The 121,238-nt window shown below is 43.4% G+C and overlaps 1 protein-coding gene across 1 annotated transcript; it reads right to left on the minus strand.

Moving 5' to 3' along the window:
- Positions 1-12,999: 12,999 nt before the first annotated feature.
- LOC115459181 (propionyl-CoA carboxylase alpha chain, mitochondrial-like) lies at positions 13,000-96,384 on the minus strand (the record flags this gene model as incomplete). Its single annotated transcript, XM_030189043.1, has 4 exons — positions 96,286-96,384; positions 84,296-84,371; positions 40,209-40,319; positions 13,000-13,102 (listed from the first exon to the last, which is right to left on the minus strand). Coding segments are annotated over exons 1-4 (389 nt in total), but the record flags the coding sequence as incomplete, so codon positions are not given.
- Between the last annotated feature and the right edge of the window lie 24,854 nt (positions 96,385-121,238).

A 121,238-nucleotide genomic window follows, 5' to 3' on the forward strand; every position in this document is an offset into this window, starting at 1 on the left:
ACTCAAACGTGTGAAACAATTCTTCCCGAGGGAAATATTCGCAACCTGATACAATCAATGGTGCTAAGCCATGCAGACTATTGTAATGGAATTTACGCGGGATGCAAAGAACTAATCTTAAGGAAACTTTAGACCGCTCAAAACAAGGCAGCAAGACTCATCTTCGGAAAAAAGCGATTTGAAAGCGCAAACGTCTCTGCGAAAAACTACACTGGCTCCCAATCAAAGAACGCATTGCCTTCAAATTTTGCATGATGGTTCACAAAATTATCTATGGAGAAGCCCCGAGTTACATGACAGACCTGATCGACATACCAACTAGAAACACATCCGGATCAACACGAACGTATCTAAACCTGCACTACCCAAGCTGCAAAGGACTAAAATACAAATCAACTTACGCATCCAGTTTTTCCTACATCAGCACACAACTGTGGAACATGCTACCAAAAGCCTTGAAAACCACGTACAATCACCTACACCAGGAAAAACTAAAAACTCACCTGTTTAATAAGGCTTACCCTCCCAACTCAACATAAATGCCTGAACTCCACAACACTACAGCCTGTAATGGTCATCAAATTTTCTCTTCCGTTCTTGTTTTCCTTTAAGTGGTCCTACCACATGAACCTTATCCTACCACAACATAACCTTGTACTTGTATTTGTTTACTCCGGAGTCTACAAACACCTCTCTGGCACCATGTAAGCCACATTGAGCCTGCAAATAGGTGGGAAAATGTGGGGTACAAATGTAACAAATAAATTAAGATTTTTAACAAGCAATTAATGATGCTATTTGGATTTAATTAAAATTTACACATGTAAATCTTATGCACAGGTCCAAAAAAGAGGCCACAGCCATGGGCAGATCAGGGGCATTCTTGTAATTTATACACGCATTATAGAAAAAAAGGGATCCGCGCCTAATTTAGGCACAGGGATTTATACCAAGGTTATGTTGGTGTAAATGGTCATGCCTCAATGTAGTCATGGCTCCCAGCAGTAAGCGCTATTCTATAAAAGGTGCCTAAGCAAGCACCATTTATAGAATAGCACTTAGTGCTATTTTTAATCAGTGCCAATTTTTTAGGTGTCATTTATAGAATTCAGTTCTATATGCATTAATTTAAATACCAACGTGATAATTTCTCGCAAACACGTGTACTGTGAGTCTTATTATGTGATGGTCCTCAATAATCTACTGAACATTTAGGGCCCTGTTTACTAAGCAGCATTACAGGCGCGTTAACATTTTTAATGCACATTAACCATATACGGCGCTATAATATCCCTAAAGGGCCTACATGGTTAGCGTGTGCGCTAAGTGTACGCAAAAATCACTAACGCACCTTAGTAAATAGGGCCCTTAGTATGAGAAGGTATCACATTGGGATACAATTTTCTTTATGATTATTTTCTCCGCTATGAAGAATTTCTTGGACATTAAATTAAGAATTATATCTTAACAGTAAATGCCAGCATTTTAATTTATCCCTGTGCTACCACCACTGAATTCTGGACTGGCTCTCTTAACTTTGTAAAACACAGAGATTATGACGGTTTCTATTTGTTTAGGGACTCGTTGAAATATGCAGATTGACCAGGGACCCCTAAGTTTGCACACAAAATTGTATATACACAGAAACACACCCAGATATATTTAATTTCTTATAATGGTAGATTTTATACTTAAATCAGTTTAAGAAAAATATTTAGTTTTTTCAAAGCACATAACTATTTTGCAAAGGAATGTCTATTCTTCTGTATAGGATGAGTATCAAGCACAAGGGACATGGAGTTCAACAGTTTTTTTTTCCAAGCCATATAAATGATAGAAAAGTAAACTCCATGCAGAAATTAGGAAAATGCAACTGACAGCCAAAACAAGCAATGCATAGGAAGTGCTGAAGGCAATTGGATCTAAAAGTATAAACATTACATTAGTGGACCCAAGAGACAGCATGATGTAGCCACACCTGGAGAATAAATCTCCTACTCCCTCCCAAGTTAATAATGCAAACAAGATTGAAGCCAAAGCACTAAGTTCAAACTGTACAGCATCAGCTTTGGTCTCACAGGATCAGCTACATCAAAGAGGCATAAAATAGCTGGATTTATTTAACCCAAATTATCTTTCCACAGAAAACAAGATCATGGCATGTCAAGAAGAATTCAGGACTTTACCGTATACTTTAAAATTTATTCAACAGCTGTGGGAGGCACTAGCATTACAATGAATTGGTCATACTGAATAAATAAGGAAAGTTTTATGTGAGAAATGGTAATGCACAACCGTTAAACCAATCAACAAATTTTGTTCCAAAATATTTCAGGCTTTTCAAATTACTTCCTATATGAACATTATGGGTGTGGAACCAGAAAATTTTTGTTTTGAGTCCTTTCCTGTGTCGTTTCCAGGAAAGTTTGTTTTGGGTTTTTTTTTTGCTTATGTCATTTTGGAACAATGTTCAGAGTGCACTTTCTTTTGGAGGTGTGTGCACTCTTTCCCGATAACACGTGCTTGCCAGATGGTTCTCATATGTGCACACCTATCAGGAAAAAGTGTGTACTCTTTGTGAATAGTAAACACACTTTCTAAAGAGCAAGTGCTCGTTTGAGTACAGGTTCTTCCAGAAAGGTGAACAGTATTGATATTTTGTTGTTTTTTTCCCTGTTCATTTTCATTTGCCAACAATATAAAACAAAATAGGAAATAATGACAATACTTCCTATGTTGTTTAAAACGATTGCACATCCCTAGTTAATGTGTGTTATTATCTAGGTATCATAGTTAAATATTCTCATATCAGTTTGAAAATTCCTTGCCAAAATAATATACTAAAATTTAGAAAAGGTTTGATTATGTAGATGCTTCACATATTTTAAGAAACCCCTCAAAAATGTTTTTGTGCACAACCTGGAGGTAGAAGCAAGCAACATACTACAAGAACTTTCTGCTGCATGACAGTACATACAGAAAAACATATCCAATTCAGTAGTCCCAAAAAGTTCAGAAGTACACCAACAACCAACGTAAGACTTGATCTCAAGACAAAGGTGCAGTTCTCTTCTGGCTAATTGCAACCATACTGTGCCCAGTAACAGTTGCTGAGCCTGGACAATGAAATGCAGGCAACACACCATGACCCAATGGCAGCACATGTAGAGCTGAATGTCAGCACTGATTTCAGATAGGCACCATCTTTTCTAAATGATTGGGGGTGCTAAACGTATCACTGGATACAATGAAGTAAGCTTGAGTTACCACAATATATCTTGTTTATCTGTGCAACTTGTATAATAGAACAAACCAATCCCTTAAAATCAATTTTACATTTGAATAACTGACCTTAGTTATCCATCTATGTAAATCCTCAAAATTCAAATGGTTCAGGCTCTAACCAAAATCCTCCAACAGCAGGGTAAAACAAAACTTTGAACCACAACATTTCACTCTTCTTACAATTAAGTTTAAGCTTATGTTTACACTAGTAAAAAAGGCCCGTTTCTGACACAAATGAAACGGGTGCTAGCAAGGTTTTCCTCGGAGTGTGTATGCTTGAGAGAGTGTGTGTGAGAGTGACTGGTGAGAGAGAGAGAGTGAATCTGAGAGTGTGTGTGTGTGACAGAGAGAGTGAGACTGGGTGTGAGTGTGTCTGTGAGAGAGAGTGTGTGCCTGAGGCCCCTCCCTCCCACCTAGTTCCAGTGTCCCCCCTTCCTCCGTGTTCCAGGGTCTTCGTCCCCCCCTCCCTCCCTCCTCCGAGTTCCAGGGTCGTCCCCCGGTTTTTTTTTTTTTTTTAGTTTTAGTACAAGTGGTGCATTTCCCCTTCCCTCTCGTCCCCTCCTCCAAGTTCCAGACCCCTCTCCCTCCCTCCTTCTGAGTTCCAAACCCCCCTCCCTCCCAGTTCCAGACCCCCGTCCCCCCATTCCAGACCCCCATCCCTCCCTCCGAATTCCAGACCCCTCCCTCCCCCCTTCGAATTCCAGACCCCGCCTCCGAGTTCCAGACACCACCTCCCTGCCACCTCCCTCCGATTTGCAGACCCCCTCCCTCTCACCAAGTTCCAGACCCCACCTCCCTGCCCCCCTCCCTCTGATTTGCAGAGCCCCCCTCAGAGTTCCTGACCCTGGACTCCCTGCCGCAACCCTCTCGAGCCCCACTTCCCGCCGCCAACCCTTCACTAAATCCATGCTGGCTTTGTCTCATTAATCCATGCTTTTGAATATGCTCTGTAATTTTGTTCTTTATAATAGTCTCTACCATTTTGCCCGGCACCGATGTCAGGCTCACCGGTCTATAATTTCCCGGATCTCCTCTGGAACCTTTTTAAAAAATCAGCATTACATTGGCCACCCTCCAATCATCCGGTACCATGTTCAATTTTAAAGATAAATTACATATTACTAACAATAGTTCCGCCAGTTCATTTTTCAATTCTATCAGTATTCTGGGATGGATATTATCCGGTCCAGAAGATTTGCTACTCTTCAATTTGTCAAATTGCCGCATTACATCCTCCAGGTTTACAGAGATTTCATTCAGTTTTTCCAACTCATTAGCTTAGAATTCCATTTCTAGCACCAGTATCTCTCCTAATTCTTCCTCAGTGAAGACCGAAGCAAAGAATTCATTTAATCTTTCTGCTACGGCTTTGTCTTCCCTGATCGCCCCTTTTACCCCTTGGTCATCTAGCGATCCAACTGAATCTTTTGCCGGCTTCCTGCTTTTAATATACCTAAAAAAAAAAAAATTTACTACGTGTTTTTGCCTCCAATGCAATCTTTTTTTTCAAAGTCCCTCTTTGCCTTCCTTATCAGCACATTGCATTGACTTGACATTGCTTATTCTGTTTCTTATAATTTTCAGTTGGTTCCTTCTTCCATTTTCTGAAGGATTTTCTTTTACCTCTAATAGCTTTCTTCATCTCACTTTTTAACCATGCCAGCTGTTGTTTGGTCTTCCTTCTTCCTTTTTAACACACGGAATATATTTGGCCTGGGCTCCCTGGATGGTTTTGAACAGCATCCATGCCTGATGCAAATTTTTGACCCTCGCAGCCACTCCTTTAAGTTTTTTTTTCACGGTTCTTCTCATTTTATTTAAGTCTCCTTTTTGAACGACAAAACTAACATATTGGATTTCCTGCATATACTTACTCCAAAGCTAATATCAAATCTGATCATATTATGATCACTGTTATCAAGTAGCCCAAGCACCATTACCTCCTGCACCAGTTCATGCACTCCACTAAGGACTAGATTTAGAATTTTTTCTCCTGCTCCATAAAGCAGTCCTGATTTTGTCAAGGTATTTAACCTCTCTAGCATGCTCTGATATTACATTTACCCAGTCAATATCAGGGTAATTGAAATCACCCATTATTATCGTGTTGCCCAGTTTGTTTGCGTCCCTAATTTCCTTTAACATTTCTACATCTGTCTGTTCATCCTGGCCAGGCGGATGGTAGTACACTCCTATCATTATCCCTTTCCCCTTTACACATGGAATTTCAATCCATAGGATTCCAAGATGCGTTTTGTTTTCTGCAGAATTTTAAGTCTATTTGATTCAAGGCCCTCCTTAACATACAGTGTTACCCCTCCTTCAATTTGATCCACCCTATCACTACGATATAATTTGTACCCCGGTATGATAGTGTCCCACTGGTTATCCTCCTTCCACCAGGTCTCAGAGATGCCTATTATATCTAATTTTTCATTTAGTGCAATATTCTAACTCTCCCATCTTACTTCTTAGGCTCCTGGCATTTGCATATAGACATTTCAAACTATGTTTGTTGTTCCTATTTACATCATCATGCTCAGTATTTGACAGTATTAATTTGCAATCTTTTGTCTGATTTTTATTTTGATTTAAGTACACCTGGTCTAGTACGATCTCTTTTGCAAGCTCACTATCGGGATACCCTATCTTCCCTGTTTTGGTGATATCTTTCAAAGAAACCTTATCCTGAACCATGCGCTTTTGAAAGACAGAGCAGCTTTTAAACTAGAAACTGGGGGAAGGCTGACAGTCTACTTTTTAAATGCCGATGCCAGCAGCCTGGTCCCACCCTGGTTAAGGTGGAGCCAATCCTTTTGGAATAGGCTCCCCCTTCCCAAGAATTTTGCCCAGTTCCTAACAAATCTAAAACCCTCCTTGCACCATCGTCTCATCCATGCATTGAGAGACTCCGGAGCTCTGCCTGTCTTTGGGTCCTGTGCGTGGAATGGGTAACACTACCCTAGAGGTTCTGGATTTGAGCTTTCTACCTAAGAGCCTAAATCTGGCTTCCAGAACCTCTCTCCCACATTTTTCTATATCATTGGTACCCACATGTACCAAGACAGCTGGCTCCTCCCCAGCACTATCTAAAATCCTATCTAGGTGATGCCTGAGGTCCGCCAGCTCTGCACCAGGCAGGCAAGTCGTCAGGCGATCCTCACGTCCACCAGCCACCCAGCTTTCTATATGCCTAATAATCGAATCACCAACAACAACAGCTGTCCTAACCCTTCCTCCTGGGAAGCACTTTGAGACATATCCTCGGTGCAAGAGGATAATACATCCCCTGGCAGGTCCTGGCTACAGGAGTACTTCCTACTTCACCAGGGTGATGCTCTCCTTCTAGGAGACCACCCTCCTCCAAGGTAGCATAGGGGCTACCAGACTAGAGGTGGGACTTCTCTACAACATCCCTGTAGGTCTTCTCTATGTACCTCTCTGTCTCCCTCAGCTCCACCAAGTCTGCTACTCTAGCCTCAAGAGAACGGACCCTCTGAGAGCTAGGAGCTCTTTGCATCAGGCACACACGTGGAGGAGTGGCCTAGTGGTTAGGGTGGTGGACCTTGGTCCTGGGGAACTGAGTTCGATTCCCACTTCAGGCACAGGCAGCTCCTTGTGACTCTGGACAAGTCACTTAACCCTCCATTGCCCCATGTAAGCCGCATTGAGCCTGCCATGAGTGGGAAAGTGCGGGGTACAAATGTAACAAAAATAAAATCACCATTCTTTTCATTTTCCATTATTTTATTAGTACACACATCTCAAGCTGATTCGTTTTCTTTATTCTTTGTTTTTTTTTTATACATTTTTTAATTTTTTTACTTTTTGTTTTTATATTTATTTTAATATATTTTTAAATTATTTTTTCCAATTATTTGCTATTGTTTATCATTATTTCTTTATACTTTTTTTTTACATACTTTTCCATTAGTATATTTATTACCTTTTCTTATTATTTACTTTTATTGTTTTGTTTTATTTTCTTCTATTCTTTATTTTTTTATTTCCTTATTTTTTATATATATTTTTTCATTATCTATTTACTTTCTTTATGTCATTCCTTATATTTTTCATTTTATTGTTTACACATGTATACATGTATACTTGTGTGTGTACATGTATGTACGATTTCGTACCCCTTTTGAGCACCCTTTTTTTAGTTTTCAACCCCTCCTTTTTAGTTTTCCATTTTACTTTTTCATAATTTGCACTTTTCATCTGTATTCACATACACATATCCTTTGCCTAGCAGCTGCTTTTTGCGGTGATGTTTATCAAGCATTAATAACATTTAATGCATGGTTTGATAGTATTTCTACATCCCTACTATGTTCCAGTGGGAAAAGATTTTGAAATTTCATCGCTCCTTTTGGATCGATGGCACCTTGCGTATGAGTGGCTCGACATAAAGGTTTATTAATATAATTATCCATTTTGGTCTAAACGTACATATTGGCATTCTTGATAGACTTTCATCCTTAATGTGTCACTTTACGTCTGCTTTGACATTTTAACATATGGGCATTCACGTCTACAATTGAAGCCACGTTGAATCTTTGTTTATGAATATTCATGAGACGTCATGAATATGTATGATGTCATTATACTCTATTTTTCAATTTACTTTTTTTTTATCTGAGCGCTTTGTAAATATAAGTTTATGTTACGTTTCTAGCTCCCTTTCTTTTGGAAAGTTTCACAATACACGTATAAAGAAATATTTTTAAAAAGTTTTTTCGCACACATGAATAGCAGTGTTGATCGGGTTTTTGGTGCGCTTAAGGGCATTTAAGTAACAGACGCGCTGTGTGCAACTTCTTGATATGTCTCAGACTGCATCTCTTGCTCACGGAAGTTTTTATCTCGATAGTGGTGAGTGTATCTGTGTTTTTATGGTATTCAAATGTTGTTGTACGCTGTTATATTTGACTTTACACCTTCTGCTGTTTCAAAATAGAACTTTACATTGTTTAGCATTGGCGCAGCCATTAACAGCTTCCTACCTTTTTTCCTACAGCACTACTATACCTCTTCTTGCTCAGTTTCCTCCAATGATATTTGAATCCAATGTTCACAGTTTGTCGGGTTAGTAATACATGCTCATATTGTGTGGTTCCCATAGAGATACATAGAGAGATATATACATATATATATTTTTTTCAGTCCATTTTTGTTACCCAGGTGGTTTTTCTGCATTGGACCTTCACCTAGTCCTGTCCTTTGTTGTAACGATTTTCCTTTCTTCAGAGGACTGTGGTCCCACCGTACCATATACTGCTTGATATGATTTAGTTGGAACTCAAGATCAAACATCATAAGGTCAGTGAGACACTGTCTGTACTATCATCTACTTTTCTAATCTCTTAAGCCATACATTTTGTCGTAAATATTTCAACACCTTTAAATCTCAAACACATTTTGATTTGTATAACCATAAACTTTTTTGATATACATATTGTACAGTACATGATTGAACTCCTTACTAGTCTAAATATTATATGTTTTTATACATTCATATTCTTGTTTACATTTTTATTTGCATAACATTAAGTCTAAATGTTGTGCCATTAGGCTGGAATCGCATAGTTTATATTCAATAGTTTATACTTGCATTCATTCTTATTTCCATATCAATGTATGCATAAGTATTTTCCTGTTGGTTTTACAGTATTTATATAGCTACCCTGCTTTATTCATATTTATCATTATTTTTATTATTTCTATATATAATTTTTTCGATTCTCCATTATCTGTGAATACTTTGTAAATTGATTTGCTTGTTCTTTATTGTTCTTGTTGTTTCATCACTACGTGCATTTTTTATCCTGTTCTTGTTTACTTTTATATTTGATTTTGTAGACTCCTGAAGAAGGCGCTTTGGCGCTAAAACACGGTTGTGTTGAGTCGAGTCCTTGTTGTTGATGTTACCAATAAACTTCTTTTAATTAAACGTCTTTCTCTCTGGTTGGAAACAGCCTACCTTCCCCACTCCTTCTCTACCTTGTCACCTCTCTTTACATCTTTAGCCATTTTTTCTTCCCCTCGCGCTTTCACTAGCTGTATTCCTCTCTTCGCTTCTTTGAGTTTAATCAGATAATCTTTTCTGTGATCCTCTCGTTGTGTTCTTTTATATTTCTAGAACAAAGCCTCTTTTGCTCTTATTTTTCAGCTACTTGTTTGGAGAACCATATAGGCTTCCTGCTTCTGTTGTTTTTGTTTACTTTCCTCATAAAAAGATCAGTCACCATATTTAGAGCAGCCTTTAGCTTGGACCACTATTTTTCCACATCTTCTGTGCCTTCCCATGCCAACAGTTCCTTCTTCAGGTATTTCCCCATTTTATCAAAATCAGTACGTCTGAAATCCAGTACTTTGAGTTTTGTGTGTCCGCACTCCGCCTTCACTCTTATTTCAAACCATACGGTGTGATGATCACTATTACATAGGTGGACACCCACCCGGATACTGGAAACATTACCCCCATTTGTGAGCACTAGATCCAGCATCGACCCTTCCCTCATGGGTTCCGTCACCATTTGTCTGAGCAAGGCACTTTGACAGGCATCCACAATCTCCCTACTTCTTTCCGAATCCACTGACTGGCCCGTTCCAATCCAGGTCAGACAAATTGAAATCTCCCAACAGTAGCACTTCCCCTTTACTAACAATCTTTTGAATATCTTCTATCAGACCCTTGTAACTTCTCCATTTGCGCAGGAGGTCTGTAGATAACCCCCGTGTGGATACAGGTTTCTTCTCTTTCCAGGACGATCCATAAAGCTTCTTCCTCTCTCCAGGTTCCCCGCATTTCAGCTGCTCTGATATAGTCTCTCACATACAGAGCCACTCCTCCACCTCTTCGACCCTCTTTATCCTTCCTAAAAAGATTATAGCCCGGTACGGTCACATCCCATTTCCATTAAACCATGTTTGTCTACGTGTTCTGTAATTGTATCCTTTATAATAGTTCCACTATTTTGCCTGGCACCGACGTCAGGCTTACCATTCTAAATTTCCCGGATCACCCCTAGAACCCTTTTTAAAAATCAGTGTCACATTAGCCATCCTCCAATTTTTAGATACTATGGCCAATTTTAACGACAGGTTGCATATTACCAACAGCAGATCAGCAATTTCATGCTTGAGTTCTTTGAGTACCCTTGGATGTATGCCATCCGGTCCAGGTGATTTACTACTTTTTAATTTGTCAATTTGGCTCAGTACATCTTCCAGGTTCACCGATTTCTTTCAGTTCCTCAACATCACCACCCTTGAAAACTATTTCCGGTACATGAAGTTCTCTTACATCTTCTTCCGTAAAGGCCGAAGCAAAGAATTCATTCAGTTTCTCCGCTATGGCCTTGTTCCCTGAGCACTCCTTTTGCTCCTTCATGATCTAACGGTCCCACAGATTCCCTCACGGGCTTTCTGCTTCTGATCTACCTGAAAAAGTTGTTACTGTGAGTTTTAGCCTCTACAGCAAGTTTTCTTCATATTCTCTTTTAGCCTTCTTTAATAATGCTTTGCATCTGACTTGCCAGTGCTTATGTTGCTTCTTATTTTCTTCATTTGGGTCCTTTTTCTATTCTTTGAAGGACAATTTGGCTGTAAAGGCCTCTTTTACATCACCTTTTAACCATGCTGGCTGATGTTTTCTCTTCTTTCCACCTTTGCAAATATGTGGAATGCATCTGGACTGGGCTTCCAAGATGGTATTTTTGAATAATGTCCATGCCTGTTTTAGTGTCCTAATCTTTGCAGCTGACCCTTTTAGTTCCTTTTTAACCATTTTCTTCATTTTGTTATAGTCGCCCTTTCGAAAATTAAATGTAGCTACAGTAGATTTCTTTTGCTGGATCATCCCAGATAGTAGCTCAAACTTGATCATGTTATGACCAAGAGGACAGCAGCAAACACCGCTAATTTAAAGGATTCCTTGCCAACGGTAACACCCCGTACATCAGGACTAGAGTGGATATCATGGATAAGAGGGTCTAAAGTCAGGAGAAAGAAGTGGTGACAAGGAATACTCCTGCCTGGTCCCATGACTGATCAAAAATTAACGGATACTAAACTATTGACTGCAACACGTGCTCGAGGTAAGTAGTACAAAGCCTTAACCACAGATATAAACCTCCCAGTAAAGCCATATTTATCCATGGCAGCAAATAAAAAATCCCAGTGAACCCATTCAAAGGCCTTCTCCAAGTCGAAGCTAAGTAAAGAAGGCAACTCCCATTTATTTACAAGTTCCAAAGAAGCCAAGATTTGTCTGAGGTTTTTGGCCACAGAATCCTGTACAAAGCCCACCTGGAGATATATGATGGAAGGTAGCACTTGACCCTGTCGGTTAGCCAGTATCTTTGCGAAAAATTTCACCTCATGGTTTAAGAGGGAGATCAGACAATGCGACTCAGGAAGAATAGGGTCTCAACCAGGTTTGGTCAAGCCAATAACTTGTGCTAAATTCAAAGTGTCAGGTAATTTTTCGTCATCCACCCACGCTTTGAAAATCTTTGTCAAAGGTAGTACAATGGCCTCTCCCAGTAGCTTGTAAAACTTGGCACAAAAACCAATAGACCGCAGCACCTTACCCAACTGGCTTCACCCAATGAACTTCATTACAATAGACAGGCATGTTCAAGAAATCTCTATCCAAATGCGAGAGCTGGGGAAACAGAGCTCACTGGTAAGCCATCAGCCCCAGGCAAGGCATATAGAGTTTGATAAAAAGTTTTTAAAATATTACAAATGGCGCTATCCGTATGAAATAGCCTTCCTGAGGAATCTTTAAAGGATGTGATGGTCTTGGGGCCTTGCTTAATCGCTATCATTCTGGCCAACGGTGTGCAAACATACTTATGCAGCCTCAGCTGCACTCCCCCCATCAAACTGTTTTGCAAGTAGATATGACAAGTCAAAATGTTAAGTTATGATTGCATTCTTATCCATTAAACTTAGTCCTGCCTCAAGTCTCAGCAGCAATGACCTAATTAGCTTCTCAAACTTTGCCTGTAGCATCTTAACTACCACTTGGTTTAATTCTGCAATCTCACACACTGTGAGGGATGAGGCAGCTGAGGTGGATACCACCCATCTTATCTACTTTTGTTTTGTCTTATCTTTCTCAGTTGTCTTATAAGCTATACTGTTAGCATTTTAGCCATATAATCTGTCCATAGTCTCCTGTTGAGCCCTTCTAGCATTGGTAGACAGACTTGTGTCAATGGGGTTGAGGAATAGCCCTCACAGCAACAGAAGCACATGTCCACCCTTGTTCACCATATCACGTGCCTCCCTAAATACAGTTTTAAAGTGCACATGAAAAATTTTTCCTGAGTTGCACACCAAAAACATGCTTTAGTAAACATTCCAAAAAGATTTCAACAGGCATATGGGAACATAGCGATAGTCAACCTGCAGGTGAAAATTAAAACAGTATTGCTTTGACACAATGCCCTGGTTTGCATTACTCATTTTTTTGTAAACGCTTACTTTCCTGCATTATTTTTAAGGCATGCAGCCTTTGATGTACCTTTAAATCCATTTGTGCAAGACAAAAAAGTAGCAGATCAAAGAGATGGACTATGAATTAGAACTCATTTGATTAAAACAGAATTAATTTCTTTTATATGGATGTGTAATTTCGGAACTATTTGGAGATATGTCATGATGACGGTATTAAGCACAGATTTATTACAAATTATATACCTTTGATTTCCTAGAAATCGTTGTGATCTTAGCTGTACAGCCACATGCAGAGATGCTGCTGTGGCTAGTAGTTCTCTTTTCTCTGGATCTGTCAAGGTGTGCCCTAGGTGAAAGAAAGGAAAACACATGTGATATAAAACCGATGATGAGCTTTGTGCTTGTTCAATTATTTTCTGTCATACACACATTATCTGAAAAGGAGAAGTAGCAAATAAATGAATAGACTTATACATAAGCGAACACAAACTCAGACTTTTGTCCTTTGCATGGCAGTTTGCTTCTGCTCCTGCTCCTTTGGGCTTCCAGGCACTGTAAGCCTTTATTTGCAACTATCTGATTTTCTCCCTAATTTTATTATTCCCTTTCCAAGTCTATTCAGCTATTATAGTGATAGTCCTGGACCACGGAGTCAAATAAAATGGCTTCTTAATTTTGTCTAATTCTATTCTGATATACAACTATACTCTGTCAGCTTCTCTTGATAACCTAGATTCTATTAAGCCATATTCCTTATAATAAGGGTTATGGACATAGGAAATAATTAAGATAGCAAGTCATTTGCCTTCCATGTGTCTTGGCACGTAGGGAATGAGCATAACGCATGTGAGCTAAATAAAATGGTATACCTAGGATAAAATGAAATGGAAAATGACCAGCTAGGAAACAATCAAAATCTGTTTAAGGAGTTAGGCAAAACTATTGCCTCTAACACGGTAGTAAAGAGACTGTCCCAACGAAACTTTAATTTATGGCTGAAAATCTGGTACAGTCAAGGTGGTTTTGAGCAGATTATTAATGGAGAAAATATCTGGGAAGATGGTGAGTGGAGTGGAATGGGTAGATGTGAAGCGTCTGTTTATGCTTTCCAAAAATACTAGGACTAGGGGGCATGCGATGAAGCTACAAAGTAGTACATTTAAAACGAATCGGAGAAAAGTTTTCTTCACTCAACGTGTAATTAAACTCTGGAATTCATTGCCGGAGAATGTGGTAAAGGCGGTTAGCTTAGCAGAGTTTAAAAAGGTTCCTAAAAGAAAAGTCCATAGACCATTATTAAATTGGACTTGGGGAATCTACTATTTTTGGGATAAGCAGTATAAAATGTTTAGTAATTTTCTAGGATCTTGCGAGGTACTTGTGACCTGAATTGGCCACTGTTGGAAACAGGATGCTGGGCTTGATAGACCTTTGGCCTGTCCCAGTATGGCAATACTTTTGTACTTATGTAAAGGTCTTTAAACATTGGATGAGTTATGTCACGTCTGTGGCCGTGACCACCCTCATACTTACCCTGTTTCTGGGAGTCAGTGGCTGTGCTGGCTTCTGTTTGTCTCTGTGTCTGTCTCTGTCTTAGTTTCTCTCTGGCTCTGTGTGCTGATTGCCTTACTGGACCTCACCTGTGTGGGCTATGCCTCTTCCAAGATGGCTGCCGCCTTCTCTATGCCAGTATCCAAGATGGCTCCTGCTTGTCCTTCCTGTAGGCTCACTTCCTATGTGTGTCAAGCCTCTCTTTGGGGTCAGTGTACTTCCTGCTTCTGTCCTACTGCTGGTGACTCATCAGTGAGAGCCTTCATAAGGAAGTGCTGGGCTTGCAGTCAGTGCCTTTGCATGAAGTATGATCTTAGGCCAGGTCAGGCTAGTAAGTGTCTGCTGCACTACTGCTTAGCCTCTCTCTGGGTTCCAGCCCAGCTTCTTTCTGTGTCTGTGTCTGTGGCTTACTCTGTGTTTGGGGTGCAGCCTCTGTTCCTGGCTTACTCTGTGTTTGGGGTGAAGCCTCTGTTCCTGGCTTACTCTGTGTTTGGGGTGTTGCCTCTGTTCCTGGCTTACTCTGTGTTTGGGGTGTTGCCTCTGTCCCTGGCTTACTCTGTGTTTGGGGGTGAAGCCTCTGTCCGTGTTTGTTCTCTGTTTGCTCTGCTGCCGGCCTAAGACCCTTGGCCTGTTCTTCCTGGTTTACTCTGTTCGCTCTGTTGCCTATCTTGAACCCTGCTTGTATATCCTGAGTGTATATCCTGAATCCTGCCTTGCCTAGTCTGTGTGCTTACCCTACTTGTATTTCCTGTGTGTATATCCTGAATCCTGTCTGTCTAGCTAGTGTTTATTGCCAGGGCGTGGTCCCTGTTTCCTGCTGCTTCCTAGCTAGTGGGTTTACCCGCTGGGTATTCCCTGATCCCCAGTCTGCCTTGCTGGCATGTTGCCCTAGTCTTCGCTCCTGCTAGCCTTCGTATGTCTTGTCTCCTTGGTCTGCCTTCTGGTTCTTGCTAGTGGCGGTGCAGCAGCTCCTTGTCTGAGTTTAGTTCCTAGTCTAGTCTCCCTCGTGTTTCCTAGACCCGGGGTGGGTCCTCTGGTTCTCCAGTTCCGGCCCTGTCCTACAAGTCCTGCCAGTCACCTGCACGCTAGAGCTCAACTCTAGCGGAACGGTGGCCAAGCGCAGGTGAAGCGGACCCTGTCCTGCCGGTTCCAGTTGCCTACTTCCGATCCCGAGTTCCAGCCCTGTTCTTCCATATGTCCGGTTCCAAGATGGTCTTGCCTGCCTCTGCCGCTCCTCGGCAGGGGCCCAAGGGCTCACGATTCCCAGTGCGGCCCGAGGACCTGACAGCATACCAAGGGCCTCGAGAACGCGACAGTTATATCCATTCAAGAAGGGTACAATGGTCCTTACTCATCACTCAAGGACCTGCTTAGACCAGTATTCATTATTTGCTACATAAGTTCAAGTTCCGAGCATGGTAAATTAAAAATTCTTAAAGTCAATTAAAAATCCACTCAAACCACCCAATTGCCAACCAACACGCCTGCTCATAACCCCCCCCCCCCCCCCCCACACACACACAGGACACTAAACCTTCATTAACCAATCACCTCAAAATACCCCTATAAATGCTTGCCCTCCCCCCACCTAAAAAGGCAAGCTTTTAGTCTCTCCTGAAAATTCAATTTGTTCCCAGTCTCAAACCATTGAAACCAAATAGCCAAAAGCAAATTGATGAGTTCACCGGTCTGAATCAAATGCCACCTACAAAAGATCCTGTTAAGATGACCAGAGAACTCTAAACACAAGATATGCAATCAACAGATCGCTTGTCTGGACGCCTCTCAGTGCAAAAATATATGGACTAAATAATGAATTTAAACTGTACCACAATAAGTGCTGATAAATCAATGCACAACATTGAACAGGGGAATCACATAAGCAGGACTGTTTCTTCCCCAAAATCAATTTAGCTGCTGTGTTCCGACCTGCAACCAAGGAGTACATTCTCCCATAAGGAAAAACATCTGATGTAAAACCAAGGTAAAACCATAAAAGGCACAAAAGTCCAAAATACAGATAACCTAGAAAGAAACAGAAAAGTAAGAGACACATAGCCACTAAAGTTGCCAATGTAAAAATAAGAGGAGAACAAAGAGGCAGGTGGAGCATTCTCCTAGTCTGTGAATGCATAATGGAGGCAACTCTATAATAGGGCACCAAAATGTAGGCACCAAATTTCTGTGGGCTGTGAGCTGATTCTATAAGAACACTTACACATTAAGCAAGCTTACAAAATACCAATATAGAATAAGGGGAGAGAGAATGACGAAGGTGGCGGTACGCTAATTTGGAACTCCATATATGCTCAGCATTTTTTGTTCTCTGCTTGGTTCCTCTGTTGGTTATGCCTCATACTAAGCATACAGGGGGCTCTGAAAGCCCTTTCCATGCTGGCCTGAAACTCTTCTCCAGTCCAAAAAATGCCTGAGGACCCCAGGACTTACTGAGAGAGAAGGGCCCTGCTAAGTGTTTTGGAAAGGGAGCATCCTATTCTTAGTGCAAGATGTTTCTCTGTCCTCTCCAGTATCTAAGAATATTCATCCTGCTGCCTGTAAAAAAACATTACAGGTGAGTAACTTTGCTTTCTCTGAGGACAAACAAGACAAGACAATAATGGTCTTATTGTTGCAAGAAATAACACCCTAATCTTCAAGTTACTATTCAGAATGGCACCCGAATATACGCTTAACATGACTGAACTATCCTCAAGAAATGCCAGCCCAAAAAACAGAAACCACCTCCTCCTACATCTACCCAACTGCAAAAACACCATCTACAAAACTATTTACACAGTAGGATTTAGCTGCCTGGGTTCCAAATGGTGGAACTTGATACCAAAAACCCGTAAGAAGCATCACAAATATCCTCTAATTCAGAAAAGAAATGAAACCTACCTCTTCAAAAATTCTACAGCTAATCACAAAGATATTGTCACCTTCCTTTTAAATCTACCTCTTCAACAACTATATGAATAAATATCACCAAAACTCTACAACTGAACACAAAGCTACCACTTCGAATCTATCTCTTCAAAACCACACAAACTACAGATGCCCTCTCCACATTGCACAACACTATTGTAACTCCACCAAAATGTAAATTGTAAGCCACTGTGAACCAAAGCTTGTTTTTGGATACCACTGGGATACAAATGGACCCTAAAGAGTCATTCCAGCCTGAGCACATATAAAGGAAATGCAATCTGCTTCAAGGTATATACTCGGTTGGTGCTGGGGTTAGTGAATTGCTTGATCTCGAGAGCGTGATCACATACACTGCACTCCCACAACAAGTGTGGCTGGAAAAAGTAACTATAGTGTTGCCAGATGTAACTTCAGGTAGGCATGAGGGCACAAGAATCTCTTCAGATTCTTTCTCGGGAGTATGCCACCACTAGACGTTTATCCCTGAAACATTCGTGTCCTTCCAGAATATGTCAATTTCTTCTGGTTGAATTTTGTATCTGTCCAACCAGATGGGAGAACTTCAATGTACACACTATGTCTGGTGTAGGTCTCTTCGGTTTGATGGTTAGTAAGTGATCTCTGTCCGCAAAGGCAGCCCTTGCATATCCAGCTGTAATATGTTTTCGTAGGACAACCTCTATTCCTAAACTATGTGCCAATATGAATTTTATCCCAGACAATTGCAACAATTAAGAACACCAGCTGCGGAAGACTACAAGAATCAAAAAAGTATGTTTGTTGATGGTATCCCCCATCCTGCTGGGGTCAAAAGAAACAAAAATCTAGGTGGACCTTCTGTGGGCTTTAGTCTGCGCCAGATAAAAGACCAATGGTCTCTTGCAGTCCAAAGTGTGTAGCATGGCCTTTAAGAGGGTAGAGGAGTTGATGCTCTTGGTGGGCAATTTGGAGGGAGAGTTCCAAACTGCAAACTATAACCTATTAGGACTATTTTCAGAACCTACCGACCTGAAGTTATAAAGGGCCACCTTGCATGGAAACTTTCAGCCCCTCTCCTACTGGACGGATATATGGGTCAATTATGGAAATGATGCTATGCTCTCTTGGAGCAAGTCAAATGTTCATCTCTGGTTTTGACTGGGGAGCTGAGACTTCAGGGACCACTGCTGTTGTGGGAAAGAGCAAGGTCCCTGAGGTGTCTAACTCTGGAAAGAGCTCACCGGGCTCTGGGAAAGCCAGTTGGTAACCAGCCCAGGGACATAGTTGTGCGTTTTGCGCAGTTTGCAGACACAGAGCGCGATAGGTCTCCTCCCTGAAGTTTAATGAGGCTAAGGTAACTTCTTCAAGATCTGTCTCCATTTACACTGGCTCAGCAAAGAATGATGTGACCGGTTCTGGATGTCTTAAGCAAGGAGAAAATTATGTATAGATAGTCTTTTCTGTTTGCCCTATCTTTCACCATTCAAGGGAAAACATTCAGACCCCGTCATTTAGAAGAGGCCTGGAGGATTCTGTTAGACACTGGTGTTCTGAGTTCGCCGCTGCCTAAGACGTGGCAGTCTCGGGCATCAAGGCAAAGTTCCAGCAATGGCAGCGGGTCTCTCCAATGAACAAAAAAAAAGTCATTAACCTGTGGACTCTGGGACTTATTGAATAATTTCAGAGCTATAATGGTTATCTAAAGCGAGATTTTACTTCTCCCCCCCCCCCCACACTTTTTTTCTCTTCTCCCTTCTCCTTTCCTTTCTCTCCCCCCCTTTTTTTTCTCTCTCTCTCTTTCTCTCTTCTCTTAAGAATGGATACATTTGAGAGGTCGTGGCTGTGCTCATTGGGGAAGGAGGTGGGGTGTGAAGGGGGGTGGTTCTGGGTTGGCGGGTTTCGAGTCTGGGTAATTTAATTTTTGATTTCCCATTCAGGGACTTTGTGATGTTGTTGGTGGTTGGGGTGGATTGGGGGTTGGGTGGGTTCAGAGAAGGGGGAGAAGGTCTGTATTTGGGGTTAGGGGGGGGGGCTATGGCTGGTAGAAGTAGGAGGTTGGGGTACGGAGGGGGATTGGGGTTTCTGGAAGCAGGATCTGTTTATTGCAATACTTTTCCATGTTCAAATGCCTGGTTGCTTATTAAGGGTTAGTTCTTTGCTTCCACAATGTTCGCTAAGCTAAAGGTTTTTACTTATAACGTCAAGGGATTGAACTCTCCTCAGAAATGCCAGAGGCTGTTTAAAGAACTGCTGCATTGCAATCCCCAGATGGTATTCTTACAGGAGACCCACCTTAAGAGAGAACATGAGCATTTTTGGCTCATCCTAAATATCCTCATGTGTACTGTGCCTCTGCAGGCGATGGATCTAAGAAAAGAGGTGTCACAATTTTGCTGCACTCCTCTCTTCAGGTACAAGTGGAGCAAATAACAAGAGTGGGTGGTAGAGTTCTATTTCTTAATATGCAAATTGATAGCAGGAAAGTAACTTGCTTGCTACATCCCAAAGCTCGGGATTACACTTTTTATTCACAATCTCATGAATCTTATTCTCGGATTGATTATATATTGGTTGACACCCGCTTGGCGGAGGGGGGTCTTGACTCTGGAATAGGTTCCATTATGGTCTCACATCATGCTCTTGTATAGGTAACTTTCTCTTCCTTTTATGATGAAGATAAAAAAGGAGAGGGACCCTCAACAACAATTGCTACAGGACAGTAAGATTGTGGACGGCTACCGCACCGTTGTGCGGAATTATGTGAAGGATAATATGCACTCGGTTTCTTTTTTGGGGGTTGTGTGGGATGCGTTGAAGGCAGTTACTAATGGTTATTTTCTCCGGAAAGCTAGTTACAATGCGCGTGTTCGGAGAGCTGAGGTGACTAAGTGCTTGGATCGGATTCAGAGCCTGGAGAAGCAGCATAAATCTACTGGATCCGCTGCTGTGCTTAGGGAGCTGCAGGCCACGTGATTGCGTCTGGATGGTATTTATTCGGATCAGCTACAATCTACTTCACATCGTGCCGACCAGAATTTTTATGATCATAGTATAAACCGGGCTGCCAGTTGGTGCACAGGTTTGTGACAACATAAGTACTAAGTATGCCATACTGGGAAAGACCAAAGTTCCATGAAGCCCAGCATCCTGTTTCCAACAATGGCCAATCCAGGTCACAAATACCTGGCATAATCCCAAAAACATACAAAACATTCTATACTGCTTATCGCAGAAATAGTGGATTTTCCCAAAGTCCATTTAATAATAGTCTATGGACTTTTTCTTTAGGAAGCCGTCCAAACCTTTTTAAAACTCCGCTAAGCTAACCGCCTTTACCACATTCTCTGGCAACGAAATCCAGAGTTTTTTTTTAAATTTTTTATTTATAACCATTTACATTTTTACAAGCGATAAAACAACTTGCTGGAAATATAGAAAGTAATATGTAGGAATTTTCAGTCAGGTAATTCTATTCTCTTCCTTAGTCCACTAAATAGGGAGAGTGAAACAAGATAAGGAATCGATTAAACAGTAAACAGAAGAAAAACCCCGTGGTATTAACCTGATTATCCCCAGATATTACTCGTCTAATTCATTATTCCACATTGATCATCTGGTTGGCTTCTTCAAGGCCAATACGGTGTGTAGTCAAATCATTTCATTGAAAAACATACACTTTTGCCCATTTTCCCAAAATACAATTGTGAACAAAAGTTTCAGCATCCCTGGTCATAATGAATCTCTAAGCGAATAGAATCCATAACAACCTGTACATGGTAAAAATTAAACATCAAAACTTTATGTTTCTTAATGCAAAATTTCTATTTTGTTTTTCTCATTTTAACAAATTGGAAATAAAAACATCAAATATGAAATGTGGAAAGATATCCTGAAAACCCCAATTGGCTGGAAAACCTTTGCCTAAACCTTCTAAACGATTTGTGACTGTTCTGTTTACTTTTAAAACCACAGGTTCCTCTAAGCAGTTCTCTAAGCAATAGGAAACAAAGCTAGTTTATCCTTACAAAGCCGAGAAAGGTTATTATTGAATATTATTGAAAATCTGTGCATGCAAGGAGAATAAAGATTTATAAGCTGGAAAGATTCTGCAAGAAAAAGTGGGGATGAGCAAGAAAAATCCACAATTTCGGGAATAACATGTATAGAATGTTTGTGCGTTTGGGAAGCTTGCCAGGTGCCCTTGACCTGGATTGGCCGCTGTCGAGGACAGGATACTGGGCTCGATGGGCCTTTGGTCTTTTCCCAGTATGGCATTACTTATGTACAAAGACCCTTAGCTTTCTATACCTTAATTATAAAGAAGGGAATAACCTGCAGAAGACAAGTGGTGTTGATGCCCCTGTACAAGTCATTGGTGAGGCCCCACTTGGAGTACTGTGTTCAGTTTGGAGGTCATAACTTGCTAAGGATGTAAAAAGATACAGCAGTTCAGAGAAGAGCAGCAAAAATGGTATTGTGTTTACATCAGAAGATGTATGAGGAGAGACTTGATGACCTGAACATGTATACCCTGGAGGAAAGGAGAGATAGGGGTGATATGAAACAGACTTTCAATATTTGACATATTTACAAACAAACCTTTTTCAGAGACGGAAAGGTGGTCGAACTAGAGGATATAAATTGAGGCTGTAGGGGGTCAAACTCAGAAATAATGTCAGGAAATGCTTTTTCACAGAAAGGGTGGTAGATACCTGGAATGCCCTCCTGCGAGAAGTGGTGGTGATGAAAATGGTAACGGAATTCAAAAATGAGTGTTTAGAAGGAATGGATCCAAAGAAGCTTAGCAGTGATTAGATGGCAACACCAGTAATTGGGAAGCAAAGCAGTGATGGGCAGACTTCTACAGTCTGTGCCCTTATTGTGCTGGACACATTTGGATGTGCTGGAGTGGGGCTGGTCATAGTTCTTTGAACCTTTTCTAATACAGGTATATTTTTTTAAGCTATGGCAATCAGAACTGCGCATAATACTCAAGGTGAGATCGCATTATGGAGCAATACAGAGGTATTAATATTCTATGTCTTATTTTGTATACCTTTCCTAATAATCGCTAGCATTCTGTTTGTTTTTCTGGTCACTGCAGCATACAGTGCAGATTTCAACGTATTGTCCAAGATGACACCTAGATCTTTTTCTTGGGTGGTGATTCCTAAATTGGAACCCAGCATCAAGTAACTATGATTTGGATTACTATAATTTGGATTATTTTTCCCAATAGGATCACTTTGAACTTGTCCACTTTAAATTTCATCTGTCATCTAGATGCCCAGTCTTCCAATTTCCTTAAGTCTTACTGCAATTTTTCATAGTCCACATGCATTTTAACAACTTTGAATAATTTTATGACCTCTGAAAATTTTAACCACCTCACTTATTCACTGTTTTCACACTGTTATAGTATGGAAGGTCTGCTACAGACTGAGTGATCTTTTTGTACAATTTTGTATTACTTCATAATGTGCCACATAGTTGGCACTGGAGGAAAATTGTGTTCCTGTTATTGAGGTGACATCAAAATGAAAATATCCATTTAAAGTTGCATATTCAAAAGTACGATGTTTTTACATGGTCATTCTTGGTGGGGGTGGGCAAGCCATTATTATTGCTTCTGTAATCAAATTCGTGGGAGGAAGTTCAAGAGAGCCTGAGCCCCGATTGCTTTACATACCTAGTAATGTCTCTGCCCACTACTCATAGGGGCAAGGGACTAAAGGTAATGCGTGGCAAATTTGATCACCCTTAGAAGTGTTCCACTCTAGGAAGCTGTTGTGTATAGGTGCCTGAGAGTTAAATATGATCACATTTTCTCTATCAGATGGCACACAAAATTCCTGCATTTTAGTAAAAGGGCTCCTTGGTGATGATACTTTATCATTGTAAGGATGATATTTTGAAAATTTAAATGAACTTATGGTGAGAAAAAGGCCTCTGCTGCTTTTTTCTTCTATATTTTGCAGAAAATGCAAAAAATGCCTTAAGTTAAATTTCTGAAAAATGTTTATTTAAAAAAAAAACACTGTTTTTGAACACTTCTGAAAAGGATTTTTTTCCCCACTGACCAATAATTTGGGATTTACCTCAAGTTTTAAGTTTACAACCATTGGTAGTGGCTGCTGCAAACAAGATTACTACTACTACTACTTAACATTTCTAAAGCGCTACTAGGGTTATGCAGCGCTGTACAGTTTAACAAAGAAGGACAGTCCCTGCTCAAAGGAGCTTAAATCTAATGGATTGTGATAATAGGTGTTTCTGAAAAAGAAGAGTTCATTAAAAAAGGAGGAAAACTGGTAGGAAATAAAATATTGTACTTCAAAAGAGAGAAACATGGAAAAGACACAAAAAGTAAAACCATGAAAAAAAGTTGCTGCAGTGAAAAGATAATGAGTCTTACTTTTTTATATGATGTGCTGAGGTAACATGATTTTAAGAAATTGAACAGATGCAGAAGCAACTCCAGGCTGTGACCCCCGAAAACACTGCAAAACAGCATGCACTAAATATAGTGGAAGCAAAATGGAAGAATGGGGACCATTTCAGTTTAGTTCTATTTCTGTCATAGGTAGATTGAATCACTTATATCAACAAAGTAGAAGCAAGCAGATGGAGGGCAAGATGGTCACAGAGCTGACACAGCCAGTTTTCACACTGCAGGATGTGGCATTGAATGAACTTGCAAAAAACCTTTTGGCAGTCAGAGGATAAACTAACAAAACTAGTGTGTGCAATTGATAAAATAAAAGAGGGCCTGAGAGGACAAGCTCACCAGATTCAACAGGCAGAAAACTGCATTTCTCAGCAGGAGAACCAGGGGGGAAGGAACAGACAGATGAAAAAGAAGTGAAGGTCCAAAACAAAACACTGTTAGGGTGCATAGAGGACTAGGAAATTCGATGGAGCAATTAACAAAAAACAATCAAAGAGCAGGAGCTCCAGAAGATTAAAGAAAAATGGCTACTGCGGCAGAAGCAGAAGTTGCCAGTGAAGGGGGGGGGGGGGGTGGAATATGGAAAAATTAGGTTCTTACCATGATAATTTTCTTTCCTTTAGTCATAGCACATGAAGCCATTACGTATGGGTTATGTCCATCAACCAGCAGGGGAGATAGAGAGCACTCAAACTCTCTCAGTGCCGTCTTGGCCAGCCAGCTCCACTGCCTCTTCAGTATTTGAAGCTTCCAAAGCAGTATGGCAAACCGCAATGGGAATCACAAGAGCTTTCCTCACAGCGAACGATGGCCCATCACAAGGGCATGAACTCATAAAGGAGGGAATGCACATCCTCCTGGAGGGAATAAACTCATCCTCCTTATTGTAAAAGTGGAGGGGAACACACGCACCTCCTGGAGGGAATCACACATCCTCCCAACACACTGGAGGGAATGAACTCATCCTCCTATTTATAGCACTGGAGGGGAACACACGCGCCTCCTGGAGGGAATCAACACATCCTCCAAAAAACATACTGGAGGGAATGAACTCATCCTCCTAAAGTTAAACTGAACATGAATCCTGAAGATTGTTTTCCAACTTTCTCCCAAGGAAGGAACTTCAGGAAATTAGAACAGAACCTGAAAAACAGATTTACCGCATACTGACAATCAAACAGGGAGGGCTCATGGCTTCATCTGCTATGACTAAAGGAAAGAAATTATCATGGTAAGAACCTAATTTTCCCTTCCTTGTCATCCAGCAGATGAAGCCTTACGTATGGGATGTAACAAAGCAATCCCTAGATAGGGTGGGAACAAGCCACCACGCGCTAGCACTTGTGCTCCAAAACGCGCATCCCTCCTGGCAGCCACATCCAGCCTGTAATGTCTGGCAAAGGCTTTGCGCCTTAAAGGCTACAGGCGGAACCTGGCCGGCCAGATAAGCTGAAAAGATAGTTTCTTTGAGCCAGCGGGCAATAGTGGCCTTAGACACTGGAGACCCTCTGCGAGAACCTGATAGCAAAACAAACAGATGATCCGAAGTCCTGAAAGCGTTAGTAACTCGCAGATACTGCAGCAGAGTCCTGCGCACATCCAAAAGGTGCAGCTGCCCAAAAGATTCTGGAAACTCTTCCTCTGAAAAGAGGGCAAGAAAATAGGCTGGTTTAGGTGAAATGCTGAAACCACCTTGGGCATAGAGGAAGGCACGGTCCGAACCGTGACTCCAAACTCTGAAAATTGCAGACATGGGTCTCTACAGGACAGCGCCTGGAGCTCTGACACCCGTCTCGCCGAGGTAATGGCCACCAGAAAAATGGCCTTCAGTGTCAAATCTTTCTCCGATACTCGCCGAAGCGGCTCGAAAGGAGATGCCTGCAGGGCTTTCAAAACTAGCCCCAGGTTCCAAGCTGAACAGGGTGCTCGCACGGGAGGTCGGAGCCGAAGCACCCCTCTAAGAAACCGTGCCACATCTGGGTGAGCAGCCAAAGACACGCCTCCCACCTTACCACGAAGGGAGGCCAACGCTGCCATTTGCACCCGCAGGGAATTATAGGCCAAGCCTTTTTGTACACCTTCCTGCAAAAAGTCCAGAATCGGCAAGACAGGAGCCCGCACTGGTGCAATGGCTCTGGAAGCACACCAAGACGCAAACAGGCACCAAATCCTAGCAGAAGCTACGGAAGTGGACCGCTTGCGGGCTTGCAGGAGAGTGGTAATTACTTTATTGGAATAGCCTTTATCCCTCAATTGCGCCCTCTCAATAGCCATGAGTCAACAGGTTCGGTACCAGAGGTAACGGCAGAGGAGCCTGCAAGAGCATCTGTCGGAGGTCTGCATACCAAGGTCTCCTTGGCCAATCCGGGCGATGAGGACCACTTCTCCTGGGTGCAGCCGAATCCGCAAGAGCAGCGCCCTATCAAGGGCCACGGGGGAAACACATAAAGTAGACCCGCAGGCCAAGGTTGAGCCAAGGCATCCAACCCCGCCGAGCGAGGATCTCTCCGTCTGCTGAAGAAGCACGGGACTTTGGCATTGGAACTTGTCGCCATGAGATCCATCACGAGCTTGCCCCATTTGGCACAGATCTGCAGGAATACTTCGTCTGCCAGATTCCATTCTGCTGGATCGATCTGATGCCTGCTCAGATAATCGGCCTGCACATTGCTCTGACCTGCAATATGAACTGCCGACAGACACTGAAGATGCAGCTCGCCCAGTGGCAAATCAGTTCGGCCTGCGCGCTAGTGCTCTGCACCGTGTTCCGCCTTGACGATTTATAGGCCACTGTTGTCGTGTTGTCCGACATCACTCTGACAGCCAATCCTTCCAGGGTCACTTGAAAGGCCAGAAGCGCCTGAAACACCGCTTTCAACTCTAGGCGGTTGATGGACCACTCCGACTCCTCGGTGTCCATAGACCCTGGGCATGCTTCCCCTTGCAATGTGCGCCCCAGCCCTTCAGGCTGGCATCTGTTACCACTAGGCACCAAACGGGGAGCGTCAGCGGCATTCCTCGCCGCAGCATGCTGTCCGAGAGCCACCACTCCATGCTGAGTCGGGCCGCAGGGAGCCAAGTAAGACTGCATTGGTAATCCTGAGAAATAGGAGACCATCTCCGGAGTAGGGAATACTGTAGAGGTCTCAGGTGCGCTCTCACCCAGGGTACCACTTCCATCGTGGTATGTCCCAATGTCCCAAGCTCGCGGGCGGGGCATCCTCAGGAGCAGACGGACCTGATTCTGAAGCTTGCACCGCCTTAGCTCGGGTAGGAACACATAGCCCGAGACTGTGTCGAACCTGGCCCCCAAAATTCTAGAGATTGAGAAGGGGTCAGGTGACTTTTGGCCAAATTGACGACCCAGCCTAGAGATCGCAGTACTGAGACCACTCTGGCTGTAGCTTGTAAGCTCTCTGTTGCAGAGTCTGCTCTGATGAGCCAGTCGTCTAGGTACGGGTGAACCCTGATACCTTCTCGCCTGAGAAAAGCAGCTACTACACCATTACCTTCGAAAAGGTTCGGGGAGCTGTGGCGAGGCCAAAAGGCAAGGCCCTGAACTGGAAATGTTTTCCCAACACCGCAGACCTCAGAAATTTCTGGTGCGGGGGCCAAAACGGTATGTGCAAGTAAGCTTCTTTCAGGTCTAGAGACGTGAGAAACTCTCCTGGCTGAACCGCCGCAATGACGGAGCGCAGGATTCCATGTGGAAATGCCGCACTCTCAGGGACTTGTTCACTTCTTTTAAGTCCAGAATAGGGCGAAAGGACCCACCTTTCCGCGGCACCACAAAGTAGATGGAGTAACGGCCGCAGCCTTGCTCGGCGGGAGGCACCGGGGTCACCGCCCCCTAACTGAATCAGACCTTGTAAGTCTCCTCCACCGCCGCCCGTTTGAACGGCAGAACGCATCGGGACTCCACAAACACGTCTCTTACTGGGGCGTTGAATTCTATTCTGTATCCATCTCTGATCAGGTCCAGAACCCACTGATCTGAGGAAATCTCGGCCCACTCCTCGGCAAGAGGGAAAGTCGTCCTCCGATGACAGGCATCGTAGGAGAGGGCCGGCGCACCATCATTGAGAGGGTGCCCCCTAAACTCCTGGCCTTGAGCTACCAGCTGCGGAACGCTTGTCCGAGCGAAAGGAGTTCCTCTGCTGACCATGGGCACGTGAAGTGAACCCAGCCGAACGCCCCGGGGCGGTACCTTCTAGCTTCACGGAAGCGAGGTCTGTACGAGGAGTGGACCGCCTGGCCCTTAGAGGAAGGCCTCTGCCTATCTTCGGGCAAGCGCTGGGGTTTTGGATCACCCAGGCCTATCACAATTTTCTCACAACTCCTCACCAAATAGGAGAAGTCCTTGAAAAGGCAACTTCACCACCTTTGCTTAGAGGCCATGTCCGCTGCCCAGTGTCGTAGCCACAGACGACAGCGAGCCGCCACTGCTACTGCCATTTGTTTAGCCGAAGCTCTGACAAGGTCATAAAGGGCATTAGCCAGAAAGGACAGGCCACCTCCATCCGCGGAGCCACATCCAAGAAGGGCTCCGCTCCATCTCCGGGCTGTGCCACTGCCTGTTGCAGCCAAGCTAGGCAGGCTCTAGCAGCATAACAGCTGCATGCAGACGCCCGAACAGTGAGACCTGCAATTTCAAAGGACCGTTTCAATGCTGTCTCCAGCCTACGGTCTTGAACATCCTTCGGGCAACACCTCCTTCAACAGGGAGGGTAGTTCTCTTTGTCACCGCAGTGACTAGGGCATCCACTGTAGGCATTTGAAAATGAGCCATATGTCCCTCACGCAGAGGGTATAACTGCCCCATAGCCCTGGAAACTCTCAATGGTCCCTCGGGGTCAGCCCACTGAGCCGAAACAAGCTCTAGGATGGAGTCATGCAAAGGGAAGGCCCGAGCAGCTTTCTTGGTACTAGCCATCCTGGGATTACCCGAGGAGGCCATGCCACTGTCAGGATCTTCAATCGAGAGGGCCTGCAGGGTATCTGAAATAAGCGCTGGCAGCTCGTCACGGTGGAAAATCCTCACCGCGGAGGGATCATCCAGATCCTGTGGTAAATCCGCACCTGACTCCAGTTCCTCAGACCAAGAACGTCTGTCAGAGTTCTCCGAATCCTCACACCCCGACCACAGGGGGGGGGGGGGGGGGGGGGGGGGGTGGAAGGTGCACCACAATTCGAAGGGGAATTAACCCTTCTACGCTTATCTTTGGGCCAATCATCCGGGAAAACCTCACTGGGGAGTCCCAGGCCAGAATCCATCGGGGGGGCAATCAGAGGGGCCTCAGGCAACCCTTGAGGGAGGGCTCTTTTCATCATGTATGCTTTATGCAGCAAAAGCACAAAATCCGGGGAGAAAATCTCACCCTGGGCACCCAAATCCTGTCCGGTGCTAGCCACTCCTGAAATAACCTCATCTCGAGGTGCCCCACCCGGCTCAGGTCTCTCCGTGTCCACGGAGGCCGCGCCATGCGGTGTAAGCAAAATGGCGCCCGCTGCCAGCTCAGAGTGGGAAGAAACATCGCTCGCCATGCTCGGGCCGGCTCCTACGCCTGTACAGCACGATTTACAGAGCCCTGCTTGCTGATTTGCGCTTGCCACAAGAGGAACAGCGCTTTACATTGTCCGCAGCCATCGCCGAAAAATGGCGGTAAAATCCAAAATGGCGGTTTCGCGCCAAAAATCGCCCCGATCGCGGGCCCACCCCGGAGGAGTTGGAAAACACTCTTACCTCAAAGGATCTAGAGTACAACTACGATCCTGCTGAAAATCAGGTCAAAAACCTCTGTTCCTTTTTTTTTTATTTTTTTTTAACGCTGTGAGGAAAGCAGAGGTATTGAAGACTCCGGAGGCTCAGATGAGTGGGAAAGGCAGGGAAAGGGCGAACCTATATGCCTGCATCCACTGTTGGTGGGTAAGGACAGGGAAAGCAATGCAATATGTCCACATCCACGGAGGTATGGGTAAGGCAGGGAAAGGGCTAACCTATGTGCCTTTAAAGTGAAGCTGCTATAGCCTCCACCCCGGTTAACAACTGGCAAGCCAGGAACCACCTCCCGGCAGATTTTTCTGGAGCTCGCAGAAGCTGCAGCCACCCTGCTAGGGGAGATAGAGAATACTGAAGAGGCAGTGGAGCTGGCTGGCCAAGAGGGCACTGAGAGAGTTTGAGTGCTCTCTATCTCCCCTGCTGGTTGATGGACATAACCCATACGTAATGGCTTCATCTGCTGGATGAGGGGGTACTTGGGGGTACTGAGTACCGGCACCTTTTCCATTGTCTGCTAAAATTGACCCATGGTCCCCAAGTTTTAATGAAAGAGCTCCTACACACCAATTCTGCCTTGTCATATATTCTGTGACTGGTTGCAGGGGGCCTGGCTATTGTGGGGTGGGTCCCTTAGTGATCACCCCACCCCCTGATGGTGGCCTCGCATTTGAGTACCGGCACTTTTTTCACTTTTTTACACGACCTCAAGGTGACAAAGGAAAGAAAAACTTGCAGATTTTGAACTTTGCTGATAAATGAAAAAATGCAGCAAATAGAAGTATGAAAGATTACAAAAGAAATCAGTTTTCAGACTTCTGAATGAAGGTATCTAACAGCAGGCATGTTATGACTCCATAGTGCACAGAGGGACCGAAGCAGAAAGCCACTCAGTACAGCCAACTTAGCACATAGCTTCTACTGCTAAATTAACAATAAGAAATTGAACTGCTATGCAGTAAACAATAAGCATGCAAATTACTACTGTGTTAAAAACACAGTAGTAATCTGCAGCTCATTGCCAAATTTCCCCCTTCCTGTTAGCGTGTGAGCAGTGACTGGATTATTTACTGTTAGGAAGGGTGGCCAAAAAACAAACAAAATAAACATTAATCCCCACTTCCCCCCCCCCCCCCAAAAAAAAAAAAAAAAATCAAGCCACCTGGTCTGTACCAGCCCTGTAATCCCTCCACCTGACCCAACCCAATTCGACACCCCCTACAGTTACAATAAAATTTCTTGGTAACCTAGAAGACTCTCATTCCCTCCCCGAGATCCAACCCAATCCACCCCCCCCCCCCATCCCCAACACTCAAATAAAAATCCCTGGCAGAATAGTGAACCCCCCCCCCCCCCCACACACACTAAGGAGGGGTCATATCAGGAAGTGAGAGGGGTGCCCTAGACACCAGGAATTGTTTTTTTATATAACAGTATGGGGGGGGGGGGGGGGATCAAGTTGCATGGAGGGAAGTGGGCTGCTAGACTACTGGGTAAAGAACTGGGAGTCCTCTCTCTTGGTCCCTGTCCTCCCCAAGAAAATTGATACCAGAGTTCTCCTAGGTTTGATAAGCCACAGTTCTTTCATCATTCCCTGGTGGTGGAATCCATGCTCAAATAAGCCAGAAGCTCCAGAGACTTTGCTCTGGCACCCCCTGGCAGAAAAGCTCAAACTCTGGACTCCTGTGGGCACAAGATGTATCAGGCTTCAGTGCTCATCTCCTTTATACAACAGTCATACCAGCTCTACACAAGCTGAACCTGATGCGCAGTATGACTGATTTGGCAAATTCTCTCCTACTGCAGCAGGCCGAATCACTTCACCAGCTGACCAAACAGCAGAAGGTGTGTCATAAATTCCTGGCCAGGGGCGCTTACAATACTTTTGATGTGGCATCCAGGATTTCTGCCTAGAGTATAACAATGTGCAGACTCTCATGGCTGCGTGTCTGAGACTAGGACCTGGCAATCCAGCAGAGGTTGATGGATAGCACGTGCTAGGTCCATAATCTTTTTGGAGAAAAGGTGGAAGTGGGTAGCACATTGATACCATCCATATTCTCTCCCACCAGGCGCCTTCTGCATCCTTGTCAACCAGGAGGTTCTCTATGCCAGGGCAAGAGGGTCAAGTTGGGTCCATGCTGCCTTAAACCTGGGGCAGATTTCTCACATGGACTCTTTACCATGTATTTTAATAGGCTGTGTGCCAAAAAGTGAATGATACATACCTGTAGCAGGTGTTCTCCGAGGACAGCAGGCTGATTGTTCTCACGACTGGGTGACGTCCGCGGCAGCCCCCACCAACCGGAAAAAAGCTTCGCGGGACGGTCGGCACGCAGGGCACGCCCACCGCGCATGCGCGGCCGTCTTCCCGCCCGTGCGCGACCGCTCCCGCCAGTTGAATGACTAGCAAAAGATGAAACACACAACTCCAAAGGGGAGGAGGGAGGGTAGGTGAGAACAATCAGTCTGCTGTCCTCGGAGAACACCTGCTACAGGTATGTATCATTCACTTTCTCCGAGGACAAGCAGGCTGCTTGTTCTCACGACTGGGGTATCCCTAGCTCTCAGGCTCACTCAAAACAAGAACCCAGGTCAATCGGACCTCGCAACGGCGAGGGTACAACAGAAAATTGACCTACGAAGAACAACTAACTGAGAGTGCAGCCTGACCAGAATAAATTCGGGTCCTGGAGGGTGGAGTTGGATTTACACCCCAAACAGATTCTGCAGCACCGACTGCCCGAACCGACTGTCGCGTCGGGTATCCTGCTGGAGGCAGTAATGTGATGTGAATGTGTGGACAGATGACCACGTCGCAGCCTTGCAGATCTCTTCAATAGTGGCTGACTTCAAGTGGGCCACCGACGCTGCCATGGCTCTGACACTATGAGCCGTGACATGACCCTCAAGAGTCAGCCCAGCCTGGGCGTAAGTGAAGGAAATGCAATCTGCTAGCCAATTGGAGATGGTGCGTTTCCCGACAGCGACCCCTAGCCTGTTAGGGTCGAAAGAAATAAACAATTGGGCGGACTGTCTGTGGGGCTGTGTCCGCTCCAAGTAGAAGGCCAATGCTCTCTTGCAGTCCAATGTGTGCAACTGACGTTCAGCAGGGCGGGTATGCGGCATGGGGAAGAATGTTGGCAAGACAATTGACTGGTTAAGATGGAACTCCGACACCACCTTCGGCAGGAACTTTGGGTGGGTGCGGAGCACTACTCTGTTGTGATGAAATTTGGTATACGGAGCATGAGCTACCAGGGCTTGAAGCTCACTGACCCTACGAGCTGAAGTAACTGCCACCAAGAAAATGACCTTCCAGGTCAAGTACTTCAGATGGCATGAATTCAGTGGCTCAAAAGGAGGTTTCATCAGCTGGGTGAGAACGACATTGAGATCCCATGACACTGTAGGAGGCTTGATAGGGGGCTTTGACAAAAGCAAGCCTCTCATGAATCGAACGACTAAAGGCTCTCCAGAGATGGCTTTACCTTCCACAAGATAATGGTAAGCACTAATCGCACTAAGGTGATTCCTTACTGAGTTGGTCTTGAGGCCAGACTCTGATAAGTGCAGAAGGTATTCAAGCAGGTTCTGTGCAGGGCAAGAACGAGGTTCTAGGGCCTTGCTCTCACACCAAACGACAAACCTCCTCCACTTGAAAAAGTAACTCTTCTTAGTGGAATCCTTCCTAGAGGCAAGCAAGACCCGGGAGACACCCTCAGACAGACCCAACGTAGCAAAGTCTATGCCCTCAACGTCCAGGCCGTGAGAGCCAGGGATTGAAGGTTGGGGTGCAGCAACGCTCCGTCGTTCTGCGAAATGAGAGTCGGAAAACACTCCAATCTCCACGGTTCTTCTGAGGACAACTCCAGAAGAAGAGGGAACCAGATCTGACGGGGCCAAAAGGGCGCTATCAGAATCATGGTGCCGCGGTCTTGCTTGAGCTTCAGTAAGGTCTTCCCCACCAAAGGTATGGGAGGATAAGCATACAGGAGGCCGGTCCCCCAATGAAGGAGAAAGGCATCTGACGCTAGCCTGCCGTGTGTCTGAAGTCTGGAACAGAACAGAGGCAGCTTGTGGTTGGTCTGAGAGGCGAAAAGATCCACCGAGGGGGTGCCCCACTCTCGGAAGATCTTGCGTACCACTCTGGAATGGAGCGACCACTCGTGCGGTTGCATGACCCTGCTCAGTCTGTCGGCCAGACTGTTGTTTACGCCTGCCAGGTACGTGGCTTGGAGAAGCATGCCGAACCGGCACGCCCAACGCCACATCCCGACGGCTTCCTGACACAGGGGGCGAGATCCGGTGCCCCCCTGCTTGTTGACGTAATACATTGCAACCTGATTGTCTGTCCGAATTTGGATAATTTGGTAGGACAGCCGATCTCTGAAAGCCTTCAGTGCGTTCCAGATCGCTCGGAGCTCCAGGAGGTTGATCTGCAGATCCTTTTCCTGGAGGGACCACAGACCCTGGGTGTGAAGCCCATCGACATGAGCTCCCCACCCCAGGCGAGATGCATCCGTCGTCAGCACTTTCGTGGGCTGCGGAATTTGGAATGGACGTCCCAGGGTCAAATTGGTCCGGATGGTCCACCAGAGCAGTGAAGTGCGGCAACTGGTGGAGAGGCGATTGACATCTTCTAGATTCCCGGTGGCTTGGAACCACTGGGAAGCTAGGGTCCATTGAGCAGATCTCATGTGAAGACGAGCCATGGGAGTCACATGGACTGTGGAGGCCATATGACCCAGAAGTCTCAACATCTGCCGAGCTGTGATCTGCTGAGACGCTCTGGTCTGCGAAGCCAGGGCCAGGAGATTGGCGGCCCTCGCTTCGGGAAGGTAGGCCTGAGCCGTCTGGGTATTCAGCAGCGCTCCTATGAATTCCAGAGACTGGGTTGGCTGGAGATGGGACTTTGGGTAATTTATCACAAACCCCAGCAGCTCCAGGAGTTGAATAGTGCACTGCATGGACCGGAGGGCTCCTGCCTCCGAGGTGTTCTTGACCAGCCAATCGTCGAGATATGGGAACACGTGCACTCCCAGCTTGCGTAGGTAGGCCGCTACCACCACGAGGCACTTGGTAAACACTCGTGGGGCAGAGGCGAGCCCAAAGGGCAGCACACAATACTGAAAATGCCGTGCGCCCAGGCGGAATCTGAGATACTGTCTGTGAGCTGGCAGTATCGGGACGTGAGTATATGCGTCCTTTAAATCCAGGGAACATAGCCAATCGTGTTTCTGAATCATTGGCAGAAGGGTGCCCAAGGAAAGCATCCTGAACTTTTCTTTTACCAGGAATTTGTTCAGGCCTCTCAGGTCTAGGATGGGACGCATCCCCCCTGTTTTCTTTTCCACAAGGAAGTACCTGGAATAGAATCCCTGCCCTTCCTGCCCGGGTGGTACGGGCTCGACCGCATTGGCGCTGAGAAGGGCGGAGAGTTCCTCTGCAAGTACCTGCTTGTGATGGGAGCTGAAAGACTGAGCTCCCGGAGGACAATTTGGAGGCAGGGAGGCCAAATTCAGGGCGTATCCGCACCGCACTATTTGGAGAACCCACTGGTCGGAGGTTATGAGAGGCCACCTTTGGTGAAAAAATTTAACCTCCCTCCGACCGGCAGATCGTCCGGTACGGACACTTGTAGGGCGGCTATGTTCCCGTGGATCCAGTCAAAAGCCCGTCCCCGGCTTTTGCTGTGGAGGCGCAGGGGGCTGCTTAGGCGCACGCTGTTGACGAGAACGAGCGCGCTGGGGCTGTCCCTGTGCCTGACGAGGCCTTCGGGCCGGCTGGTTGTACCTACGCTTCGCAAAAGAATAGGGTGCAGCCTGCCGGGCCCGGGAAAAACGTCCACCTGTGGAGGTGGATGCTGAAGGCGCCCGGTGGGAGAGCTTGTCGAGAGCGGTTTCCCGCTGATGCAGTTGGTCCACCATCTGCTCGACCTTCTCACCAAAAATGTTATCCCCCCGGCAAGGGACGTCGGCCAGTCTCTGCTGGGTGCGGTTGTCCAGGTCAGAGGCCCGCAGCCATGAGAGCCTGCGCATCACTATACCTTGGGCCGCAGCACGAGATGCCACGTCACAGGTGTCATAGATACTCCTGGACAGGAACTTTCTGCACGCCTTCAGCTTCCTGACCACCTCCTGATAAGGCCTGGACTGCTCCGGCGGGAGCTTCTCGACCAGGTCCGCCAGTTGTTGCACATAGGTCCGCATGTGAATGCTCATATAGAGCAGGTATGATTGGATGCGGGTCACGAGCATGGAGGATTGGTAGGCCTTCCTCCCAAACGAGTCCAGAGTGCGAGACTCCCGCCCCGGGGGCGCCGAGGCGGTATCCCTCGAACTCCGTGCCCTCTTGAGAGCAGAATCCACGACCGCTGAGTCATGGGGCAATTGTGGCCGCATTAACTCTGGGTCAGAGTGGATCCTGTACTGGGACTCTGCTTTCTTGGGAATGGTGGGGTTAGTTAATGGTCGCACCCAGTTCCGAAGCAGTGTCTCCTTGAGGACATTGTGCAGCGGTACCGTGGAGGACTCTCTAGGTGGTGATGGATAGTCGAGGACCTCGAGCATCTCGGCCCTCGGCTCTTCCACAGAGACCACGGGAAAGGGAATGCTGATAGACATATCCCGCACAAAGGAGGCAAAGGAGAGACTCTCAGGAGGTGAGAGCTTCCTCTCCGGTGAAGGCGTGGGGTCCGAGGGAAGGCCCGTAGACTCCTCTGAAGAGAAATATCTAGGGTCCTCCTCTTCCCCCCACGAGTCCTCATCCTCGGTATCGGACATAAGCTCATGTAGCTGAGTCCTGAACCGGGCCCGGCTCGACGTCGAGGCACCAGGGTCTCGGTGTCGTCGAGCGGTGGGCTCCCGCGTCGGCGGGGACGGAGCTCCCTCCATCGACGTCGACGGGGACTCCACCTGCGTGGCGGTCGAGACCGGCACCGCAAGCGGCGGCGGTGTCGACTGCCCCGGCGCCGGGCTAGAGCTCGCCGGCGCCACAGTCATCGGCGCCGAGGGCGCAAGCACCCCCGGCGCCGGCACAGCCTGGCGCATCAGCCCTTCCAGGATCCCCGGAAGGATGGCTCTGAGGCACTCGTCCAGGCCCGCTGCCGGGAAAGGCGGTGGGGCCGGTAGGGGTGTCGGTGCCAGAATCTGGTGGGAGCCAGGAGACGACACCGAGGTGCCGGGACCCTGTTGTGTCGGCACCTCTATCACCGACGGGGATCTCTCCTCTCGATGGAGACGCTTCGGCGTCGACTCCTCTCCGATGTGCATCGAGGGCGACCGGTGACGGCGCTTCTTATCCTTCTTCCGATGCCCGTCACCGGCGCCGGGAGGCATGGAGGAGGAGGATGACGATCCCCCTCGGTCTCGAGGAGCCGGGTCAGACAGGGTTCGGTCCCGTGGGCCATGGGCTGAGGGAGTGACCGGGGCCGACTGCCCACGCGGCCTCTCACCTCTACCCTCACCGGCGGACCGGCGGGCCGACGGGACCTGTTCTCCTGGGGTCGATGCCATCGGTGCCGATGTCTCGGGCATCGATACCGGTACCGAAGGACCGGGCGTCGATACCGATGCCGTCAAGGTCGACGTCGAGGGGCCGGCGCAAGTTCCAAAAATACGGTCCCGTTGAACTTGCCTCGCAACCTGAGTCCGTTTCCGGAGACCGAGACACAGGGGACACGACTTGAAATTGTGCTCCGGCCCGAGGCACTGGAGGCACCAAGCGTGGGTGTCGGTCTGCGAGATGGGCCGGCCGCACCGACCACACTTTTTAAATCCACTCGGGACCTTCGAGGACATCGACGGAAAAATCGCGTCGGCGAAATTAAAGTCGTCGATGGTGGCGGAAATCACACCTTGAAAAAGAAAAACGACCGTGCGGCCACCAGGCCGCAACGCAACGTCCCCGCTGGAAGCGAGGGAAAATGGGAGCGCGTGCTCCTTTTTTTTTTTAAGAAAGAAAAAGTGGAGCGCACGGCAATTCAATAAAAAAGAAGAAATAAAAGAAATTCGCGTAAACGCGACGGTTTTTCCGGGGCTGAAACAGAGAGAGCGGCACAGGCACGACTCTCTCCAGGCGCGGAAAAAAAGGAACTGGCGGGAGCGGTCGCGCATGCGCGGTGGGCGTGCCCTGCGTGCCGACCGTCCCGCGAAGCTTTTTTCCGGTTGGTGGGGGCTGCCGCGGACGTCACCCAGTCGTGAGAACAAGCAGCCTGCTTGTCCTCGGAGAATCTACTGTACAGTAGTAACCAGCGCAGAACCCTTTCTACATCCAGCAACAAGCACGCAAGCTGCTGGTTAATTGCACACTTCTGTCTGCAGTAGCTTTCTACATCAGTCTGCGATGCACGGGAAAGACATCAGATTTGACCTGCATTTCCCAGCAATAGTGCAAAGCTGCCAAGGGGGCCAATCTTTCAGAGGAAGATTTAAGCCATGCCCCAACTTCACCCCACTCTGCTCAGGTACACGCCAATTCTGCCAAGTCATACCCCAGACCCACCCACTCCACCTCCTAGTTCCACTCCAAACCACGACCTTGGCCTCAGCACCAACAAGCCGCCTCCCCTTACTCCTCAGGCTGCAGGAGATGCCTTAATAAAACGTCATCTCCTGGGGCTGCAAGACCAGTCTTGCAATAAGAGCTGTGAAATTTTGCAGCTCTTAGCACGAAACTGGTCCTGTGGCAGCAGGAGAGTATGTCTTTTTAATGCATTTCCTGCTGCTGATTAAAGGAAAGGCATAGATAGGACAGAATGGGCCCCAGGAGGGAAAATTAAGATGGGCCCCCTATAACACCATTTCTCCAAAGGTAGTGGGAAGGGGGGAGGAGAGATGGGGAAACCCCTTCACAGCTCCAGTAAACAAACCCTGCAAAACGCAAACACACTCCAGGCCTACATAGAAAATCTGTCATAGTAATGGAAATAAAAGTGAAACGCAAGATATCAGAGATGCACATTTCCCAAAGCTGACATTTTTCTACCTTTGTTGTCTCAGTATTGTTTTGGTCCCTCTTTTCTGGTTTTCTTTTTTTCTTATTTCCATTTCCAGGGTCTCTGTCCTTTTGACACTTCTTCTATGTCAACAATTTATCTTTCTTCTGCATGCCTTATCCATCCTATCTAGCATCTCCTGTCTGTGTCCCTCTCCCTATTCTCCTCCTGTGTCCAGAATTGCCCCTCTGTGTCCATGTCCCTATGCTCCCTGCATGCCCAGCATCTGTGTCTCTGCCCCTCCTCATGTCCAGCTTCTTCCCTTCTGTCTTCCTTCCTTCCAACACCCCGCAAACCAGCATCAACATTTCTCCCCTTCTCTCTCCTGCTACCCCTCCCCCACCCACTGCAGGGACAGCATTTCTCCCTCTCTCACTTGCTACTTCTGCCTCCCCTAACTGCAGGGCCAGCACTTCTTCCTTCCTCTGTCTCCTGATACCCTGTCGCTCCCCCTATGGGGCCAGCATTTCTCCCTCTCTCCCTCCTGTTACCCCTGCCTCCCCACTACAGGGCCAGCATTTCCCCCTCTCTTTCTCCTACTACCCCTGCTGTCCCCCATTGCAGGGCCAGCATCTCCTGACAGGGCTTTTCCTCTTCCGCATCTGCCAACAAGTGGCATCACACAAGGTGGAAATGACAGAGGAAAGGCCTGGTGGAGCCAGACACAGGCAGCCTGGAACTTTGGAAGGCTAAGTGCTTTGAAAATATGTCTCCTTGGAAACTATGGATAGCCAATTTATAATTTGGGGAATATATTGTCTGGCAGGTTTAAATCTGTAGAAAATCAACTTTCCAAACTCTCTGGAGCTTCTTCTGAGTTATTAGATCAGTTTGATTCTGTAAAAGCAAAGCTTGCAAAGTTAGATACTCTGGAGACAGCAATTGCAAAACATAACCTGGAAATTTGCGAGAATAGAAATTATGGAAAATATGCCCAAATGAAAGAATCTTTGATCAATATTGCCAGATCTACTGGATTATCTGTTGATATTTTGGGTCTGCCAGTTGATTTCCTTCCATCTTTTGTTACAGTATTTTCCATTCCAACTAATGACTCATAGCGCTGTAGTAGAGATCTCTGCAGATAGTTTGAATTCAGCTAGGAATTTTTCAAATTAATTTCACATAACACCAGTTATCTTGATTCATACATCTGTTTTGGAAGCAGATAAAGATAATGTTTGGAAACTGTACCATAGGCATAGGAAGCAATTTTTTAATAGGTTTTTAAATATAGGTAATTGCAGAAGTGGCTAGGGCTACACAGAAAAGAAGTTTTTGTTACTTATACCTAGGACCTAACAAGTTGGAGCCTGATTTCTTTTGAAATTTCCTTTTAAATGCAATATCTAGTATGTTAACTATTTATTTTTTAGCCTTCTTTAATGTTTTTCTGAGAGCCAAATCTGCCCCTGTTGCATCTGAAGATGTTTTCCCTGATGCTTAACGTTTCCAGTTCAGAATCCTGCTAATGTTTAAAGTTGAAGCTTAATGGTCACCTTGACTGATTTACCTTTTCCTATTGTTTTCTTTTACTTTATAGAGTTAACCTTCCATTTTGATGCTTCCCCCCTTAATTGCAGGCTTTAATAATTAGTGATTCTATTACAGTTAGTTAATTTTAAAGTCATACATGTAACCAAATACATTTAATTATAGTGCATATTTGTAGCCTGAACTGTGAGTATATCTAAGGCAAATTTAATAAGTGCAATCAAACGTAGACAACAGATTTCATATGAACATATAAAAATGATTTTATATAAACAAACCTTTAAAGCCATCAGGATACACTTCAGGAAGGAATTTGGTTGTTATATCTCCAGAAACAAAGCGTGGATTAACTATTGTTTCCCTTAATAAGGGAATATTGTGAGTCACACCTTTAAAAAATAAATAGCATTAAAAAATTAGATTAGCAATAAACCCTTATTTCTACAATCAAATACATACTACACACAAATAAGTCTGTTACAATTATGTCCTTAAATTCTACTACTACTACTAAATTCAAACAACTAGCACACCTAAAGCAACAAAAATAAATAAATAAGACTGTTCACTATTTAGCTAAGTATAAAAAGAAAACGTTTTACTGAAAATGCATTTTCAAAGGTGTGAGTGTTTGATTTTTTTTTTTAATTTTGTGGTTCTGCTTTTTCCTTTTTGCTTCTTCTAGTTTAACTGAACCAATGCTGGGATCCTGCCACCATAAGCCATCATGTGGGGATTTTTCCCTCTATTTATCCCATTGCTCCTAATCAGGTCATTGCAACAATGGTCCCAGTGCTGACCCATCCACAAGGCAAATTAGGCATCCACCTAGGGAGGCACAATTTAAGGGCAGTATCATGTTAGCACTTGGTATCGAGGTTCCCCTCTCCTTCGCTCTCTCCCTCCACCCCTAGGTGTTCAGGCATTACTTCCCTTCCTCCAGGACAGTGATGCATTTTCTACAGCTGCTGACTACTGCACTGTGGCTGGTGCAGGCCTTGAGCACTGAAGCATGCCCTTCCTGCGTCAGAGGGGGCAGAAGCTAGCAGACCTTCAAAATGTGCAGATACTCAAGGCCCTGCAGCAGCCATTAAGCATTTTTGAAAGCTGCTATCACATCATTGCCCTGGAGGAAGGGAGATAAGTCCTAAACACCTCACAGGGGTGTGGGGGGGGGGGGGGGAGGAGGGAGAAGAATGGAGACAAGGAAAAAACAAAAGAGATACTGCAGACCATGGCAGTGTGCAGAAATGAGAGCTGCTGCAGACCATGGGGGCAGGTTGGGGTGGTGGAGGCAGAAGACAAACAGAGAAAGAGAGAGAGATGTTAGAGAGCATGAGGTGGGATGGAAGAGAGATGCTGGAGATCCTGGAGGGGGTGGGGGATAGAAGGGAGAGATGCTGGAAACCCTGGGGGAGGGGGTGATGGCTTTGAGTTGCAAGCTGTCCCTTGGTTGAAGGGGGGGGCACACATTTGAAGAGTCACCTAAGGGTCAGAAACTTCTGGGCTGTCCCTGAATGGTCCCGAGGACCAGCAGCCATGCATTAGAGCTTCTTTCAGAGCCTTGCATCATGGGCTTTAAATCTGACCGTCAAATGTCATCTTTATTGACAATCATCATTCTCTTCTACCCAGAAGCTACAGCATCCCAATTCCTAGACAAACCACATGTTGTGGAAGACCCAATCATGTTATCAAGCCAAGGACATTATACATAGGCCACTGGCCTAAAACATTTTTTTAAACATTTTATTCTACTTCTATTATGAATACAGATTTTGGAGACAATATGTTGTAATGCTATAAGGTTACAATTATAGTGCATGGTTTTTGTCTTAAGACAAGATCATAAATTTGTGACATTTATATCCCACATTATCCAAAACAAGTTTGAGTTCAATGTGACTTACAATAAACAGTATAGGATACATAACAAAGAATAACACATAAGAAAGTAATTTGTTGTGAGAATCCAATTTTACAATACAGTATCATAAACATATTGAGATAGCTATAGATGTTTAACATTTTGAAAATCTATTATGAATGAGAAATTGTACATGAAGCAAAGAGAAAGTTAATGGTAAATAGAGTAATAACCAATTCAGGTAATAATTAATTGTTTGAGATATGGTTGTTCTTTGTGAGGGTTTGCTTGAATAGGAATGATTTGAGGATTTTGCGGAATCTAGTATATTCCTGAATATTTCTTATTTCGGGTGGTAAGGAGTTCCACCATTTGGTACCTAGGTAAGTGAAGTCTGCGGAGTGGACAGTTTCATAGATCACTTTTTTGCAATTTGGGAGGTGTAGTCTGAGATGGTTTCTTGCCTTATACTTAGTGTTTCTTTGAGGTAAGTTTATTAATGGTACCATATAGTCTAGAGCTGTAACATTTAGTATTTGAAAGATAAAGGTACATAATTTGAAAGTGATTCTCACTTTGATGGGAAGCCACTGTAATTTGATTAATAAAGGGGAGGCACTTTCAAAATGAGAGATTTTGTATATGAACCTGGCTGCAGTGTTTTGAGCTATTTGGAGTTTTTTCAATAGGTACTCCTTACAGCCAGCATATATGGCATTACAATAATCAAACTGCGATAATGTTAATGACTGTACCAATAGTCTGAATGTTTCTGATGAGAAATAGGGTCTGATCCTTTTTAGTTTCCAAAGAGACCTGAAAGTTTTTGTGATTACTAAGGAAACTTGAGTATCAAATGTTAAATGTCTGTCCATAATTATACCTAGAATTTTCAGATTATTGTCAATGGGGAATGAAGTGTTGTCAATAGTGAAACTGTTGTAGTCGTTTTGGTCAAATAGGTTGGTAATGACCATGAATGTAGTTTTTTTTCTCTATTTAGCTTTAGTTTGGATTCTGAGGCCCAGGTTTCCATCAAATTTACGACAAGTCTTGCCTTTTGTAAGATGTCTTGAATGTTCTTTTTGAAGGTTATGTATATGGTAACATCATCAGCATATATGAATGTTTTGAATCCTGCTGTTTCTAGTCTGTTATCTAGTGGTGACATCATTACATTAAACAGAATGGGTGATCATGGAGAGCCCTGGGGGATGCCACAGTTCGGTGACCAAGGAGAGGATAAGGTTCCTTTCATTTTCACTTTGTAAGATCTTGATTTCAGGAATCCTTAAAATCTCAGGACTAAAGCTTTCACAACTTAATTTCAATGAGAATAATTCTCTAATATCTAAAGTAGAGATTTTATTCCAAATATAGTAAAGGGTTATCTAACATGAAATTCAGGATTAAACAAATTCTTTTTTCACATGTGACCAAGTGTTACATAATTTGACAACATAAGTCCTTATTTCAGATGCCTATGTGGTCTCAAATGCTCATGTACAGTATTATTTTTGGATAATTCCTATAATGGACCAAATAAGGAATATCATGACCATCAAATAATTTGATTTTTCTAAGGTGAATACAGTTGCTACAATATTGCACTACTGATAAGCAAAATGCAAAAGATAGCTATCTAGTGTTTTATTTTCTTCAGTTTTAACAAAACGAATATTGTTCTTGTCATCCTATGCACCATGCAGCGCAAACTGAAATAAATGTGTTGTTTTTTCTTTCATCCAGCCTACTGCTGGTGTGAATTTTCCAGCTCTCTGTGTGGCCAATATCCTTACTGCCTTTTCTACATGTGCAATCAAAGCTGAACCTCACTGAAATAAAACACAGTAAATCCTTGAGCTGTGTAAACCATTAAACAGCACTAAACAAATTCAATGGTGATAGTCTGATCATTTGACAGTAAAAATAACCTAATCTATTTACCAGGAGGTGACCAGGTCACTGTTTATTATCTCTCAGTTCTTAGGTCAGTGTATTGAAGTAAAGCATTATTTACAAAATAATCAAACTAAAACATTCAACCAAATATGATTGGAAACAAATGTCAACTCCATTTTAGATAACTAAGAGCATATAAGACACTGACTTATTTTTAGTTTTCCTTTTCAGTATAGGAAAAAAACCCTCATCTATTTCAAAAATAGAGATCATCATCTATTTAAGAGCTGCCTCGGGACTGCAACTAAAACACAATAGTCTTTCAGTATTCTCTGATTTTGATTGCATGTAAAATGTAACACAAGACTATTTCATGTTTTTCTTTCCAAAAGATCCCTGGTGAGATGATGGCTGATAACAGATGATAGGAATCTTGGTATCTCAATTGATTGCCCCAAAAGACCTTTAAAAAAACCTGTTACAAATATCCTAATTCATTCTAAATCTTGTGAAACAGAAAATCAGAGGATTTTCCCGTGCTTTCCATTTTCCTGTCACTTTGTTTAAATCCTAGTAAAACTGGTTGTATGGAAAACAAATATACCATTAATCTCTTCAAAAAATGGTTTGCTTAAGCAATAAAGGGAAAGCTTGATGTACAGTATTAAGTTTATTGCTTTAGTGATGTTCCTAATCATATTCTCATAAACTATGCCAACCCATGCCTTCAGAACAAGTTTTAGATCTGCAATTTAGTATGACCTCTGACAAAGGTCATAAGGTCCCCATCTGTGTGTGAATAACTGCCAAGCAAAAAAAAAAAAAAGGACTCAGTGCTGTATGCTTCAGGCTACCTGCTGCTTCCAAAACACTGGCCAGACATTAGCATGACACCATTACAGGATCAAACAGAGGCCAAACCTCACTGCTTATTTTAGGCAAAGTTAGAACTTAAAAAGAATCATGCTACATACAAATAGGATTGTGTTTTCTTGACCAACTGTAAAACAGACAGCTGTGAAATAAGTATAACAGTATGTTTTGTGCCTTCTTCATAAAACAATCTTTCATCTCTGATGCTTAGAAAAGTACTTAGTTGAGTAATATGCATTACTGTTTCTTCTGTCCTATTATGGAGACATGAAGAGGAAATAACAAAGGAAAGTGTGTATGTCTCTCTCATTCTCCGATAACTTTTTGTAGTAACTATTTGATATTTTGGGCATATGATTAAAACTTAGCTTTTATTTAATAAACTTTACTTTCCTTTTTATAATTTGCCAGAGTAACTTTTATTGATGATTTGAATAATTGTTCACTGTATGTATAAACAGATACACACAACGCATTTAGCTTTTTATCTTATAAAAAATGTTAATATTCTTTTTTGTCTTTTAATCTTTTTAATAGTTCTGAATAGCATTTTCTGCATTTTATCTGTATAAATTATACCTAGACTTTCCCTAAGGTCCACAAACAGAGATAGTTGTAAAGTTTGGTCCTCAAAATCCTAAAAGTGTTTTGGTTTTCAAAATGTTCTCAATTAATATGCATGAGATATATTTGCTTACATTTGGTCATTTTGACTACTATAATGGATTACTTTAATACACTCTACATTGATCTGATTACAAAGGGCTAGCAAGTCAAGCACAAAAGCAGAGATGGTCAGGAAAAAAGATGGAAAAGCAACCTGTTATTCATCAAGCACAATGGACATCTAATTTTTTTTTTAGCCATCAAAGTTAAATGTACAAATTTCCAAATTCACCTGTGAAGAGCTCATAGCATAAAGCCAATGGCAGGTATCCAAGTTATGCTGTATATTTGTGTCAACCTGTTTAACAATCTTAGAATACTTTTATATCCCTTGTACTCCATCAAAACGTTTGTACGACAATCTTGGTTATTGTGTCTGAAAGTTTTCTTTTCATAGCAACTTTAGTTATTGAGTTCGTTTATATTAGAATTGTAGTGGCTATCACTTAGAACCTTTTCCATCAGATGCTACTGGAAGTCCTTTTTATCTGCAATTTAACGTTAAGTATTTTTACCCTCTTTACTTTTTTCCAAGAGACATCACAGCCAATAGTTTAGAAAAATGCATGTGCTGTGGGGTCAGCATTGGTTGACTAACCACAGGATACCCGTATTGGCAAGCTCTTCACAGGTAAACTCGGAAATCTGCAAAATTAACTTTGTTTAATGGTAAAAAAAATTTTTTTAGATGTTCACTGTGCTTGATCGTAAGTTTTGAGTAATATCAGGAAATGTGCCCTTACAATTTAAAATCATAGGGGCCATTAAAAATAATGTCTCCTATTCTGAGGCAGTCATAGGGGCCATCAAAAATAATGTCTCCTATACTGAGTAGTTGCTAAATGAAGCCAATTAGAAGTGCATTCATATATCATTTTATCATGAGTAATGTGTGTTTTTATGTTTTTGCGAATCAGCAGTTTATTGTGTTGCTAGTCTCAGCAGCAAAGTAATATGCATCACTTAGCAGTTGCAGAAATCATTTTTAAATCTTCAAATGTTTTAACTTTCCATTTTTTCAAACCACATTATAATCATGGAGAACAGAAAAGGTTCTATTTACAGATATATTTTTTAATTTCAAATTGAGTGACATCATTTGTAACTGGTCAGAACAGCATGTATATGCACTGATCATTTTGAAACAATACCTCAGGCTTGCCGCCATGTAACTGCATTATTGATTTATTTGTTGTATCTGTACCCCACATTTTCCCACCTATTTGCAGGCTCAATGTGGCTTACATAGTACCATCTGAGGCGCTTGCCTAGTCGGTTGATAACAGATACAAGGTTATATAGTGATCGTATAAGGTATAAGTAGAGGGTCAGAAGGGTTGAAGATTGCGTGTTGTCCAGTACGATTATAGTCTTGCTATGTTGCTGGGTGAAGAGGTTTACGCTGGGTCGTTAGGGTATGCCGTTTTGAAGAGGTTAGGTTTTAGTGATTTCCTGAAGTTCAGGTGGTCGTGGATTGTTTTCACAACTTTTGGGAGGCCATTCCATAGTTTTGCGCTTATGTATCAGAAACAGGATGCGTACGTTGTTTTGTATTTCAGTCCTTTGCAATTTGGGTAATGTAGGTTTAGGTAGGATCTTGATGATCTGTCTTTGTTTCTTATTGGTAGGTCTATAAGGTCTGTATCCTGGGACTACACCGTATATGATTTTGTGGACTAAGGTGTAGATTTTGAAGGTGATCCATTCTTTGATTGGGAGCCAATGCAACTTTTCTCGAAGGGGTTTGGCACTTTCATATCGTGTTTTGATGAATATCAGTCTGGCTGCTGTATTTTGGGCTGTCTGGAGTTTTTTTTTTTATGAGTTGTTCTTTGCAACCCGCGTAGATTCCATTGCAATAATCTGCGTGGCTTAGGACCACTGATTGTATTAGATATCGAAAGGTTGCTCTTGGGATGAAAGGTTTTAGTCGTTTGAGCTTCCACACTGAATAGAACATTTTCTTTGTTACAGAGTTTACTTGGCTCTCGAGAGTAAGGTTGCGGTCAAGTGTGACACCGAGTATTTTCAAATTGTCTGAAGTAGGGAGGGTATGTCCTGGAGTATTTATGGTTGTTGGTTTGTATTTGTTATGTTGGGAGAAGAGGATAAGGCAGTGTGTTTTTCAGTATTCAATTTCAGTTGGAATGTGTTTGCCCAAGAGTCCATGATATTCACCCATCATTGATTTTGTTGGTTATTTCTGTCAGATCATGTCTGAAGGGGATGTAGATTGTAACATCATCTGCGTAGATGAATAGGTTCAGGCCTCGCTTGGATAAGGACTGTGCTAGTGGGATCATCATCATGTTAAAGAGTATTGGTGATAGTGGTGATCCCTGGGGTACGCCGCAGACTGCTTTCCATGGTGGTGATATATTTGAATTTACTTGGTAGGTTCTGGTGGTTAGAAAACCTTTGAACCAGTTAAGTACATTTCCTTCAATCCCAAAGTGGCCTAGTAATCTTAGCAGTATGTTGTGGTTTACCATGTCGAATGCACTCGACATGTCGAACTGGAGGAGTATGCTTTTGCCTATGGGTATCTCCTGCTTGAATTTGGCCAGGAGGGTGACTAGGACAGTTTCGGTGCTATGGTAGGATCGGAATCCTGATTGTGAATTAGTCACCAAGCTCTCCATTAGTTTTACTACTAATGGGATAGACGCAAATGGGCGGTAGTTGGTGAGGTCGTTTGTGCTTTTCTTGGTGTCTTTTGGTATTGAGGTGAGTAGGATGTTGCTATGTTCTTTAGGGAAGAGACCTTGTTGTAATATGAAGTTTAGGTGGGATGTGAGGTTTGCTATGAAGCGATCAGGGGCAGACTTCAGTAGATGACTGGGACATATATCCAGTTTGCAGTGGGTCTTGGAGAACCTGTGGGTCCGCTTGTGTAATTGTTTCGGTGTTAAGGAGATTAAATGTTGTCCAAATCCGGTCAGCTGGATATCCATCGGAGGTTAGGTCCAGATCGTTGAAGAACATTTCTGTCAATGTTGTGGCGAGGAAGTGTGCTGCATAGTTTTATTATTTTTTCGTTAAAGTAGTTAGCTAGTTTATCTGCGTGTGGGATGTCTGTGCTGGTTGTGGTGATAGGGGTGGTGTCTAGTAGCTTGTTTGCGAGTTGGAATAATTTCTTCATATCTTTGTAATTCGGTCCTAATTAGATAAACTTCGGATCAATTCATTTTATTTAAATGACACATGCTAAAGAAACAATAAGATGAAGTTTGTGTCGGATTAGAATATTATTGTACTGCTATTTATTCCTTTGGGCTTTCACAACTTTCTTTTCAAATAAACTGTCTATTGGTGATCATATTCAGTTAATTACTTTTAAATTTAGGTGCCCTTTTACCAAATGGCGGTAAAAGGTAGCTTGTAGTGGCAATGGTGTGGGATTGCCTCCACACCAAGGCCACCTTTTACTGCTGTCGTTAAAAGTGTTTTTTTTTTCCACTGGAGGTAGTAAATGGCTGTGCAGTAATTAAAAGATTGTCGTGAGGCCACTTACTACTGGAGCCCTTAACACCTCCTATTTAGAAGGTGGTGAAGGCTCTGGAGATAACCCAGTGTTAACTGGACAGCACAAGGCGCTATCCAATTACTATCGGCCACACACCCCTTGCTAGAAAATGGAAGTGTATTTTCTAGCATCAAAAATAGCACACAGGAAAGCCAGTACTACTGCTGACTCCTGAGCAAGCCCGGAGGTAGGGGTGAATCACCACATGCAAAGCCAGCACAACCCCTACCACCCTTAGATAAAAGGGCCCCTTAATTTGCTTTTGGAAACAATTTGTAAAAGTAGTCTTGATAGTTCTGGGAAAATCTTAATAGTATTGTATGTTTGTAAAATCTAACGCTTTTGAACCATTTTTATTCAATACATTTTATAGGGGGAAAACAAGACTTTTGCAGTGTTGTTTTCTATACTACAATCAAATATTGAGAAGTACTATAGTTAATAAAAATGATTCATACTCCCTCACTTTTTATAATCATTTTTTCATTTTTAAATGCAGTCTCTTCTCACAACCATTTTTATTGTTGTCATATTTTTATTCTTGATTGGCATTACTACTGTCATTACACTGTCATTAAACTATGTACTTATATATGTTTATATTTATGTTTTAGACCCCTGATGCAGGCATTTTCACCTAAACCCAGCCATGTTGGGTCACTTCACAATAATATTATCCATGATGAATAACAGGTTGCTCTTACATCTATTCTCTTGACCACCTCTGTTTTTGTACTTGACTTGTGGTTCACCTATTACAGAGAGTTCTTTCTGAGGGCTTCTCTTCTTTTTTTTTTGGGGGGGGGGGGGGGGAGAGGGGGTTGTTTTTACAAAGGGGTTTCACCAGCTACAATTGATTCAGAATGCCACAGCAATACTGATAGAAGGCTATAAAGCAAAGATACTGGTTGTCTGTTTGAATGAGAACAATTTGGGTCTGAATTCAATCTCTGAAAGCTTTTACAGCATTGCAAATGGCCCTGAGCTCCAGGAGACTGATGTGGAACGGAACCTCCTGAGCAGACCACCAGTCCTAAAAGTGAAGCCCATCTATACGAGCTTCCCAACCCAGGTTGGATGAATCTGTTGTCAACACCTTCTGAGGCAGTGTATTTGGAAAGGAATTCCCAGAGTCAAATTGGACCAGATTGTCCACCAGTGAAGGATGTGGGACAGTTTTGGTGGCATGCAAATACATCCGTTAGGTTCCCTGTCGCCTGATAGCACTGGGAAGCTAAGGTCCACTGGGCCACTCTCAAGTGGAGCCTTGCCATGGGAGTGACATGCACGGTCAAGGCCATGTGGCCCATTAGTCTCAGCATTTGCCGAGCTGAAACCTGCTAGCTGCTTCAGACCTGCGAGGCAAGTAATAATAAGGTATCCACTCTCACTTCGAGAAGGAAGGCCCAAGCCTGCACCGTATCTAGCAGGGCTCCTATGTACTCCAATTAGCAAAATAGGAGCAGGTGGAACAGGATAATTGATGACAAACTCCAGTAGCTCTAACACCTGAATAGTCAGCCACATTGACTCCTTGGCTCCTTCCTGAGATGTGCTCTTGATCAGCCAATCATCCAGGTAGGGAAACACATACACTTCCAGTCTGTCTAGATAAGCTACAATATGGCCGATTATAGGGTTTCTGGCGCCCTCCTGTGGCTTATTAGTTGGAACCCCCTACCCATCCAGCATCTCCTCTCTCTTCTCCTCCCAACCAACACCCCCGCACCTTCTTTCTCCCTTCCCCTTGGCAGCAGATGCATTTTTGTTTGGGGGGAGATCCAAGCTCTGACCAGTTTCACCTTCAGTTCTCAAGTTCCCACACCAGTTTACATTTATTCAATATTTTGTAACTCACGTACATCCTAATTCTATAACAGAGTGCTACAGTTAGGTACCATTTGTGCACATATGTTACAGAATACTAACATTTACATGCATACAATGCACACATATATATGTGCTAAAACACTATTCTATAATTTACACATACAAGTCACTTACATAGTAACATAGTAGATGACGGCAGAAAAAGACCTGCACTGTCCATCCAGTCTGCCCAACAAGACAACTCATGTGTGCTACTTTTTGTGTATACCCTACTTTGATTTGTACCTATGCTCTTCAGGGCACAGACCGTATAAGTCTGCCCAGCACTATCCCCGCCTCCCAACCACCGGCTCTGTCCCAGACCGTATAAGTCTGCCCAGCACTATCCCCGCCTCCCACCACCGGCTCTGGCACAGACCGTACAAGTCTGCCCAGAACTATCCCCGCCTCCCACCACCGGCTCTGGCATAGACCGTATAAGTCTGCCCAGCACTATCCATGCCTCCTAACCTCCAGTCCCGCCTCCCACCACTGGCTCTGGCACAGACCGTATAAGTCTGCCCCGCACTATCTCCAAGGAGCATGTACGTAATGTTATATGCTAAAGTGCCACATTTAGCATGAACAGTTATGCTTGCTATAGACCTGGCATAACTGTTCATATCTACATTTAGCTGCATCAATGTTGACTTAGGCTAGTATTCTCTAATGGCATCTTGGTGCACAGATGCCATTATAGAATTGATGCTTAGCGTATAGTATTAATACACCAAAATTGTGGTGCCCAGCTATAGAATTGCCCCCATAGAGTATAATTATTCATTTACATGGAGCATTCCCAAATCAACCAACAAAATTTGCAGCAACAGGCACAGAGCAGAAGTACAATTACAAAACATTCTGCTCAAACTCTGGTGTCACATGAGTGAGAGCAACTCAAACTCCTCCACTACCAGACATTGAGAACACAAAACCTTGCAAACAGACACTCAAACTATACTAACCCTATGAAAGACGTCACTGCAAATATTCTAGAACATCAGAATACCTCCAATTGGGAAAAACACCCGAACACAGAATCTACATGTTAAAATAATCCTCCTCTGTGATTATAAAAGGAAAACACAAAACGTCACCGAGGGCCAGATACACAAAGCTTACCTTGCTATTAACATTTGCTTTAGACTGGTTCTAGCCACGAAGAGGTTTTCCGTGGCTCTAATGTGCAGTTAGCAGCCACCGAGAACCCCATGCAAATGTATTACAATGAGCTCATTAGTATTCTAATAAGCTCACTCATAATCTAATGTATATTCCACAGGATGCACAGCTCCAGAGCAGCCCATCCCCCAAAGGGATCCTATAATCAGTTAACTATGATTCGGATTATTTCCCAACGTGCATCACTTTGAATTTGTCCATATTAAATTTCATCTGCCATTTGGATGCCCAGTCTTCCAATTTTTTAAGGTCTTCCTGCAACTTTTCACAGTCCACATGTGTTTTAACAACCTTGAAACGTTTTATGCCATCTGCTTATATAATCACCTCACTTATCGTTCCAAGTTCCAGATCATTTATAAATATGTTAAATAGCACCGGTCACAGTACAGATCCCTGGAACACTCAACTATTCATCCTCCTCCATATGGCCATTTAACCCTACCCTCTGTTTTATGTCCAATAAATTCTTAATCCACAAAGAACATTGCCTCCTAAGCTTTCTGAAAATCTAGATACACTATGGGGCTCATTTTCAAAGCACTTAGTCTTCCAAAGTTCCATAGGTTTCTAGGGAACTTTGGAAGGATAAGTGCTTTGAAAATATGCATATATATCAACCAGCTCACCTTTATCCATGTTTATTCACACCTTCAAAGAAATGAAGCCAAATGGTTAGGCAGGACTTCCCTTGGTTGAATCCATGTGTTTATATGTGTGTCCATAATTTTATTCTTTATAACAGATGGTGACTTATCTAAATGGAAGGTATATAAAGACTGTAATCAGGCCCATAAGGTTAATCCGATTTAATTTTGTTAAGTGGTCAAGCAGTTTTAAGGGGGGAGGTTTTGTCTTTTGCAACTCATAAAAAGAAAAGTAGCGATAACGAATTGATGAGATTGGAAAAGGTCACTAGACAGCGCCAAATCTATAGTAAACAACCTAAACTACAAGGTTAAAAGTAGGCTCCTGGAATTGCAACAGGCCCTAAATGAACTGAAAAAAACAGTGTTCCCAAAAGTCAATTACCAGTTATATAAATTTGCTATTAAGAGTAGTAGATTATTAGCACGATTGGCTAAACAAAAACAAAGCCCCAAAAAAGTACTACTTTGAAAGGTGTCAATGGAATGGTGGATCACACTGACCATGGCATTCATAAGATTTTTATGAGGCACTGTACTTGGCACCAAGCACACCTCCTTTAGTTACTGAGATGTATTTTGTGAACTTATTTATCAAGGGTTTTTATAGAGGATATCAAGACGTTGAATGCCGAAATATCTCTGGAAGAGGTAGCCTGGGCTATCCAACAGAGCCCTTTAGGAAATGCTCCAGGGCCGGATGGTTTTAGAAGCGAATTCAATAAATTGAGAGATGATATTGTGGAGCCTGTGATGAATACTTTTAATGCTATCATCGAGCAGGATACACTGCAGATGTCCCTAGACAGAGCTCAAATAATAGTATTAGTGAAGCCTGGGAAGGAACAGATATTAGCAGAATCTGATAGACCACTATCATTAATTACGAAACAAAATTGCTGACTAAGATCTTGTCTAACAGACTATCAAGGGCATTACTTTCTATTATTGCAGAGCCCCAGGTGGGTTTTGTAAGAAGGAGATATACAGTTAAAAATGTACAACAAATTATAGCAACCTTGGAAATAGTGTGACAAAAACAAGTGCCTTTGATGTTAATTAGCTTTGATGCACAAAAAGCGTTTGACAAAATACTATGGGAATTTTTATATGGAATGTTAGATGCATATGGGATCAAAGGGTATTTTCAAGATGCTGTTCAGTTGGTTTATAATGCTCCTATGGCACAAACATGGGTCAATTGGGTTCTTTCAGACTTTTATCCTATAGGCCAAGGGACACGTCAAGGTTGCCCCCATTCTCCACTGTTGTTTGTATTGACATTGGATCATTTAATAAGGGAAATACAGCAGCACTCCCATATTCAGGGTTTTTGTGTGGGTAAGTCTAGTTTTAAGATTTTTTTTTCACAGCATTTGTTGATGATCATTTAGTTTGTATTACAGAACATAGGATTTCTTTTTCCAACACTTTTATAGATATTTTTTTTAGATAATATGGGGATATTTGGGGCCTTAAGTTGAATTTATCAGAGTCAAACTCTAGTTAATTTGGATTTATTACACTAACAATGGGGAAGAACATTTCTGTTAAAATAGGCTACAGGGTCTATTCGCTATCTAGGGATAATTTTGACTATAGATACTTGTTTATATTGATTAAATGTTGATGTTATTAGATAAGACTAGACAGGATTCCAAGTCTATTAAAGAATTTCCTGTCCTGCCCATAAAAAAGATGTCTGAGCGGTTTACATTCTAAACGAAAGAATAGAGAAAGTAGTGCTGACTACATTATCAGTGGAGAACCTGGGGTAGAACTACAATATGAGACGTCAGTGGGGGAAGGGGGCACTACAATAGGAGTATGCTGCTGTATGTTAGGTCTCCCATCCAACCTGTGCAAAAAGGAGGTCTACTACTACTACTATTTAGCATTTCTATAGCGCTACAAGGCGTACGCAGCGCTGCACAAACATAGAAGAAAGACAGTCCCTGCTCAAAGAGCTTACAATCTAATAGACAAAAAATAAATAAAGTAAGCAAATCAAATCAATTAATGTGAACGGGAAGGAAGAGAGGAGGGTAGGTGGAGGCGAGTGGTTACAAGTGGTTACGAGTCAAAAGCAATGTTAAAGAGGTGGGCTTTCAGTCTAGATTTAAAGGTGGCCAAGGATGGGGCAAGACGTAGGGGCTCAGGAAGTTTATTCCAGGCGTAGGGTGCAGCAAGACAGAAGGCGCGAAGTATGGAGTTGGCAGTAGTGGAGAAGGGAACAGATAAGAAGGATTTATCCATGGAGCGGAGTGCACGGGAAGGGGTGTAGGGAAGGACGAGTGTGGAGAGATACTGGGGAGCAGCAGAGTGAGTACATTTATAGGTTAGTAGAAGAAGTTTGAATAGGATGCGAAAACGGATAGGAAGCCAGTGAAGGGTCTTGAGGAGAGGAGTAGTATGAGTAAAGCGACCTTGGCGGAAGACGAGAAGGGTAGCAGAGTTTTGAACTGACTGGAGAGGGGAGAGGTGACTAAGTGGGAGGCCAGCAAGAAGCAGATTGCAGTAGTCTAAACGAGAGGTGACAAGGGTGTGGATGAGGGTTTTGGTAGAGTGCTCGGAAAGAAAGGGGCGGATTTTACGGATGTTGTAAAGAAACATCAGGTATAAGCACCTGAGAACAAAAATACTTTAGGACTGGCTTTGTATTTTTGAAGGGCAGTGGAGTCTATAGACAGAAATATTTGGGGTGGCACCAGGGGGACAACCTAGGTATGCGAGGGGCGGGCAAGTCAAAGTGACATTTTTGACCAAAACAAAAAAGTACAAAGGGTCTTTTTTGGTGTGCTTTGGATTCACTCTTTCACAGTTCTTCAAAGTGACATTTTTGCACATCATACCCCTCTCCCCCATAAGTACATGCCATACTGGGACAGACCGAAGGTCGATCAAGCCTAGCATCCTGTTTCCAAAAGTGGCCAATCCAGATTACAAGTACCTGGAAATATCCCAAAACAGTACAATACATTTTATGCTGCTTATGCTAGAAAAAAAGGCAGTGGATTTTCCACAAGTCAAATTTAATAATGGCTCATGGACTTTTCTTCTAGGAAGCTATCCAGAAGCTAAGCTAACTGCTTTTATTACATTCTCTGGCAATGAATTCCAGAGTTTAATTACACGTTGAGTGAAGAAATATTTTCTCTGATTTGTTTTAAGTTTACTACTTTGTAGCTTCATTGCGTGCCCCATAGTCCTAGTATTTTTGGAAAGAGTAAACAAGCAATTCACGTCTACCCGTCCCACTCCACTAATTATTTTATAGACCTCTATCATATCTCCCCTCAGCCATCCTTTCTCCAAGCTAAAGAGCCCTAGCTGCTTCAGCCTTTCCTAATAGGGAAGTCATCCCATCCTTTATCATTTTTGTTGCCGTTCTCTGTACCTTTTTTAATTCCACTATATCTTTTTTGAGATGCGGTGACCAGAATTGCACACAATATTCAAGGTGTTGTCATACCATGGAGCGATACAAAGGCTGTATAATGCCCTCATTTCAATTTTCCATTCCTTTTCTAATAATACCTAACATTCTATTTCTCTTCTTTGCCACCGCTGCCGCACACTAAGCAGAGGGGTTCAACATATGATCAACGATGATGCCTAAACCCCTTTCCTGGTCGGTGACTCCTAATGTGGAACTTGCATGATGTATCTATAATTCGGGTTCCTCTTTCCCACATGCATCACTTTGCACATGCTCACATTAAACATCATCTGCCATTTAGACACCCAGTCTCCCAGTCTTGTAAGATCCTCTTGTAATTTTTCACAATCCTCCCGTGATTTAATGACTTTGAATAACTTTGTGTCATCAGCATATTTAATTACCTCACTAGTTACTCCTATCTCTACATCATTTATAAATATGTAAAAAGCATCAGTCCCAGCATAGACCCCTGGGGAACCCCACTATCTACCCTTCTCCACTGAGAATAGTGCCCATTTAACCCTACTCTGTTTTCTATCTCACCAATCTATAATTTCCAGGATCATCTCTGGAATCTTTTTTAAAACTCGGTGTTACATTGGCCACCCGCTAATCTTCCAGTACCATACTTGATTTTAATTACATATTGATTTTAATTACATATTACTAATAGTTCTGTAAGTTCATTTTTCAATTCTATCAGTACTCTGGGATGAATACCATCCAGGCCAGGCAATTTGCGCCATTACATCCTCCAGGTTTATAGAGATTAGCATGATAATTGATAGCAACATTCAACAAATTCTTCTTTATGGGAGTGTTCTTTATTCTCTACAGTACTGGTCAGAATTTCAACATAAACTTTGAAGGTCCAGTTCTATATCACAAACTTCATATTCCCTAAAAATGGAGCTATCCTTCTTAAAATGTGTCACAAAAAATTTTCAAATATTGATTATCTCCTCATGAACAGCACCGGCTCCTTCCACTGTCAGACACTGTTTAAAAGCAGACAAGTTTTAGTTTGTGTGGTGACTCTATAGGATGCAGAGACCACAAGTCCTGAGCATTTTTATTTTCGATGAGAAGGGTCGCCTTTGGTAGCCCTTGCCCCAAGAGCCTGCTTTCAAATATGCCAGACATTTTGCAATATAACATCAAACCCTGCAAAAAGACACTGAAAACGTATACAGAAAAAAAAAAAAAAAAAACTTACCAAACCATAACAGCCCTGACCCACCTATGAAAACACATTGTTATAAATACTAGACTGGGCCCTAGAACACTAGTATACCTGCTAACAAGAAACTGTTACACATTCCTACACAGACACTATATTTTAGCAGAATCCTTCACCTCAGGCAGACATGCAGAACACGGACAGACCTTCACCTGATACAAAATAGGGGACCACAAAAATACATACAGACAAAACTAAAATATAAACCCCTAAATGTAAGCCAGACTCTATAAGCAGTGAAAATACTGATAAAATACAAGCCCATAATGCAGGATGTGTTCCCACCTCTTGTTGCCTTACGTGTCACCTACATGATAATACTTTTACTCATGCTTTCTGGTAAGATCCAAATATTTTGGATAAAAATTAATAGGCACATAAGTATTGCCACACTGGGACAGACCAAAGGTCCATCAAGCCCAGCATCCTGTTTCCAACAGTGGCCAATCCAGGTCAGAAATACCTGGCAAGATCCCAAAAACGTTCAATACATTTTATGCTGCTTATCCCAGAAATAAGTAATGGATTTTCCCCCAAGTCATTTTAATAACGGTCTGTGGACTTATCCTTTAGGAAGTCGTTCAAACCTTTTTAAAACCCCGCTAAGCTAACCACCTTTACCACATTCTCTGGCAATGAATTCCAGAGTTTAATTACATGTTGAGTGAAGAAATATTTTCTCCGATTCATTTTAAATTTACTACTTTGTAGCTTCATCGCATGCCCCTTAGTCCTAGTATTTTTGGAAAGACTAAACAAATGATTCATGTCTACCCGTTCCACTCCACTCATTATTTTATAAGATCTCTATCATATCTACCCTTAGCTGTCTTTTCTCCAAGCCGAACAGCCCTAGCTACTTCAACCTTTCCTCATAGGGAAGTCGTCCCATCCCCTTTATCATTTTCGTCACCCTTCTCTGTACCTTTTCTAATTCCACTATATCTATTTTGAGATGCGGCGACAAGAATTGAACACAATATTCGAGGTGCGGTCCTACCATGGACTGAAACAAAGGCATTATAATGTCCTCATTCCTTTGCTTTCTCTGCCGCCGCTGCAGCACACTGAGCAGAGAACTATTTAGGCAGAAGACTGGTCTTTAAATCCACAGGTATATTGTTTAATTATTTCTATATTATGGTGTCTTAGGTAAATAGATTAAGTTATTCCTCAGCAAAGCATACATTATGGGAATAAAAATGTATTCTAATTTATTGAGTGCAAGATACTCCACCTTTTTTTTGGCACCGGAGGAATAAATTACATATGTTAATGTTATGGGAATCCCAAGATACTTGCAAATCCCCTAAGAAACAGAAAATATTTTTGCTTATTTGGAATAGTTATCTTTACTCATTATCACCCAGAGCACATAGTTTGTTTCTGAATGGATTTCAAAATAGGGCATAGCTGAATGGTACAAAGGGGCTTTTCTGTATATTAGCAGGTATGGGGGTGGGGGGAGTGGGAAGGGGTAGGGTTTATCATTTGTTGAGTTTGATATGGAATGATGATGGGGGTTATAAGTAAACAGATCTTCGATCATCCAGTATTTATTTTTGTCTTTATATTGTATATATGTCAAAGTGTTCTGTGGGCTGGGTTTGTGGGGAAGGGAGGTGGCTTAGGGAAAAGCTTCTTTGACATAATATTTTATGCAGTTTCAGTTGGTATTATTGCAGTTTAATATAATAAAAAGAATTTAAATAAAAACAGTACCATTCACATATTCCAGAATAAACTATGCATAAAACTGGGATCTAGAAGAAAATCAATTACACAGGTAGATCTTATTTTCTTTCATAAGAGTACATCTCATCTCTCATTCAAAACTAGCACTTCTAAACACTATAGCTGTATATGTATTCACATACTAGAGGCAATTACAGTTTAAGCAGTGCTCATCAAATTATCCCATCAGGGATCACTTTCTCTAAGAATGAAAACGAGTTTAATATCCATGAAAGCTCAGTCTTAAATCAATCATGGATTCCTCCTGGATAGAGGCTTCCAACTGTGCCAAATTCTGGGGAAGGCTTTCTAATAGAAGCCACCATTTACCACAGGCTGAACATGCCAACAAAGTCATTCCACTTTAGAACCTCATATAAAAACCAATATAGGGTTCTTGAGGAAATAGGTGCTTTTTACTGCTAAGCTACCTCATCAGAGCAATTATTTCACCTTTAAAAGGAACTTTTTTTCCGAAGCTTAAAGTATTACTGACACTGCCTAAACCTTACATTGTTGTAGTTTTGATAACAATACATCCTTCAGTTTCTTACATAACAGATTCAAAAATGAAAGATAAGCATAAATGGGGTTATGCATTAAAGTTTAATGCAAATAAAGGTCTTTTTGGGCATACTAAAAATAATGTTCTGTACATTAACACCACAATATGTATGCTTAAGATGAACCCTCAATATAGAATGAGTATACACTAAAATTAATATGTATTTACATATAAATGAGGGATTAAACACAAATAAGACTAATATGTGTATGGTAAATTGTATGGTATGCTCTCCTCACATACTATTTATTTTGAGCTTGTTAAAGCTAAAAATATAACACCTGCATTGAACCAATTTTTAGTGAGCCCTGTGTTTGGAAATCTCATATGCTAGCTGGCCCAAAGTGGGTGATTGTTTATTTATTTATTTGTTGCATTTGTATCCGACATTTTCCCACCTATTTGCAGGCTCAATGTGGCTTACATTATGCTGTAGTGGCGATCGCCCATTTCCGGAATGAGAAATACAAAGTGGTATTACTTTAAAGTTCATAAGTGACAGAGTACATTAAGCAGTCAAGTATAGAGAGTTCATTACGGCATGAGAAATAAAGTGGTATTGCATTAAAGTTCGTTAGTGACAGAGTAAATGAAGCAGTCGAGTATAAAGAGTTCGGTTTTGTCCAGTTCTGGCATAGGTTTTGTTGTCTGGTATTTAGGATGGATCATTGTGGTATGCCTTTTTGAACAGGTTGTTTTTTTTAGTGATTTTCGGAAGTTTGTTAGGTCGTGCATTGTTTTTATGACGTTTGGCAGTGCATTCCATAGTTGTGTGCTTATGTAGGAGAAGCTGGATGCATATGTTGATTTATATTTTAGTCCTTTCCTGAATCTCCACTACCCCAGCTGCAATGTGCATGCTGACCTTTTTGTGTTCCTGGTTGGTAGGTCTAGGAGGTCTGACATGTAGACCGGGGCCTCGCCATGAATGATTTTATGAACCAGGGTGCAAATTTTGAACGCAATATGTTCTTTGAGTGGGAGCCAGTGTAGTTTTTCTCTTAGGGATTTGGCGCTTTTGTATTTCGTTTTTCCAAATATGAGTCTGGCTGCTGTGTTTTGGGCAGTTTGGAATTTCTTAATGATTTGTTCTTTACATCTGTCATAGATTGCATTGCAGTGATCTAGGTGGCTTAGCACCATTGATTGTACCAGGCTGCAGAATACGTCTCTTGGGAAGAAAGGTTTTACTCTTTTGAGTTTCCACATTGCATGGAACATTTTCTTTGTTGTATTTTTTGAATGGCTTTCTAGTGTGAGACTTTGATCAATTTTAACTCCGAGAATTTTCAAGCTATCTGAAACAGGAAGGGTATAACCTGGGGTGTTTATAGTAGTGGGTTTGTTCATATTATATTGTGATAAGAGGATGAGACATTGTCTTTTTTCTGCGTTGAGCTTTAGTTGGAATGCATCCGCCCATAAATTCATTATTTGGAGGCTGTGTTTGATTTGTGATTTCTGTTAGATCTTGTTTGAATGGGACGTATATTGTGACATCATCTGCGTAGATGTAAGGATTGAGGCCTTGGTTGGATAGTTATTTGGCTAGGGGTGTCATCATTAGGTTGAAAAGGGTTGGTGAGAGCAGTGATCCTTGGGGTACTCCGCATTCTGGTTTCCATGGTGATGATGTATTTGAATTTGATATCACTTGGTATGTTCTTGCGGTTAGAAATCCATTGATTCATTTAAGTACGCTTCCTCCAATCTCAAAGTATTCTAGGATGTTCAATAGTATTTTCTGGTTGACCATGTCGAACGTGCTGGACATATTGAATTGTAGAAGTACATTATTGCCAGTTACAATTGTTTGTTTGAATTTAGTTAGAAGAGTGATTAGTACTGTTTCGGTACTGTGGTTGGATCAAAATCCTGATTGTGATTCATGTAGTATTGAGAATTTGTTTAAGAGGAATGGATGCTTCCGGACGGTAGTTGGTTATGTCATTTGCTTTTTTGAGTCTTTGGGTATTGGGGTGAGTAGTACATTTCCTTTATCTTTAGGGAAGAGTCCATGTTGTAACATGTAGGGTTACGCAGCGCTGTACAATTTCACATGGAAGGACAGTCCCTGCTCAAGGAGCTTACAATCTAAAAAACAGGTGTACAATCTAAAGACAAGTATACAATCTAAAAGACAGGTGTAAATCTAGAGACAAGTGTACAATCTAAAAGACAAGTGTAGAGTCGAACTGATAGGGCATACTATATTTCTCGAAAGGTTAGGTGCCGAAAGCAGCATTGAAGAGGTGAGTTTTAAGCAGAGATTTGAAGATGGGTAGGGAGGGGGCTTGGCGTAGGGGTTGAGGAAGATTGTTCCAGGCATAGGGTGAGGCAAGGCAGAATGAGCGGAGCCTGGAGTTGGCCGTGGTGGAGAAGGGTACAGAAAGGAGGGATTTGTCCTGTGAGCGGAGGTTACGGGTGGGAACATAGGGGGAGATGAGGGTAGAGAGGTAGTGAGGAGCCGCAGACCGGGTGCATTTGTAGGTAAGGAGGAGAAGCTTGAATTGTATGTGGTAACTGATCGGAAGCCAGTGAAGTGACTTGAGGAGAGGGGTGATATGAGTATGTCGGTTCTGGCGGAATATAAGGCGTGCGGCAGCGTTCTGAACGGATTGAAGGGGGGATAGATGGCTAAGTGGGAGGCCGGTGAGGAGTAAGTTGCAGTAGTCAAGTCCTTTCAGTGCAAGAAGACATGAGAAGAGAGATACTGGATCCAGGCCTGCATGTCAGGTCATTTGTGCTGGAGGGGTGAAAAGTTACATGTGCCATTTCATGTTTGCCTGTTGCTTTACCATTTATATTCCTTTTGACTTGTCTTTGACTGCAGAAGAGCCTGAGACTGTCAAAGTACATTGCAGTGATTCCTAAACCTGCTCCTGGAGGCATCCCAGCCAGTCAGGGTTTTAGGATATCCACAATGATTCTTCCTCCACTGCATGCAAATCTCTCTCACGAATATTCATAGTGGATATCCTGAAAACCTGACTGGGGTTGGGAACCCCTGGTCCATTGGTTTGACTTTATCTTATTGACATTTACAGTCAGTGAGATATGACAGATTGGTATGCATGGCTAATGGGAATATAGAACAATAAATGCATCACTCATCTTTGCCGGAGAATGCATAAAACAGGAATATAAATAGCAAGTGGTGGAAAGGAAGAGGAAGACAAAGAAGGAAAAGAGGAGGTGCTGAAAGAAAGAAAAAGAGGGGGGCAGGATCCAAGATGGTGGCTGCATGCTGAGCTGTGGCAGCAGTGTCTCTTTCCAATTCCCTTATAACAGTGAAGTGTAAGGGCCACCAGCCGAAGCAGTCTGCTAGGCCAGTAGCGACACTTGTTCCAGGATACATTGAACACCACTTAAATAAATTCCCAAAGGAGAGACAACGAAACTTCAAAATCCAAAAGTAGTCAATCCTGAAAAAACTGTGTCGGGTGCCTTAGACAAAATAACTCCAATGTCTCTTAAATTGCTTTTATTTAAACTCTTAATTTACTTTGGTGAGAAAATTTTTTTTTAATTAAATTTTTTTTTTAAATATTTAAGGGCGTGAAAGAGAGTTCAGTGTAGGCTGTACCCACAGCTGAGCGTGTCTTTCAGTGAGTCTAACTGCCAAAAGCGGATTACTTTTAAGCTCTATACATCACGTAATACTCTCTAAACTGAAGCCCCCAGTGTTTCTCCCAGTGAATGAAACAAATTTTGTGATGTCCCAAAACTATCTATAATATACCAATCTTTTAAAAAAATAATACCTTTTGTTCAAAGGCATCCTTGTACAAATAAAACCCTTTAATCCCCCGGGGGCAATCTCCTTCCCGGAGGTCTTCATTCAATCACTCTTCAAGGTTCATAAATAATAAATATATCACGATGCACCGGAAAATGTAGAAAGAGACAGAAGCAAAAAACATTCCAAATGTGTTGCAATTTTACTGTCCATTCCTCCACATTATTCTGTCTAAGGCATCCGACAATTTTTTTTCAGGATTGGCTACTGTTGGATTTTGCAGGATCCACTAAGTCATTTTTGACCTGAGGCACAGTCAGAGTTCAGTGGAGTGCCTGCAGGGATCAGGATGCCTGGGAGGAGAGGCAGAACAATCTCAGGGGCAGAAGGTCACTAACTCCAGATGAAAGACCCACCCCATCCCAGCAGCTTTGCACAAGTTAACTCCTCCTGGTTGTGCAGTCCCCGTAGCAAGGAGGAGCCCAGAAGACTGCAAGGGAGAAGGGAACACGTACAATGTGAAGCATTGCTACAGAAAACTATGGGGTTTATCAGTAGGCAATGAGGGAGTAACATCTCGAGCGGGGTCGCTGCATTAGATACCCCTGGGAGCCATTGGTGGTTGGTGAGATAGAGGAGAGAAGCACTACCAACCTACTGCTGGAAATATTTATAAGTAAATCACAAAAAAGGATATATCTGGGGAACCTGGAAACCAAAACAGCTCGGGTTCCCTCCTATGGCTAACAGAATGCAGGTGAGGAGAGAACAGTAACCCTTAGCCCTACCTATCTCCATACCCCCCTCCCCCATCCCTGGGGACTGTAATCTAATAGCATTTGTTTCCATCGGCTTGAACAATAGAAGCCTGAGGGGAAGATGCACTAAAAAATCGTTAAAGCCCTTCCCTTACCGATTCCCTTAGCGAATCGGTAAGGAACGGGCATGCATCAAGGAAAAGGAATGCAAATGAGCTGCTCGTTATGGCTCACTTGCATTCTCTATTCCATCAGTAAACAGTCGGCCAGTTGGCCGGTGAAGCATGCGCAGAGCAGCCAAGCATTATGCCGGCTGCTCTGCGCATGCCAAGGACGTCCTTCACTCAAAAAAAAAAAAAAAAGGACGTCCCTGACGGGCAGGAAACTTGTCAGCAGCCTGAACCTCAGAAGAGAAACAGTGCTAAAAAGAGCCCCAGTTAATTTAAGTGCTACTGCTCTTCGCTTGTGTAAAATTTCCATTGGATGTCCATCTTTCGTTTCGATAATACGGTCGGGGACGCCCAAATCTTGACATTTAGGTCGTCCTTAGAGATGATCATCCCTAGACTTGGCAATTTCTGATTTTCAGCGATAATGAAAACCAAGGACACCCATCTCAGAAATGTCCAAATGCAAGCCCTTTGGTCGTGGGATGAGCCAGCATTCGTAGTGCACTGGTCCCCTTGACATTTATTTATTTAGATTTTGCTCACACCTTTTTCAGTAGTAGCTCAAGGTGAGTTACGTTCAGGTACTCTGGATATTTCTCTGTCCCGGGAGGGCTCACAATCTAAGTTTGTACCTGAGGCAATGGAGGGTTAAGTGACTTGCCCAACATCACAAGAAGCAGCAGTGGGATTTGAACTGGCCACCTCTAGATTGCAAGACCAGTGCTCTAACCACTAGGCCACTCCTCCACTCCAGGACACCAACCGGGCACCCTAGTGGACTTCAGAAATTGCTCCCAGGTACATAGCTCCCTTACTTTGTGTGCTGAGCCCCCCCCAACCCCCCCTAAAACCCACTACCCACAACTGTACACCACTACCATAGCCCTTACGGGTGAAGGGGGCACCTAGATGTGGGTACAGTGGGTTTCTGGTGGGTTTTGGAGGGCTCACATTTATCACCACAAGTGTAACAGGTAGGGGGGGATGGGCCTGGGTCTGCCTGCCTGAAATGCACTGCACCCACTAAAACTGCTCAGGGACCAGCATACTGCTGTGATGGACCTGAGTATGACATTTGAGGCTGACACAAAATATTTTTAAAGATGTTTTTTGAGGGTGGGAGGGGGTTAGTGACCACTAGGGGATTAAGGGGAAGTGATCCCCAATTCTCTCTGGTGGTCATCTGGTCAGTTTGGGCATCTTTTTGTGCCTTGGTCGTAAGAAAAAAAGGACCAGGTAAAGTGGTCCAAGTGCTCGTCAGGGGCGCCCTTGTTTTTCCATTATCGGTCGAGGACGCCCATGTGTTAGGCACGCCCAAGTCCCGCCTTTGCTACGCCTCTGACACGCCCCCATGAACTTTGGTCGTCCCTGTGATGGAAAGCAGTTGGGGACGCCCAAAATCGGCTTTCGATTATGTTGAAAGATGGGCGTCCTTCTCTTTTGAAAATGAGCCTGATAGGGTCCTCTAAAATCAGTGTTCTCAGATTTCCCCTGCTAGTAGGCATACAAAATCTGTGTCTGGACCAGTCTGGAAGGATGCTCAGTATTCTCTGCAAATTCATACAGGGGTTCCAATCTCCTCCCAATCAACAAGTAGAAGTACCTATCCCAAAGACTGAAAGCCTCCCTGAAGTTCACTAACATGTTTATCAAGTCAGTATTTATCTGGTCATACATATTTGATACCCCATTTTCATCAATATATATATCAAAGCAGTTACAATCCTTTAAAACACTGAAGCATTTAGTTGCCTCCAATTTCACATCTCTAGATGGTAGCAATGCCAGCAGTTCTTGGATTGCTGAATGCAGGGATCGCCCAGGCACAATAACGTTAGATTAATGCAGCATTAGCCAGTGTTTCAGATGCATTAGCTTTGATGTATTTTAGAACATTGGTCCCGATAGTATGCCAAAAGTATGGGTCTATTTTAAAACAAAAATGGAAGCAGCATTCCTTGACAAATAATGGAGCATCTGTCCCACATTTAATCTATGACAACAACCATGATGATCTCTATAACTAGACTGTCTACATACCAGTAAGGAGACCAATGGATTAAGGTGAAAAGGAGCTTTAATTTAGGAAGAAAAAAACGAACTGGCCTAAGAACCATTTTTTTCCTCCAAAAAAGACTAAAAATAGTTCCTGACAGGGCAGCTCAGACACTCTTCTTGTTAAACAGATAGCCACCAGAAAAGCTGTCTTCAAGGTAAGATCCTTCAAGGTTGAGTTCTTTCTGTTCAAAAGTACCGTGCACATCAAGGTTGACAATTTATTTTATTTATTTATTAGGATTTATGTACCGCCTTTTTGAAGGAATTCACTCAAGGCGGTGTACAGTAAGAACAGATCAAACATGAGCAATAGGCAATTAGAGCAGTAAAAATATCCAAACAATACAAAGCATGGCATGGTATACTACTTAAATTCTAAATAACAACAAAAGGTTTGAAATTATAGTTTTGTGGGTGTCTCACCTTGTAATTCTGAGATTACACAACTGGAATCTTTTTCAATAAATCAACAAGGTACCTCAAACCTCCTAATAGGGAACATACTGCATAAAATGCACCATCCACTATTTACTCAAGGAGTAAGATACTATCACTGGTTCCAGTGAGGAGAATGAGAGAAAAAAAACCAAAAGCAAAAACTCATGAATACATGAGAAAAACGGATGGTATAAAAACTCTCCCTCTCCTACACTACTTCTAAAAATTAACAAGATAAGACACCTCCCCTCAAAACCACCAATCCGGTAAAAGACCGGTACTTAAACAACCCCAAACCCGCACATCTATTTAAAGCCTGTACCCCCAATATAAAACTAAAAAAAACTAACCGCCCCGTATTTCAAGTTGCAAAATGCAAGGAGACAGTTCCCAATCAATATCTCTCTGAACATCAAAGTCACTTATCTTCTTGTGATAACAGCAGGCTAAGTTAGTATTGTAAGTCCAGGCTGATGGCAGTGCAATTGGGGAAATCACCGAGCTGTTTGATCTGAAATGTTGACACCATCCCGTGATACCCTTCAACAAGTGCGCCTTGTTTCGCCAATATATAAGCTGCTTCAGGAAGGGCACTATGATTGGTGCTTCCACGGACCTCTCTAGTTCAGCAAACAGTCCACGAATACTTAATACATGCACTAACAAGATGGCGCAGTGGAAAAGGCGCCGTCAAGGCTTTTAAACCTATCCACGTCACTCGCTCTGCATAGAGAACCCCACCCAAACATTTTTCAGCTGTTCCAATGGGCTCTCTCGGACCCACCCCCGAGGGGGTGGCTACACGCGGGTTAATAATAAGCATTCCATTCAATATTGCGATTTAAACCCCTTGGTTCCACCATTTGTAATAAGTGAATCCAATATTGTTCTTTTCTCCATAAAATGTTTTTAATATCCCCCCCTCTCTTACTCAATGTCACTTGATCTATGACCATACAGGTCAATTGGTCAAATTGATGTTGAGAATGGACGCAATGACGTGTCATCGGTGCTTTCAACTTCAACTTTGTAATACAATGGCGATGTTCTATAACTCTAGTTCTAAACTGTCGAGTAGTACAGCCCACATACATCAAACCACAAGGGCACCAGAAAGCATACACCACATTTGTAGAGTCACTTGAGGTTTTACTCCTTACCTCAAACTTCTTCCCTGTTGTGGAAAAAAATGAAGATCCCTCCTTCGTAATTGGACAAATGGAACAATGTCCACGTCTCTGAAGTCGTCCTTCCAGATTTTGAGTACATACATCTGCATAACTAAACTGATCTTGTAAATTCCGATTACAAGAGAAGGACAACATTAACCCTAGAACGCATATTGGGGGCCTTTTAGGCCCCCATGCTTACATTTTTGCTATTATCTGCAAAATTACTTTAGTTAGAATTTTGAAACTCAAGGTATTACTCAAGTATGTCATTGTTGATAATATCCAGTTGTTCATATAATTTTTTTTCATAGGCATTATGGTGTAACAATGCTTGTTTGGTGAAAACTACATCTGTACGAATTGGGGGCCTTTTAGGCCCCCGCTGTTTTTATCATGTTCTCAGAAGTGTTTGTGTCTCAAGTTACTTTATTTGTACTCAGTAATGCTGGTGGAGGGGCCAGGGTGTGGATAATAACATGTGAGGATGTCATGTGATTTTTGGAGGGAGTGATAAGGCCATGACATCACCTCAGGTCCTCTGAACACTGAGGACAGTATACACTGTGAGCTAATTGCTGAAGGACCTGTGATAAGATAAGCTGTTGAGAGGAAATCTGTTTCATTTTCTAACATCTAGTCAGCAATGGCACAGTCTTCCTCCAAGTGTCTGACTGACCAAGAGATTGAAGCGATTATGTTTCAAAGCGATGATGAAAGTGAACTATCTTTGTCTGATGAAGAATATCTGCCACCAGCTAATCAAACATCCTCATCCAGTGATTCTTCTGATGATGAAGAAGTGAATCTAGTGGATCCTCAAGAAGTGATAAGTAGAACATCCAAAACTAATGTTTTTTGGGACAGTAATCCTACATTAGTCGGACATACTCCAATACACAATATTGTGAGACAGGCTCAAGGAGCTGTGGGAAGTCCCAGTTACTTTACCCCTAAAGATGTATTCTGTACTTATTTTTCTGACAATATTGCAGAAGAGGTCCTATTATGTTCAAACCTAGAAGGAAGACGTATCGCTTCAGCAAAAAATAAGTCCTGGAAAAATATCTCAAAAGAGGAACTTTATGCATATATTGGACTTTTCCTGCTGGCAGGGAGTCAAAAATCGTATGATGTCCCAATACGAGAATTATTTCTGGACCCACTTTCTGATCCACACTATAAGGCGACAATGTCAGTGGGCAGATATGAGGAAATTAGAAGGATCATTCGCTTTGATGATAAGCGAACTCGTGCAGCGAGGTTTGAAACAGACAAATTAGCCCCTATCAGTTATATCTGGAACATATTTATCAAAAATTGCACAAAACTTTACAATCCTAGTACTAATGTTACTGTAGATGAGCAACTTGTACCGTTCAGAGGACGCTGCAAATTCATACAATACATGCCCAGCAAGCCAGCCAAGTACGGTATAAAAATCTTCTGGATGTGTGATTCTGCAAATTATTATGGCATAAATGGCGTAATCTACTGTGGCAAAGAGGTTGGTGCACCAGTACAGAAGGATCTGGGGTCTGAAATAGTCAAAACTCTTGCTGTTCCAATATTCAATTCAGGTAGAAACATCACCATGGACAATTATTTCACCAATGTTGAACTAGGCAATTTTCTGCTTGCAAAAGCTATTACACTTGTTGGTACTATAAAGCAAAACAGACGAGAAATTCCAGCAGCACTCAAACACAATCGTCAGCGAGCACTTTATGAGAGTGTCTTTGGATTCAATAACAAAGCGACTTTGGTATCTTACAAGGCAAAGAAGGAGAAATCTGTAATTTTACTCAGTACCATGCATCACGATTGCAGTGTTGACAGCAATAACCAAAAATTGAAACCAGAAATCATCCTGCATTACAATGCAACAAAAGGAGGTGTAGATAAAATGGATGAGATGGTGGGAGAATATTCGTGTAAGAGGCAAACAAAACGATGGCCTGTAGTACTATTTTCAAATATGCTTGATGTAGCAGCCCTAAATTCATTCATTATTTATACAGAAACTCATCCTGAATTTCATGCACAGAGGAAGGACAGGAGACGCTTATTCTTGAAGGACCTTTGTCATGAACTTGTAATACCTCACATGATAGAGCGAAGCGACTTGAAATGCTTGCCAAAGAAAACTAAAGAAGCAATGAAACGGTGTGGCGTACAGTTTCAGATTACTCCAGAGCCAGGAGAAAGAAAACGAAAGCGTTGTTTCATGTGTCCAAGAAACATAGAGAGGAAAACTGAGCGATATTGTTCCACTTGTAAGGAAACTGTTTGCAAAGAACACTCTTCTGAAAAAATAACGTCAGAATTGTTTGGAAGACTAATATAATAGAAAAGAAAGTTTGAATAAAAATGTAGCTGCAGCTAGTTTGCTATAGATTTCTATGCATTTTTGTGTGTTTTCATGTCTTTGCGTGAAATTTGGGAAAAAAAAGATTTTTTGGTGTTTTCTGTGAAAAATTATAATTAAAATGTTGTCTACTATTCATATTTTATTGAGCAATTTTGAAATAAACTTGTGAAAGTTATTTAAGTGTGTTTTTCTACATTATGTGCATGGGGGCCTAAAAGGCCCCCATGACGTTAATATGTATATTTTTAACGTCATGCGTTCTAGGGTTAAATGATGATCTCGAAAGGCAGGATGCGTCAACATTACGTTCCAGTGTTTCCTCATAATAGTAGCGATTTGTGTAGCCCGATTCGAGTACTTTAACACACAAGCAGTTACTTTTGAATCGTTCTTCTTTTGTTTACAATCAATCGGTTGAAGCAGGAACTCACGATGGTTATGTAGAGCTCTTTTGTAGGAATGTTTAATTAATTTATCTGGATAACCCCTTTCCTTAACCTTCGTTTTTAACTTGATCGAGGATTCCTGATATTGTTCCGGAGTGTCGCAGATTCTGTGATACCGAAGAAACTGCGAAAACGGTAAACTCCGTTTAAGATGGTATGGATGCATACTGTCAAACCTTAACAGAGAATTCCTATCCGTACTTTTGGTAAACACATCCGTTCTTAGAATCCCATGTTCTTTCTTAATTAGGACATCCAGAAAGTTGATACATTCCTGATGACAACTGCTTTCAAACTTAATCGTTCCATGGATTCTATTTAAGCCATTAACAAAAACCTCCAATTCCTCCTGAGTACCTTGCCACAACAAAAAGACATTGTCTATATAGCGACCCCAATATCTGACTTTAGAAAATCCCTCTGATGTGTATACAAATTGTCTCTCAAACTGTCCCATAAAAATGTTTGCTATTGAGGGAGCAAACGAAGCCCCCCATTGCTATACCTGAGATTTGAAGATAAAGTTCATTATCAAAAATGAAATGATTGTTATACAGCGCAATCTCCACCAACTTTACTATAAACTTCGTAGGCACTGTATGTGGACGGGGGCGATCTTCTAATGCTTTCTCTACAGCTTCAATAGCCTCTTTCTGGGGAATGGAAGTATATAGCAAGTGGACATCTAAAGTGACCAACAAAGTCTCCTCATTGATGTTATGCGAAGTATCTTTGATGTATGCTGTTATAGTTTGCACCGCTGGTCGTAGAAAATAATCTGTGTATTTACAAGATCTTTCCAATAGAGAATTTCTAGAAGAAATAATGAGCCTACCTGGGGGTGACACTAATCGTTTATGGATCTTAGGGCCGTATAAAAAATAGGGATAACTGGATGCATCGGACAAAGGAATAATCTCTCTTTCTTTGTCAGAAATCCTATTGACTCAGCTTCTTTTGTTAACTCCTGTAATCTTATGAGTAAATCCCACGTCGGGTCTTCATTTAGCTTATGATAAGTATTCACATCTGACAGCTGCTGATGTATTTCATCTATATAATATCCCCTGTCCCAAACTACTATGGCTCCCCCCTTGTCAGCCTTTCTAATGACTATAGTTCTTTCATTTTTCAGCGTTTGTACAGCTCTAAATTCTTCCGTGGTCATATTCGACCTATCTCTGAAATGAGTCATTTCCATCATTTCCACATCCTTAAGAACCAATTGCTTAAAAATGGCTAAAGCCAGATTCAGGGGACCGGGAGGTACCCACTTGCTTTTAACTACGCAATCTGAAAAAGCTCTTCTAGAGTCCTCCGACTCATTGAAAAAAATTTTTTAATTGAAGGAAACAAATAAATCTTTCAAATTCCACACGAAATTGGAAAGGAAGATGTCTAGAGGTAGGGACAAACGACAATCATCAGGACAACACCGACTCTTCAATAGGAGTTAGCCGATAATTAGACAAATTGATTACAGCGAGTCGTCCCGGCGTCGTGTTCTCATCCCTCCTCTGTAATTCGATTCCCCGCGATTTCTGGTTCTCCAATTCGTTCGCCCTCGTTGATTTGAACGCCTGGTGGTCATTCCTCGATTCCGTTCCCCTTCTGTTTTATCATCTCTTTCCTTGGATAGTGGATAATTGAAAACCCACTCGTTTTCCTTTTTCTACGATTTGCTCTGCATTCTTTGGTTTTTGCCAGCTTTTACACATATCCCTCACTATAATCTTTTTGATCTCGTTGAAACTTCTTGATCTTAGTAGTTTTAATTTCTTTCTTAAATCTGTCCAACTTGATGTCAAACTCCTCTTTACATTTTTCATACTCAGCCAAAGATTTCATATGGCTTAATTTATCGTCTAACTTCAGTTTGAGACAAATTATGTTGTATGGTTTGAATTAGCAATAACATTAAATCGAGGGAGCAATGATTAAGTATACTATTCCATTGTGTTACAAAGTCCACGTCCTCGGGAAACAGCTTGGGAGCTTTGGTCATCCGTAGCCCCCGTGGTATTATTTCTTTTTTACAATAATCCACAAGCGTAGCGCTATGGAGTTCTAATCTCACTGATTCTTTAAATTCTGCTAATAATTGTGACCATGGTATACTACTTGCAATGACAACACAATATGTACTAGAACATTATAATTGGTAGTGAAGGGTAAGGCAAAGTTGTAACATATACATGAGTAAAAGTAGGAAGAATTAGAAAGTAAGGAGATTGATTTGAAGAAAGTTGCACGTGAGGTCAGAGAGATGGTTAAATATTATTTGCAGTATATGCAGCCTGAGTCAATCCTTGTGTGTGTGAGTGAGACTAGTAAGTTAGTTACTTCTTCCATTAAAGGCTTGGTTGAAGAGCCAAGCTTTCACCTGCTTCCTGAAGTAGAGGTAGTTTTGTGTTAAGCGCCAACAGATGCTTAAATGATCTGAGCAATTTCATCCTTTTGAAAAACCTCACAGGAACGACCCTATACCAAACATCGGTAACACACCACTGCCACTAACTGAACCTTAAGAGATGATAGCGCCAAACACTTATTGAATCCATCCTGTAGGAACTTCAAAACTTCCAAAACAGTCACTCTTATTGGGATTTACCTGAAAATCCATACATCAACTCTCGAAAATCCTTCAGACCCTCATGTATGCCAAAGTTGTAGAGAGGATATCCTAGAACACAAAAGGTCACTATCCCTCTAGAGAAAAATCTTGCTTGAGGAACCTAGGCCTCTCAATAGCTAAGCCATAAGACAAAATGGAGATGCTTCCTGAATTGGAATTGCATCCATAGCAGCCTCATTATCTCCTCGGCCAACCAGAAGCTACAAGCATTACTAGACCCTGATGACTCGTGCCCAACCAAGGCCATGAAGAAAACACGTACTAGAGACCGTAAACAGGCCATGGTTGCAACAGAGCTTATATGCCCTCAGAATGCCACTCTCTCCTGTGACTGAAAAACCTAAGAGCTTTTTTGTTCTATAAAGTGGCCATAAGATCCATAATTGGATGCGTCCACTTAGTACTATGCTACTGAACGACTGCTCAGTCAGATTCTATTCATCTGGATCCACAGCATTTCTGCTGAGAAAGTCCACTTGAACATTTTCTATCTCCACTATGTGCAATGCTGACAAGGCTAGGTGGTGACGTTCTTTACCAAATGCATTATCAGATCAACCTCCCATGCTGCTGACTCTTTCTTCCTTCTTGGTGACCGACATATGTTGTTGCATTATCTGATGACACTTACACCACTTTGCACAAAAGCAGAGAGTAAAACTACAGTGATGCGAACCAGATGGCTCTCGCTTCAAGATGAATGATCGACCACTGCCTCTCCCAGGCAATGTGCCCCCCCCCCCCCCCCAACTGCCAAGGCTAGCATTCATTGTGATCACCAGCCATTGTGAAAACTCCAGAGTCAGTTCCTGCTTCAAACTGAGGGTGCACAGCCACCAAAGCAAGACTGAATTTAGCTGTCAATGGGAGAAGCAAAATCTGTATGACTGAGGTGTCCAGCAAGAAAGCATTGTTCTTTGGAGGGGCCTCATATGCACCCAAGCCCACAGAACTAAATCCAAGGTTGCTGCCATGTTGTCCTGTACCTGTAGGTAATTCCATACCAGACTGACCTGAACCTGTTGCAAAAAGCTTACACCTGATTTTGAAACTTTTGGATCTGTTCTTCCAGCAGGAAAACCTTCCCCTGTCCTGTCAAATTGTGCCTCCAGATATTCTAGCAACTGTGAAGGAACCAACTTGTTCTTGGCTGAGTTGACTAACCAAAACAAGCTCTTGGAGCAGGGGCGTAGCCAGACTTCGGCGGGAAAGGGATCCAAAGCTGGAGGTGAGGGGGCACATTTTACCCCCCCCCCCCACCAACTTTGACCCAACCCCCCCCCCCCCCGACAACCTTCTTGACCCCCCTCTCACCGCCAACCCTCCCCCTCCGTCCCAATCGGCTACCTTTGCTGGCGAGGGACCCCAACCCCCGCCAGCTGAGGTCCTCGTCTTCCGGCACAAGGCGTTGTTCTGTTCCTGTGAGTCTGACGTCCTGCATGTACATGCAGGATGTCAGACTCACAGAAACAGAACGAAGCCTTGCGCCGGAACAGAAGGACCTCGGCTGGTGGGGGCTGGGGTCCCCCGCTAGGAAAGGTAGCCGACGGGGAAGGCGGGGGAGGGTTGGCGGCGGGAGGGGGTTGAGAGGGTCATCGGCAGGGGGGTCCAGGGCCAAATGTATGGGGGCCCAGGCCCCTGTGGCCCCACATAGCTACGCCACTGTCTTGGAGAACCTGAACCACTGAATTTGAAGCCTTCTCACTCTCTGTGAATGCCTTGTGAATGCCTTTATGCAAATAATCCAATCATCCAAGTAGGGCTGCATCAATGCTCCTTCTTTGTGCAAGTATGCAGCAACTACCATTATTTTGGAAGATGTCCCTTGTGCCCTGGCTAAACCAAACGGTAGGGCCTGAAATTGAAAATGCTGCCCCAGAACTGAAAATCTGTTACAAAGCTAATGTTCCTCTTCTGACAGGCATTTTTAAAATAGGCTCCATGAGATCTAGGAATTTCAACAACTCCTCCTGCCGAACCTCTACTATTACTGTCTGCAATGTTTCCATGTGTAACTGTGGAACTCATAAGGCTCAATTTACTCTGAAGTAGATGGAATACCTTTCCTATTCCTCTCTGCTCCAAAGGAAAAGACATTACTGCCTGCAGAGTTATCAGTCTTTCCAAGGTGTTCCTCACCACTGACACTTGATTTGAGAATGACAACTCACAATGTCCTCTCCTCAGATGCCCCTACCTACCTCTCAACTTTAATAATCCCTTATAGGCCTATCTGTACCCTTCGGTCTTCTACAGCTAACCAGCTTTCCATTTCTGGTCTGTCATATAGTCAGACTACATTTTTTATTGCATTTAATTGACATTTATACCCCACATTATACAAAAGTAAATTGTTTCAATGTGGCTTACAATAAAATTGGGAGGAAACAACAAAAGACAACTTGAGAAATAAGGTGAGAGGGAATGAGCAAGTTTAAACATGGGGAAGGACAGTCCCTGCTCAAGAGAGCTTGCAATCTAACACACCGAGTACCCACAGCCTACACTGCTATGCCAGGACTAGCAATTCAAGCAGACAGTAGGCAACACAAACTGTTACTGCTCTTACTGGCCCTCCCCACACTCACTGCCTGGTGCAGCTGCGCCAGATGTCCAGCAAGTTCCTCCATTTATTGCAGTTACATCTGTCTTCCAGCCCACATGGAAGAACCTAAACCTTCAACTGTCCCCTATCCCTGATATGTCCTGTCTGTCCTAACCCTTATCCCTTACTTGTCCTGTCTGTCTGTCATAATTAGATTGTAAGCTCTATTGAGCAGGGACTGTCTCTCCATGTTCAAGTGTGAAGCGCTGCGTACATCCGGTAGCGCTATAGAAATGATAAGTAGTAGTAGTAGTAAGACAGTTGATAATTGTGTCTACTAATGTATACGTCTTAGTTACAAATTGATTTCTTCACAAAGTTGGTACATGTTTATACATCATGGTAACATTAGTTACACGTTAGTTGCATAGTGATTTCTTCACAAAGTTGATATACATTTATACAACATGATAAACATCATGTGGGTATGGTATTATGGTTATTTAGTTTAGGAGCTGTTCGGTTTGTTAGTATATTTATGTGGTCTCATCATAGAAGTGTTCTTTGAAGAGGAAGGCTTTTAGATGTTTCCGGAACTTTAAATAATCGGTCAGGCATTTTATAAATTTTGGTAGTGTGTTCCAGCTTTGTGCCCCTAAGTAAGAGAAGCTTGCTGCATGCGAGTTTTTGTATTTGATGCCCTGGCACTGTGGTAAGTGAAGAGTCAGATAGTTACAGCCTTTTTGTATTGCGTTTTGTCAAATTTTCAATTTTGTCCACTAGTCGGAGTAGTATCGAGTGATCGACCATATTGAAGGCGCTTGACAGGTGAAATTGAAATAGAATTAATTTTCCCTTTAATGATTTCTAACCTAAATTTTGCAAGTAGTGTTATAAGTACTGTTTCTGTATTGTGATTTGATCTGAATCCTGATTGGGATTTGTGAAGGACTGAGAAGTTGAATAGGTAGTCCATTAGTTGTTTGGCAACTATGCTCTCCATGATTTTGGTCATAAGGGGTACAGAGACAATGGGCCTGTAGTTTGAAATTATGCTTGTGTTTAGATTCTCGTTTTTGGGTATGGGGGTCAGTATTATGCTTCATTTTTCGGGGTGGGGTGGGGGTCAGGTGGAGTGTGGTTTGTTCAATGAAGATCACTGGTGTGCTTTCCAGTAAATAGTTTGGACAGGTGTCTAGCATGCAGTGTGTGGAGGAGCACTTTTGTTTTGTTTTTGCTTGGTGTACTGTTTCAAATGTTGGTGGAGTGAATGTTGTGCATAATCTGTCTGCTGTGACGTGTTCTTGAATTTTGTCAAAATCATCAATGAAATCCTCAAGTGTGTCGTCTGTGCACATGAGACCCTTTCTTAGCTCGCTAGTTTTGGTTTCTAAGTATTTGGCTAGTGCTGTTGCAGTCGGTGGAGGGCCATTCATTGTTATGACTGAACATGCATTTAACATGTTGACCAGCCCGTTCAATTTTTATTTTTTTATTTTTGGGTGTTCTGGGCATAGCTGATCTTTGTAGAATTTCCAGTTCACTTGCCTTATTTTTTGTTTATATTGTTTTATTTCTATTTTTCATTCTTCTCTGTTGCTGTCTGATTTGTTTTTGTTCCACTATCTTTCTTTGCTTTTGCATTTGCTTTTCAAGTTGCACAACTCTTGATTGAGCCAAGGAGCTGATTTTTGGCTGATAGCTGATTCCGGGCTACATCGGGTCACCGCTCGCACATCGCGCTTCCCTTCGCTTGTGCGTTGCGCTTCCTTTCTGGGGCCGCTGGTCTTCTTCCTGGTGTCTTTCCCTACATGCCTCCCTGAGAGTGTTTCCGGCGCTGCACCTTTCAGTTTCCATTTCTGCGTTGCGGAGGAGGAGCCCTTCTCGACGCTAATCAGCTGTTCCTCGAAGTTGTAGTGATGGAGGTCCCTGGCTGGAGTGCCTCGGCGGTTGAGACCGCGGAGGACGACCGTTGGTCTGCCATCTTGTTCCCTGCTCTGATGGCTGCGTCACTGTGGAAGTTTGTCTCCAGCTTCATTTGTTCCATCTGGGCCCTGCTGCTGTCCCGAACTGGGGATCATCTTGCTGGTCTTCTCTGTGTCAGCCTGGTTTTTCATCTCTCTCCTTGGCCCGCCAGGACTTTCGCTGGTCATCTCTGTCTTTTTTTTCCTCCCTTTCCTGTTCTCCCACTCTAATTACTAAATTGTAACTGTAATGTATTTATTTTGATTTATAATTAGTTCATTGTAAGCCGCTTTGGGGCTGTAACGCTATGGCAAAAGGCGGGGTATAAATGTACTGAAATAAATAAATAAACTCTTCCTCATTTTCACTGAGGCTAGCTCATCTAATGTAATTCCTTCCCACCTTGATCCGGCCTCGTCCCGGGACCAGGTCGTATGGGTATGTAGTGCCATGTACGCTTCGTGCATTGGCCCTTTTAGAGTGATAAATTCCGGTGGATCACAGTCTGGGATAACACCCTTCGCAGGACTAATAGCTGCGAATGAGCTTCTGAGATCATTTTCCCGCCTTGAGGCTAGGGACAGAGGAGATGGCATTTCTCATCCCAAACAGAGATCTGAAAGGAGGTCAGTGGCAGAGAACAGGATGCTGGATAGCTCGGTTCCTGCCTCCATTGTCAAACTCCCTGTGATAAAAAAAGATTGCCCCTTGGAAGACGCAGCCTGCCAGCGTATCCACACAATCCCAGTTGAGTCTCAATGGACTCCTGAAGCAGGCCTCTGTGGCCGAAACACGATTCTTGTCAAGAACACCAGACCCCAAAGTCTTATCACGCATCCAGTCATCAGAACACAGTCCCATTAGTAACCACACTGAATAGAAACCACAATGAACACCTTCAAACTACTCCTAATAATCTACTCCTTAACACTGATCCACTTAACATTAACCACCCCTCTCGCAGAAAGTAACATTATACCCATACTATACAACCATCAAAGAATGATCAGATACACCACACCGCATCACACTGACAATGTAAACAAAGGAAGACCACCAACATGTGGACAACTACCACAGAATGCAAAGAAGAGTCCAAACAAACTCATCTCAACAAAGAAACAGCAACTGATAAACGTCCACACAACACCAAATGCAGAAGACCCATCCCAAATAATCCAGGTGGGCTACATCAATGCCAGATCCGCAGTAAACAAAACAGCAATACTAACAGACTGGACCCTGGCAGAAGACCTTGACCTACTCGTCATCAATGAAACCTGGATCCATGACCAAAAGGACCCCATAATCCTAGACCTGTGCTCTCCAGGATACAAAATCACACACTGGACCAAAAAGGAAAAGAGAGGCGGAGGAATAGCACTAATCTAGTGATCCCACTTTACCACCGCCGAGTCCATGACACCTCAACTTGAAATTGCCTCAATCAGAATCCACAACAAGACCCTTCGTGATCATTTGAACTGCGTCCTGTTTTACAGACCTCCAGGTAATTGGAACGAAGGCCAGACCAACTTCATGAACTTCATTTTAAACACATGTGTGATCAACTCCAATGTACTAGTAATAGGAAACATCAACTTTCACTTAGAAGACCCAAACTCAATAAACGCATGCGAATGCAAGGAATTCCTCCACGTATGCGATCTCAAATGGCCACAAATGCAACCAACTCACGTCAAAGGGCACACACTTGATCTCATCTCACACAAACTCTCAACAGACCAGAACTTAATAATAACAGATATTAAATGGACAAAAGCACCCTGGACTGATCACTACAAAACTAAACTTACCCCTACACTGGCGGAAGAAGGGATCACACCAAGTACAAGAACACACATCCTACAGTACTAGAGGTCAAATAGACTCGAAAACATTCTGGCAACAGATATACAACAATGAATGGACAGCACAGACTCCATATACTACCTCATGGAATGGGATAAAAGATGCAAATGCATACTAGATGAAATTGCACCCTTAAGAACAAGAACCTCACATAAGCATAACTCGATACCATGGTTCAACAATGAACTGAAAAAGCTAAAAACATAATGCAGAAACCTTGAACGAGCATGGAAAAAAACAAAAGATGGAAACAATCACAAAGAAAGTACAAATATGCTATAAGAAAGTCCAAACGATCTGACTATAAAACAAAAATAGGAACAGATTACAAAGACACGAAGAAATTATACCAACTCGTGAACAAACTCCTAGATACCAACCTGATCACCACATTGAATACAGACATCCCATCTGCAGATAAACTTGCTAAGTATTTCAATGAAAAAATTGTAAACCTACGTAACACACTACCTCAGATCAACAGTGACATCGAAAACTTCCTTAATGAATTGGACCCAACCACTGGAGAATACCCGGATGACCGAACCTGATTAAACTTTGCCCCCTTCACCATCGATACAGTTGCACAGGCAATCAGTAGGTTCTCAAACACCCACTATAAACTAGATACCTGCCCCAACTACCTAATGAAATCCGCCCAAGACCGCATCATAGCAGACCTTACATCCCACCTAAATTACATGCTACAGCAAGGTCTCTTCCCTAAGTAAAATGGCAATATCCTACTCACCCCCATACCAAAAGACATCAATGAAATCACTAACTACCGTCAAGCAGCATCCATCCCATTGTCAGTCAAACTGATGGAAAGCATGGTAACCAAACAACTCACAGATTGCATAAACAATTTCTCAATACTACACGAATCACAGTCAGGTTTTCGCCCCCTCCACAGCACAGAAACAGTACTACTCACTCTTCTAACCAAATTCAAGTAGGAAATAGCAATAGGTAAAAACATCCTCCTCCTCCAATTCGACATGTCTAGTGCATTCAACATGGTAAACCATAACATATTAATAAGATTACTAGATAAGTTCAGAATTGGTGGAAACATACTTAGCTGGATCAAGGGTTTCCTAACCACAAGAACATATCAAGTAAAATCAAACTCAATCATATCATCACCGTAGAAAGCAGACTGCAGAGTACCACAAGGATCACCACTATCACCGATCCTCTTCAATCTAATGATGACCCCACTAGCCAGTCCTTATCCAACCAAGGCCTCAATCCCTTCATCTATGAAGACAATGTCACAATATACATTCCTTACAAATCTGAACTGACAGAAATCACCAATGAAATCAACAGCTTGTACACCACGGACTCTTGGGCAAATGCATTTCAACTAAAACTCAATAAAGAAAAAACACACTGTCTCATCCTTTCATCCCAACACAGCACGGACAACCCCACAACTATCAACACCCCAGATTACACCCTACCTATCTCAGACAGCCTGAAAATCCTTGGCGTTACAATAGACCGCAACTTAACACTGGAGAGCCAAGTGATATCCACAACAAAGAAAATGTTCCACGCAATGTGGAAACTCAAATGCGTAAAACAATTCTTCCCGAGGGAAACATTTCGCAACCTGATACAATCAATAGTACTAAGCCAGGTGGACTACTGCAATGGAATCTACGCGGGATGCAAAGAACAAACACTAAAGAAACTTCAGACCGCTCAAAACAAGGTAGCTAGGCTTATCTTCGGAAAAATGCGATTTGAAAGCGCAAAACCCCTCCGCGAAAAACTACACTGGCTCCCAATCAAAGAACGCATTTTGCCTTCAACATCTGCACTTTGGTTCACAAAATTATCTACGGCAAAGCCCCGGGATACATGACAGACCTGATCGACCTACCAACTAGAAACACATCCGGATCAACACGAATGTTAAGCCTTACCTAGCACATCCCAGGATGCACCATGCAGGGTGCCGCCATTTAGAGGTGGCACCCAGATAGGAGGGAGGAAGTACTAGACCCTCTTCCTCCTACTACCTTAAGGTAGGAGGGGAGGGGGGCATGTCAAGAGTCCCATTGGACCACCATAGTATTTTTGGTGAGTGGGAAGGGCACATTCAGAGGATCACCAGGGATTTTCGGTGGATTGAGGGCGGGGGAGGAGTTATGTGCTTGGGGGAGAGTGAGGGTTCTGGGGGTCCACTGGACCTCCAGGGTCCTTACATGTATGGGGGTCTGGGGGACCTGGAGTCCATTGGACCATCAGGGCTGTGTCGGCTAGTCTCCCCCATTCCTCCCCTGCTCGTCAAACTACCACGGAAGCGTGATCCCACTGAACATTAGGAAAGAATGCAGGAGACCCTTTTTTGAATGCATTAGTATGCAATTAGTGGTCAAAGCCAGACATCTCATTGTTTTATGTGTTCACCAGCTCTGATCATCCCGCGAAAGCAAATGCACTAGTGCAGCACTAATGCCCTCCAGCGCCCGCCATTGACTCTGAACATCTGCCTGTCAGAATTCACATTTGATAAATATAAACCAGGGTCAGCTGGCTGCACAGTAACTCCTCTTTAAACAAAAAGTGTGGTGTAACAGAATAAAAAACTGAGGAGAAAATTGAACTGCTCCATCCTCTAAACATCAAGAACATGCTTCAGAATTCAGCAGCAGGCAAACTGGCTGACCCTCTGTTGACACTGACTACTGGGCTGCTGCAAGCAAAATGGCAGTTTCCATGAATACTGAATTTCCTCCACTTGGCGTGGACAGCACCTCAGAGTCAAGACAAAGGGAAACCAGTTTTTTGACCTGTAGAAATGTCCACCATTGAGGCCAAAATGGCCACAGAACTCCCTAGATGCCTGGGACAGAAACTATTTGGTGATTCAGTAGTATGGCAAGAGCCACAGTTTAAGCAATGCTGCCTGCACTCTGTCAACATAGGCCCTGACATGCAGCTCAATTTATAACTGTTCAATGAAGCTCACACATGCCTAGGCCAGGTACATGTGGCTCAGACCCAAGTGAAATACTACTCCTCTTCCTGCTCTACTCTCTTGCCTTCTTAGTCCCAGGTGTCCTTACAGAAATAAAACAGCCTGACTAGACAGCAGGCACACTGGGGCTCATTTTCAAAGCACTTAGTCTTCCAAAGTTCCATAGAAACCTATGGAACTTTGGAAGACTAAGTGCTTTGAAAACATGCCTCACTGTGTTCTGTCTCCACTCAATATCTGTTTTTCTAATGTTTGTAAGTGAGACTCTTATCAAAAAGGTACTCTAGGGCCCATTCCCAGAGAACAGGGGAGAGGAACTGAGGCACAAAGACAGAATGAGGAACCAAGGAACTCCCAGCCCAAGACACAGTTAAGTCATCAATAACCTCAAAGCAACATGTCTTATTCAGTTCCCAAACTTATCACAAACAAAAGAAGTTACCTCTACCTGATTGACCAGATAGCACAGAATATCTTATCTACCACCTGCTAGAGAACATACTGGCTGTTGCTAGGCTGCACGGAATACAATATAGACCAAAGTTATAATTCAGTAGTTCTCACTCTCTACCTGCTAGCAGGAGAGCATATACTCATGTCTGGACTGGTCAGGGGGGGGAAATAAGAAACATACACAGACAAGCGCCAATGTTTTCATTTTCTTTGGACATGCACACATTGAAAGCCATCCTTACTGCAGAACCTGTGTGTGTATGTAACTGGCAGGATTTCCCTCATTAGCATGCAAGTTCTGCATGCTTTGATTTTGCAACTCAGTTTATTGCATTACTGCAGAATATTTTCTTGCTAATCTCTCAGTAAAAACTGCTCACTCAGCCATCAGAACACGGCTCTATTGTGTGGCTTTCTACATCAATCTGAGGGTGAGACTGAAAGCCAGCATGCAATACTTTTTAGGTGGTGTATACAGGGTAAAAATCTAGAAAGATTTAAAGTATCACATTGCTTTGCAAATGACAAAAATAAATAAATAAATACATTTTTTAAAGCAGCACAAAATGATGTTTGCTTTTATTAGGAGCCTCTGAAAGGATATAGATCAGGAGTTTGTGCGGAGTCATGATTTGGTCATGATTTCTGTCAGATCTGTGAAAGTATTTCACAAACACAATTGGGGCCTGATAATCAAAATGATTTAAACAGCCAGGAGAAGCTCCTGGCCATTTAAATCACCTGTCCGGGGCTAAACCGGCATTTTCAGTAACACTTAACCAGAGTGTGCGCTGAAAATGTCTGGTTAGTACCCATGCTGAAACTGGCTATTTTGGCGGCATTCCAGGGGCGGGGTCAGCATTTAGCCAATTAAGTGCCAATTTTCAGCACCTGACTGTATAAAACACAGTCCTATATGCAGTTTTTAATAACCTGCTAAATGTCGAATATTGTACTTAACCAGCTATGTTTTCCAAGCTCCATATAGCCAGAAATTCAATGGAGGCGGGACACGGCATGGCACTGAATTTGCAGGTATAACGTCGGCAGCAGTCAGCAAAATGCTGATCATCACTGGCTAAATATCAGGACCTTAATGTCACTTAGGCCAAAAACAGACACCTTCCTATCCTATGAATCTAGACTTTTATTCTGTTTGCTAATTACTACATATCCAAGCTATTTCCCTCAAAAAGATGCCAGTTTTACACACTAGGAACCCAAATTTCCGTAGTTACCTCGGATGACATAATTGTCCAAAGCCTCTTCCATTCTTTGCAATGCTTCAACTCGATTAGAGCCATATGTGACCAACTACAAAGAAAAGGACTTAGCTTAGGTATGATCAGGACAATATTACAGTTTACTTAATTAATGCACATTATTTACCAGATTCCATTTTATACAACAGGATCTATTTACTAATAATATTAATATTTATGACATTTATACCCCTCATTATCCCAAAAACAAGCTCGAGTTCAATATGGCTTACAGTTTAAATTAAAAATACAGAATTTGAATATGCATTAACGAGTTCTAACATGGTACCGTACTTTAGTAGATCTAGTTCATAATTTGTTTTTTGCCCCTAAAGTAGGAAGAGAAATAGAGGAAGATTAAGAATACAAACAGCTCCCTCGATCAGACTGATCAGATTTTAACCTCTTGTGGTCACAAATCTGGTAAAATTTGAAAGGCCTTTGCTCAAATTTAGCTTAAAAAACAAAAAAAACAAACAAAAAAAAAAAGATTATAACCTTTTATTTCTACTAGGAGATCTTAACACAAAGATAAAGAAGGGAGATGTAGAATTGTCAGTGAGGAACTGGGACACAGAAATGAGTATAGCCATAAATACCATACTGCCAATACATAAACGAAATGGAAGTACCTGGAATGACACTGCCCCTGCCATTAGGAAAAAGGTAAACAGGAAGAAGATATGCAATCATGTCTTCAGGATGTGAAAGTTAGAAAAGTTGCTATCAAGGGGATGCTAAAAAATTTGGTCAAAGGAAAAAGTAAAATGTTTAACTAATCTCTCTCAGAAGCAGATAGAAGAGTGACTCTTGTCAACTCTGAAAAACTAGTAATTTTTCACATACCAAAAATCTTTTATCCTTTATTTCAGTTTTGCTAGACCACTTTACTTGTAATACAAATCAAAGTGGTTAACAAAAATAGGAAAAGACAAAAGAACTCCAAAAATAATAAAGGAAAGTAATCAAACAGAGCAGTTTTCTGGCAAAAGCAAATCCTCTGATGGCAGTGGGTTGGGTTATGGACTTAACCATGCATCTAGGCCTCCCATAATCCTCCAAAAGCTATGCTAAAAAGACAGGTTTTTAGGAATACCCTGAATTTCTATTAGAAAGGGGATTGGGGATTGCATTGCTATATGTCTTTTTTTTTTTTTAGTACATGTTCATTCTCATTTTAATTATCAATCTTTACTGATACTGGCATGTAGAGTTCAGGATGAGTCAATGCAAGACAAAATAGGAGTTGTCTTATTTTATTACATAAGTACATAAGGTTTGCCATACCGGGACAGATCGAAGGTCCATCAAGCCCAGTATCCTATTTCCAACAGTGGCCAATCCAGGTCACAACTACCTGGCAAGATCCCAAAATAGTACAATGCATTTTATGTGGCTTATCCCAGAAATAAGCAGTGGATTTTCTCAAGTCCATTTTAATAATGGCTTATGGACTTTTCTTTTAGGAAGCTCTCCAAACCTTTTTTTGAACCCCGCTAACTGCTTTTACAACATTCTCTGGCAACAAATTCCAGAGTTTAATCACATGCTGAGAGAAGAAATATTTTCTCCGATTCATTTTAAATATACTATTTTGTAGCTTCATGGCTACTAATTGGGTTCCTACCAGGTACTTGTGGCCTGGATTGTCCACTTTGGAAGCAGGATACTGGGCTAGATGGTCCATTGTTCTGACCCAGTATGGCTATTCTTATGTAAAATTCATAGTTTTGGGAAACTCTTTTAAACCTTTTAAGAAGCAGTTTTGGTAGCTAATGGTATGACTTTCCCATTAGAAAAACAACTGAAGATATTAGGAGTTATCTTTGATGAAAACTTGAGATTTGAGTCACATATAAAATCAAATAATTAAAAAAGGTTGCCATTCAATTAGGAAATTAAGAAGAATAAAATTTAGTTTGAATTTTAATGCTTTTCAATCTGTATTTCAAATTCTGCTTTGTTTCAGATAGACTACTGTAATTCTGTATTCATGGGTTTATCTGAAGGCTTGTTGAAAAGGCTTCAGATGTTTCAGAACACTGCAGCCAGGCTTGTCTGGGTCTTTGAAGTTTGAATCAGCTTCTCCTCTCTTGGTACGTCTTCACTGGCTTCCAATCAGGGCCACATTTATTTTTTGTTGTGCATTATGATGTATATACTATACTATTTGACAGATTTTCTAAGTCTAACTTGAAGAAATTGAGCTTTATCTAATAGACTTCATTTATTATTACAACATCCTAAATGTTATGTTATGCAATCTGAGTCCTATAACTCACTAAATCTTCCAAAATGAATTCAAGGAGAGGTAACAAAAGAAATAAAAAAACAGAGACATAAAATCAGGATGTTACATACTAAATAAAATCAGAACAAAAATATTACAATTATCTATGATGGAGGAAAAGATCAAATTTTAAAAGCTTTTTGAAAGATGAAAAGATCCATTATTGATCAAAACTGAACTGGTAAGCTGTTCCATAAATGAATAGCAGTAAATAAAAAAGATCTAGAAAATAATGCTTTAATACCTTTAGTTAAAGGAAATACCAATAACCAAAATTACATATCCTTGATGTAATAAAATTCTTTAGAAGCTTAAACTCATCTACAACCATACAAAAATGTAAAGACTAAACATAACACTTTGAAAAGAATTCTCGCTCGAACTGGCAGCTAGTGCAGATCAACCAGCAAAAGGGGAAACACTCTCAAAGCGTGAGCAACAGAATATCATCCTAATTGCTGAATTCTGAATTATCTGTTTAGACAGCTGTTTAATCGTTTTAATCCAGTGTACAAGGAATTACCATAATCAAATAATGAAAGAATAGACAAACAATAATTTTAAAATGCTCAAATGAAAAGTATGAACAAATTAAACAATTGTTTCAATTTGAAATAAGCTTTACAAACAACACTTTTTTAATTTGAGATTCCATTGAAATGAGATATCAAAGCTAACACCCAGTACTCTAGATTTCAGTTCAACTTTAATAATAGGACTATTTTGCAATATAATAGTTTGTGGAATAATTGATTGATCAAGACCAAACCAAAGGATTTTTGTTTTATCTTCATTCAATTTTAAAGCTTTAGACCAATCAGTTACTTTCCCAACATACTCATTAAGTTTAGAATAGAAAATTTCCAAAACACTATCCACAGAGACCAACAGCAAAATATCATCTGCGTAAGACCAAAGTTTAGCATCAGCTCCAAAAGAAAGTCGACCTAATGTGCTCATATATAGATTTTATAGCACAGAAGAACTCTGCACGGTGAACGCCAAGGATTTGAAAAAAAAATCATCTTTAAATATAGAGTAATGTTTATTTGTAAGAAAAGATTCAAACCATAAGTAAACAGAATCTGTCAGACCAAATGTTGAAAGTAAATTTAGTAATAAAGCATGATTGACAGTATCAAACACTGCTGATATGTCAAACTGCAGCAAAACTATATGGCCTCCACCCAACAGGACTCAACTTCCAAAGTCAAATATATAAGCAGTGTCTCAGTGCTGTGAAAAACTCTAAATCCATGTTGAGAATTATGAAATAAATTGAATTGCTCTATGTAGTTTACTAACTAAAAATAACTACAAATTCAATTAACTTAGAAACAGAATATTAGCAATTGGTCAGTAATTAGAAGTGAAATACATATCACCATTTACTTGTTTTGGGATTGGAGTTAATACAATGTTACCCATATTGGAAGAAAACCAAAGATTTGCCAAGGATGTATTAACAAATGAGACAATCCAATTTATTATTTCATTCGTAGGATCTTTCAATAAATATGAAGGAAATTATCTAATGGACAACTAGAAAAAGCTATTTTGTTATTTAAAGGGTAAAGCTTAGAAGTGGAAATTGGTTCAAAGGAAGACCAACATCGATCTATTGGGATCTCATCTATTACATAAGTACATAAGTAATGCCACACTGGAAAAAGACCAAAGGTCCATCGAGCCCAGCATCCTGTCCACGACAGCCAATCCAGGCCAAGGGCACCTGGTAAGCTTCCCAACGTACAAACATTCTATACATGTTATTCCTGGAATTGTGGATTTTTCCCCAAGTCCATTTAGTAGTGGTTTATGGACTTGTCCCTTAGGAAACCGTCCAACCCCTTTTTAAACTCTGCTAAGCTAACCGCCTTCACCATGTTCTCCGGCAACGAATTCCAGAGTTTAATTATGCGTTGCGTGAAGAAAACTTTTTCTCCTATTTGTTTTAAATTTACTACACTGTAGTTTCATCGCCCCCTAGTCCTAGTATTTTTGGAAAGCGTGAACAGACGCTTCACATCCACCTGTTCCAATCCACTCAATATTTTATATACCTCTATCATGTCTCCCCTCAGCCATCTCTTCAACAAGCTGAAAAGCCCTAGCCTCCTTAGTCTTTCTTCATAGGGAAGTCATCCCATCCCCGCTATCATTTTAGTCGCCCTTCGCTGCACCTTTTCCAATTCCACTATATCTTTCTTGAGATGCGGCGACCAAAATTGAACACAGTACTCAAGGTGCGGTCGCACCATGGAGCGATATAACGGCATTATAACATCCTCACACCTGTTTTCCATACCTTTCCTAATAATACCCAACATTCTATTCGCTTTCCTAGCCGCAGCAGCACACTGAGCAGAAGGTTTCAGTGTATTATCAACGACAACACCCAGATCCCTTTCTTGGTCCGTAACTCCTAACATGGAACCTTGCATGACGTAGCTATAATTCTGGTTCTTTTTTCCCACATGCATCACACCTTGCACTTGCTCACATTAAACGTCATCTACCATTTAGCCGCCCAGTCTCCCAGTCTCGTAAGTTCCTTCTGTAATTTTTCACAATCCTGTCGTGAGTTAACGACTTTGAATAACTTTGTGTCATCAGCAAATTTAATTACCTCGCTAGTTACTCCCATCTCTAAATCATTTATAAATATGTTAAAAAGCAGCGGTCCATAGCCGCAGTTAAGATGAATGTCTTGCCGTGCCTACTGTACTTATTTCAGGCCCTCCCGATTGAGATGCCCCGCAAATTCTTAGTGGATTCCCAAGTGGCACAAGAGGGACCTGGAAGGACCAGTCTTTGATTATTTAGACAGCAGAAGAGACGTGTGGGCATATAAGGAATAGTGAGAGAAGCCAGGTGGCCGGCCAGGAGTTCCTTTGTGAACTACTCTATGGGAAAATCTTAATATTTTGAATTGGCTGTTTTCGTGCAGGAAGGAAAACACAAGATAGTCTAAAGTCAGCATTAGCGTACCCAACATCAAAGAAAGATTACAAGACGTATAAGATTTAACAACCTAAAGCTGTATCAAATTTGTCTCTGCTTGCAAAAATTAGATTTCTTAAAAGATAATGCATTGTTCGATGACTGCATGTCTAGGTTCCATAAATGGTAGTTTTAGAAAAACTATGACGAGAATTAAATAAACAATGAAAACTTTGCTGGTATTATTAGTCCTCGTTGCTGCCTCTAGCATAACTGATCAACAAATACAATGAGGGGCATTTTTGATATGACATCTAAATCCAACTTTGGACGTTTTGGTGAAAATGTCCACAAAACAAGTAGCAACCATGGCCATTTTTGAATCTGAAAAATGTTTCTCTGTTTTGAAAATGGACATTTTCTAGACGTTTTTAGGCATTTTATGTTCAGTGCATTTTTCTTATGTGACCAATCAAAAAAGAAAGTACAAGAGAAAAATGCACAAAAACAAGCCTTTGGGATGTATGGGGGACCAGCAGTCTTAGTACACTAGTCACACAGTCATCCCAGCAGAGCAGTGGAGTACTCTAGGGAGCTTTGCAGTGGACTTCACGTCTCACTGTTAACCCCCTTATATTGTATGGTGAGCCCTTCAAACCCACCAAAAACCAACAGAACCCAACGGGAAACCACTACAATAGACTTAATAGACTTAAGGAGTTTGAATAAAAATGGAGTAATTCCTCCCTTATTCAGAAAATTAGGGTTCTGGGATGCTGATCCATCGTAGTAGCGCTTTAGAAATGTTAAGTAGTAGTAGTGATCCATCGTAGCAAAACAGATTGGTATAAGAGAATATCCTCTATCAGTCTCACAACAAAAACAACAAAAGAGGCAGGTATATAATCCACAGCAAATAAGTTTACTAGAGGGTACTGGGTTTAACTCAAAAGGACAGAAACAACAGTTATTTTATTTTTTGTCTATTAGATTGTAAGCTCTTTGAGCAGGGACTGTCTTTCTTCTATGTTTGTGCAGCGCTGCGTATGCCTTGTAGCGCTATAGAAATGCTAAATAGTAGTAGTAGTAATGGCTGCAGCTGTCACCTGTATGTGGGTATAGTAGGTTTTGGAGGGCTCACACTTTCCAGCACAAGTGTTACAGAGTGGAATATGGGCCTAGGTCCCCTTCTCTACAGTGCACTGTAACTACCACTAGGCTACTCCATGGACCTACCTGCTGCTCTAAAATGACTGGCCATAACATCTGAAGCTGTTAGAGGCTGGTATGTACTGTTTTGTTCACATCTTTAGGGGTTGGAGAGGGTCAGAGACCACTGGAGCAGTAAGGGAGGGAGTCATGTCTTAATCACTCCAGTGATCATCAGGTCATTAAGGGCACCTTTTTATGACATAGTCATGATTGAAATCAAGGACTGCTTTATGGAGCATCTGGTACAAGAGCCAACAAGGACAAAGAAAAATTCTAGACCTAGTCCTTAGTGGAGAACATGATTTGGTGCAGGAGGTAATGGTCCTGGTGCCACTTGATAACAGTGATCATAATATTTTCAGATTTGATACCAGCTCTGGAGTAAGTGCACACAGGAAATCTAATATGTTAGCATTTAACTTTCAAAAAAGAGACTATGATAAAATGAGAACGGTGAAAAAAAAAAAAAAAAAAAACTTAGAGGAGAAGCTGCAAAGGCCAAAAATGTACATCAGACGTGGATGCTGTTCAGAAATACCATTCTAGAAGCCCAGGCCAAATATATTCCATGTATTAAAAATGAGGAAGGAAGGTCAAATGACCATTCTGGAAGCCCAGGCCAAATATATTCCATGTATTAAAAATGAGGAAGGAAGGCCAAATGACAGCCAGCATAGTTACAAAGTGAGATAAAGGAAACTATTAGAGCTAAAAGAAAAACCTTCAGAAAATGGAGCAAGGATCCAACTGAAAGTAATAGGAAACAGCATAAGCTATGGCAAGTCAAATGCAAACGCCAATAAAGAAGGCAAAGGCAGACTTTGAAAAACAAACTGCGTTAAAGGCACACACACAGTAAAAACTTTTTTGGGTATATTAGAAACAAGAAGCCGGCAAAAGAATCAGTTGGACTGCCAGATGACCGAGGGGTAAAAGGGGTACTCAGTAAAGACACAGAGGAGAGATTAAATGAATTCTTTGCTTCCGTCTTCACTCCATAAACCTGGAAGATGTAGAGACACAATTTGACAAATTGAAGAGTAGCAAATCACCTGTACTGAATGGTATTCATCGTAGGTATTGATAGAATTGAAAAATGATCTTGCAGAACTATTGTTAGTAATATGTAATTTATTTTTTAAATCAAGTATGGTACCAGAATATTGGAGGGCGGCCAATGTAATGCTGATTTAAAAAAAAAATGATCCAGAGGTGATCTGGGAAATTATAGATGTCGATGCTGGGCAAAATGGCAGAGACTATTTATAAAGAACAAAATTACAGAGCATATTCAAAAGCATGGACTGAGAAAGCCAACACGGATTTACATTTGTTGATGACACAAAGTTATTCAAAGCTGTTAAATCACAAGAGGATTATGAAAAATTACAGAGGATCTTACGAAACTAGGAGACTGGGCATCCAAATGGCAGGCGACGTTTCATGTGAGCAAGTGCAAAATGATGCAGGTGGGAAAGAGGAACCCAAACTATAGCTACATTAGGAGTCAGCGACCAAGAAAGGGATCTAGGTGTTATCATTGATGATACATTGAAATCCTCTGCTCAGTGTGTGGTGGCGGCCAAGAAAGCAAATAGAATGTTAGGTATTATTAAGAAAGGAATGGAAAACAAAACTGAGGATGTTATAATGCCTTTGTATCACTCATGGTGCAACTGCATCTCAATTACTGTGTGCAAATCTGGTCACACATCAGTGGAGGAGTGGCCTAGTGGTTAGGGTGGTGGACTTTGGTCCTGGGGAACTGAGTTCGATTCCCACTTCAGGCACAGGCAGCTCCTTGTGACTCTGGGCAAGTCACTTAACCCTCCATTGCCCCAGGTACAAATAAGTACCTGTAAGCTGCATTGAGCCTGCCATGAGTGGGAAAGAACCAGGCACACCCATTAAAGGGGGGCCGACCACAACCGGGCTGAAGGCCAGCAAAGACAGAAATGCATGCTGGCATAATGATTAGTAGAAGATGTAATGTAATTTGTTTAAGTTGTAACAATTTTGATGTTCCTGGCTGCGGCCAAAATAAATCCAATTCTATCGAAGATATGGCTTGTAGTGTGGTATTGAAGGGGGCGGGGGTTGATACGTCTGAGTGTGTGCCGAATGCCCGAGTTGAGTGCGGGGTACAAATGTAACAAAACAAAAAAAAAGGTTCAGAGAAGGACGATAAAAATGATAAAGGGGATGGGACGACTTCCCTATGAGAAACAGCTAAAGCATCTAGGGCTCTTCAGCTTGGAGAAAAGACAGCTGAGGGGAGATATGATAGAAATCTATAAAATAATGAGTAGAGTGGAATGGGTAGATGTGAATCACTTACTCTTTCAAAAAATACTAGGACTAGGGAGCACACAAAGTAGTAAATTTAAAACAAACCAGAGAAAATATTTCCTCATTCAACATGTAATTAAACTCTGGAATTTGTTGCCAGAGAATTTAGTAAAAGCAATTAGGTTAGTGGAGATTAAAAGAAAGGTTTGGATAATCTCCTAAAAGAAAAGTCCATAAGCCATTATTAAGATGGAAACTGCCTATTTCTTAGGTAAGCAGCATAAAATGTATTGTACTGTTTTGGGATCTTGCCAGGTATTTGTAACCTGGATTGGTCACTGTTGGGAACAGGACGCTGGGCTTCATAGGCCTTCGATCTGTCCCAGTATGGCAAAGCTTATGCTCTTTTGAAACAAGTCCAGACCAAAACATCCAACCTTTAGTCCTGGACCTTTTTAGCTTTTTTCAATTATGGCAGAAAAATGTCTAAATCAAATCAACTCTTGTATACCGCTAATATCCTCTCTCCAGGATTTAGTGCAGTTTACATTCTAGGTGAGACAAAGCCAATAGTGTGAGGTATGAGAGCAATTAGAGATCACTGGTATAATGCATGCGACCAAAAACATTATAGGAAAGGATAATGGATGATACTAAGAGATAGAAGTCAATGGATTGTTATGAAGCTAAGGTAGTTGTTTTCTGTTATGATGGCAATAGGTAGATAGTTCCATATTTTAACTCCAAGTACAGGGAATAGAGAGCTGAAAATCTTCTGATTTCAAATTGTATTTTAAGTAGAGGAGTGTGGTAGCCGTGTCAGTCCACTCTTAAGGTTATCTTAAAGTTACTCTTAAAGTTATGTCCAATAAAAAGGTATCATCTTATTTTCTTTTCCATGTTTTATTTTGTTTGATTTCTATTGATAAATTGAATTTTGAAACGGTGATGATAGCATCAGTTCTTTCAGTCTGTTAGACTGGACCAAACGTAGCAAAGTGGTCTTAGCAGTTCAGAGGTGAAACTCTAAGATTTGAAAAACTGAACAAGCAACTTTGAACCTGAGTCTTTCTGCTGTGAGAAGCCAGTGTAGTTTGTTAAGATGAGTTGAAACACATATCTATTCAATCTGTATATTAGTCTAGCAACTGTATTCTATATGATTTGCAGTTTTTTTTTTATATTGACACTTAATACCACAAAATAGAACATTACAGTAATTCAAGTGAGGTAGGACTAATATTTAAACTAGTAGTGCAAAGGCTTTTGATCGAAGAATGATCTGACTAAATGCAGCTGTTTCATTTTGAACAGAGTTTTCTTCCATAGCTGGTTAATATGGGAAGAGAAGGTGAGTGAAGAATCAAGCAAGACTCTGGTTTTAGACTTGACTGTAAAGCTTTCACCATTGGACAAAGATATTGATGATGGGATCTCAACTCCCTTTTTGTGCATTAAGTTTCAGTTTATTGGTCATACCCCAGGTGCTAACAGCAGTCATGCCATTCACTAGAGACTGAGTTGTATCTAAGTTATGGGAACACCCAAATCCTGCCCTGAACACATAGTAACATAGTAGATGACGGCAGAAAAAGACCTGCATGGTCCATCCAGTCTGCCCAACAAGATAAACTCATATGTGTATACCTTACCTTGATTTGTACCTGCCTTTTTCAGGGCACAGACCGTACAAGTCTACCCAGCAGTACTTCCCGCCTCCCAACCACCAGTCCCGCCTCCCATCACTGGCTCTGGCACAGACCGTATAAGCCTGCCCTCCACTATCCTCGCCTCCCAACCACCAACCTCTCTTCCCCCACCTGCTCCGCCACCCAATTTCGGCTAAGCTTCTGAGGATCCATTCCTACTGCACAGGATTCCTTTATGCATATCCCACGCATGTTTGAATTCCGTTACCGTTTTCATCTCCACCACCTCCCGCGGGAGGGCATTCCAAGCATCCACCACCCTCTCCGTGAAAAAATACTTCCTGACATCTTTCCTGAGTCTGCCCCCCTTCAATCTCATTTCATGTCCTCTCGTTCTACCGCCTTCCCATCTCCGGAAAAGATTTGTTTGCGGATTAATACCTTTCAAGTATTTGAACGTCTGTATCATATCACCCCTGTTCCTCCTTTCCTCAAGTAAACCCCACCTGGGGCTCGGCCACCAAAGATGGGAGAATTCATGCCAACCTATTAGCCATGATCTTGGCCAAAAATTTTACCTCCGTATTAAGCAAAGAGATTGGACGGTATGAGTCCGGGAAATCAGAGGGCCTACCTGGCTTCTGAAGAACTATAATTTGAGCCGCATTGAGATGCTGAGGTAGCTGCTCCCGTTAAGTAAAGATATTAAAAACTTCCACCAAAACTGGGCTTATGTCCGACTGCAACAGTTTATAAAACTCGTTGCGCAGGCCATCCGGACCTGGGGCCTTACCCAAGGCACTCTAATTACCCACTTCACTTCTTCCACCGTTATGGGTGCATTCAACTGGACTAAATCCAGCTCCGAAACCCTGGGCAAATCCAAACTAGATAAATATACCTCACTGGCCACAGGTGCCATTGGCTGCGGCGCGTAAAGCCTAGCAAGAAACTCCGATATGACCTTATTAATAGCCCCATCCTCATGCTTCCTAACTACATTCGAGTCTAATATCATGGATATTTTATGGTGCCCTGAGCTGCCATGCAAAAGCTTAGCCAGAAATCTACTGCTCTTATTCGCGAAACAATAAAGCTGAAACTTATAATATGCCCAGGACTTCTTCGCCTGTGCATGTAAGAGTTCACTCAGGGCCTGCTGAGCTTCTAATAACTGTGTTTTTAACCGCAAGGAGTGTTCTGCCCCATATTGTTTACGGAGAGATGATACCTTACTTTCCAAATGAAGCACCTCCCGACGCCTCGCCTTCCACTGAAAACTGCGATTTTTATTAGAATCCCTATAAAGCTGCCACTTAGAAAGCAAGAACGGTAAAAAGTGACTGTCTCTATAGAGAAAGGAAGGGAATCGCCAAGCGCCTCCTGAAGCCAATGAACCTCACACCATGCATCCTTAACTCGACCCAAGCATGACCAGAGATCATTATAGGACCTATCCTGACATCCACCACCTGGGTTAAAAGCTCCCTTGAGAGCAGCAGATAATCTATTCTAGACATTGTGGAGTGTACTCTAGATAAATGTGTATAATCTCTTTCCAATGGATTGAGGGTCCTCCATACATCCACCAGACCCAACACAGAGCCCAACAAATTAACGCCTCTTTCTATCCTAGCCAACTCATCTGTCAGCAGAGAATGGTTCAGAGCAGGGTCCGCCATGTCGTTCAGGTCTCCCATTAATGATAAGCCATGCCATTATATGTACCGGGGAGATGTCCCAGCCTCCACCCCCACCCCCGGAATGTGATCCATCCAAACCCCAAACCTAAGGCCCAAAAGATTACATATCAAGCTATTAGACACTGCACCTTCCAAACCCCAACGCTCCCCCACCCCAAATCCTGACCTTCAGGTGCCCCCTAACCCTCCCCCTCCCAAAAACCACCACTTTCCGCATTAATACCAAAACCCTCCAGCAACTAAGCCCAGAACACCCCGAAAGCTAAGCTAGAGATATTCCCCCAAAACCCCCACCTTGCCAGTGATAACCCGAGCGCAATTCTCCATTCTCCCCAAAGAACTAAAAAAAAACCCCAAAAAAGCTCTTGACAGCTACAGACCACGCAGCACCTCTAACATACAAAAATAACTATGTATTCCACTTGAGGGAAAAAGAGTTGTTTCAGAACGCTGATTACATCGGGTGTTCCGAAGCAGCGACGCACCACCTCCTCACTACTCCATGGCTCAACCGGAAGTCCCAGAATATATGTTTAATACTCACAGTGCAGCACTTCTTTCTGGAGAGCAGCAGAAGTCCCACCACGTAAATATACCAGGTAAATATACACAGTGAATCTGTCTCTCTTTCTAATACTGCTTTTATATCCTGTTGGGTCAAAGGTCAGCTGAGCAGTATCATTGATTATTCCCAACAGTAATCAATCCAAAAAGGAAAGGGAAATGGGACTTGATATTCTGAGGTTTTTGCAACTACATTCAAAGCGGTTTACATATATTCAGGTACTTATTTTGTACCAGGGGCAATGGAGGGTTAAGTGACTTGCCCAGAGTCACAAGGAGCTGCAGTGGGAATCGAACTCTGTTCCCCAGGATCAAAGTCCACTAACCACTAAGTTAAAAGCTTATTAAAAGTACCAAAACAGTTGAAAACAATCAAAATATGCTTTCAATCATCAAATACAGAACTTATCTATGGTAAAATCCAAAAGTTTAACCCATTAAATATCGCAAAAATCGTGGGAAAATAATCATTTTGAACATTTTAAAATCATAAACCGAAGGTGGGAATCAATGCAGCACTGCACACCCTCCTGAAAATACTAAGTTTCATTAAAAAACCCACTGCTTATTAGCTTTAAAGATGTGATTTGAAACTTGAAAAAGCCATGCGTTCCTGCAGCCAGTTTTTTGCATTTCAATGACGCAAAACAATGTCAACGAAATACTTAAAACTACAAATGGATCACCAGCTGTTCAAGAAGCTGCTAAAAACTCACCTATTTGGATTGGCCTATTCCCCCTATACTCTTACCGATTAATAGTCCCACTTACTTTTCCCTGATACTGATATGCCCCTTTCCTTGCTTAATATGTCTCTTACCATATCTCTTACTGTATTGTTATTTTACTTAATCCTATGTAAGCCACATTGTGCCTGCATGTGTGGGAAAACGTGGGGTAGAAATTTACTATAAATAAATAAATAAATTATATTACAACAAATAAAAAAAACGTCAATTAAAATTAAAGTAACATGACTCTCCATGGCTGATTAAATAATAAATAATTACAATAAGAAACAAATACAAATATGATCATTTACTTAAAAAAAAACTGTTTCAGTGTTTATAAAAATACCGACAAATCTGATCCTTGGTTTAACTCCTTAGGTGTAATAGTGTTATATTTAAAATGAGTCTTTGTTCTTCCTGTAATAAGATTCTATCTATGTCTCCTCCTCTCCAGTGAGGGGTTATCTTATGTAATAATGTAAAGCTAAAATCTTCAAATCTATGTCCTTTACTCATATGTTTCACTAAGGTTTTCTCAGATAATTTCCTTTTAATGACACTACAATGTTCTACAATGCGCTTAAGTGCTCTTCTTATTTTACCAGGAGTGGATCTGGATATACTGCAGATGAACTGCATAGAAAAATGTCTGATGTGTTTAAAAAATAGCAATTTGGACGGAAATGAGTCCCTATATGTATTATGTTTTAGAAATTCAACATTAAAACTGTATCTTTTTTTTTATTTGTGTGTGAGATTTTTCAAAGCAAGATATATAATCATTTTTCTGGGTGACTTGCTTGAGAACTGGAGCTATAGTTTTCATATATGCTGGGAGGCCATCCATATACATGTGCAATTAGCACCTTCTTAACAGGAGGTAGTGGGGAAGCTAAATCAAGGCCTGGTTAAGGTGAATGGTTGAATGAGCACAACTTGCCAAAAGTTAAATTCTCTGAATCCAGAGATCCTATATGTAATAAAATCATCTACCTTAATGCAGATAGTACCTGAACTATAGCAAATTGAAGTACCAAGGTTAAAAAAAATATAGATAGATAGATAGATAGATAGATAGATAGATAGATAGATAGATAGATAGATAGATAGATAGATAGATAGATAGATAGATAGATAGATAGATAGATAGATAGATAGATAGATAGATTTTGGTACCTACACCAATCTTTTATGAAAGTTCGTGTATCACAATCAGTAAAAGATTGCTTTATGTAACGGAGATGAAAACGGCAGTTAAAACTATCTTTTTCAGTCAGATCTGGATATGGTAATTTATGTTTTAATACTGGCACAAATAAGCTATTTTAGTTCAATCTTAGTAGGATTGCCACAGCTAAAGCTACCGAGTTAAAACAATGCAAAATATGGCTACTTAGCTGTTGACAGATGAATGGCAAGGGAAACATATTATGCCCATACTGAAAAGCCTACACTGGCTCCTAGTTAGATTTAGATCACAGATTAAATCCCTGCAAAAACTTGACCCAGTATACTTAGCAATCTTTCTTCTATCTCAGGCTGTCAGTCCCTAAAGAAACTGTCATAGTTGTGGAAGGTGAGCCCTTAGACCTTGACAAGATGGCTCTACCTGTGTGTTCAAACTGCGGTAATCAATACATGGCCGCAAAAGGATCCATCCCTCCCCTTCCCTAAAAAAGAATCCTGCTCCTGCCCGAGAGGTAGAGAGATGGATAAAGCCCCATTGCAAATTATCCTGAATACAATCCATCATAGCTTTGGTTTCCAGAATAGAGAGTGCATACATCTTGCCCTCGAGTAGCATCTAACCCGGTAAGAAGACAATAGGGCAGTTGAATTCTCAATGAGGTGGTACGGTCTTAGCTTGCTTCTTGAAAAACACATCCATGAAGGAACCATACACTGCGGGAAGACCCAAGAGCAGGCTTGGCTCAACTTCTACCAGAGGTAGCCGAGGGTTCACTGGAGTGAGGCAGGAAGGAAAGCAGGTCAGAGCCTAGGCCAAAATGTCCCCAGTCGACATGGGATTCATGTTTTTTGTAGGAAGTCCCAGAATGATCTTACAATCAAGTTTGCACCTGAGCCAATGGAGGGTTAGCTTTACTTAGTGATAACAAAAGTAATAGAAAAGCTACAATCCAAGGTGTTGCAAGATAGCTTGGTTTTAGATAGGCAAATTATTGTCAAAAAAGATTGATTTCCTTGACCAATCTGTTTGGCAAGATAATTAGATTAAGGGAATGTGCTGAATTTGGTTAACTTGGATTTCAGCAAAGCCTTTGATACTGTCTGGAATAGGAGGCACATGAATAAACTGAGCAATCTGGAGATGGGTCCCAAGATAGTGGACTGAGTTATAACTGGCTGATTGGCAGAAGAGAGCACATAGCTGTAAATTAAATTCATTTGGAGGACAGCAAAGTGAAGAATTAGATTGTAAGCTCTGTTGAGCAGGGACTGTCTCTTCATGGTCAAGTGTACAGCGTTGCGTACATCTAGTAGCGCTATAGAAATGATAAGTAGTAGTAGTAGTAGTAGAAGAGTAGGGTGCCCCAGAGATCAGTTCTAGTACAGGTTCTGTTCAATACCTTTCCTTTTTGATGATGATAAACAATGGACACCCCCAAAGGGAGAAGACAAAATGAAAAGTGATCCAGAAAAACTAAAATACTGTTCAAATGCTTGCCAGTTAAACATTAATGTGAAATGCAGAATGATGAAATTTGTACTTACCTAATTTGCTTTCCTTAAATCCTGCTAGACCCTTCCCAGATGAGTGGGTTATGTCCCCCAAACAGCAGATGTGAGCATTGAACACTGACATTTCAATGTCATAACCAGTATAAAGGGTGGTGCAGTCCTGAAAGCCTGCCAGCCTACTATAGACAAAGCAGATCAACATTACATATCCACAATTATTTATGTATCCACAATTATGCATCCAATTCACCTTACGAACCAACCTCATTGTGTAAGTACATGGATCTACTTTATAGCTCCACATCATGAATCAAAGGACTTAAATCCAGATTTCTGGTCTGCTAAAGGTATTGTCACAGATCCATTAGATGACACAAAGGAAATACCTTAAATCGTAGTCTTCCTAGGTGGGTTGCGGACCGGTCAAACAGGACTCAAGGAAAAGAAATAAGGAAAATAAAAATTCTTACCTGCTCATCATCCTGCTAGACAGGCCCAGATTAGTGAGACATATCAAAGGCATACCCCGGGTGGAAGGAAAATCAAGATCTAATACACACTATCTCCAAAAAGTGACATACTCCTCCACTTTGAATATGCCCACTATGACATTACAATGAGAACCGAGACAGCTAAGTGTGTTGGCCAAAGCGTAAACACTACTGCCATGGACTAAACACACACATCTACCAGGAAAAGTGTAAAAACACAGAGTCTATCAAAGAAACAAGACAGCCATCAGTCAATAGTTCTCTTAATCCACCCAGCCAAGTGCTGTGTACCACAGCTGATTTAGTGAGAACCATACACACAAACAAAACTAGAAGAACCAAGAACTAGGCAAAAAAACAAGAAAGGAAACAAAAGTGCAGATGGCAATGGTGGAAAAATTACCACAGGAGAAGTATACTGTTGAAAATGTTTAATACATAGACCTACAAGGAGTGGTGGTGAGGAAGGAGCTTCAACCAAGATTGCGGTTTGAGGTGATCTGCAGGAAGCAATCCCTGTGATTTCTGATTCTAATGGTGAAACAAAGATCTAAAACCCGGGCCTATCCCCAAGACCCAGGTGTGTTTTCTACAGTACTAGGGCCAATGGACTCCTTTGTGGTTTGTGGGGCCAGAGAAGCTGCTTCGGTGAGCAATTCGGCTGGAGGCAGTTCCTTCATGGGGCGTCAGCTGACGCCCTTTGAAGATGTTACACTTTCTTCTGGAGAGAGAAGTTCTCCAGTGCAGCTGCTACCACCATCTCTGAATGGTGATGTCATTAGGGAAAGTGAGCAGGGGCTGATACGGAGCCTTGCTGGAGTACAGAAGTTCCCTGCAGGAGGCTCAGATCCTTCGCCCTCGCTAGGAAGAGTGCCCAAGGAATCTGAGTTTACAGTCCCTGGAGCGTTGTTGTAGGATGCCCAGGCTTTGGAGCAGCTATGAGTACTACTCATGGCACTGGAAGGGTGGTGACCCCTTTGTAGCAACCTGAAGTATTTACTTCTGAGACTAAATGAGAAGCTATTTCCACTCTTCAGTATAATTTGATTGCTCAAATTTTGAAACTTTCCTCTTCACTGGAATCTGTGCATTCAGAGTCAGCATTGAAGATGAAAGTTTCTGATTTAGATAGGAAATCAGAGACTTTTGAGGGGAAATTGCAAACCCCTGAAAACTCATGGAGAGAGTTGGATGAAAGACCATGTTAATTTAAGAAACAAGGTGAAGACATTGGAAAATATGACCAGACATTTAAATTTATAACTGATCAATTTTCCAACAGTTTTTTTCTATCTGAGCTTAAGCAACACCTACTTGAATCTTTAAAATTCCAGGAAGTTCCATCTTTCCATGCTCCAAGGTTTATCATCTTTCAAGTGCTAAGAAGAAAGTACCTTCATCTCCACAACCATCCAGTGTGTGTATGGATAGTTTGGATTTAACCAGTTTTCTTCAGAGATCAGATGAAGATGTTATGACTCCTACAATGCTTCTGGTTCAGTTAGCCTTGGATTCAGATAGAGAATGGCTCATGAAGTTATTCTTTAAAAACAGAGGTGTGTTTATGAATTGCAAGACTCAAATGTTTACTGATGTTTCCATGTGTAACTCAAAGGAAAAAAAGATAATTTCTGCTATTGAGGCCTCAGGTGTTGCAGATGGGGGCTTCCTTCATCCTTCAGTATCCTTGCAAGTGCATTTTTACCTTGGAAGGAGTTTGATATATTTTCTCCGATCCTACACAGCTCTCAGATTTTGTTTCTCATGGGTCTGGAACAAATTCCAGGGCTCCCCAGTGACTAAGCATTGTTTGATTTCATCTCTGGTCCAACCTCATCTCTAGTTTCTTTGTATAAATTTCCGTTTTGGTTTAATCCAATTTATACTTAGCTTTTCCCCTATAATTGTGGACTAATAACATTATAGATATTTGGGGGGAGGGGGTTGATAATAGATATTTCTCCTTTTTCTTTTTCTTGTGGCTATGATGTGATTTCTGATATTATGGATCGTGTAATATATCTTATTTGAAAGTGCAAAAATATATTTAAAAAAAAAAAATAGACTCACAAGGCCATGTTTTGGCTGAAAGCCTGTATCTGGGGTCCTTGCTAAACGATGACAGGGCTATGTAGAATCTGAACAACAAGGTTCCTCATACATAGCCAAAAATACAAACTGCAAAGTAAATTCACAAAATCCTCCACATGCGCATGTCAATCTATTGCATCAGCATTATTTTTTGTCCACACTTACAACTTCAGAGCCTTCATGTTATATGTGGCCTCCATTTATCGTCCGATCAGAAGCTCTTAATATTTTTCTCACTCCATCAGCAATGATCCATAGGTGCTGCCCAAAGTCGCGTCAGGTCTATGTAATAAAGATTTTCAACAACATATGTCTCCTGTGGTAATTTTACCACCAGCAACTCTCTCTGCTCTTGTGTTTCCTTTATTAGTGGAACCACAATGAATATTCAGACTAGGGGCAAAGAAAAACAGACTTCTAGAAAAATGAGTTCCACTCCTAAGCCTATTCATTCAGCAAGACAACAACATAAGAAACTTCTGTGAACCTATGCCCACAAGCCAAGGCTGGGGAGACTACACTTGGGCACAAAGCTACTGCCACTCCCAGGAAGGCCAAGCACAGAGCCTTATGGAAGTGAAGAATCCTAGCCTGAGAGACTACCTAAAGGATCTGAAAAAGAAAACCTCACAAGGAAAAACCAAGCCTAACCCAGGAGGACCCCTCTGTAGGCTTGGCCCTAGAACAGGCCAGGCATATGGCATCAAGGGGAACTAAAACCATATCTGGGTCTCTAATGCTCTCCCCTAGTCACTCCCTGAAAACCAAGAGAGGAGCGCAAAAAGCAAAGCAAGCCAAATCTGAATCCTCCTCTACACTGCACCTTTGAGTACTATCCAGCTTGGCTAGGCAAACCCCTGGATTTAATGATGGGCATAATGTGGAGTTGACTGCCACCAAGCATTAAAGGGCCTTACCCAGATCCTATAGCTGCTCAGGCCATAACTGCATGGACTTCACCAAATAAGGGCATCCCAAGCTGCGAAGAGCGCAACACCAAGACCAGATCTTGAGCTCCCTTGGTCCACTGGCTTACGGAGTTCTCAAACATTCTGCAGCCCCAATCACTGCCCTGTCATAGCCCCTCCCTTCCATGACTGGAACTTGGCAGATCCAATATCCAAGGTTACAAATGCCCATGATCAGCTCCCCAATGGTCCTCCTGACTGCATCTGAGCCATTAGGGACAGATATGGGACAGAGGCCAAGAACGAAAACACACATGCACTGCGCTGGAGCCTAATTATTGTAGGAACCATTCTCAGAGAGGCAAAAGTAGATCCAGATCTTTGGATGAGTGCCTGCACTCCTGAGGGCCAATAGCCAAAGGCTCCACTCCACTAGAAGGCAAGAGGGCACCCTGCTCCAAAAGCTTCGCAGAACAGCATGACCTCCTCTGACCACAGTAGCCAAAGTCTGACCACAAGCAACCTGAGCCAAGTCAAATCACCTCTAAACAGCCCAAAACTGCATATTTCACTCTCAACCAGCAATGGCTACGCTAAAGGAATTCCAAGGGGCAGAAAAGAACTAGACATTAAATCTAGTAATACAGAGGATCTTATGGAATTCCAATAAGACACTCAGCAGAACCCTGATTTAGCTACCAAACAGGGGGACCACCTATCACAAACCCTCATCCACGGAGATATACCCGAGGGAGGGAACATTTACGACATCTGGATCTGGACAAATCAAGACCACCACAATAAAAGTCAACCTCTGGAATTTGGACTAAAAAATTTCAGGACACTCTAGTGAACCTGATTCAGAAAAACAAGGGTACCAGGGAAGTCTTTCCCATCCCTTTCCCTGAGCTGTACCAGGAAGCAGGCAATCTCAAGTCTGACAAACAGAATCAATACACAACCCAAAGACTATCAAGGCATGGCGACTCCATGACTGTTGCAACTGCCACTTAGTGCTTGTGCCTCAAGTAGTATAATCTCTACAAAGCAGCCCACTCTTTGATCTAGCTCAATCAGGGAACTCAGGGGTCCCACCAAAATAATCTCACTCTGAACTCCTGCAGCCTCTCTCTCTGGCAACCATGGGAGGAACCCTCAAAAGGGCCCAAGATGGCTACTACTCCAGCACACAGAAACATCAGCAACCATGAGAACTGTGAATCCTCCAGAAGCACTTCCTACCCTAAGCATAACTACTACTACTACTACTACTACTTAACATTTCTAGAGCGCTACTAGGGTTACGCAGCGCTGTACAATTTAACAAAGAGAGACAGTCCCTGCTCAAAGAGCTTACAATCTAATAGACAAGTGAACGGTCGGTCCGATCGGGGCAGTCAAATTGGGGCAGTCTGGATTCACTGACGGTAAGGGTTAGGTGCCGAACGCAGCATTGAAGAGGTGGGCTTTAAGCAAAGACTTGAAGATGGGCAGGGAGGGGGCTTGGCGTAAGGGTTCAGGAAGGTTGTTCCAAGCATAGGGTGAGGCGAGGCAGAATGAGCGGAGCCTGGAGTTGGCGGTGGTGGAGAAGGGTACTGAGAGGAGGGATTTATCCTGTGAACGGAGGTTACGGGCGGGAACGTAAGGGGAGATGAGGGTAGAGAGGTAGTGAGGGGCAGCAGACTGAGTGCATTTGTAGGTAAGAAGGAGAAGCTTGAATTGAATGCGGTATCTGATCGGAAGCCAGTGAAGTGACCTGAGGAGAGGGGTGATATGAGTATATCGGATAACCCTATGGACACCTTCAGAATAACCATACATTTCCCCAGTCTCGACCAGCTAGATCAGGGATGTCGGTCCCCAAGGGCCGCAATCCAATTGGGTTTTCAGGATTTCCCCAATGGATATACATGAGATCTGTTCTAATGCACTGCCTCCATTATATGCAAATAGATCCTGTGTATATTCATTGTGGAAATCCTGAAAACCTGACCTGGTGAGGGCCAAGGTTGCCCATCCATGAGCTAGATGGTCAACATCACATCACACTTCTGTAAATGCCATAGCAAGCACTCCATGCACTCTCCCCTGACAACAAGCAACCATGAATAATAACATCCTCCAGTCTCCACTCCACATTTCACCTTGTTAAATGGCATATTGCTGATGGTTCTTAAGGGAACTTTCCCCACTGCTGAGCAGAGGAAGTCCCTTGAACCAGTCCCCATTGGTTGCTGCTCTCATGGGCTGCCTCAGAGATACTCCTTGCAGCCTCACCTACCTGTTCTGTCTCTCTTTTTTTTCTTTTCTTTAATAAAAAAAATATTCTTCTCTAATACTTTATTAAATGTGGCAATGCTAGCAGCCCCATAGAAGGAGCATGAAAGTGTGTGTTTGTGGGGTGGAGGGGGGAGTGTGATTGGGAAAACCCACAGCAACTTCAACCGATACAGGTAGTGGCCCCTCCAGACCCTCTGCCAATTGAAGCCCTACCAAACAAGGGCCCACAGGCTCAGGCTACTCAGATGAGGAGGGGGAATAAACTATACAGTGCAGAAGTTACCACCCTAATCACATTAACTGGGCAGATTACATGGCCCATTCTGATCTTTACTTGCCACCATCTTCTATATTGCTAAGTGCTGGGTCCTATTTCCCAAACTACATAGCCAATTCAGGATATAAGCTTATGTCTGGCGCTCTGTGTGACCCAAAATTTTGAAATCAATTCTAGGAAAGGTTAAGCACTGCATAACTTCCAGTATTTCTGGCTCCTTGTTCCCCTTTTCATCCCTTATTTATAAACTCATAATACATGCTTCTTCAGCCACACAACATCAAAAATGCCTGAAGTACATTTTTTTTAAAAACTTCCAGTAAACTTAATGCTCATAAAAAGTGCAAGCTGATCAGCCTTACAGAACAAAGTCTTCTGTTTATCCGCAGAACAATTATGGCTCTGTTGAACGGTTCCCTACACTGGCATCAATTCTTTCCCTTCAGAATGTAAAGTAGAAATTTGAAGGAAAACCAAGACTATGTTGTTTAAAGAACCTTTGCAGTTATTATACGATGATGTCATAGCTGTGGGGATATGAGCAAGGCTGGGATGTTAACTATTAAAAGATGATGGCTGTATTGTTTTATGTTTATACTTTACTGGAAACAGTATAAAGCACTGATACACAGTATATGAAAATCTATAAATAAATAAAATAATGTGTTTCAAACCTGCTCTGGATGACCCACCTCTAAGTGTAAAAGAATAATTTAGTCTTCATGCCTGTTTATCTTATGACTTCCCACAGAGACCACTAGGAATAGTGACAAGGTTAAAACAAGAGTCAACCTTGTATGAAAATTGGCTGGAACTTTCAAAAACAAAAGAACTAGAAGACTTAAGGATCTAAATATAGACGCACTAGAGGAGAAGAAGGAAAGAGGAGATAGGATATAGACATTTAAATAACAGAAAGGCATCAATACACAACAAACAAACCTTTTTCAAAGGAAAAGGAAACATAGAATTAGGAGACATGATATGAAACCACATAGAGGTAGACTGAGAAACATCAGGAAACTTTTTTTTCATGGAAAGGATAGCGGTTATGTGGAATTTCTTCACAGAGGTGGAGGAGACAAAAACAGTAATGGAATTCAAAAAGAAGTGGGATATACATAGAGGATCCCTAAATGGCAAGAGAATTAAAACCAAGCATTTAGTGTCTCAAGTCAAAATTAGCAGTGAAATAAAATTTTGAACTTCTAATCATGACAGAAGCCTACAGAGACTGACGATTACAAGCCCAAATATTTTACTGAGCAGACAGGATGGGCCATTTCTGTATTTATCAGTCATCATCTACTATATCCTATATAATAAACGCACCTCCAACATTCTGAAGCCGAGAAAGTGAAGCCTTCAAGCCTTGAAGCATTCCTGCAACGTTCCGGAACTACGGCTTCAGAACGTTGGAGGTGCGTTTTATTATATAGGACTAGTAAAAAAGGCCCGTTTCTGACACAAATGAAACGGGCGCTAGCAAGGTTTTCCTCGGAGTGTGTATGTTTGGGAGAGTGTATGTGAGAGTGACTGTGTGAGAGTCAAGTGTGAGTGTGTGTGTGTGTGTGAGAGAGAGTGAGTCTGGGTGTGAGTGTGTTTGTGAGAGTGTGTGTGTGCAAGTGTGTATGTGAGACACAGTGTGAGAGAGTGTGTGTGTGTGTGTGTGTGTGTGCGAGAGAGAGAGTGTGTGTGTGAGACACAGATTCTCTGTGAGAGTGAGTGTATGAGACTAAGCGAGTGTGTGAGTGACTGTGTGGCACATAGAGAGTGAATGTGATACATTGTGAGACAGAGTGTGTGAGAGTCAGAAAGACATTGTATATGAGAGAGAGAGTGTGAGCCTTGCCCTCCCAATCCATGCCCATCTGTCCCCTGCCCCCTCCATTCATCCTTTTCCAGCAGTTCCCCTCTCTCCCTGAGCCCTGCCCTCCCAATCCATGCCCATCCATGCTCCTCTGTCACCTGCCCCCTCCATTCATCCCTATACAGCAATTCCCCTCTCTCTCTGAGCCCTGCCCTGCAATCCATATCCATCCATGCCCATCTGTCCCCTCCATTCATCCCTATCCAGCAATTCCCCTCTCTCCCTGAGCCCTGCCCTCCCAATCCATGCCCATCTGTCCCCTGCCCCCTCCATTCCTCCTTTTCTAGCAATTCCCCTCTCTCCCTGAGCCCTGCCCTCCCAATCCATGCCCATCCATGCTCCTCTGTCACCTGTCCCCTCCATTCATCCCTATCCAGCAATTCCCCTCTCTCCCTGAGCCTGCCCTGCAATCCATATCCATCCATGCCCATCTGTCCCCTCCATTCATCCCTATCCAGCAATTCCCCTCTCTCCTGAGGCCCTGCCCTCCCAATCCATGCTCCTGTCCCCTGCCCCCCTCCATTCATCCTTATCCAGCAATTCCCCTCTCTCCGAGCCCTGCCCTGCAATCCATATCCATCCATGCCCATCTGTCCCCTCCATTCATCCCTATCCAGCAATTCCCCTCTCTCCCTGAGCCCTGCCCTCCCAATCCATGCCCATCCATGCTCCTCTGTCCCCTGCCCCCTCCATTCATCCATTCCCAGCAATTCCCCTCTCTCCCTGAGCCCTGCCCTCCCAATCCATGCTCCTCTGTCCCCTGCCCTCTCCATTCATCCTTTTCCAGCAATTCCCCTCTCTCCCTTCCATGACCCCCCCCTCGCATCCATGCTCTTCTGTCTCCCATGTCCCAGCCTGTCCCGCCCTCTTCTCCCCTCCCCCCTTCGCATCCTTGCTGTCGTTTCTCCTCTGCCCTCCCATTCCCATTGTTCAACTGCCCACCCTCTTCTCTCCCCCCAACATCCCTTTTTTTTTTTTTTTTAATTTACCTCCGTGGCGGCGGTTCCGGCAGCGCAGCGTCAGGGAAGGAGGCGGCGCTCCCGACGTCTAGCCTTCCCTTCGCTGTGTTCCGCCTTCTTCTGACGTCATCCTTGACGTCAGAAGAAGGCGGAACACAGCGAAGGGAAGGCTAGAGACGTCGGGAGCACCGCCTCCTTCCCTGACGCTGCGCTTTGTTTGTTTTTTTTTCCGCCTTCGACGTCATGACGTTTGCCCTGGACGTCATGACGTTTGACGCGAGGGCGGGGCAGAGATGGCTGGCAGCCTGGCTGGCTTCACACCACGAATCCACGAACCCTTCAAGTAATGTTTGAGTGACTTCAGAACGTTGTCTTCAGAACGTTCACGGTGCGTTTTATTATATTAGATGTGCTCGGTGCTTTTCTGTAGCACATGGGGGGAATTTAATATATGCTGATTGAAGTGGAGGAGTGGCTGGAGGGGAGGCAGGGGAGATAGGACAATCGCTGGGTGGCTGGAGGGGGGGCAGGGGAGAGAGGAGATTCACTGGGTGGCTGAAGGGGGGGGCAAGGGAAAAGGGAGAATCAATGGGTGGCTGGAGGGGGGGCAGACGACACAGGAGAATCGCTGGGTGGCTGGAGGGGGCAGGGGAGATAGGACAATTGCTGGGTGGCTGGAAGGGGGCAGGGGAGAGAGGAGAATCGCTGGGTGGCTGAAGGGGGGGCAGGGAACAGAGGAGACTCGCTGGGTGGCTGGAGGGGGGACAGAGGAGACACACTCACACCCAGCAGTCTCACTCTCTCTCTGTTACACATACACACTCGCACATTCACTCTCTCTCTCTCACACACAGTCAATCTCACACATATTCTCTCAAACATACACACTCCGAGGAAAACCTTGCTAGTGCCCGTTTCATTTGTGTCAGAAACGGGCCTGTTTTACTAGTTACCATATAATGTGGAAATCTGTTCACTAAGAACTCAATTTGTTGCTGATATTAATGTGAGGGATTTTTGGATGAGAGCATATTTACTTATATAAATGTTTTTTTAATCATTTTTATTGATGACCATAACAACAGAGATTACAAACCATAGGTAAGATTATTCAACAAATGATATATGAATATTTTCTCCTAACATCGTGCAGTCTGTCACCATAAGTTTTTGTTTTCTCCCCCCCCCTTCCCCCATATCGATTCCACATTCACGGTAGGGCTTGTCTGTTATCTACAATGGAACAATAACAGTATTCATATGTGGCACCACAACCTTCCCTTTTACTCTCACCGTTCCACTTACACACCATCTCACCCAATGTTCTCCTCTCTCCTCCTCCACAGTGCCCTCCCTTCCTTCCATGCCCGTGTTCTCTACCCCCCTCCCTTCCCTCCCTCCGGCTTAACTGTTCAAAATCCTACTGCGGGCTGTAGGGGTCAGTGTATCCCAGAACGGAGACCAGCACTGGAGCAGAGAGTCTCCTCTCTGTGAAGCCAGATCCTCCACCGCCCTGTGCTCCATAGCACCCAGGGAGATCATAAGGGACCGCCACCGCTGGAAGTCGGGCGGATCTGGCGATATCCAATTCAGCAAAATGGCCTTCTTTCCCATGGCAGTTGCTCTACGGATAAAGTGCTAGCATTCCTTTCTTCCGGCCTCCCCTCACTTGGTATGTGTCAACTAGAAGGGCGGGCGCCGGGTTCCAAGTCACCCCCAAATGGCGGATACAAATGCACACAGTCGGGTCCAGAAAGCTCGGACTGGGGGACAAAGCCAAAACATGTGGCCCAGGTGTGCCCCGGGCCCTGCGCACTTCGGACAGTCGTCTCAGGGTCGTAGAGTGGCCCTGAACGCTCTCTGTGTGGCAAAATATACAGTCACATAGTAATTTGTAAAATGATTCATGTAGTGTCTTGTCTCTAAAGGTTCTGTAACCAGTCATCAGGCTAGTCTGCACCATCGTGGCGGTGATACGACATCTCAGTTCTCCAGACCAAGCCTAAGCTGGTATCTCATAGTTTGTCCCAGGACTAGCTTCTCTGAGCTGTGTGTGAAAATGTTTGAGGGGTACCATAAGCCGCGCCTCAGGGTCAAATAGGTCTGTAAGTTGCTGCCGTCTCCGCGAAGTCAATGAGGTTCGCGGGAGGGAGGCAACATAATGGTTCAACTGCAAGTATGACAAAAGGCCCGGGGGGAAGCCCATCTCTCTCGCACAGGTCTTTAAATGACTTAGAAGCTCACTCCTTAGTCAGCACTTGAAAAAGAAATATGATTCCACCCTACCTCCATGTTCGGAACGTCGCAGAGTCCGTTCCCGCCATGAAGTCAGCATTGCCTCCTATCGGCAGTAAAGGAGACGAGTGGCACTCAAAGCCTCTAAATTTACAAAGCCAGCGTCATGCTCGCCGTAATGGCAAGAATATGGGGCATAAGCCTTCGTGGTGGGTGCTCGCCCCGCAGGGGCGTGTAGCCAGTAACTAAAGTGAAAGGTACTCACCACCTTGGTCTCTGCAGTTGAGAAAGAAAAAAAAGATGTGCCCCGAAACCAATCGGTGATGCGTCTCATACAGCCTGCCACTGAGAATCTCTGTATGCTGTGTACGCCTAACCCGCCCTTACCTACCGAGAGGTATATCTGTGTGTACTAGACCCTAGATCTCTTGCCCCTCCAGAGGAAATCTACCAATAATCTGTGCAGTTTCCTTTCATCTTTCCTCAGTATAAACAGGGATAGCACTTGGATTACATACAACCACTTGGGGACCATGATCATGTTATACAGAGCGACCCTTCCCCACAATGACAGTGGGAAACGTTTCCACATCTTCAGGGATCGGCCCGTCTCAGTCCACAAAGGGGCAAGATTCATCCGATAGAGCTGCGTCAGCAAAGGCGGGATCCGGATTCCCACATATTGAAGGTGTTCCGTGGCCCACCTCAGCGGGAAACGGTCCCGTCCACTTCGCCTTCACTGAAAGGGGGATCGGCAATGCTTCTGATTTTTGCAGGTTTAATTGGAAATCTGAATAATATCCAAATTCCTCTATATGGCCCAGCGCTGCCGTAAGAGATTTTTGGGGCTGTGTTAAGACCAAGAGGATATCATCTGCATAGGCCAACACTGTGATGGGAAGGTGTGGTAACTGTACTCCTGTTATCTCTGGATCTTTTATAATGTTACACAATAGGGTTCTAAAATATACCAGGAACAGGAGCGGGGACAGCGGGCAACCCTGCCGAGTGCCTCATCGCACCGGGAAGCGCAGAGTACACATCCCATTCATCAAGACTCGGGCCCCGGGGTCAGTACATAATACTTCCACTGCCGGTAAGTACCAGCTCGACAGGCCTACATAGTGAAGCACTGTAAAAAGGTAGTCCCAATTAACCTGGTCGAATGCTTTCGTAGCATCTAGCCCCACCAACAGTAAAGGCTGGCCTGTTGCCTCCGCTTGTGCGACGGCGATCAGGGCTCTACGTACGTTCAATCCCGGGTGTCGCCCCCTCACAAAGCCAACTTTATGGTCACCCACCAAAGTCGGGAGATAACGGGCAAGCCTATCCGCCAACACTTTGGCCAAGATCTTTACATCGACGTTTAGGAGCGAGATGGGGCGGTAGGACCCTGGCTGGTCCGGGGGTTTACCTGGCTTAGGTATTAAGACAATCAGAGCTTCATTTGTTCCCCTAGGTAGTCTCCCTTCCGCTATGGCCTCCTCAAGGTGTAAGGTCAAGGGGCACTCAACTGGTTTGTTAATAGTTTGTAATATTCTGACCTCATCACTCTTCTTTGTAGTTTCCTCTGCTGAAATTAAAGTGGGGGCCGTATCGGATCACAGCATGGTGTGGGTAGATGTGAGACTCTTGAAAGGAAGGAGGGCCGCGGGATGGCATTTGATCCTACATTGTATCTAGACCCTGAGTTCCGGGATTATCTAGTGGAAGAATGGGGAACTACATATATGGGCAACATTCTGGGGAAGGGGGAGCCCTATTCCGAAAGGATGGGCTCCACCTAACCAGGGTGGGACCAGGCTGCTGGCATCAGCATTTAAAAAGGAGATAGAGCAGCTTTTAAACTAGTAATGGGAGGAAGGCCGACAGTCGCTCAAAAGCGCATGGTTCGGGATAAGGTATCTTTCAAAGATATCAACAAAACAGGAAGATCGGGTATCTTGATAGTGAGGTTGCAAAAAGAGACCGTAGTAGATCAGGTGTCCCTAAATAAAAATAAAATCAGACAAAAGATTGCAAATTAGTACTGTCAAGTACTAAGCATGATTTAAATAGGAGCAACAAACACAGTTTGAAATGTCTATATGCGAATGCCAGGAGCCTAAGAAATAAGATGGGTGAGTTAGAATATTATTGCACTAAATGAAAAATTGAGAATAATAGGCATCTCTGAGACCTGGTGGAAGGAGGATAACCAGTGGGATACTGTCATACCGGGGTACAAATTATATCGTAGTGATAAGGGTGGATCGAATTGGTGGAGGGGTAGCATTGTATATTAATGAGAGCCTTGAATCAAATAGATTGAAAATTCTGCAGAAAACAAAACATTCTGGAATCACTGTGGATTGAAATTCATGTGTAAAGGGGAGAAGGATAATGATAGGGATGTACTACCGTCCGCCTGGGCCAGGATGAACAGACTGATGCAGATGTTAAAGGAAATTAGGGACGACAAACAACTGGGCACACAATAATAATGGGTGATTTCATTACCTTGATATTGACTGGGTAAATGTAAGATCGGGACACGCTAGGGAGGTAAAATTCCTTGATGAAATCAAGGACAGCTTTATGGAGCAGCTGGTACAGGAACCAGCGAGAGAAGGAAAATTCTAGACCTAGTCCTTAGTGGGAGCGCATGATCTGGTGCGGGAGGTAATGTGCTGGGGGCCGCTTGATAACAGTGATCATAATAGGATTGGATTTGATAGTTAGCTTTGAAGTAAGTATCATAGGAAATCATATACGTTAGCGTTTAACTTGAAAAAAGGAGACTATGATAAATGAGACGAACGGTGAAAAGAAACTTAGAGGAGTGACTGCGAGGGTCAAAAATTTACATCAGGCGTGGATGCTGTTCAAAAACACATCCTTTGAAGCCCAGACCAAATATATTCCGCGTATTAAAAATGGAGGACAGAAGACCAAATGACAGCCGGCATGGTTAAATAGTGAGGTGAAGGAAGCTATTAGAGCTAAAAGAAAATCCTTCAGAAAATGGAAGAAGGAACCGACTGAAAATAATAAGAAACGGCATAAGGAATGGCAAGTCAAATGCAAAGCGCTGATAAGGAAAGCTAAGAGGGACTTCAAAAAAAAGATGGCTTTGGAGGTAAAAACACATAGTAAAATAGTTTTAGGTATATTAAAAGCAGGAAGCTGGCAAAAGAATCAGTTGGACCGCTAGACGACCGAGGAGTAAAAGCGGCGATCAGTGAAGACAAAACCGTAGCGGAGAGATTAAATGAATTCTTTGCTTCGGTCTTCACTGAGGAAGATTTGGGTGGGATACTGGTGCCGGAAATGGTACTCGAAGCTGACGAGTCAGAGAAACTTAATGAATTCTCTGTAAACCTGGAGGATGTAATGGGGCAGTTCTACCAACCTGAAGAGTAGCAAATCTCCTTGACACGGATGGTATTCATCCCAGAGTACTGATAGAACTGAAAAATGAGCTTGCTGAGCTATTGTTTAGAAATATGTAATTTGTCTTTAAAATCGAGCGTGGTACTGGAAGATTGGAGGGTGGCCAATGTAACGCTGATTTTAAAAAAGGTTCCAGAGGAGATCCAGGAAATTATAGACCAGTGAGTCTGACGTCGGTGCTGGGCAAAATGGTAGAGACTATATTAACAACAAAATTACAGAGCATATTCAAAAGCATGGATTAATGAGACAAGTCAACATGGATTTAGTGAGGGAAATCTTGCCTCACCAATCTACTACTTTCTTTGAAGGGGTGAACAAACATGTGGTAAAGGGGGAGCCGGTTGATATTGTGTATCGGGATTTTCAGAAGGCGTTTGACGAAGTAACAACAACACAACAACAATCATTGCTAAGCGCTACTAGGGTTACGCGAGCGCTGTACAATTCAAACAATAGAAGGCAGTCCCCTGCTCAAAGAGCTTACAATCTAAACGACAAGAGGAACAAACTAAGGACAAGTGGAACAATCTAGAGGACGAGTGAACAGTTAATCTGATAGGGTGGATAGACTGGGGTATTATATATTTCTCGAGCGGTTTAGGCGCCAAAGGCAGCATTGAAGAGGTGAGTTTTTAAGCAGAGATTTGAAGATGGTAGGGAGGGGGGCCTGGCGTATGGGTAAAGGAAGATTATTCCAGGCATAGGGTGAGGCAAGGCAGAATGAGCGGAGCCTGGAGTTGGCAGTAGTGAGAAGGGTACTGAGAGAAGGGCTTTGTCCTGTGAGCGGAGGTTGCGGGCGGGAACATAGGAGGAGATGAGGGTGGAGAGGTAGTGAGGGCCACGGCCTGAGTGCATTGTAGGTAGGAGGAGGAGCTTGAATTGTATGCGATATCTGATCGGAAGCCAATGAAGTGATTTGAGGAGAGGGGTGGTGTGGAGTATAACGGTTTTTGGCGGAATATAAGACGTGCAGCAGCATTCTGAATGGATTGAAGGGGGGATAGATGGCAGAGTGGGAGGCCGGTGAGGAGTAAGTTGCAGTAATCGAGGGCGAGAGGTAATGAGAGCTGTGGACGAGAGTTTCTGGTGGTATGCTCAGAGAGGAAAGGGCGAATTTTGCTGACATGAGGAGGAAGAAGCGACAGGTCTTGGCAGTCTGTTGGATATGCGCAGAGAAGGAGAGGGAGGAGTCGAAGGTGACTCCGAGGTTGCGGGCAGATGGGACGGGGAGGATGAGGGTGTTATCAACAGAGAAGAGAGTGGAGGAAGAGGAGAAGTGGGTTTAGAGGAGGAAGACAAGGAGCTCGGTCTTGGACATGTTCAGCTTCAGGTGGCGGTTGGACATCCATGCCGCAATGCGGATAAACAGGCCGATACCTTGGCCTGAGTCTCCGCAGTGATGTCAGGTGTGGAGAGGTATAGCTGGGTGTCATCAGCATAAAGATGGATACTGAAAACCATGAGACGAGATCAGCGAGCCCAGTGAAGAGGTATAGATTGAGAAGAGAAGGGGTCCAGGACAGAACCCTGGGGAACTCCAACAGATAGTGGGATGGGAGTGGAGGAAGATCCATGGGAGTGTACCCTGAAGGTGCGGTGGGAGAGATAAGAGGAGAACCATGAGAGGACAGGGCCTTGGAACCCAAAAGAGGACAGCGTGGCAAGAAGTAAGTCATGATTGACAGTGTCAACCGCGGCGGAAAGATCGAGGAGGATGAGGATGGAGTAGTGGACCTCTGGATTTGGCCGAGGAGCAGGTCATTGCAAACTTAGAGAGTGCCGTTTCAGTCGAGTGCAGAGGGCGGAAACCGGATTGAAGTGGATCGAGGATGGCGTGGAGAGAGAGAAATCAGGCAGCGGCTATGAACGGCGCGCTCAAGTAGTTTGGAAAGGAAGGGTAAAAGAGAAATGGGGCAGTAGTTGGAGGGGGAGGTAGGGTCAAGTGAAGGTTTTTGAGGAGAGGTGTGACAACGGCATGCTTGAAGGTGTCGGGACAGTTGCAGTGGAGAGAGAGGTTGAGGATGCGACAGATGGCGGGGGTGATGGTATGGGAGATGGTGTTGAGTAGGTTGGTGGGGATGGGATCAGAGGAACAGGTGGTGCATTTCGAGGAGGAAAGAAGGCGGGAAGTTTCATCCTCGGTGATCTCAGGGAAGGAGGAGAGAGACCTGGGTAGGTTGGATGGGGGAGAGGGTTAGAGGGTGAAGAGGAGGTGGTGGCTTGGTCGTGAACTCAAGGTTGATTTTTTGCACTTTGTCGGGAAGTAGTCGGCCAGTGATTGAGGAGAGAGAGTGGGGGGAGTAGCGGGGCACTTTTAGGAGGGAGTTAAGGGTGGTGAAGAGACGACGAGGGTTGGAGCTGAGAGAATTGGTCAATTGGGTGTAATAGTCCTGTTTTGCACGGAATAGGGGGAGTGGAGGGGATAGCATGAATTGAAGTGGAGGAAGTCTGGAAGGGTACGAGATTTCCTCCAGAGGCGCTCAGCGGATCGGGTGCAGGAGCGAAGTGTGACGGATGCAAGGAGTCAGCCAGGGCTGGGGATTGGTGCGTTTTGTGGGACGGGAGATTGAAGGTGCGAGGGTATCCAATGCAGAGGAGAGAGCGGTATTGTAAGCGGAGACCGCTTTGTCGACCGTTGCAGAGGACGTGATGGAGGGGAGGAGATTAGAGATAGTAGATAGGTGGAGGTCAATAGCCTGGAGGTTCCTGGAGGTGGTGGTTAAAGTTGGACGGGGTGAAGGGGGGGGAAGAAGTGTGAATGTGATCAGGTGTGGTCGGAGAGAGGAAGAGCTGAGACGTGGAAATTGGAGGGTGAGCTGGAGGAGGAGAGGACGAGGTCAAGACAATGGCCGTCACGGTGAGTAGGGGTGGTGAGCACAGCTGGAGGTTGAAGGAGGATGTTAGGGTGAGGAACTTAGAAGCATGGGGGTCGGATAGGTCATTAGCATGTACGTTAAAGTCTCCGAGAATGAGGGACGGAGATGAGGGGTCAAGAAAGACAGAGAGCCAAGCATCGAAGTCGGTAAGGAAGGAAGGGAAGGATTTATCAGGGGGCGGTAAATGACTGCCACTCTGAGTGGTAATGGGTGGAATAGCCGGATGGAATGGGCTTCAAAGGAGAGAAGCAGTGAGACTGCGGAAGGTGGAGGGGTTGGAACTACAGGAGGTGAGAGTAATAGCCCAACACCTCCGCCGGGCCAACTGGGCGGGGCGTGTGGGAGAAGATAGCCCCCATGGCAGAGGGCTGCAACTGAGGCAGAGTCTTCCGGGAGATCCAGGTTTCGGTTAGGGCGAGCAGTTGAAGGGAGCGAGAGATAAAGAGATCGTGGGTGAGAGGCAGTTTGTTGCAGACTGAGTAGGCATTCCACAAAGCGCATGAGAAGGGGAGGGAGGAGGGGGAAGGAGGGGAATAGAGACGAGATTGGAGACGTCCCGGGATCGTTCGCAGGGATAGGACGGGACAGGTGAGGGGGACCTGGATTATTGATGTTCCCGCGGATAGCAGGAGGAGGAGCAAGAGAGTGCGGAGGAGGTGGGGGAGGTCGGGCGCGAGACGGGGTGTACTTAGGAGGAAAGGGGATGGGTAATGGCAGGAAGGATGCCGAAGGTTGAGAGCTAGAAAGGAGGATGGGGACAAGAGGGATGGTGAGGTGGGGGACGGAGGTGAATAGGGTATTCGGTGGCGGGCAGGGTGGGAGGGCAGCAGGTAGTTCTAATGGTAGACAGTGGGAGTGGGGGGGAAGAAGATTAGGAAGGGACAGGCAAGAGAACATGGACAGGGGGCCATAGGTGGTGAGTGAGGTGTAACAGGTGACTGTATGGTGAATGAGGTGTTAAGCAGTTAACAGGTGTTAATGGGTGCCTATTAATGAATGAGTTAAGCAGAGATAGGGCTTGACGCTAGGTTTTGGGTTGGTGATTAGGTTCGTCAATGGCTGATAGGCTAGCAGGTAGGTATAGTCAATGGCTGCGAGGCTCGCAAGCAGGCAGGCAGGCTATTGATTGTTAACAGGCAGATGGTTTGGAGCAAGCCGGAACAAGCTGAGGCAAGCAGGAACAAGCCGGAATAGGCAGGAACAGATGATGGGCAGGCTGGCAAGCTGAGGCAAGCAGGAACAGGCAGGAACAGATGATGGGCAGGCTGGCAAGCTGAGGCAAGCAGGAACAAGCTGGAATAGGCAGGAACAGATGGGCAGGCTGGAACGAGCAGGAACAGATGAACTGAGTCAGGATGAGCAGACGGACAAGCTGGGCTCAGGAAGACTGGAACGAGCTGGAACACTGGAGCAGAAGAATCGGAGTAAGCAGGAGAGGCTGGGTCAGCAGGCTGGAACACACTGAGTGATGGACAGCAGGGGGAAGGCTGGATCGGCGGCTGGAACTAGCTGGACACGCTGGATCCGGTGGACTGGGGCAAGACGGAAGAGGCTGAATCGGGCGGACTGGAACACACTGGAGCCGATAGACGGAGGGATCAGGCGGGCTAGAACGCTGGGCTCAGGAGAACTGGAACGAGCTGGAACACGCTGGCTGGATCAGGCGGGCTGGAACACGCTGGAGGCCTATGAACTGGAACAGGCGGGCTGGACACGCTGGAGCCGATGGACTGGAACAAGCAGGGGGAGCTGAGTCAGGCGAACTGGAACAAACTGGGACCAGTAGGAGCGATTGACTGGAGCAAGCAGGGAGAAGTTGGATCAGGCAGACTGAACAAACTGGGATCAGGAGGACTGGAACAAGCTTGAACACGCTGGAGCGGAATGACTGGAGCAAGCAGGGAGAAGCTGGGTCAGCAGACGGACCGCTGGAGCCGATGGACTGGAACAGGCAGGGGGAAGGCTGGAACGGCGGACTAGAACAAGGTGGATCAGGAGCACTGGAATGAGCTGGATCTGCTGGAGCCAGTGGACTGCAGCAAACACGAGAAGCTGGATTCAGCGGACTGGAATGAGCTGGAACTTGCTGGAGCAGTGGACTGGAGCAAACAGTGAGAAGCTGGATCGGCGGACTGGAACACAGTGGAGCTGATAGTCGGAACACGCTGGAGTCGATGGACTGGACACACTCTGGATCTGCAGACTGGAACACACTGGAGTCGAAGGACTGGGACATGCAGGAAAGAAACTGGATCAGCGGACTGGACAGCAGAGGGAAGGCTGGATCTGTGGACTGGGACAAGCTGGGATCAGATGGATGGAACAAGCTGGAACACGCTGGTGAAGATGGACAGCAGCAGGCAAGGAGCATCACGGGCTGGAAGGCCGGAGCAGATGAGCAGCCCGGAGCCGCAGGGAAAAGCTGGAGCCGGTGGACTGGAGCAGCAAGCAGGGAGAAGCCGGGGAGGGTGGACCGGGGCAAACTGGAGCAGCTGGGCAGCCGCACTCAGAAGCAGAGCAGTAAGGCGCATGGCCGTGGAGCGCAGTACCCCCGGGACCCCGATGGGGGAGCCGCGGGAGGACGGGCAGCGTGGGCGTCGGGCCGCGGGGGAGGACGGCACGTGGGCGTCGGGCCGCCGGAAGATCGAGAGATCTCGGCATGCAAGCAGCGCCAGAGGCAACCCGGACCAGGCCCGCAGCCTGCATCCACAGTCGCCAAAAGCCGCGGTGGGCCCTTGAGTCTGGCCGCCGGGTCGGGTCGGGCCGCGCCATGAGTCGGGTGCGCACCACGAGGCACGGGCGAGCTTGCTCAGCTCACCCGGGTCACACGGTGCTCACACCGACACGGCCCGGGCAGTTCCTGCCGGGGAACGGGCGGCCGGACCCCCGGACACGGCGAACTCGGCGCCCGACAGCACGTGGCCGCCTCACAGCCGCAGCCGAGCCGCAACGATGGAGAGCCCAAACGTCCCCCGATGCGGCTCCCGGAGTCGGGAAACCCGGGCAGCGCCGGATCCTCTGGGGGGGGGGGGGGGGGACCGGAGCGGAGCACCGGGGAATCGCTCGGAGTCAGAAGGAATCGACTCCGGATCGATCCATGGCGAAGCTCCCCACGGTACGTCCTACAAGTCGGCCATCTTCACAGAGAGAAGTACCTCATGAAAGACTCAGAGGAAATTGGAGAGTCATGGGATGGGAGTAGTGTTCTATTGTGGATTAAAAACTGTTAAAAGAAAACAGAGTAGGGTTAAATGGTCAGTATCTCAATGGAGAGGGTAGTTAGTGTGGTTCCCCTGGGCTCTGTGCTGGGACCACTGCTTTTAACATATTTATAAATGACCTAGAGATAGGAGTAAAGTGAGGTAATTAAATTTGCTGATGACACAAAGTTATTCAAGTCGTTAAATTGCGGGACG

This window comes from Microcaecilia unicolor, unplaced genomic scaffold, assembly GCF_901765095.1.
Source record: "Microcaecilia unicolor unplaced genomic scaffold, aMicUni1.1, whole genome shotgun sequence".
NCBI lineage: Eukaryota > Metazoa > Chordata > Amphibia > Gymnophiona > Siphonopidae > Microcaecilia > Microcaecilia unicolor.